Genomic DNA, 122,385 nt, shown 5'->3' with positions numbered 1-122,385 from the left:
TCATGCAGATTCGGGTGTCATCTGCAAAGGAAGACACGGTGCTGTGGCTGACATCCTTGTCTATGTCGGATATGAGGATGAGGAACAAGATGGGAGCGAGTACTGTGCCTTGTGGAACAGAGCTTTTCACCGTAGCTGCCTCGGACTTTACTCTGTTGACGACTACTCTCTGTGTTCTGTTAGTGAGGAAATTATAGATCCATCGACCGACTTTTCCTGTTATCCCTTTAGCACGCATTTTGTGCGCTATTACGCCATGGTCACACTTGTCAAAGGCTTTTGCAAAGTCTGTATATATTACATCTGCATTCTTTTTATCTTCTAGTGCATTTAGGACCTTGTCGTAGTGATCCAATAGTTTGGACAGACAGGAGCGACCTGTTCTAAACCCATGTTGCCCTGGGTTGTGTAACTGATGGGTTTCTAGATGGGTGGTGATGTTGCTTCTTAGGACCCTTTCAAAGATTTTTATGATATGGGATGTTAGTGCTATTGGTCTGTAGTTCTTTGCTGTTGCTTTACTGCCCCCTTTGTGGAGTGGGGCTATGTCTGTTGTTTTTAGTAACTGTGGGACGACCCCCGTGTCCATGCTTCCTCTCCATAGGATGGAAAAGGCTCGTGATAGGGGCTTCTTGCAGTTCTTGATGAACACGGAGTTCCATGAGTCTGGCCCTGGGGCAGAGTGCATGGGCATGTCATTTATCGCCTGTTCGAAGTCATTTGGCGTCAGGATAACATCGGATAGGCTTGTGTTAACCAAATTTTGTGGCTCTCTCATAAAAAAATTCGTTTTGATCTTCGACTCTCAGTCTGGTTAGCGGCTTGCTAAAAACTGAGTAATATTGGGACTTGAGAAGCTCACTCATTTCCTTGCTGTCATCTGTGTAGGACCCATCTTGTTTAAGTAGGGGCCCAATACTGGATGTTGTTCTCGACTTAGATTTGGCATAGGAGAAGAAATATTTTGGGTTTCTTTCGATTTCATTTATGGCTTTTAGCTCTTCCCGCGATTCCTGACTCCTATAAGATTGCTTTAGCTTGAGTTCGATGCTTGCTATTTCTCTGACCAGTGTCTCCCTACGCATTTCAGATATATTGACCTCTTTTAGCCGCTCTGTTATTCTTTTCCATCGCCTGTAAAGGGAGCGCCTGTCCCTTTCTATTTTACATCTACTCCTCCTTTTTCTTAGAGGAATAAGCCTTGTGCATACATCGAGTGCCACCAAGTTAATCTGTTCTAGGCATACGTTGGGGTCTGTGTTGCTTAGTATATCTTCCCGGCTTATATCGGTTAGGACTTGGTTTACTTGGTCCCACTTTATGTTTTTGTTATTGAAGTTGAATTTGGTGAATGCTCCCTCGTGACTAGTCTCATTATGTCGGTCAGGGGCTCCACGCATACATGTCTGAACCTCTATTATGTTGTGATCTGAGTATATTGTTTTTGATATGGTGACATTTCTTATCAGATCATCATTGTTAGTGAAGATGGGGTCTAGTGTATTCTCCAGTCTAGTAGGCTCTATTATTTGCTGGTTTAAATTGAATTTTGTGCAGAGATTTAAAAGCTCGTGTGAGTGTGAGTTTTCATCAGAGCTGCCTCCTGGTGTTATTACTGCAACAATATTATTTGCTATATTCCTCCATTTTAGGTGCCTTAAGTTGAAATCCCCCAGGAGCAAGATGTTGGGTGCAGGAGCTGGAAGATTTTCCAGACAGTGGTCAATTTTTAACAGCTGTTCCTGGAATTGCTGGGATGTTGCATCCGGAGGCTTGTAGACTACCACAATGACTAGGTTTTGGTTCTCGACCTTTACTGCTAAAACTTCCACTACATCATTTGAGGCATTTAGCAGTTCTGTGCAAACAAGTGACTCTGCAATGTACAGGCCAACCCCCCCCTTTTGCCTGTTTACTCTGTCACATCTGTATAGGTTGTAACCTGGGATCCATATTTCGTTGTCCAAGTGATCCTTTATGTGGGTCTCAGTGAAAGCCATGAACATTGCCTTTGCCTCTGCAAGCAGTCCACGGATGAAAGGTATTTTGTTGTTTGTTGCTGGCTTTAGACCCTGTATATTTGCAAAGAAGAATGTCATCGGACTGGTGGTATTGTTGGTACTGGGGGGGGGGGGATTTTTTTTCCGGCATTAGTATCTGTATCTGTTGGTTTGGAGTGGAGGCCATCGACTGTGGTTCCACTCCAGGAATGACTGGATTTGGTGTATGATTTCTGCCATTTCCTGCCAGTTTTTTTTTCCTTCCTGGCACTAAAAAACCTCTGCCTCTTGAGTGGCTGTGGCTACCCAGGTTTTCCCATGGCCTGGATGTTTTGTATCTTTTTGTACCCTTTAGATGGTGTGCCTGGCAATTTAAGTTATAGCACAGTCTTTCCTGTACTGAAGAGGTACACATTTCAGGGTGAAAAAGCTTACAGGAAGGGAGTTTGCATTTTCCTGTTGTCATATGGGCATGGCATTTTCTAGGGTGGTCATAGTTGCACGTCCCGTCTGTTTTTCCAGATTTCCCATGTCTGCAGATACCAAGTGCATAGTATGTGCACAGGCTTGGTTTCCGTTTGCCTTGGGTTTCTGCGACTGTATTCCCTGTTGGTGCATGTTTCCCTGTCTTATTCCTATCCTCCCTAGCACCAACAATGGAGCTCCCACCAGTTGTTTTTGGTAATATATCCTCACTATAGCTAGTGGAGTCCTCTTGTTTGCTATTTCCTGTGGTATTTCTAGTTTGCAATATTGGTTTTATCTTATCTTTGACTACACTTGTTTCCCCACTACGGCTCCTGTCTCCTATGAGGTCATTTATATGTATTCCTTCCTGCGTATAATTCCCGACTACCTGGACAAAATCTCCAGCTTCACCATTACTGTCTCCCAGGACAGCACCTCCAGCTTCACCATTACTGTCTCCCAGGACAGCACCTCCAGCTTCACCATTACTGTCTCCCAGGACAGCACCTCCAGCTTCACCATTACTGTCTCCCAGGACAGCACTATCAGCCCCACATTTACTGACTACCAGGACATCACCTCCAGCCTTACAGTTTCTGACTACATGGCCAGTATCAAGGGCAGTACCATTCAGCCCAGACTTTTTATGTTCCCATCTGTTGTAGAAAGCTTCCAGGTTGTCTATGAAAGCAGCTTTGATGTTATCCTCTTTTTAATACCCTTGTGATTTTAGTCCACAGATTTTCCTCATTTGGGCATACCCAAAAACACTTCCCTGTTTTAATACTGCTTGTAGCTAGTTCTTGGATATCTGCACAAGGGGCGTGACACCAATTTCCACAAAAATGACAATTTATCCATGTGGAAGCCCGTTTGTTTGATTGACTGCAGACTATACAGAGCTTCATAATGATTTGAGTGGTTGATTTACTGTAGTTCTACTAGCAACCTCTTGAATACTCTATTAATAACCTCCTTAAATGAAGCTCTAGCTATTTGTATTTCTAACTAATTGGACAGCTTACCGTGTACATTCCTGATTTATATTTATTGTTTGTGTTGGATAAGGGCGCCTACAACCCCATCCGTTTACAGTCTGCTTTATTGTCCAACGAAACTGTGTGAAACCAGTCAAGGGTTCGGACCATCAAGGGTTCGGACCAGTCGAGGGTTTGGACTACTTCAAAGATTAAGGAAATGTGTGGAATGTGGCTTAAAGTGCAAACCTTTTTTGATGACAATCACCCTAACACAGCTATTGCAAGCCGTGCTGGTGACTATTACACTGACAATGTTGTGAACCACTTTAGGAAAGTCATAAAGGAACGGGAGGTACAGGCCTCTATGGACAGATATGTTGTGCGACAGAAGTCCAGTGACTCTGAAGCTGGTCCTAGTGGCATTAAAAGAAGAAGGGAAGTAACCCCGGAAAAGGACTTGACACCTCAAGTCTTAATGGAAGGGGATTCCCCTTCTAAACACTAAGACTCTCTCCTCCTCCCATCCCATCAATCATCACCAGATCTTCAATAAAGGTAAGTGTCATGTAACTGTGCATGTCTTTTTCAGTTTGTGTGTATTAAAACTAATATTTCATGTGGTAAAATTTTTTTTTTTCTTTCATACTTTGGGGTGTCTTGCATGGATGAATTTGATTTCCATTATTTCTTATGGGGAAAATTCATTCGCATAACGATAATTTCGCATAACAATGAGCTCTCAGGAACGGATTAATATCATTATGCGGGGGTCCACTGTATATGTATATATATATATATACATACATTATATATATATATATATATATATATATATATATATATATATATATATATATATATATATATATATATATATATATATGTCGTGCCGAATAGGCAGAACTTGCGATCTTGGCTTAAATATCAACGCTCATCTTCCCATATAGGACAAGTGAAAATTTGTGTATGCAATAATTTCGACAAAATCATTCTAAACCTAACGAAAAAATATATTTCACTGTGTTTGTTTAGTATTAAATTATTGTAAACATATCTAAAATATATTTAGTTGGGTTAGGCTAAAATAAATTGTTCTTGTTATAATAAGGTTAGGTAAGTTTTCTAAGTTCCTTTTGGTGCAAAATTATAAATTTTTACACCAACATTATTGAAAAATATATGTCTTTAAACGTATAAGAGAAAATTTCAGAGAGGACTTAATTTTAAACGAGTTCTTGCTAATTGACCAGTTTTACATATTCGGCACGACATATACATACACGTGTACGTGTGTGCGTGTGTGTGTGTGTGTGTGTGTGTGTGTGTGTGTATGTGTGTGTGTATGTGTGTGTGTATGTATGTGTGTATGCATGTGTGTATGTATGTGTATATATGTATGTATGTGTGTGTGTATATATATATATATATATATATATATATATATATATATATATATATATATATATATATATATTTTATTACTATATTTATTTATTTATTTATCTTTGGTGCTTAATGGACTTGGTCCAAAGAGATTGATAAAAAAACATTCTTTGAGCTTTGCAGCTACGGAACAATAATGAAGCTTTAGCCGTATTGAGTATACGTAAGAGTATAGAATATATTAAAATCCTAGAATAGATGGTTACCTGTGTATGCATGGAAAAATGAAGTACTATACGAGTACACTATTAAGGTAAGTGATGAGTCTTGATCTGGTACAGTTCAAGAAAACTTTCTGTATTATAACAGTTTATCATTATCTTCATTATTATTATTATAATCAAAAAGAAGCGCTAAGCCACAAGGGCTATACAGCGCTGCAGGGTAGGGAAGGAAGTGAGGGTATTGGGCGGCAGAAGGGAGGAGGGATGATCAGTAGGTTACAGAAAACAGCGAGGCAGGGGATAGTACGGGGGTAGAGGGTAGCAAGAGTTTGAAGTAGAAAGGGCTGAAGGTATCAGAATTTGTGAAGTAAGTCAGTTGTTGTCAAAAAGTCAATGAGAGAGTCTGGATGAAAGGTGGGTCCATCAGTGAGAAGGGAAGGTAAAGAGAGAGCAGCAGAGCGAAGACGATGACGGAGGTAAATTCTGCGTGCTCATTGATAAAGTGGGCAGTCCAACAGAATGTGGCTGACTGATAATGGAACTTGGCAATTCTCACAGAGAGGAGCAGGGTGCCTCTCCATGAGATATCCATGAGTAAGACGAGTATGGCCAATGCGAAGACGGGAGAGAGTAGTCTCCCAACCTCGACACTAGTGATAAGAAGACGGCCAGTAACCTATACTCGGTTTAATAGATTAAAGTTTGTTGCCGAGCATAGTAGACCAACGTTGTTGCCAACGGGTGTGAAGTTGGGAAAATATTGCAACAAAATAGTCCGTAAATGGAATACCTCTACATGAAACTGGTAGGTCATGTACTGCTGACCGCGCAGCAGTGTCTGCCTGTTCATTGCCCTGTACGTCAACATGACCAGGGACCCAACAAAAAACAATATCTTTATACTTGGTAAAGATGCGGCGTAGCCAAAGTTGGATACGGAGGACTAAGGGGTGAGGTGTATCAAATTTCTGTATAGCCTGTAAAGCACTAAGGGAGTCTGAGACAACCACAAATGATGACACAGGCATAGATGCAATACAGATAAGTGCTGTAAGGATGGCATACAATTCAGCAGTAAAAATACTAGCCGAAGATAGTAAATGCCCTTGTACGGCGCTGTCTGGAAACACTGCTGCGAATCCTACGCCGTCAGAAGACTTAGAGCCATCTGTGTACACAGCAATGGCATGAGAATGAGAGTGAAAGTGGTCAAGAAAGAGAGAGCGGGAAGTGACCGTAGACAGTTGGGCTTTCGAGCAAGGGAGAGAGAAAGAACAGACTCGAACAGCTGGAACTTCCCAGGGGGGTAGGGAAAAGTGAGATGCTACATGTACATAGAAAGGTGGTAATTGAAGAGAAGACAAGAGCGAATGAAGGCGAAGAGAGAAGGGACGGAGTAAACAGGGGCGGCGAACAAATAAAGAATGTCTACTAATATCAGTGACCATTCTATAAATGGAAGGATTGTGGAGATCATGAGAGCGTACATAGTGGCGAAGGGAATGGGCATCACGGCGATCGGATAAGGATGGAACGTTCGCTTCTGCATAGAGGCTCTCGACAGGGGAAGAGCGAAAAGCACCAAGGCATAAACGTAATCCTTGGTGATGAATGGGGTTAAGGCTAGAGAGAGTAGCAGGAGATGCCGCTGAATAGATCTGGTCACCATAATCGAGTTTCGATAAAATAGGGGTGGAATGTAGGCGAAGGAGGGTTCGACGATCAGCTCCCCATGAAAGATGAGCAAGGGTTTTAAGAAGGTTCAGCCGGCTGTGACAAGTTGCCTTCAGAGAGGTAATGTGAGGTTTCCAGGATAAACTACGATCAAAGAGGAGGCCCAGAAACTTGACTGTATCACGTTCAGGGATAAGGGAGCCATAGAGGTACAAAGGATGATCGGAGATGACAGAGCGTCTAGTGAAAGTAATTTGGTGGGTTTTAGTGCTGGAAAATTTAAACCCACATGTGGTGGCCCAATTGGAAACACGGTTGACTGCATGCTGGAGAGAAACTGTAATAAGGTGACAGTCAGCGCCTGCACAGGCAATAGCGAAGTCATCAACATAGAGTGATGACCAAATATTTGATGGAAGACTAGAGGCCAAATTATTAATAGCAAGGAGAAAAAGTGTTGTGCTCAGATCACATCCCTGGGGGACACCTTCAGCTTGATAAAGTCCGGGGAGAGCACATTATTAACCCGAACACGGAAATGCCTGTCAGTTAAAAAGTTCTTATGGAAGGATGGTAGATTGCCTCGAAGGCCTAAGGAGTGGGCTTGGGCTAAAATATTATACCTCCAAGTTGTGTCATATGCCTTCTCAAGGTCAAAAAATATGGCAATAACTGAGTGGTTATTCGCAAAGGCATTACGAACAAACGTATCCAAGCGTAGTAAGAGGTCTATGGTAGAACGTCCCTTACGAAAGCCATATTGACGAGTGGAGAGACTGTTGTGTCTCTAAATACCACACTAAACGTCTATTTACTAGGCGTTCCATCACTTTGTAAACTGCACTGGTAAGAGCAATGGGACGATAGTGGGAGGTTTCATGTCCCGTAGTGCCTGGTTTGCGGAAAGGGAGAACAATGGCGGATTTCCACAGCTGTGGAAGAACTCCTTGTGACCAAATAAGATTGTAAAGGCGTAATAGGACTGCAAGGGCTGACTGATGTAAATGTTGTAGCATACGAATATGAATGTCGTTGGGCCCAGCTGCCGATGATCGGCAAGCTGAGAGTGTTGCCTCCAGTTCTTGAAGTGTAAAAGGCACATTATACTGTTCTTCTCTGAGAGAAGAAAAGTCCAAGGGTGCTAACTCTCTGGCAGACTTTGAGGAAAGAAATGAGGGGCATAGATGGAGTCCCTGAGAAATACGGACCAGATGATTGCCAATTTCATTGGCAACATCTAGTGGGTTTGCTATATCAACACCGGCAACCCGCAGAACAGGAGCCGGGTCAGGGGAATATTTACCACTCAGTTTTCGTACTTTTTTCCAGACTGCACTCATAGAGGAAGCAGAGGTGATGGTGGAGACATAATCTCGCCAGCAAGTGCATTTAGCGTCACGGATGACACGGCGAGCGATCGCACGCTTCTGCTTAAAATCAAGAAGTCTCTCTGTGGTTCTATTATACCGGTACCTGCCCCATGCAGTGCGTTTCAAACGTACTGTACGAGCACAAGCAGGAGACCACCAAGGCACGCATTTCTGAGAATGCCTGCCCGAAGTTTGGGGTATAGAATGAGAAGCTGCGGTTAAAACGGAGGACGAGAAGAGGTGTAAAAGCTCATCGATGGAGGACGAAGAAGGAACCTCTCTAAAAACAGTTAGGTGTGAGTAAAGGTTCCAATTTGCCTGATCAAATTGCCAGCGTGGGATGCGAAGAGGTGGTGAATATGAAGGGGAAGTAAGAATGATTGGGAAATGATCGCTGTCATGTAAGTCAGGAAGAACAGACCAAGTGAAGTCTAATGCGGCGGAGGAAGAGCAGACTGAGAGATCGATGCAAGAGAGTGTGTGAGTCCGAGGATCAAAATGGGTGTGAGTACCTGTACGTATTTAAAACATGGAGGGGGTGGGTGGCAAGAAAAGCCTCTAACTGAATGCCACGGGAATCACAGTGAGATCCCCCCCCCCCAGAGGAAATGGTGGGCATTAAAATCACCAAGTAACAGAATCGGTGGTGGTAATGACGAAACAAGAAAGGCAATATCCGGAATAGATAATGCCTGAGGAGGAGAGAGATATAAAGAACAGAGCGTATACCACCTATGCAAGTGGATACGGGCTGCTGTGTAATGCAGCGAAGTACGAACAAATAGCTGATGGTACGGAATATCAGTGTGTAGAAGAAGGGCACTTTCATTAAAGGTCCCATCAGGAAAAGGATCTGAAGAATACAATAAATTATAGCCTGAGATGGGAGAGATAACAGCAGAGTGTAATTTTGGTTCCTGTAAGCAAACACCAACAGGGGAAAACTGGGAGAGTAACATCTGAAGCTCACCCCGATTACCCCTGAGGCCGTGTATATTCCACTGTAAATAGGCCATGATTGGCAATGATAAAGATACCTGAAATCCGCAGGTAAAAGTTCCTATGGACTAGAGGGGTTAGAAAAGTCCACATGCGGAGGCAGTGGAAAACATTCAAGCAGCGAAGGAACGGTGCGCTGTGAAGAAAGGAGTTGCGCAGATGGAGTAGAGGAGAGAGAAGGAGCGGAGGGTGGATCAGTGTCCATTGATGGTTTGGTCTCTGCAATATATTCAGAGATTGCTTCAAGTGTTTCAGAATTCAGAGACGTCGTATGGGAGACAATATTGGAAATGGTAGGGGAAGGATGAGTAAAGATTGGAACTGTAATGGACTGTACCAAGGAAGGGGGGTGAGGCGAAAGGGTGGAGGGAACTGGAGAAGCGTGGAAGGGGACAGAAGAGGCAGAAACCTGGGAGGTGGCAGAAGAGGAAGAAACTTGGAAGGGAACAGGGGAGGAAGGTACAGTACGAGGAGGAGGGTGAACCTCTACACTTGTAACAGAGCCAGTGAGAGGGGGAGAACCAGGTACAGAGACAGGGAAGGGAAAATGAGGAGGTGGAAGATGGGTAGGAGGTGTTAACGGACCTTTTTTTGACTTTTGAGAAGTAGAGGGATGATTGGGAGGAGGTGTCATACGAGATCTCGTCGCTACTGAGGCTTGTGAGAGAGAACACGAAGAAGCGAGATCAGACTGAGACGTTGAAGTAGGGACGTCTGAGCCGAGGACAGCAAAAGAATTAGCTACAGGAGTGACTATGGGAGAGGTAACCACAGAGGTGGGTGCAGAAGATGGGATACCAGAAGTGGGGGGACGTTTTGAAACATGGGAATAAGAAACACGAGGTAGTCTCCCTTGGAGGCGGAGATGAGAAACTGCCATGGCATAAGGGAGACCTTCTGCCTCTTTGAGGTAACGGATTTCCCGCTTGTTTAAGTAGACTTGACAACGGCGAGAGTACGAAGGGTGAGCCTCATGACAATTAAGGCAAGAGGGAGGTCGATTGCAAGACGTATTAGAATGGTCATCGGCACCACAGACTGGGCATTCGGCGATAGATCTGCAATATTTCGCTGGATGGCCAAATCGCCAGCAATTTCTACACTGTTGCGGTGTAGGGATCACCTTTCGAACTTGTAACCGATGTCCTGCTACATAAACTGAGGATGGGAGTTCACGGCTGTCAAAAGTTAAACGAGCCACATTGCTAGGGTATCATCTCCGCCCGCGGGCAGGAAGAACTTAAGTGTCTACCTTGAGGATTGGGAGATCTTGGAGTTCCAGCTGTTCAAGAATGTCAGTGCCACATGTCTGGAAATTTTGTTGAACTATGGTATGGGGCAGAATGACGGTACCACTAAAAGAATTGAGGGAATGATGCTTTTCAATAGTTACAGGAACAGTATCGATATGGGAAAGACGAGAAAGCTCATGAGCCTGGGTAGCATTCTGTACAGTGACGATGCGCGTACCGCTCTTAAGAGCATGAAAAGAAATATCTTTACCAACATGGCGTAGGAGTGCCTTGCCAATACTGTGGTCAGAAAGATAGGCAGTAGAGGAAGTCGGTCATAAAGTGAAGAATTTAGTCCATTGTGCAGTCTGAAACTGAGCGTGGAAAGGTAGTGAAGGACGTGTTGATCTTTTCTAAGAACGAGAAGGTGGAGAAGTATCATCAGCAGGTAATTGTCGTTGGCGTTTAGGCGTGAGACCAGAGTTGGTCCGACGTGGAATGGGCCGGCGATTCGAAAATTGCCGCACCGTAGAGGGAGAGGCCGGAAGCATAGTCAGAGGAGAGCGAAGGTCAGATAAATCGAAGGAGTCAGTCGAGGCCTCAGTACCTGAAGCGGGTGAGGAAACAGCACCGGCAAGAGGTACAGAGGCATGAGAAGTGTCCGAAGAGTGGTCCAAAGACGAGGCGGGGTCAGAACGGGGTGCGGTATCAAGAAGGGGCCCGGGGGTAGCAGGTTCATGGACTAGGGCTGCCATGGTTAGGTTACTTCTTTCTTTTTGTTTTTAAGAAAAAAAAAGAAGAAAATAAAAATAAAAAAAAAGAATAAAAAAAGGGGGGACCGGAGAGGGATAGTTCCTACGAGGAATGAAAGGGCCAGAAATCTCCCTCCGCGCCCAAGAGGACCTCAGCACCGCAAGTAGCGCAGATGCAGCATGGAACCCGTGCCATACCCTACCCATCATGCCAGTAAACCAGCAATCCGGGATAGCAACCTCACATCTGCCGAGTTACCTCGGTGGACAAAAGAGAGGGCGGCCGGAAATCCGCCACAAAGCATACCTCCTTCGGCCACCACCCCCGGAATCCGAAAGGTGGCTTCCAGAGATACACCCGTCGCCCGAGAGACACCCAAAGCCACCCTCCGGGATACCGGAGAGGGATCAGGACATCCCCAGGCAATCCAGATTCCACGGTAAACTATGCCACCGCCAAGAACCTCAACGGAATGGGATGGACCCCGGTACCCTTTCCCCTACCTAGGAACTAGCATGCCTGTAGGGGGAAAAAAAAAAAAAAAAAAAAAGGAAGGGCAAAAGGGAGGGGTGGGGAGGAGGAGGAGGAAAGGAAAAAGGGGAGGATGGGATAGGGAATGGGGGATTGGGGGGTAATTAGGTTCGGTCTGAGGAAGTAGACCGACAGGTCTAATTCCTCAGACCAAGAGCCTCTTCACCACGCCAAGGAGCCCCCCTTGAATAGGTCATTATCTTCAACATCACATATTTGTGTTGTTCCACATTTTTTTTTTTTCAAACCTCTTACTTCCACCCTTACTGCATTTCAAAATAATACATCTCTGTTTCTGATACTCCATATTCTTTGATGCAGTGGAAGGGCCAAATTAGTAAGAAAGTGGGTCATAGAGTGCTAAACAATGAGGATGTGCAATCCTGCTCTCTGTCTTATCCTTAATAAACAAGTGAAAAAATGGGAAGGGTTATTTTGACAGATGTGTAAGAAAGTACATGTTTCCTTCTCTTAATGTAAATTTATTACATGACTGCATTTTATCAGTAATTCCTCATTTGCAATATTCATTTGCCTCATGATTAGTGCAGTTTGCAAAGTGTATAAAGATTATGTAGAACTGAGTGCTGATGGCATGATTAAAAAAAAAGAGGACTGCTACCATGGGCCTGGAATGCAGCTATTGCATCAGGTGAAGGACACCTGTTTCAGCTTCTACAGGAAATGCTATGCAGTAATGGCTAAAGTCATGTCAGTGTTAATTAATATTTCTACAAGCTAACAAAATAGTGCAATTCATTTGCATTTAAAACGTAGTACTATTGTAATGTGTCTACCTTACTAAATAAAGAAAACATAAATGAGGAACTGGCAAACACTTATCGAATTAAATGACACTTGTAAAGCAGTGCCATGGCTAGGAAAGAGCTTGGAACAACAAGGAAAGCAATAACATCTATAAACTTGCAGCCAATTCAACTGAGCTAGAAATAAGTACAGTACAGTATAATAAGATACTTAAAAAAAAAAATTGTAGAAATGAATGAAACAGAATCAGATCCCTTTATAAATGCAGTACTTAAAACATGTTTATTATAAATGTTAAAATACAAAGAAATGAGTATAAGAAATGTAGAAAATACTGAACATGAAATTTTTGTGTACTATATTTACAAGATTATTATTATAATAAAAAAAGAAGCACTAAACCCACTAGCATATTTACAAGAGAATAATTTTAATGAGGCGCTGCGTTCCCAACAAACAACCAAAACGAGTACCATAAAAACAAGGGAAGTGGTCAAGGATACTGTTGATTGACACTTGCAAAAATTAAGCAGTGGGACCAGATAGAATAATTTTAGATAAAGCAGCAGTGTAAAGAACTTTGTTACCTGATTTGTATACCTAACCTGCTGTGTTATTACAACATTCACAAAATTAGGGGACTCACCATGAAACATTAATAAGAAAGTTATCAAAAATAGGAAAGGGGGAGATACTGGACTGGCCAAGAATTTTTACATATAAAATTGGAATAGTGATTCAAGGAAAAAAAAAAAAAAGCATCACGAAGGGTAAAGCCATCAGTGGGGTTCCACAATGATCAAACTTATTTACTGTACAAAAGTTACCAGAGGAATTACTAAATTATAATGCAATAATACAATTTAGTTTTCCACTTTCAAACATTTGCAATATAGTACATGATCTGAACTATCAACATTTCAAAATCACTCCACCTGCTCAATTTATTCAAATCTTTCTGCAAGGATTTAGCCTTTTAAATTTTTACTTTGCATTAGATTTTTGTATTACAGTATATCTAATCATACTTATATATACATAGTTATTTCTGCTAGAAAGTAATTTACATATATCAATTACCTGTACTGTTATTATCAGGTAAAGACAGATACTAAGCAGTGTGGGACCCCACTAGTGATTATGGTCCCATGTGGATGTTTTTAAGGAGTAGAACTGTAATACAAGTTTTCACTTAAAGTTGTAATCTAGAAAATTATGTATGGTATGTATTTATATCTATGTCATACAGTAAAGTATTATGAAACCTGATGCCTAAACACTTATTCTATTCTTACTCTTGTTTATTAACATTTTTGCCAGATTTCATAAACAAATCTTTTTTTTTTTCAATGTATTTATATAGCATAATTAAATGCTGGTCAGTAACTACTAAACATATGGAATGACCATACACCATTATTTTTCATTCTTATAGAATAAATATACACAGGAACGAATCCTTAATTCTGGCACCATTGGGAATAATGTCATTTCCCAGTTTTTAAAGAAATAGGCATATAACAAATAATAATAATATTTTTTTTTTAACAAGTCAGCCGTCTACAACCGAGGCATGGTGACCCAAAAAGAAAGAAAATCCCCAAAAAAGAAAATACTTTCATCATCATTCAACGCTTTCACCTCACTCACACATAATCACTGTTTTTGCTAAGAATACAACAGTTTAGAAGCATATACGTACAAAGATACACAACATATCCCTCCAAACTGCCAATATCCCAAACCCCTCCTTTAAAGTGCAGGCACTGTACTTCCCGTTTCCAGGACTCAAGTCCGGTTATATATAAGTAACCGGTTTCCCTGAATCCCTTCACTAAATAACACCCTGCTCACACTCCAACAGCTCATCAGGTCCCAAAAACCATTCGTCTCCATTCACTCCTAACACGCTCACATATCTGTAATGTATTCATAATTATTTAATCTTGTATCATCCTTAATTCTGCTTCTAAATGAAGATATACAGGAATGAGCGAGTGCAGGGAATATTACATCTGACATCTGGGCTAGTCTCTGGAACAGGTCTTCAGCTAAAATGCCTGATCTGCATAATTCACTCAAGATTTTCAGGGCTTGATGGCTGCCTGTCACTGGTAATAGCTTTAGCACTCTTGTTCAGCTGCTCTCATGAAGATATGTATAAATTTTCATGATTTTAGCTTTTCTGTTATTTGCTGTATATTTAAACACACTTATTTGCTGTTTAACATGAAATTTTTGCTCAAATCAATGGTTAAACATCCACATAGTGCCACATATTGTCTATAAGCACCTTTTCTGCCTATTTTGCCATCCTTATACAGTGGATCCTCAGTGTAACAAATTAATAGGAAGAAGAGGGTGTTTGCTTTAACGAAAATCTCGTCTGGAAGTGACTCATGCAATAGACTACATCCGTTGCATTGATGTACGTACTACAGGAAGTAAATACCCAATGCAGCGAACTTAAGTCTACTGCACTGATGGTACTATAGGACATATAATGAATAATCTGTAACATTATAATAGAGTACAGTAAAAAAACAAAAAAGCAAAATACCATGGCTGGAACAACACACAAATAACTTGCACATAGGAGAGGGAAGCTTATGATGATGTTTCGGTCTGACTTGGACCTGATGATAAAAAATGTTAATTGTACAATACAACAAGTAATTTTTCTTACTTTTTCTTCTGAATAGATGAGATTACAGTTGGATTCCTGTGCTGTACAGTGGTAACTTAGCATAACTTTTATTTAGTCAAAGGAGCTGTAAAGGTCCAGCAATATCACAGATGATGTAGGAGATATACAGGATGATGGTATGGAAGACACAGATGGTTGAGAAGATGTAGATGGTTCAGGCCTACTTTCAAAGGGCTTGGGAGATGTAGAATATGATCAAACAACAGAAAGGTCTTGGCTGCATTGGTTTCAAGGTATGTACTCTAGTTGGTGCTTGTATGCTTCAGGGACGAAACGTATTTATAACAGTCAATACATCCGTGTTGAACCTTATAATTATTGACAGGCAACTCTCATATAATCCTTTAAAGCCTGTGGCTGTGTTGACTGGCCAGTGACCATCAGTTTCAAGTGGTGTATACTGTAAGAATTAGCACAGCATAATACTGAGACGTGGTCTTTGCTGAGCTTAAGGCTTGGTGTTCTTTATGGATTTCAATACAGTCTTAATTTGAATACTGATTGTTTGGAGAGAATTCCAGATGTTAGGGGTACCATATTGTAGGATCTGTTCCTGTAGTAGATACTCAGTACTGTGAAGGTCTTTGTTAGGGTACCATATTGTAGGGTCTGTTCCTATAGTAGATACACAGTACTGTGAAAGACTGTTGGGGTACCATATTATAGGGTCTGTTCCTGTAGTAGTTACACAGTACTGTGAAGGTCTTTCATACTAAGCTATAACAATTATTCTTGTTTTATAAGCATTCTATTTAATAAATGAATCCATTATATAGGTACTGTAATTTGAAATATAAGATAAATCATTCTTGCCTGAAAGCACAAATTCTGTAATCAAGTTACAGAGGCTTGATTTTTCTTACTTAGATCTAAAAGAAAAAATTCCTAATTATTAGTCTTGGGTATGGGTCATCATTATAATGTCTTAGCAATATGAACTGTGATGTCTGCACAGTTTTAGGAAACCAGATACTAAATGAATGATGGTGAATATTTTTTTTTTTTAGGTTAACTATCATGGGGGGAACAAAATAGTAAAAAAAATATTTAGGTACTTTAGGCATATATTCCTACACAATATCATTATTAACTGGTCTTACCATCACCATATCACAATGACATGCATAAACAAGTGTGAAGAAAAAAAAACAGTGTTTTCTTAATGACAAAATCTACAATGGAACAACCAAGATGGCGATGATGGCTGACATAATACCTGTGCAGTCACACTTGGTGATATTAAAAATTTGCAGTGCATCACATTTAAAGCAATCACTTTTATTGTGAGCTATACCATTAATATAGTTTGCTAATGACTACCAATTCAAAAAAAAAAAAAAAATTAACTATTGATGACCATAAATAGGAAATTTTAAAAACTTTGAATATAAAACACTCACCCTGAAGTGCAGTTAGTCTTATAACTGAGATGTCCTGAAATTTTCAGCAATCTGTTTCATGGAATTTGTGATTTATCAAATTTAGTATAGCATAACTAACTACATATCCACAGGTATTATAGTACCTGGAGAGGGTTTCAGGGGTCAATGCCCCCATGGCCTGGTCTGTTTATCTAAGTAATATATATATAGATACATGTATATATATATTTTTTTAAACACACCCAGCCATCTCCCACTGAGGCAAGGTGAAAAAGACACACTTTCACCATCACTCACACTAACCATACATGGCAACTAGGACTTCATGAATCAACATCCATAAATTAAACAAATGTGAACTGTCTAATAGCAATCTTGAATGCTAGTTCTTGCTGCAATCAGTTCAATGATTACTTAATAAATAAGGAACTGACTATGTTTAAAAGTATGGTGTCCAATTAAAAATATGCCAAAGAATGAATACCCATACAAAAAGAATTTAATCCAAATCAACCAAAAAGTATGGACACTGAACAAACAGATTCCCTGAATGATATTCCCACAGTGTACTTCATTTTTCCATAAGTCTTGAAATGCTTTCACATTTCAGAACATTAACTACAAGAGAAATGATAAAATTGCCAAGGAACAGTTTGACAATCACAATACTGTATGTAGCACCTTCACTTATCAAATGTGTTTCCAAAGAGATGCATGCATTTTGCTAATGCATGTAACAGTTCAACAGCATGCACACTGATAATATGATACATATTCAGCTTTTACAGTTTGCTCCATATATGTATCATTAAATAAATTTAAGTCTATCACAATTTCCATCTGATGTAATAAATACATGCTATCTTTGTCCCACATTAACCCTTAAACAGTCCAAACGCAGATCTACGTTCACACGTGTAGCGCTCTGAATGTAGATCTACGTTCGATTTTACATTATGTAAAAAAAAACGTAGATTTACGTTAGGAGCACTATGCGTGCAAACACAGATCTATATTTGGACAGTTTAAGGGTTAATACATATATCACTATGCTGTCACTGAGCATTAAAATCTTTAACTTGCTTGTGGTGGACCCATCACTCTTAAGAGTTCTTTCACGTTCTCTGGCTAGTACTTCCTAGGCATAAAAAAGAATTTCCTTAATCTATTTTCATATTTATGTCGATAAACTTTGTTAATTTAGCAATAAGAATACTATACAGCATTTTAAATATTTTCACATTATAGTGCCTTCTAGCCTTTCCTGGGTTCTGAAACACATTCACAGTTTCTTTGATATAAATTATATAGATTCAGTTGAAGCAAATCAGTGAATATTTAATGCTAACATACACTTACTTCAGTCCATATTTTGGTTATCACATAGCAGTACAAAACATTGCCACTGATTTTCAAAAGAAATAATACTGGCTATAAAAAAAAAAATCTTTAAAAGTGTAATATATTTTGTGTGTGTCTATATCTCCTATCAACAGGAAAACTGTACAGTGAAAAGGCAAGTAGGAATTCTTGAACTGAGAATCTTGTGGGTGTTAATACCCACCACATGGAGTAATTATAGGAAATATTTTGATATAAATCATTATGATAAACAATAAAAATATATATAAAATCTGAGACTGTTATAATGTATTTACATTTGAGTGTATATTAGCCAACATGGTTGACTAATATTTTGTTGAGACATAGTACAGTATCCCATTCCATAAAGCCTCCTAGAAATTAGTTTTTTTTTTATACAGTGGACACCCGTAAGTTGTGTGATCATAGCTCATGTTTTCAGTATTCTGTGATTTAAATTTACTTTTTAATTTCCAATAGCACTGAGCCATTACCATTAAGGTGCATCAGGGCAGAATTAATGGAGTGCAATACCGTTTTGGAGCGTTCCTCCATCCCTTAGGCAGTCGCTATTTTGGTGTGGGGGAGACCTAACATAACTGCTTGTTGTAAGCAAACTAGTTGTTAGTCTGGATACATACGTACCATACAATAGACTCTCTGTGGTTCTGTGTCCCATTTTCATTCATATCACCTTGCTTTGCCTCTGGATATTAATCATGGCATCCAAATAAATAAAACTTATGCTAGAGGTGCCAGTTTAGGTATGAAACTCTTACAATTTCTAAGAAAATTGTGGTTAGAGTAAAGACAGGAGGTGGAGGTGGTTATTACAGCTGGCAGGTTACTACTGTAACACAATTACACATTCTTCTGCCTTAATTATCATTTATGCATGCTGGCTGCATTTATATAATTATTGAATATATTGGCCATCGGTAATACAGTGTGAAAACTATTAAAAATAGAAAATTGTGTAGCATTTATGATGTACATATGTGTAACGAAGACGAAGGCCACAGATAAGGACCACATCAACTACATCAACATACTTCTATAGTGACAAGGAGCAAGGAAAAGGAAGATTAGATAAAACTCTTTCTTTTCACTCTTTACCCTATTTAAAACAAGAATGAGTGTGCAACAAAAAATACTGTATGATGTTTAAAGTGCTGATGGATTTGAAGGTAATTCATGTTCATGCTTCCCACTTTCTGTGGAAGGAATATGCTGTCTCCAATTTAATAAGCTCCAGTGAACTGAAGAAGGCACTGGTTGGTGAAACTTCTTCAAAATAAAGACATCCAGGTGTTGCACCCATGTCTAATTCATCAACTTATTATTCTATACCAATAATGTTTTAAAAGAAATAAACTCTTAGACTATGCCAATAACTTGCATACCCCGAGTCTTAGCAATAGAGGTCTGATGAATGCAACCCTATTTTTTCCCCATGTTTTTCATTCCAAAAGTCATAGAAATCATTCACAGCATAGTTTTCAGAAACATAACCCACACAAATTATGAGTGTCCACTGTATCTGATGTGAAAATCTTAATTCTAAAAGTAATAAAATTTAACATTGATGTAATATCTACTACACAGTAAAGTCACTCTCATCACTTCAGGTGGCACTGCTTTAGATGCAGAAGGCAAACAAGATTAAGAAGATATAACTAATTCCTCTAGCTTTAAGAATACAATACTAGTTTATAATTCTAATGTACAACTTCATTTATTTAGTTCAATGTGTCTTCATTTTGGCGAGTCCTGTAGCCTTGGATACACATCTTCTCTTGGAAATCTCGCAAGAAATCTGTGAGCATATTGTTATCTTCACCACCATCGCGATCTATGTGCTCACTAAGACTGGCCACTCGTAATCTGATGGCAGTGAGGAATAAAATACTTTGTCAAATGGAGATTAAGATACAAAATGCTGTGATGTCCATTACTTGTACATTTCACCCATAGGTGAATGTGCTTGAAAAGGGCCACCTGTGGGTGAAATGATATACCAATAAAGGACTTTGTTGAAATTAGTGTCATTATCACCATTATTTTTTTTTTTCAACAAGTCGGCTGTCTCCCACCGAGGCAGGGTGACCCAAAAAAGAAAGAAAATCCCAAAAAAGAAAATACTTTCATCATCATTCAACACTTTCACCACACTCACACATTATCACTGCTTTTGCAGAGGTGCTCAGAATACAACAGTTTAGAAGCATATATGTATAAAGATACACAACATATCCCTCCAAACTGCCAATATCCCAAACCCCTCCTTTAAAGTGCAGGCATTGTACTTCCCATTTCCAGGACTCAAGTCCGACTATATGAAAATAACCGGTTTCCCTGAATCCCTTCACTAAATATTACCCTGCTCACACTCCAACAGATCGTCAGGTCCCAAGTATCATTCATCTCCATTCACTCCTATCTAACACGCTCATGCACGCTTGCTGGAAGTCCAAGCCCCTTGCCCACAAAACCTCCTTTACCCCATCTTTCCAACCCTTTCGAGGATGACCCCGACCCCTCCTTCCTTCCCCTATAGATTTATATGCTTTCCATGTCATTCTACTTTGATCCATTCTCTCTAAATGACCAAACCACCTCAACAACCCCTCTTCTGCCCTCTGACTAATGCTTTTATTAACTCCACACCTTCTCCTAATTTCCACACTCCGAATTTTCTGCATAATATTTACACCACACATTGCCCTTAGACAGGACATCTCCACTGCCTCCAACCATCTCCTCGCTGCTGCATTTACCACCCAAGCTTCACATCCATATAAGAGTGTTGGTACTACTATACTTTCATACATTCCCTTCTTTGCCTCCATAGATAATGTTTTTTGACTCCACATATACCTCAACGCACCACTCACCTTTTTTCCCTCATCAATTCTATGATTAACCTTATCCTTCATAAATCCATCTGCCGACACGTCAACTCCCAATTATCTGAAAACATTCACTTCTTCCATACTCCTCCTCCCCAATTTGATATCCAATTTTTCTTTATCTAAATCATTTGATACCCTCATCACCTTACTCTTTTCTATGTTCACTTTCAACTTTCTACCTTTACACACATTCTCAAACTCATCCACTAACCTTTGCAATTTTTCTTTAGACTCTCCCATAAGCACAGTATCATCAGCAAAAAGTAACTGTGTCAATTCCCATTTTGAATTTGATTCCCCATAATTTAATCCCACCCCTCTCCCGAACACCCTAGCATTTACTTCTTTTACAACCCCATCTATAAATATATTAAACAACCATGGTGACATTACACATCCCTGTCTAAGACCTACTTTTACCGGGAAGTATTCTCCCTCTCTTCTACATACCCTAACCTGAGCCTCACTATCCTCATAAAAGCTCTTTACAGCATTTAGTAACTTACCACCTATTCCATATACTTGCAACATCTGCCACATTGCTCCTCTATCCACTCTATCATATGCCTTTTCTAAATCCATAAATGCAATAAAAACTTCCCTACCTTTATCTAAATACTGTTCACATATATGCTTCAATGTAAACACCTGATCTACACATCCCCTACCCACTCTGAAGCCTCCCTGCTCATCCACAATCCTACATTCTGTCTTACCTCTAATTCTTTCAATTATAACCCTACCATATACTTTTCCTGGTATACTCAGTAAACTTATTCCTCTATAATTTTTACAATCTCTTTTGTCCCTTTTCCCTTTATATAAAGGGACTATACATACTCTCCTCCAATCCCTAGGTACCTTCCCCTCTTTCATACATTTATTAAACAAAAGTACCAACCACTCCAACACTATATCCCCCCCTGCTTTTAACATTTCTGTCATGATAGCATCAGTTCCAGCTGCTTTACCCCCTTTCATTCTACGTAATGCCTCACGTACCTCCACCACACTTACATTCTGCTCTTCTTCACTCCTAAAAGATGGTATACCTCCCTGGCCAGTGCATGAAATTACCGCCTCCCTTTCTTCCTCAACATTTAAAAGTCACCATTATTATTATGATTATTACTGCATTATTGTAGTCACTGAAAGCCCTAAATCCACGAGGGTCATTCCCTACTGCTTGCTGAAGGTGTTGGCTAACTTAATAAGTTAAAAAGGTAGGAATAACGTGATGAAGATGGAATAAGAAATTCATTAGATGCAGTAGTTCATTGGTAGAAAAAGTCATTAAAAGTGGGACTTTCAGAGAGGAGAGACAGTAAGAAAGGCAGGGCACTGAAGGGATAGTAAGACACAATTTCTGTGTCATCTCTCATAAATGAGATAGTCAGAGCAACCTAGCAATGCAGAGTGGTGAAGGGCTCCCATCAGTGAAATGACCATGATTAAAAACTGATATGACCAATGTCAAGTTAAACAAGTACTGTTTCCCAGAATGGAATATGATAAAATGAAGCTCATTGAGCTTTGAATAAAAGCACATTGGTCATCCATTTAGACCATCATTGCCAGTGATTTCACAGATGCTGTCAGGATTGCAAAATAAAGTTAGGGGTTGACAACCTGCAGGAGACTGAGAAATTCTGACAGTGTAACATGCAGAGGAGTCCAAGTACCAGGATAGACAGGGACCCCTACACAGATGACTTTTTCATTCTTACTGAAGCTCGAACATAACAAAGCTAGCATCAACAAGAAAAGGACAAGATATAAGGAATCAAAGACCTGTGCTTGCAATGCACTTTGGGAGTCTGACACTATAACAAAAAATGAGGCAGACTTGGCAGTAATGTGGATGATGGGAGCTATAATTGTACACTTTTAGCTGCCATGTGGTAATCATCCTATGGGCTTGGAAACTCAATAGTTTTTTCTACACTCTCAACAAACATCCACATATTTTGTGAAATCTTTCTGGTATATTACTCTCATCTGTGTTACAGCTTTCATCTGGAACTAACTTGCATTCTGAGACCACACTAACAGTCATCTATATATTCCTAAGCAACTAAAAAATCTATACAGTTTTTCATCTGATGTTTAAAGCTGATGAATATGATGAATACCATGGTGTACCTGGAACCTGGTGAGCCAGCCATAACCAGGCATACTTGTATTTATAGCCAGGAGAAGCATATTTTTAGTGTGACACCAATGAAATCACTGATATACAACCTTATTAACAGTTTTTCTAGCAGGCATAAGTAATGCATTCATTTACACTCACAGACATAAGTAATGCTTTCATTTACACTCACAAGCATAAGTGTATTTTTTCAAATACACTCCCCTATCAAGTCCAGCTAGAGGGTAATTAGATATACTAGCAAGGATTTAACAGTTTCATAATGCAATGCAAAAATACTAATTGGAGCCTAGCAATTCAGCTATAAAACATGGTTATACATCAGAATATGGTGCAACTCAAGAACCATCAAAGTAAAAAATGCATCTTACCAATCAAAGTGGCCAGAACTGTTACTTTAACTAATGTATTAAGTGCTGTTGTTAGTCTAGCTATAACTTCAAACAATAAAAAAAGCAACACTGTTATAAAAGTAAACAGAATATTTGAATATACAGGAGGGCCCCGCTTTACGGCGTTTCACTTTACGGCGTTCCGCTAATACGGTCATTTCAAATTATGACCAAAACTCGCTATACGGCTCCCCTCACCTGATTTTCTAATATGGTCACCGTGCCCCACCCTGTTTGTTTACATTCTCCGTGAGCTCAGTAAGCACTAAGTCTCTCCATTTTGTCTGGAAACTCCAAAATTTCAAATGTTTTTAAAAGTTATTTCATATTTTATATATACTCTGATAATTATACTTATGTATACCTGTACCTAAATAAACTTACATACTGTGCTGGCATGCAGGTACACATTAAAATCGGTAAGTGTCTTATGTCTCCAGACGTCATATTAGTAATGATAATAATAATCATAGAGTTATTTAAATGTCGTATATTACGTTAATATACACATTTTCATTAATCCATCTATGATATTTTTTTCAAAATTATATAATAAACACGATGCATAACATATAAATAAGATAAATACACCCCACAGTAGAATAAATAAACATAAATGTGAGATGTGGTAGCAGACGACTTGCACAAGTGACGCCATATTAGAAATGATAATAATAATAATAATAATAATAACAATACTCACCGAGTCTCATTAAATGTCGTATATTACGTTAATATACACATTTTCATTAATCCATCCATGATATTTTTTTCAAAATTATATAATAAACACGATACATAACATAAAAAGATGATAAATACACCCCACAATAGAATAAATAAACATAAATATAAGATGTGGGAGCCAGATAACTTGTACAAGTGACGGCAAGAATAACATTTTCTCTAATCTAACATAAGAGAAAATGTGTTACTGGGGGTAACTGTAGAAAATTATTCCTTTCGTATGTATGTAAGTAAGTTTATTCAGGTATACACAAATACAGTTACATAGATTATCATACATAACAACATATGTGTAGAGAACCTAGGATAACCCAAAAAAGTCAGTGTGACTTATTTTCATTGCCTTCACTCAGAGCTTCATTTCTTCTCAAAATGATGTTACATGAGAATGGGAGTGTTCTTCTTTATTAATTCTACCGTATCAATGTAGAGACAACCTGTACACAATGTAACTTGTACACAAACCAGACGTGTACACTTCGTTTGTTTACAAAACTTACGTTCGCCTGGTTTGTTTACATAACTCTGCGCCTGTCCCCTCTCATGTACTAATTCTTTCTCTCTCTCATTTATTCGTTTTATCTCATTTACTTACTCCTGACCCTACATTAAGACTACAAATATTTTAAGGTAAGTAATGAGTGAACTGTATATACATTTTATCGCTCTGGGATGCTTAAATATCATAGAATATATGTGTGGGTGGGTTGGCCTGGTATGGCAGCCCGGCTGACTACCATACATACCACACTTGATTTTTTACAATAAATACTACACATCTCACCCTATATTTTAAGGTAAGTAATGAGTGAACTGTATATACATTTTATCGCTCTGGGATGCTTAAATATCATAGAATAGTATGTGTGGGTGGGGTGGCCTGGTAAGGTAGCCTGGCTGATTACCATACATACCACACTTGATTTCTTACAATAAATACTACTTGTCTCACCCTAGATTAAGACTATAAATATTTTAAGGTAAGTAATGAGTGCACTATGTGTGTATTGTACTTTTTTTTTTTTTTTCAACAAGTCGGTCGTCTCCCACCGAGGCAGGGTGACCCAAAAAAAAGAAAGAAAATCCCCAAAAAGAAAATACTTTCATCATCATTCAACACTTTCACCACACTCACACATTATCACTGCTTTTGCAGAGGTGCTCAGAATATAACAGTTTAGAAGCATATACGTATAGAGATACACAACATATCCCTCCAAACTGCCAATATCCCAAACCCCTCCTTTAAAGTGCAGGCATTGTACTTCCCATTTCCAGGACTCAAGTCCGACTATATGAAAATAACCGGTTTCCCTGAATCCCTTCACTAAATATTACCCTGCTGCCTGGTTCTATTGCTAACTTAATATATGTTAGTGTAAACTTGTTATCTAGTGTTTGTATGCATTTATAAGTGGAAAAAAAGGGTGTTCCACTTTACGGCGGTTTCCGCTTTACGGCGGTAGCCTGGAACCTAACCTGCCGTATAAGTGGGGCCCTGCTGTACAACTTAATTTCTACTCACAGAGTTACAACATCTGGTTCACTGCTTTCAAGGGCTATGTCAATAGCCTTCAGACCTTCATTATTGCACAAATTTAGGTCCACCCTGTGCTTCAACAATAAGCAAACCTGTAACAAAGCAATTTTAATGATTCTATAACATAAACACCATAAAAAAATTTATTTTTTTTTTCCTTACGTCAACAGCTGTCTCCCACCAAGACAGGGTGACCCTCCCCCTCCTCCCCCAAAAAAAGAAACACATATGCCATCATTCATTCAATCCCTGTCTTGCCAAAAGTGTGATGACTTCTCAATCAGTTTACCAGGACATCAAGCAATACAAGTACAGCTTATGTTACCAGATGTCCTGACTGATTTCTATTAACACAACAAAAATAGGTAATAACATTTATGATGGAATTTGAGGAAACTGGCAAGGTGGGCAATGCTGCACTCTTGAGGAGAGAGGGCATCACTGGTCAGACGGTTATTTGTATTGTGATGTCTGCACATTTCTAGTAAGACAGCTACTGAATGAATGATGGTGAATGTGTTTCTTTTTTTGGATCACAATACATTGGTGGGTGACAGCTGGTGATAAAAAAAAAAATAATAATGATAATAGTCAACATATTCCTATTTATAAGAGAACCAATATTATCAAATTATTTATAACATTCCACAATTTTGGCACAAACACTCATTATCATAGCACTTACTTGGCCAATATTTGACAATAATGCTGCCAGGTGTAATGGTGTACATCCTGAAGAGTCCTGTTCATTGGGTCGTGCCCCATTTATTAGAAGATGTTGCACAGCCATTACAGAACCCTACAAATAGAGACTCTTATACTGATAACAATTTATAGGTTGGTGATGCATCTACAGTACAAAACTGACTCAAAAATTATGACTAAGTGAATGGAGTAAGACTGTAATTAAATTTGATTTAAATATTTAATCTTAAAAACGTTATCTATGGAGACAAAAAAGGGAACGTATGAAAGTATAGTGGTACTAACTCTCTTATATGAGTATGAAGCTTGGGTTGTAAATGCTGCAGTGAGGAGGCTGTTGGAGGCAGTGGAGATGTCCTGTCTAAGGGCAATCTTTGGTGTAAACATTATGCAGAAAATTCGGAGTGTGGAAATTAGGAGGTGTGGAGTTAGTAAAGTATTAGTCAGAGGGCTGAAAAGGGGCTGTTGAGGTGGTTTGGTCATTTAGAGAGAATGGATCAAAGTAGAATGACATGGAGAGTGTATAAATCTGTAGGAGAAGGAAGGCGGGGTAGGGGTCGTTCTCGAAAAGGTTGGAGGGAGGGGGTAAAAGAGGTTTAGTGGGCGAGGGGCTTGGACTTCCAGCAAGCATGCATGAGCATGTTAGATAGGAGTGAATGGAGACGAATGGTTTTTGGGACCTGGCGAGCTGTTGGAGTGTGAGCAGGGTAATATTTGGTGAAGGGATTCAGGGAAATCAGTTATTTTTATATAGCTGGACTTGAGTACTGGAAATGGGAAGTACAATGCCTGCACTTTAAAGGAGGGGTTTCGGATATTGGCAGTTTGGAGGGATATGTTATATATCTTTATACATATATGCTTCTAAACTGCTGTATCTGGACACCTCTGCAAAAACAGTGATTATGTCTGAGTGAGGTGAAAGTGTTGAATGATGATGAAAATATTTTCTTTTTGGGGATTTTCTTTCTTTTTGCGTCACCCTGCCTCGATGGGAGATGGCTGACTTGTCAAAAAAAAAAAATTTTTAATCTTAACCCGTAAACGGTCCAAGCAGATCTACGTTCACATGTGTAGTGCTACAAAAGTAGATCTACGTTTTTTTTACATATTTTCAAACAAAAAAAAAAAAGTAGATCAAAGTTTTTTTACTCATTTTCAAATGTAAGAACACAAAAGGAAGATCTACTTTTTTTACATACTTTCAAATGTTGAAACATTTGGACTGTTTATGGGTTAAACTATAAGTATAATACATCATCCTCATTCCTGTGCCATTTTGCATTAGGGAAAGAATTATCCTAAGAGGCTTGGGAAAAAAAAGGGGAATCCCCATCCAAAACCAAAATATCTAAAAAAGACAACTAGTCTGTTCATATACATATACAGTGGACCCCCGGTTAACGATTTTAATCCGTGCAAGAGGGCTCATCGTTATGCGAAATAATCGTTATGCGAATGAATTTTCCCCATAAGAAATAATGGAAATCAAATTAATCCGTGCAAGACGCCCAAAAGTATGAAAAAAATTTTTTTTTACCACATGAAATGTTAATTTTAATACACACAAACTGAAAAAGGCATGCACAATTAAATGACACTTACTTTTATTGAAGATCTGGTGATGATTGATGGGATGGGAGGAGGGGAGAGCATTATCTTCTTACTGTTTAGAAGGGGAATCCCCTTCCATTACGACTTGAGGTAGCAAGTCCTTTTCCGGGGTTACTTCCCTTCTTCTTTTAATGCCACTAGGACCAGCTTGAGAGTCACTGGACCTCTGTCGCACAACAAATCTGTCCATAGAGCTCTGTACCTCCCGTTCCTTTACGATTTGTCTAAAATGGGCCACAACATTGTCATTGAAATAGTCACCAGCACGGCTTGCAACAGCTGTGTCAGGGTGATTTTCATCTATAAAGGTTTGCAGTTCAACCCACTGTGCACACATTTCCTTAATCTTTGAAGTAGGCACAATGGATTCCACAACTGGCATAGGCTTCTCAGGGTTAGCCCCAAACCCTTCAAAATCTTTCTTAATTTCCATACTAATTCTCACCCTTTTTACCACAGGGTTGGCACTAGAAGCTTTCTTGGGGCCCATGGTCACTTATTTTCCAGAAACAGCACCGAAAACACTGTAATAATACGAAATATTCCGAGTGTATGCTTGGATGTTACCGCGGAGGCTGGCTGGTAAACAATGGGACGGCCGGCACATGTGAGGCTGGCTGAGGGCACATTGGACGCGTCTCGGACGAAAATCGGTAAGCGGGTTTTTAATCGGTATGCGCGGCAAAAATTTTGCGATAAAAGTAATCGGTATGCGGAAAAATCGCTATGTGATGCCATCGTTATGCGGGGGTCCACTGTACACCATTATTCGTCAAACCATGACTGATTGAAACACTGTACAGTGGACCCTCGCATACCGTTGGCATCACATAACGTTAAATCCGCATACCGATACATTTTATCGCTAAAATTTTGCCTCACATACTGCTAAAAAACTCGCTCAACGCTATTGGTCCGAGACGTGTCTAATGTGCGGCCTGAGCCAGCCTCACATGTTCCGCCGGTGGCATTGTTTACAAGCCAGCCTCCGCGGTAACAACCAAGCATACAATCGGAACATTTCATATTATTACAGCGTTTTTGGTGATTTCATCTGCAAAATAAGTGACAATGGGCCCCAAGAAAGCTTCTAGTGCTAACCCTGGGGTAAAAAGGGTGAGAAATACTATCATACCACAGTCAGCTGCTGCTGCACCATGGTCAGCTGTTGCTGGACCAGTCAGCTGTTGCTGGATCAGTCAGTTGCTGCAGCACCATGATCAGCTGTTGCTGGACCAGTCAGCTGTTGCTGGATCAGTCAGCTGCTGCTGCACCACGATCAGCTGTTGCTGGATCAGTCAGCTGCTGCTGCACCACGGTCAGCTGTTGCTGGATCAGTCAGCTGCTGCTGCACAACGATCAGCTGTTGCTGGACCAGTCAGCTGTTGCTGGATCAGTTTGCTGCTGCTGCACCACATTCAGCTGTTGCTGGACCAGTCAGCTGTTGCTGGATCAGCTGCTGCTGCACCACGGTCAGCTGCTGTTGCACCACCATCAGCCGTTTCTGAACATGACTCATCCCGAACCTGTCCGTCCAGCCTGTTTACAAGCCAGGGTGGCCGGTTGCATGCATACATTCGATACATTTTGTATTATTCCATTATTTATAGTGCTTGTAACTTCTAAATAAGCCACCATGGGCCCAAAGAAAGCTTCTAGTGCCAACCCAGTTGTAAAAAGGGTGATAAATACTATCGTACCAGTCAGCTGCTGCTGCACCACGGTCAGCTGTTACTGGACCAGTCAGCTGTTGCTGCACCACAGCTGCTGCTGCACCATGGTCAGCTGTTGCTGCACCACAGGCTCCACAGCTGCTGCTGCACCATGGTCAGCTGTTGCTGCACCATGGTCAGCTGTTGCTGCACGACAGTCAGCTGTTGTTGTTGCTGCACCACCATCAGCTGTATTACTCGAAGATGTGGAGTGTGTGTTGTTGGTGTGGCTTAACGTGAAACAATTACCGAGAAACAATTAACCACAGAGGGTTAGGCACCCAGGATAACCCAAGAAAGTCAGTGCATCATCAAGGACTGTCTAACTTATTTCCATTGGGGTCCTTAATCTTGCCCCCCAGGATGTGACCCACAACAGTTGACTAACACCCAGGTGAATAGGAAAAAATGCCTGGAACTAGTGCTCATATTGGTGAGGTTAGTGGGGAGGATGTGGAAGAGTTGGTGGAGGAAGACAATGAAGAACTAACCACTGATGAGCTGCTAGATCATCTTCAACAGTAAGAGGCCACACCCAAGGAAACTGCTCCGGAGGAGGGGATAGAGAAATTGAAGAAGTTGCCTACTTCAAAGATTAAAGAAATGTGTGCAATGTGGCTTAAAGTGCAAAGCTTTTTTGATGAAAATCACCCTCACACAGCTATTGCAAGCCGTGCTGGTGACTATTACACTGACAATGTTGTGAAACACTTTAGGAAAGTCATAAAGGAACGAGAGGTACAGGCCTCTATGGACAGATATGTTGTGCGACAGAGGTCCAGTGACTCTCAAGCTGGTCCTAGTGGTATTAAAAGAAGAAGGGAAGTAACCCCGGAAAAGGACTTGACACCTCAAGTCCTAATGGAAGGGGATTCCCCTTCTAAACACTAAGACCATCAACACTCTCCCCTCCTCCCATCCCATCAGTCATCACCAGATTTTCAATAAAGGTAAGTGTCATGTAACTGTGCATGTCTTCTTCAGTTTGTGTGTATTAAAATTAATATTTCATGTGGTAAAAATTTTTTTTTTTAATACTTTTGGGTGTCTTGCACGGATTAATTTGATTTCCATTATTTCTTATGGGGAAAATTAATTCGCTTAACGATAATTTCGCATAACATTGAGCTCTCAGGAACAGATTAATAGCGCTATGCGAGGGTCCACTGTATATCTTAAATATTTTAGAGAGCTCTTTATATTTGTATGAAATATGTGAAATAGCTTCCCTACTGAAGTGGAACAGAATTCTTCCTCCATATGCCATGCATGTAGTAAGAGGCGACTAAAATGCCGGGAGCCAGGGGCTAGTAACTCCTTCTCCTGGCTGATTTGTTGAAAGAAGCAGCAGCAGCTTAGCCATTATACCTGTTCAAGGTTCGAGGACCAACACCCCTAAGCTCGGTCTCAGACCAAGCCTCCTAAATTGATAAGAAACTACTGTAGAAATAAGAACTATTTAGTAACACACAGAAAAATTCAATTATACTGAATGTAAGTACTGTATAAGTTTGTAAGATTTTCCAACCTTAGCTAATGTACCAAAATCTGTAATTAGTAAATGTCTTAAAATATGCAACGAAAACCTTTTATAATCCCAAAGAAGAGCAACCATGCATAACCAAAAATACGTGGATATTGAATTACAATATCATGTATACTATATGATTTCTTGCACAAAACATGATCAATGTCATAGGCAGACTAGAAAAAGCCCAAACTTGTGATTTTTTTTTTTTTTAACACGTCAGCCATTTCCCACTGAGGCAGGGTGACCCAAAAAGAAAAAACTTTTATCATCATTCATCACTGTCACCATCATTCATACATAATCACTGTCTCTGTATAGGTGCTCAGATACAACAGTCTAGATGTCCCTCCAAACAGCCAATATCCCAAACCCCTCCTTTAGAGTGCATGCATTGTACTTCCCACTTCGAGGACTCAAGTCCAGCTAACCAATTTCCCTGAATCCCTTCACAAAATATTACCCTGCTCACATTCCAACAGCTCGTCAGGTCTCAAAAACCATTCGTCTCCATTCACTCCTATCTAACATGCTCATGCATGCTTACTGAGATCCAAGCCCTTCGCCTACAAAACCTCCTTTACCCCCTCCCTCCAACCTTTCCTAGGACAACCCCTACCCCACCTTCCTTTCCCTATAGATTTATACACTCTCCAAGTCATTCTACTTTGTTCCATTCTCTCTAAATGACCAAACCACCTCAACAACCCCTCTGACTAATACTTTTATTAACTCCACACCTCCTCCTAATTTCCACACTACGAATTCTCTGCATAATATTTACACCACACACTGCCCTTAGACACGACATCTCCACAGCCTCCAGCCTCCTCGTCGCTGCAGCATTTTACAACCCATGCTTCACACTTGAGATTATAAAACAAATATAGCATTAGGCCTTTCCAGAATTCAAATGAATTGATTATTATTGCAAGAAATTCAATTTGCATGCCTAGTTAAAATTAATTACTTTTCATGTGAATCAATAGGTAAATGAAATGAGTCGAACTATATCAAGAATAGTGCCAATTGTAATCTGAATAAAGATCCAGGAGTTTAAATGCTAAAGAATTCTTTAAATAAACACGAATAGTGTATCCTTAGCCTCACTCTGTGGCTCTCTTAAGCAAACTAGAAAAATGTACATGAAATGAAGCTTATATATAATACGAAGTCTGGTTACATGATTTATCAGGGGCAGGAACAAGTGAAAATAGGGCAAGGGTACTTATAGTCAGGTTTCCACTGGCCTTATGAAGGGTTATGAGGCTATGAGTATAATACAAAATTATGAAAATTCAACCTTCCAAAACAAAGAAAAAGGTACTGTAAATAAAATATGAAAAGCAAAGAAAGAGTAAGAAAAATAAGTAAATACAGAGGAATCATAGGCTACAGCATCAAATAAGTTTAGATATTGCATAGCTAAGCCAAGATAACAGGTAAAATACCTGTTAATGAGAGAAAGGATAAGTCCTGAAATACTAAAGCAATCATAAAATACTTAGATAGTTTGATAAACTACAATATACAAGAATTCAAGAAAACCTGAAATCTTTGTAAAGTATAAAGAAGTTAAGAGTGAAACTATAACAAATCTTAATACACAGGAAATGATCCCCCACTTTGTTTATGACTACATAGGAATGACAGAATTAGAAGTGAGCAATGACAGCAAATGTAATAATAATAAAAAAAAAATGACATAAGATATATAAAAAAAAAAGCACATGGAAAACACAGTCAACACTGAATGGATAAACACACACATAGGTAAGAACTGTGAAGACACTGTAGGAGTGATGATGAAGATTTTTTTTTCAAGAAGTCGGCCGTCTCCCACCGAGGCAGGGTGACACAAAAAGAAAGAAAATCTCCAAAAAGAAAATACTTTCATTATTCAACACTTTCACCTCACTCACACATAATCCCTGTCTTTGCAGAGGTGCTCAGATACGACAGTTTAGAAGTCCCTCCAAACTGTCAATATCTCACAACCCTCCTTTAAAGTACAGGCATTGTACTTCCCATTTCCAGGACTCAAATCCGGCTAATTGGTTCCCCTGAATCCCTTCGCAAAATATTACCTTGCTCGTACTCCAACAGCTCGTCAGGTCCCAAAAACCATTCGTCTCCATTCACTCCTATCTAACACGCTCACACATGCTTACTGAAAGTCCAAGTCCCTTGCCCACAAAACCTCCTTTACCCCCTCCCTCCAACCTTTTCAAGGATGACTCCTACCCCTCCTTCCTTCCCCTACAGATTTATATGCTCTCCAAGTCATTCTACTTTGATCCATTCTCTCTAAATGACCAAACCACCTCAACAACCCCTCTTCAGCCCTCTGACTCACACTTTTTGTAACTCCACACCTCCTCCCAATTTCCACACTCCAAATTCTCTGCATAATATTTACACCACACACTGCCCTTAGACAGGGCATCTCCACTGCCTCCAGGTGCCTCCTCACTGCAGCATTTACAACCCAAGCTTCATACCCATATAAGAGTGTTGGTACCGCTATACTTTCACACATTCCCTTCTTTGCCTCCATAGATAACATTTTTTGTCTCCACAGATACCTCAATGCACCACTCACCATTTTTCCAAATGATCATGAAGATATAAGGTGGAATCTACCAAAAGATGACTGCTTAAAATTATACAATTTTGACACTTTTATTGGTAGGCAGGGATGGCCCAAGAAAGCTGAAAATTTTATTAATAGGCAGAGGCACCCCATGATGATTAAAAAATTCTAGATATAAAAACTGAGACTAATACGAACACTTATAACTGCCTGATGCATTGGAGTCCGTCCACTTTCATCTGGGTTATGCCAGTTCTTTTCAGCACCTAGTGCTATGCTATGACTCATCATTGCCAAATTATGAGCTTCACAGGCTCGAAACAATACCATATTTGGAGTCAAATTTGATGCTGACTCTGGAGTAACTGAAAAAAAAAAAAGGATAAATTTACAAAATATTTCCTCATTGTTCAATTCTTAAAATGAATTATGAGATAAAATAAATGTTACTGAATGTTTTCTGGAATTTTCACATTTAGGTTACAATAAAAACATCCAATTACGTATCTTTAAAACTTATTTTTGCAAGTACATATTTACCAAGTGCAAGGGGCTAGTAACCCCTTTTCCTGTATAAAGTACTAAATTTAAAGAGAAAACTTTCATTTTTCTTTACGTCACCCTGCCTCAGCGGGATAAAGAATGTTAAAAAAAAAAATATATTTACCAGTATTAACATGAGCATGATTTGATAAATACCAATTACCATGACCATTAGGACCTTCTCCATCTGTAGAGCAGTCATCACTTAAACTAGAAAAGTCTTCAGTTGTCCGATTGGGAAGAGAAGGAGCAATGTCCAGAAGCAATACATCACTGGAACTGGAGCTGCTTGCTACTGGGCTGTCACTACTAAATATTTTGTAGTAATGGTTTATTATTATTATTTTTATTATTATTACTGTTCATAATAATTCCTTACTATCTTTGTTAAAAGAAGAATAATGAAATCAAATTAAGCGCTTAAACTGATAAGGTCACAGCACTATAAATTAAGTCACGTGGATGAAAACTGATTAGAGAAAATAATTTATGGATTCCTCCGGCAAAACTGAAATGCATCATTTCTTTATATCAGGTACATAACATCAATTCTACATTTCTAGAGTATATTATCATTATTCACTGCGTACTTTAAATTCTTTCACATCAAACTTAAGTCTGAATTCATTCCTCAGTAGACAAATTTGTTACAATGCTTCAGAAACTTACACATTCTGGGTTTCAGTGTGAGATTCTTCCTGGCTACTACTATTGTCATCAATGCTAGAGGTCTCCTCAACATTTATTTGACAAGCTTGCAGAGTTTTCCTTCGCCGTATCTGTCGCCTCCGACGAGGGATGCTCCAAGATTTTCCTGAATGAACCTAAAAATAGCCAACAGTTAGCATTACATTTTTTTTTTTTCAACAAGTCGGCCGTCTCCCACCGAGGCAGGGTGAATTAATTATAACTTCATTTCATTAAATATGATGCAGTGTACTAAATGGCAGGATTTATTAATGTAATTAGGAAATCATACATGAGATGGCAAAATCTGTAATCTGAAGATAACTGTAATGATTCACCTAAAATAGAATATATAATTTAAATAATTTTATTAGGTATAATCTGGCATTCTGCGTAGTCTAATCAATTACAGCACACTACAAACTTTGACAAGCATTGTGTATGTAATGTTGCTTCCACACACATCGTGAAACTCCGCAACATGTACAGGAATACCTCATTGATAAGGATCTTGCAAAGTTATTTTATTTCAGAAATGTGTTCATGCCAATATTCTGCATTAATAATTAATTAGTGATGTACCATATACTGCATACAGTATTTGAATATAGATAAGTTTTGTGTACCATACAGGTTAACTCCAACTTTTTGCAGGTAAAGTCCTTAATTTTTCATATATTTCACATGCAAATCTATTCTAATTTTATGAGGAGCTTTAAGGGGTCATGGATTCCAGGCCAAAATTTGACAAACACTGTAATAAAAACATGTAAAACTATTTATTTTTTAATTAACACATTGGCTGTTTCCCACCGAGGCAGGGTGACCTGAAAAGGAAGAAACACTTTCATCATTCACTCCACCAATGTCTTGCCAGAAGCACACCTACACTACAGTTAAAAAAACTGCACCATATCTTCACCCCTCCTTCAGAGTGCAGGCACTGTACTTCCCCCTCCAGGACTCAAGTCTGGCTAACCAGTTTCCCAGAATCCCTTTATAAATGCTACTTCTCCACTCACTCCTATCTAACATGCTTGTGCATACAATACCTCCTTTATCCCCTCCCTCCAACCTTTCCTAGGACAACCCCTACCCTGCCTTCCTTCCATTACAGATTTATACGCCCTCCAAGTCATTCTATTTCATTCCATCCTTTCTAAATGTCCGAACCACCTCAACAACCCCTCCTCGGCACTCTAGATAATACTCTTAGAAACCCCACATCTCATTCTAAATTTAAAAAATATTTAGCTCAAATGCACATGTTAAACATTCTGCATTATACATCAGCTACCAATGAAATACAAAGAATAATGGTGTACTGTAATACTGTACGTGTAATAGTAAATAGTGTACAGTATACGTTAAAATGATGTGTGTCAAAACGTCATGGGATATTAAAGCAGAGCTTCTCACGAATGGTGTATGTTGCACCACATAAACTGAAGTTATGTATCAGAGTTTCTTTCCCGTTGACTATAGAGACTGTATGTACATACTTCTTAAGCGAGAAAACTGTAAGAGCGGTCTGCAATTTTTCTTCAAGCTTCGCCTACTCATTACAATTTTCAACACGTTGGCAGACATAAAAATTGCAGTCCCCACATACCTCAAAATATCAGTCTTACATTTTTCATTAGCACAAGTGTAAACTCACTAATGGTGAATTCGACAACACATGAGGATACATTTCTTTGGTGGGAGACAGCAGGTGAGAAAGAAAAAAAAAATTACTATACATTTCCAGTACTAAAATTTAAAAAAATAACACTTACTTTCTCTTGAGAACTGGAGTTTGGTAAAGGGGAACTGGATTCCTGGATTAAAGGCAGTGGTTTCACAAACTGACGTGTAACGTACTTTGCCTTAATCCATGCTTCACGAACCGATCTACGTATTAAAGAGAAAATGTTTAAAATATATTAATAATGCAAAAAAAATAAAAAATAAATAAATAAATAAATAAATACAATTACCCATAATTAATAAGAATATCCAGGAAGTCAGCTCACCTTGGTGTACAAATTATATCTTCCATCTTCTACTTATTATTATACATCATGAAAAAAAACCCAAACAAGTAGGGACCACACAATACCTGGAGAATAGGAGGAAATCAAGTTTGATATAAGGAAAGAAAGGGTAGCTCCAGTTCCTTAGATAGATTCACCTACATCAAGGAACCTCTTGAAGGCTCTACAACCTATTTATTTGTTTTTTGTAATGTTTTACTAAGTTTCTCCATACAATGTAACAATGTATATCCCATAATTCAACTTTTTTTTATTAAACCCTCACCTAACATTTTATAATAATGATTAAAACTCATACAGATACCTTATTACTATTCAAATCACTAAGTCTACAAAATATAAAAACCCTTAATAAATTCTCATGTTCATTCTACATCTTCAAGGCCCTAAAGTGTTATGTAGACCCAGGCCAAACACTCTTCTTGAATGCTACAAAAGAATCAACAGGCAGTAAGCTACAAACAAATACATCTTTAATATTTGTATTCAACTAACTCTCAATAGGAATTTTCAGGAAATAAAGGTACTAAAAATGTAGAATAGTCTGCCATAAGATATTAAAAGCTGAGTAATACTATACGGTTTAAAAGAAATCTCAAAAAAACACTGTTCATGAAAAATTTTATTTTGAACCTACATTTCAGCAATAGATATTTAAAAAACCTAGGTAGTAGGTTGGTAGACAGCAACCACCCAGGGAGGTACTACCATCCTGCCAGGTGAGTGTAAAACTGAAGCCTGTAATTGTTTTACATGATGGTAGGATTGCTGGTGTCTTTTTTTTTCTGTCTCTACACATGCAAGATTTCAGGTACGTCTTGCTACTTCTACTTACACTTAGGTCACACTACATATACATGTACAAGCATATATATACACACCCCTTTGGGTTATCTTCTATTTTCTTTCTAGTTCTTGTTCTTGTTTATTTCCTCTTACCTCCATGGGGAAGTGGAACAGAATTCTTCCTCCGTGAGCCATGCGTGTTGTAAGAGGCGACTAAAATGCCGGGAGCAAGGGGCTAGTAACCCCTTCTCCTGTATATGTTACTAAATGTAAAAGGAGAAACTTTCGTTTTTACTTTTGGGCCACCCTGCCTTGGTGGGATACGGCCGGTGTGTTGAAAGAAAGAAAAGGAGAAACTTTTGTTTTTCCTTTTGGGCCACCCTGCCTCGGTGGGATACAGCCAGTGTGTTGAAAGAAAGATATCTAAAAAAGAAGTTGCAAAGGTTAGTGGATGAGTTTGGGAGGGTGTGTAAAGAAAGTTGAAAGTGAACACAGATAAAAGTAAGGTGATGATGGTATCAAACAAGTTAGGCAAAGACAATGGATATCACATTGGCAGGAGGTAGTATGGAAGAAGTGAACGTTTTCAGATATTTGGGAGTAGATTTATCGGCAGATGGGTCTATGAAGGACGAGGTTAACCATAGAACTGATGAAGGAAAAAAGGTGAGTGGTGCATCGAGGTGTCTGTGGAGACAAAAAAAAATGTTATCCATGGAGGCAAAGAAGGGAATACTATATGAGAGTAGTACAGTGGCACCAACACTCTCATATGGGTGTGAAGCATGAGTTGTAAATGCTGCAGCGAGGCGGCTGGAGACAGTGGAGATATCGTGTCTAAGGGCAATGTGTGGTGCAAATATTACGCAGAGAATTCGCAGTATGGAAATTAGGAGGAGGTTTTTTCTTCTTTAACACATTGGCAGTTTCCCACCAAGGCAGGATGACCCAAAAAGAAAGAAAATTACTTTCATCATCATTCAACACTCACCATCATTCATACATAATCAATGTCTTTGCAGAGGTGCTCAGATATGACAGTTGAGAAGTTCCTCCAAATTGCCAATATCCCATACCCCTCCTTTAAAGTGCAGGCACTAAACTTCCCATTTCCAGGAGGTGTGAAGTTACTAAAAGTATTAGTCAGAGGGCTGAAGAGGGGCTGTTGAGTTGGTTTGGACATTTAGAGAGGTTGGAGCAAAACAGAATGTCTTGGAGGGTGTACGAATCTGTAGTGGAGGGGAGGAGAGGTAGGGGTCGTCCTAGGAAAGGATGGAGGGAGGGGGTAAAAGAGGTTTTGTGTGCAAGGGGCCTGGACATGCAGCAGGCATGTGCTAGCGTGTTAGATAAGAGTGAATGAAGACGAATGGTTTTTGGGACTTGACGAGCTGCTGGAGTGTCAGCAGGATAATGTTTTGTGAAGGGATTCAGGGAAACCGGTAAGTCGGACTTGAGTCCTGGAGGTGGGCAGTACAATGCCTGCACTGTTTTGTTGTTTAGTGACATCTAAACTGTCATATCTGTGTGTCTATGCAAAGACAATGATAGTATGAATGATGGCAAGTGTTTCTTTATTTGAGTCACCCTGCATTGGTGGTAGATGGCCAGCATGTTAAAAGAAAAAATCTAATACAGAAGAGCCCCACTGTACCCTTTGCTAATACAGTGATCCCTCGTTCGTAATTAATCCGTTCCTGGAGCCGTTACTATAAACGAAATTTACGATTTACGAATCAATTTTCCCCATAAGAAATAATGTAAATACAATTAATCTGTTCCTGACACCCAGAAGTATTAAAAAAAATTTTTTTTAACATGAAATATACATGTAGTACATAAACAATACAATGGGAAATGATGAATGAAACATTAACAGCATAACACTTACCTTTATTGGAGATTCTTCTTAGTGTATGGGAGACTGGAGGAGGAGAGAGAGTGGATTGTTTATAGTTTGGAAGGGGAATCCCCTTCCATCAACACCTCAGGTACCATTTGCTTTTCTGGGGTTGCTTCTCTTCTCTGTTTCTTAATGCCACTAGGACCACCTTAAGAGTCACTGGAGTCCTGTCTCACAAAATAACTGTGGAGAGAGCTCTGTTTCTGGCGTCTCTTTAACACTTCCCTAAAATGGCCCAAGACTTTGTCACTGTACATGTTGCCAACCTGGCTTGCAACAACCTTGTTAGGGTGATGTTTCTCCATAAAGCTTTCCATCTTACCCCACATAGTAAAAATCTCTTTAATTTCTGAAGAAGGCACCTTCTTCCATCTCTCTTCCTCCTCCTCTGCAGCAAGATTCTGAGCTGCGATGTGTTGCTCTTCCTGCTGAAGCTCTTGCAGCTCCTCAGTGGTGAGCTCTTTATTGTGGTCTTCCACCAATTCTTCCACATCCTCCAAACTCACATCCAACCCCATGGAACTCCCCAGTGGGAGACGGCCGACTTGTTGAAAAAAAAAAAAAAAAAAAAAAAATAGGCTCATTAGGGTCAGTCCCAAATTCTTCAAAATCCCTCTTGTCGACACAATCTGGCCACAATTTTCTCCAGGCAGAGTTCAAAGTCCTGGTAGTCACTCCCTCCCAAGCCATACCTATAAGGGTTATGCAGTGGAGGATGCTGAAGTGTTCTCTCCAAAATTCCCTTAGGGTCAAGTGAGTGTCTGTGGTCACAGTCAAGCACCTGTGAAACATTGCTTTTGTGTAGAGTTTTTTAAAGTTTGCAATAACCTGCTGGTCCATAGATTGGAGGAGAGGAGTGGTATTCGGGGGCAAGAACTTTACTGTGATGAACCCAAACTCCTCGAAAATTAGGTCATCCAAGTTTGGAGGATGAGCAGGTGCATTGTCCATTACTAGCAGGCACTTGAGATCCAATTTCTTTTCCAGGAGATACTCCTTCACACTAGGGCCAAACACTTCATTGAACCACTCGACGAAAATTTCCCTCGTGACCCATGCCTTACTATTAGATTTCCAAAACACACACAATTTACTCTTCATAACGTTGTTTTTCCTGAACACTCTGGGATTTTCAGAATGGTACACTAGTTATGGCTTCACTTTGAAATCCCCACTAGCATTAGCAGAGAACATTAGCGTCAGCCTGTCTTTCACAGGCTTGTGTCCTGGCATTGCCTTTTCCTCTTGTGTAATGAAGGTCCTCTTTGGCATTTTCTTCCAAAAGAGGCCTGTTTCGTCACAACTGAACACTTGTTCAGGTTTCAGTCCTTCAGCCTCTATGTACTCCTGGAATTCATGCACATATTTTTCAGCTGCCTTGTGGTCCGAACTGGCAGCCTCACCATGCCTTACCACACTGTGTATGCCAGTACGGTTCTTATATCTCTCAAACCAGCCTTTGCTGGCCTTAAATTCACTCACTTCACCACTATTTGCAGGCAATTTCTTTACCAAATCTTCATGCAACTGCCTAGCCTTTTCACAAATAAACGAAGTCATAAGAGTATCTCCTGCTAATTGTTTCTCATTTATCCACACCAATAATAACTTCTCAACCTCTTCCAGTACTGGTGATCTCATTTTTGTCAGCATAGTTACTCCCTTTGCAACAACAGCATCCTTTATTTCCTTTTTCTTGGCCACTACAGAACATAAGGTTGTGTAGGGTTTCTTATACATCCTGGACAGTTCGGCCACACTTGTACCACTTTCATATTGTTCAATGATGGTTTTCTTAAATTCAGTTGTATTTCTCATCTTCTTTACCACAGGCTTGGCACTAGGAGCTTTCTTTGGAGCCATGGTAGCTTATTTAGTACTTGCAAGCACTAAAATAAATGGAATATTATGAAATATTTCGCTGGAGCACGTGAGGGGACCTTAGCTCACTGGTAAACAATGCCAGACTGGCTGCCGCCCTGGCTCACGCCGTGGGTATGCGTCCCGGACGAACTACGACTCGCGAGTCAACCTATGAAAAGTGAGTCCATGTTTATACGAAAATACCCCTATGATTGGCGAATTTTACGATTGCCGGGAACTACGAAAAGCGGGGACCACTGTACAGTGGACCCCCGACATTCGATGGCATCAACATTCGATAAATCCGACATTCGATGCATTTTAACTCAAAAATTTCGCCTCGACATTCGATGGAAAACCTGACATTCGATACGATTCATACGAGATGTGTCCACGTGTGGCCTGAACTGCCCCGTGTGTGCAAGTGTTTACAAGACAGCCAGTGTGCGCGCATCTAAGGATACATTCGGTACATTCCATATTATCCATATTATCACTGTTTTTGGTGCTTGTTTCTGCAAAATAAGTCACCATGGGCCCCAAGAAAGCTTCTAGTGCCAATCCTGTGGTAAAAAGGGTGAGAATTAGTATGGAAATTAAGAAAGATTTTGAAGGGTTTGGGGCTAACCCTGAGAAGCCTATGCCAGTTGTGGACTCCATTGTGCCTACTTCAAAAATGAAGGAAATGTGTGCAAAGTGGGTTGAACTGCAAACCTTTATGGATGAAAATCACCCTAACACAGCTATTGCAAGCCGTGCTGGTAACTATTACAATGACAAAGTTATGGCCCATTTTAGAGAAATCTTAAAGGAACGGCAACAGAGGTCCAGTGACTCTCAAGCTGGTCCTAGTGGCATTAAAAGAAGAAGGGAAGTAACCCCGGAAAAGGACTTGCTACCTCAAGTCCTAATGGAAGGGGATTCCTCTTCTAAACAGTAACAATTTCAACACTCTCCCCTCCTCCCATCCCATCAATCATCATCAGATCTTCATTAAAGGAAAGTGTCAATTATTCTATTGTTATTATTCTATTGTTATTGTTGTTATTGTAATTATTCTATTGCATTAAACTTAATATTTCATGTGGAAAAATTTATTTTTTCATACTTTTGGGTGTCTTGCATGGATTAATTTGATTTCCATTATTTCTTATGGGGAAAATTAATTCAACTTTTGACATTTTCAACACTCGATAGCTCTCAGGAACGGATTAGTATCGAATGTTCAGGGTCCACTGTACAACAGTTTTTCAATTACACACATTCTTCATTTATTCAGACTTCCTACAAGAAATATATTCACCACTCATTGTAAGCTAAAGATAAAAATATTTTAAGGTAAGTAATGTGTATTGTATATGCATTATTTAGGCCTGGGTGTATTGCTCACTTAATATGTGATAATTTAAACATTTTTTTTTTCAACAAGTTGGCTGTCTCCCACTGAGGCAGGGTGACCCAAAGAGAAAGAAAATCCCCAAAAAGAAAATACTTTCATCATCATTCAACACTTTCACCTCACTCACACAATCTTTTTGCAGAGGTGCCCAGAATACAACAGTTTAGAAGTATATACGTATAAAAATACACAATATATCTCTCCAAACTGCCAGTATCCCAAACCCCTCCTTTAGAGTGCAGGCATTGTACCTCCCATCTCCAGGACTCAAGTCCGGTTATATAAAATAACTTGTTTCCCTGAATCCCTTCACTAAATATTACCCTGCTCACACTCCAACAGATCATCAGGTCCCAAATACCATTTGTCTCCATTCACTCCTATCTAAAACGCTCACGCACGCTTGCTGGAAGTCCAACCCCCTCCCTCCAACCTTTTCGAGGACGACCCCTACCCCGCCTTCCTTCCCCTACAGATTTATACGCTCTCCATGTCATTCTACTTTGATCCATTCTCTCTAAATGACCAAACCACCTCAACAAACCCTCTTCAGCCCTCTGACTAATACTTTTATTAGCTCCATACCTTCTCCTAATTTCCACACTCCGAATTTTTTGCATAATATTTACACCACACATTGCCCTTAGACAGGACATCTCCACTGCCTCCAACCGCCTCCTCGCTGCAGCATTTACAACCCAAGCTTCACACCCATATACTTTCATACATTCCCTTCTTTGCCTCAATAGATAACATCTATTGAGGCACCACTCACCTTTTTTCCCTCATCAATTCTATGATTAACCTCATCCTTCATAAATCCATCCGCTGACACGTCAACTCCCAAATATCTGAAAACATTCACTTCTTCCATACTACTCCTCCCCAATTTGATATCCAATTTTTCTTTATCTAAATCATTTGATACTCTCATCATCTTACTCTTTTCTATGTTCACTTTCAACTTTCTACCTTTACACACATTCCCAAATTTGTCCACTAACCTTTGCAATTTTTCTTTAGAATCTCCCATAAGCACAGTATCATCAGCAAAAAGTAACTGTGTCACTTCCCATTTTATATTTAATTCCCCATAATTTAATCCAACCCCTCTCCTGAACACCCTAGCATTTACTTCTTTTACAACCCCATCTATAAATATATTAAACAACCATGGTGACATTACACATCCCTGTCTAAGACCTACTTTTACCGGGAAGTATTCTCCCTCTCTTCTACACACCCTAACCTGAGCCTCACTATCCTCATAAAAGCTCTTTACAGCATTTAGTAACTAACCACCTATTCCATACACTTGCAACATCTGCTACATTGCTCCCCTATCCACTCTATCATATGCCTTTTCTAAATCCATAAATGCAATAAAACTTCCCTACCTTTATCTAAATACTGCTTACATATATGCTTCAATGTAAACACTTGATCTACACATCCCCTACCCACTCTAAAACCTCCTTGCTCATCCGCAATCTATATTTTGTCTTACCCATAATTCTTTCAATAATAACCCTACCGTACGCTTTTCCTGGTATACTCAGTAAACTTATTCCTCTATAATTTTTACAATCTCTTTGTCCCCTTTCCCTTTATATAAAGGGACTATACATGCTCTCCGCCAATCCCTAGGTACCTTCCCCTCTTTCATACATTTATTAAACAAAAATAGCAACCACTCCAACACTATGTCCCCCCCTGCTTTTAACATTTCTGTCATGATCCCATGTTATCAGCTTTTATATTCATTTCAAAGTGAAAAAGGGCTATGATTCACTTTACAGCAATTTTACCTTTACAGCAGTAGCTCAAAACCTAACCTGGGGTCCTCCTGTATAGTAATATGTAATAACTTCTACTGAATCATGTCAATCCTTCTCCACAATACTGTACCAGCCTTAATGTACCAAAAGATATTTGGATTTTATTTTACAAAACTGCTTTCAGGTTTAAAATCCACTAGGAGCCAAACATGTATTGTTGGAAAAATATTTCTCTATATCTTCTATCCTTGACATATGAACCTTCCCCAAAGCATTTAAAAAATTACTTCCTTCAAACATTCAAATGTCTAAATTTTACAATGACACTTATATGCTGATGTCTTTTGTCTGTCTCATAAATATGCAAGATTACAGGTATGTCTTGCTACTTCTACTTACACTTAGGTCACACTACACATACATGTACACATTTATTTATACACACTCATCTGAGTTTTCTTTGATGTTATCTTAATAGTTCTTGGTCTTATTACTTTTCCTTTTATATCCATGGGGAAGTGGAATAAGAATCTTTCCTCTGTAAGCCATGCATGTTGTAAAAGTCAACTAAAATGCCGGGAACAATGGGCTAGTAACCCCTTTTCCTGTAAAGATTACTAAAAAGAATAAGAAGAAAATTGTCAAAGTGGGAAGTCTGAATGTGCGTGGATGTTGTGCAGATGATAAGAAAGAGATGATTGTGGATGTTATGAATGAGAAGAAGCTAGATGTCCTGGCTTTAAGTGAAACAAAGCTGAAGGGGGTGGGAGAGTTTCAGTGGAGAGGAATAAATGGGATTAGGTCAGGGGTTTCAAATAGAGTTAGAGCTAAAGAAGGAGTAGCAATAATGTTGAAGGATAAGCTATGGCAGGAAAAGAGGGACTATAAATGTATTAATTCAAGGATTATGTGGAGTAAAATAAAGATTGGATGTGAAAAGTGGGTTATAATAAGCGTGTATGCACCTGGAGAAGAGAGAAGTGTAGAGGAGAGAGAGAGATTTTGGGAAATGTTGAGTGAATGTGTGGGGAGTTTTGAATCAAGTGTGAGAGTAATGGTGGTTGGGGATTTCAATGCTAAAGTGGGTAAAAATGTTATGGAGGGAGTAGTAGGTAAATTTGGGGTGCCAGGGGTAAATGTAAATGGGGAGCCTTTAATTGAGCTATGTGTAGAAAGAGATTTGGTAATAAGTAATACATATTTTATGAAAAAGAGGATAAATAAATATACAAGGTATGATGTAGCACGTAATGAAAGTAGTTTATTAGATTATGTATTGGTGGATAAAAGGTTGATGGGTAGGCTCCAGGATGTACATGTTTATAGAGGGGCAACTGATATATCGGATCATTATTTAGTTGTAGCTACAGTTAGAGTAAGAGGTAGATGGGAAAAGAGGAAGGTGGCAACAACAAGTAAGAGGGAGGTGAAAGTGTATAAACTAAGGGAGGAGGAAGTTCGGGTGAGATATAAGCGACTATTGGCAGAAAGATGGGCTAGTGCAAAGATGAGTAGTGGGGGGGTTGAAGAGGGTTGGAATAGTTTTAAAAATGCAGTATTAGAATGTGGGGCAGAAGTTTGTGGTTATAGGAGGGTGGGGGCAGGAGGAAACAGGAGTGATTGGTGGAATGAAGTAAAGGGTGTGATAAAAGAGAAAAAGGTAGCTTATGAGAGGTTTTTACAAAGCAGAAGTGTTATAAGAAGAGCAGAGTATATGGAGAGTAAAAGAAAGGTAAAGAGAGTGGTGAGAGAGTGCAAAAGGAGAGCAGATGATAGAGTGGGAGAGGCACTGTCATGAAATTTTAATGAAAATAAGAAAAAATTTTGGAGTGAGTTAAACAAGTTAAGAAAGCCTAGGGAAAGTATGGATTTGTCAGTTAAAAACAGAGTAGGGGAGTTAGTAGATGGGGAGATGGAGGTATTAGGTAGATGGCGAGAATATTTTAAGGAACTTTTAAATGTTAAGGAAGAAACAGAGGCAGAAATTTCATGCACTGGTCAGGGAGGTATACCATCTTTCAGGAGTGAAGAAGAGCAGAATGTAAGTGGGGGAGGTACGTGAGGCATTACGTAAAATGAAAGGGGGTAAAGCAGCTGGAACTGATGGGATCATGACAGAAATGTTAAAAGCAGGGGGGGATATAGTGTTGGAGTGGTTGGTACTTTTGTTTAATAAATGTATGAAAGAGGGGAAGGTACCTAGGGATTGGCGAAGAGCATGTATAGTCCCTTTATATAAAGGGAAAGGGGACAAAAGAGAATGTAAAAATTATAGAGGAATAAGTTTACTGAGTATACCAGGAAAAGTGTACGGTAGGGTTATAATTGAAAGAATTATGGGTAAGACAGAATGTAGGATTGCGGATGAGCAAGGAGGTTTCAGAGTGGGTAGGGGATGTGTAGATCAAGTGTTTACATTAAAGCATATATGTGAACAGTATTTAGATAAAGGTAGGGAAGTTTTTATTGCATTTATGGATTTAGAAAAGGCATATGATAGAGTGGATAGAGGAGCAATGTGGCAGATGTTGCAAGCATATGGAATAGGTGGTAAGTTATTAAATGCTGTAAAGAGTTTTTATGAGGATAGTGAGGCTCAGGTTAGGGTGTGTAGAAGAGAGGGAGACTACTTCCCGGTAAAAGTAAGTCTTAGACAGGGATGTGTAATGTCACCATGGTTGTTTAATATATTTATAGATGGGGTTGTAAAGGAAGTAAATGCTAGGGTGTTCGGGAGAGGGGTGGGATTAAATTTTGGGGAATCAAATTCAAAATGGGAATTGACACAGTTACTTTTTGCTGATGATACTGTGCTTATGGGAGATTCTAAAGAAAAATTGCAAAGGTTAGTGGATGAGTTTGGGAATGTGTGTAAAGGTAGAAAGTTGAAAGTGAACATAGAAAAGAGTAAGGTGATGAGGGTGTCAAATGATTTAGATAAAGAAAAATTGGATATCAAATTGGGGAGGAGGAGTATGGAAGAAGTGAATGTTTTCAGATACTTGGGAGTTGACGTGTCGGCGGATGGATTTATGAAGGATGAGGTTAATCATAGAATTGATGAGGGAAAAAAGGTGAGTGGTGCGTTGAGGCATATGTGGAGTCAAAAAACGTTATCTATGGAGGCAAAGAAGGGAATGTATGAAAGTATAGTAGTACCAACACTCTTATATGGGTGTGAAGCTTGGGTGGTAAATGCAGCAACGAGGAGACAGTTGGAGGCAGTGGAGATGTCCTGTTTAAGGGCAATGTGTGGTGTAAATATTATGCAGAAAATTTGGAGTGTGGAAATTAGGAAAAGGTGTGGAGTTAATAAAAGTATTAGTCAGAGGGCAGAAGAGGGGTTGTTGAGGTGGTTTGGTCATTTAGAGAGAATGGATCAAAGTAGAATGACATGGAAAGCATATAAATCTATAGGGGAAGGAAGGCGGGGTAGGGGTTGTCCTCGAAAGGGTTGGAGAGAGGGGGTAAAGGAGGTTTTGTGGGCAAGGGGCTTGGACTTCCAGCAAGCGTGCATGAGCGTGTCAGATAGGAGTGAATGGAGACGAATGGTACTTGGGACCTGACGATCTGTTGGAGTGTGAGCAGGGTAATATTTAGTGAAGGGATTCAGGGAAACTGGTTATTTTCATATAGTCGGACTTGAGTCCTGGAAATGGGAAGTACAATGCCTGCACTTTAGAGGAGGGGTTTGGGATATTGGCAGTTTGGAGGGATATGTTGTGTATCTTTATATGTGTATGCTTCTAAACTGTTGTATTCTGAGCACCTCTGCAAATAGTGATAATGTGCGAGTGTGGTGAAAGTGTTGAATGATGATGAAAGTATTTTCTTTTTGGGGATTTTCTTTCTTTTTTGGGTCACCCTGCCTTGGTGGGAGACGGCCAACTTGTTGAAAAAAAAAAAAAAAAAAAAAAAAAAACAAACATATTTTTGCTAAAAATAAATAAAAAAATAAAAATATATAAATATATATATATATATATATATATATATATATATATATATATATATATATATATATATATATATATATATATACATACATACATACATACACACACACACACACAGTGGACCCCCGGTTAACGATTTTAATCCGTGCAAGAGGGCTCATCGTTATGCGAAATAATCGTTATGCGAATGAATTTTCCCCATAAGAAATAATGGAAATCAAATTAATCCGTGCAAGACGCCCAAAAGTATGAAAAAAAATTTTTTTTACCACATGAAATGTTAATTTTAATACACACAAACTGAAAAAGGCATGCACAATTACATGACACTTACTTTTATTGAAGATCTGGTGATGATTGATGGGATGGGAGGAGGGGAGAGCATTATCTTCTTACTGTTTAGAAGGGGAATCCCCTTCCATTAGGACTTGAGGTAGCAAGTCCTTTTCTGGGGTTACTTCCCTTCTTCTTTTAATGCCACTAGGACCAGCTTGAGAGTCACTGGACCTCTGTCGCACAACAAATCTGTCCATAGAGCTCTGTACCTCCCGTTCCTTCAAGACTTTCCTAAAATGGGCCATAACATTGTCATTGAAATAGTCACCAGCACGGCTTGCAACAGCTGTGTCAGGGTGATTTTCATCTATAAAGGTTTGCAGTTCAACCCACTGTGCACACATTTCCTTAATCTTTGAAGTAGGCACAATGGATTCCACAACTGGCATAGGCTTCTCAGGGTTAGCCCCAAACCCTTCAAAATCTTTCTTAATTTCCATACTAATTCTCACCCTTTTTACCACAGGGTTGGCACTAGAAGCTTTCTTGGGGCCCATGGTCACTTATTTTCCAGAAACAGCACCGAAAACACTGTAATAATACGAAATATTCCGAGTGTATGCTTGGATGTTACCGCGGAGGCTGGCTGGTAAACAATGGGACGGCCGGCACATGTGAGGGCACATTGGACGCGTCTCGGACGAAAATCGGTATGCGGGTTTTTAATCGGTATGCACGGCAAAAATTTTGCGATAAAAGTAATCGTTATGCGGAAAAATCGCTATGCGATGCCATCGTTATGCGGGGGTCCACTGTATATATATTTTTTTTTTTTTTTTTTATTATCACACCGGCCGATTCCCACCAAGGCAGGGTGGCCCGAAAAAGAAAAACTTTCACCATCATTCACTCCATCACTGTCTTGCCAGAAGGGTGCTTTACACTACAGTTTTTAAACTGCAACATTAACACCCCTCCTTCAGAGTGCAGGCACTGTACTTCCCATCTCCAGGACTCAAGTCCGGCCTGCCGGTTTCCCTGAATCCCTTCATAAATGTTACTTTGCTCACACTCCAACAGCACGTCAAGTATTAAAAACCATTTGTCTCCATTCACTCCTATCAAACACGCTCACGCATGCCTGCTGGAAGTCCAAGCCCCTCGCACACAAAACCTCCTTTACCCCCTCCCTCCAACCCTTCCTAGGCCGACCCCTACCCCGCCTTCCTTCCACTACAGACTGATACACTCTTGAAGTCATTCTGTTTCGCTCCATTCTCTCTACATGTCCGAACCACCTCATATATATATATATATATATATATATATATATATATATATATATATATATATATATATATATATATATATATATATATATATATATATGATAGTCGAAGTATCACATCAATACAACATTTAACACTTGAGAAATAATTTGCAAAAAGGACAACAGTTTCTTCAGAAAGCATACACTAATTAAATAATACATGAAATGATGTAGAAAACTAACTGTGACACATATTATTAAAGAATAACTTGAATGACAAACGATCACTTACTCAAATTACGTGGCTTCACCTAGTATCACATGAAATCAAATTGCCGTTTTTTCCCAATAACAAATAATATCAGATTCTAACTTTTGTGAACAGAATGTTGATTTTAATAAGCACAAAATAAAAAATATTACCTCTGGCTATCAGGTTTTGCTTCAGGGGGACCAGTGCCTTCACCTGGTACATAAGTAGCAAGATAGATGCTGTTGATAACCGTGTTTCCCAACTCTGCCATTACCTTCAAAACTTCAGGTTCCCAAGCATCTAATGTCAAGGATCGTACTTTGGAATAGTGCACACCAAGACTACGGTGAATACCCGAACATTCTGTAAATTCCAATATTTAATATCTTAAATATCTAATACACTTTATTGCATCTTTATATACAGGTCAGAAAAATCAATACAAACACACCACTTATGCTCTGACAACTTACCAATACACAGACTAATTCCTAGATTTATAGAGGCCCATCGAGGATTGCTGCAATTGCAGTCACAGCAGTGATCATTTCCAGGAATGCTCATTATTTCCTGCCACAATCTGAAAAAAAAAAAAAAAAAAAAAAAAAAAAAAAAAAAAAAAAAAAAAAAATCAGATTACATCAGAACTAACAACTGACAGAGATTTTATTATTAAACTGCAAAGGAAAGGAAGATTCAAAAAGGATTGTGTTAATGTAGTACTGAATACAATTCAGCTACACAAATAATAATGCGAGTATAAATCTTACTGAGCTTTGTGTGCAGTAGGTGCCTGGGGTGTGGTTGCAGGAGAGGAAGAGTTGGAGGAGTCAACTGGTGTGGCAGGAGTCAGGGACCCTTTCTGTGGATGAGGAGAGGAGCCAGGAGTTTCTTGTCTGTTATCTTGGATAGAGTTATGTGAGCTTTGAAGGGCTTGCCCAATACCACGCTGAAGAGCGGTTATCCATGAATCATAACTCTCTTCACTTTCAGCTTGAAGCATATGACATCTGAAAAAGTAAATAACTATGTGAAAATAGTATAGAAATACAGGTACTACTCACTTAATGACTTACCTGAGAGCAGTAAATCTGGGCCTAGATATGAGAGAATACATCTATGTGCTAAGTATGCACCGCATAAAACAATCCTGCGGCACGCAGTGCATAATGAGAAAAAAATGCGACCATATTTCTGGATTAAAACAACTACTTTGCAATGTTTTTTCATATGTTTTTTACAGTTGTATTTGCAGTTCCTTAGTCTCATTTGAATGGAAGATATATTACAGAAATAAAGATGATTTTGATTGGTTTTAGTACTGATTACTTTAGTGGGTAGTTGAAACAGTTGACTGGGCAATTTCTTGTGCTCAATCGATAAAACAGAAGTACTACTAGCAAAATAGCTAAGAATCTGGTCGACTGGAATAATGTAATTGGCCTAAAATGGGAGTCAAAGTGGGCAAAATCACTGATGCATAAATATCAATGATGCAGCAAAATTCCTGAGAGCGTAATTTCATTAATTGCCATCAAATTTCATACTTTTTGCTGTATTACCTTCAGAAAAAGATTCTCTACCATTTCATAAGAAAAAATAACAAAATTTTTTTTTCTTAAATTCTTGGACCCTGTGTCTAAGTTTCAGATCGGGGGTCTGGACCCCTGAAAGGGTTAAACGTCAGCTACCAAACCTATACGAAATACATATGACATTTAAAGCACTCCAGAGCGATTACCATTATAATTATTATTATTATTACCATCAACATACCTTCGTCACTGAGTTTAATCATTTCTTAAGATGCCATGAGAGATGCAGAGAATGTAAACACACAGACGAACACACCAGCTAACCCCTTTACAGTGTTCTTCTTTTGTACTTCTTCCATTCCTTTTTCTTCATCTTTCTCTGTCTACAATAAATACTCACCTCTCACCCTACATTAAGACTACAAATATTTTAAGGTAAGTAATGAATGTACTGAATATGTATCTTATTTTTTTATTGTTTTCTGTAATATGCAAGAGTTTTTTTTTTTTTTTTTTTTTTTTCAACAAGTCGGCCGTCTCCCACCGAGGCAGGGTGACCCAAAAAAGAAAGAAAATCCCCAAAAAGAAAATACTTTCATCATCATTCAACACTTTCACCACACTCGCACATTATCACTGTTTTTGCAGAGGTGCTCAGAATACAACAGTCTAGAAGCATACACATATAAAGATACACAACATATCCCTCCAAACTGCCAATATCCCAAGATATTGCAAGAGTTATGCAAATTAAAACAAAGTTATCAAGTTGGAGTTACCTTTTTATTTATTTATCTCTTTCTAATATACATATTTAATTTACCATCTGGTATTGTTATGAAGTGGGCAGAGCTACCTGTAGCACAGGGAGAAGCCAAAAGTGTTTCAGCAGCTGATGATTCACCATGACAGAGAGTTGTGTGTCTCACAGCGCTATAAAATATTGTATAATTATACTATTACTATCAATTAAGGTTATCTACCTATCATATTTATTCCAGAATAATATTAGGTATAACATAAATACATGTAATGTAGAAGCATGATAAAGACACCCAAATTAATAAAAACTGACATTATATGGAAATGTATTGAAGGGTGGGCGACAGAGGGCGGGGAAGGATAAAAAAAAAAAAGTTACCGTGACCATTACAGAAAATGCTCTGCACCTGAAGGGTAACCACAGAAGATCACTCTTATCCTATGCAGATTGAAAAAAGTGCGATTTTCTCAAGAAAAAATTTCCCAAGTAATCAGCTGTGCGCACATTTCCTGGAATATCTCGGAAGTAGGTTATTGACCTATTTCATGTTGTATTACCATTAATAATGAACGGATTGAAAGGATTTTCACAGCAAACATAAAACTGATGTTTTAATTTCAGGTGGTGACATTTTTGAAGCATTAGTAACGGGGGGTTCCTCGATTAGCGTCGAATTCATTTACTGACGTAGCCTTAAGAATGGAACTCCATCAGTATATAAGGAGAGGTTGTATTGTATGTACTGTATAGAGCCTCTCCTCACTTAGTGACGTACTTGTTTACCGATGCCTCGGACTTACGACGGGCTCTCTAACCAGTAATCATACCTAAATAATGTACATTAGAGCTCATTTCCTCTATTTTGTATATTTCAATATACAGTACACTACTGTATAAACATTTAAAAATGTATCAGAAATGTTATAAATGGTGCAAAGGTGACATTAAAACAATATCAAAGATGACTGACACAAACTCACTACCATTATAGTAAGTGCCTCACTTAGCGATGAATTCGTTTAACCCCTTCAGGGTCCAAGGCCAAAATCTGAAGTGATGCTCCAGTGTCCAAGAAATTTTGAAAAAAAAAAAAAAATTATTTTTTCTTACAGAATTAAAGAGCATATTTTTGTGAAGGTAATAAGACAAAAAAAAATTTCTGATCAGTACTTACCGAGATACAGTGCTAAAATGATGTGGTGGCGGCAACATCGACGAATTCCACATACGCGCATTACATTATTTAGCGGTTTTTATAGTTTTTTCTTTCCTTTTCCAATTTTTTTCTTTTCCTACTAACATTTGGGACCTGAGAGACCAATACTGTATATAATGTATATATATATAAACTCACTGTATTGAACACAATAACCGCACTAAAGTTATTATCATATTATTGTTTACCACTGTTGTTTATTACAATAAACATGCACAAATCTTGTATAATACTAATGTTCTATCATATATTTACATATTTACAATCACTGGACATGGTTTTAGAACTGCTGGAGCTTGTGGAACTCCTTGAAACAAGGCACCATGCACAGAGGCACCTTACATTCCTCACACATAAACCTAGTGTCTTTGCGTCTTTGTTGCCGTCGTTTTGTTTGTGCACAGACGATGCATCTCTTCTGAGCAAATTTCTTCTGAGTTGAAGGAAGCTGTATTATGAAATGATCACCTTCCCTCCTCAAACGCTTGGGTATATCCTGAGTAATTCGAGGACCTTGTTGTATAGCAGGTGTTCTTACCTGGTACTTCATTATGAGTTGTCTGACAACAGACAAACAAAATTCACCATACAGTGGTCTGTTGCCAGTCTTTATTTGGTACATATTATATGCATTGAGCATTGAAATGTCCATGAGATGGAAGAAAAGTTTCATGTACCACTCGTAACTCTTACGAACACAGTCAACAAAACCAATCTGCATGTCACATTTGTCAACCAAGCGCATGTTTTGTGTATAATCAATCACTGTCACTGGTTTTCGAATACGTTCATTAGTCACTCGATCAACTTTGCCACTGTCTTGCATTTCATTACGGTGAATGGTTGTCAACAATGTGACATCTCGTTTGTCATGCCACCGTAATGCCATGATGTCATTGGCAGTAAACACCTGCACGTCATCACCACGAGCACCTGCGTTGAGCCTGGGCATATGTTTACGATTAGAACGCACTGTGCCACACACATCTGTCTTGTTCACTCGCATGAAATCACTGAGTAATGGGCTTGTGTACCAGTTATCGGTATATAATGTATGCCCCTTACCAAGATAAGGTGCCATCATGTTTCTCACTACATCACCTGAGATACCCAATAACATCTTGGTATCTTTCAATGTTTTACTTCCCGTGTATACAACAATATCCAACACCAGGCCACTGTCACAGTCACAGAGTACAAACAGTTTTATACCAAAGCGTTTCCTCTTGCTCGGTATATACTGCTTGAATGACAGTCTACCTTTGAACAAAATCAAAGACTCGTCAATTACAACATTCTTGAATGGATAAAAGTATATGCTGAACTTTTGTTTGAGATACATGAAAACATTTCTAATCTTATATAACCTGTCACTTCTGTCAGGCCTCGTTTTGTCAGAGAAGTGCAACATACGTAAGAGTAAGATAAACCTGTTCACTGGGATGATTTCACTGAAGACCGGGGTAGAAATTAGCCGATCTGTGGACCAGTATGCTTTTATATTATGCTTATAGACATGAGGCACAAGCATTATTGTTGCAAAAAGCAAATACATTTCTGCAACAGTTGTCTCTTTCCACCTGTGTAGTCTTGACTGTGGTGATATGATCGTATTTGCCATGGTGTACTCAAAATACTTATTACTTTCCCTGACAATAGTTTCCATCAATGGCTAGTCAAAGAATAATTCAAAGAATTCCAGTTCATTGGCTGTGGATCCAAGGGGACAAGTAGGTAGAATTCCACTTTGAGAGTCATCAAAGTGGTGAGGCTTGGGAACAAAATTGGAATTTTGCTGCCAATCCCACATATGGTTTGCTGGTGGATACTGGACATCATAGGCTGGTTGTGCGGGTGGTTGTGGTTGTGCTGGGCTGGTGGCTGACGCTCCGCTTTGTCCTTGAACTGACGAGTCAGCAGCATGGGTCCCAGCCTGGGCTGGTGAGTCACGCATGGCGGTGCCACTACCATCACCACTACCACCATCCACTGATGCCTGTGGTCTATCCATGCCAAGTGTAGCCACATCATCCTCACTATCACTACCTAAAACTGGTGTAGGGCCATGGGATGTACTCCGGGATGTACTCTGGGATGTACTCCGGGATGTACTCTGGGATGTACTCCGGGATGTACTCCGTCCCCTGGGCATAGCATAGGGTACACTACCGGAGCACATGCGGTGGCGAACATACCGACGCTTCACTGGTGAATATGATTCCTCACTATCACTACTCAAATGATTGTCGAGCGCAATAAAATCACAATCCACGTCACTATCATCATCATTACTAAAGTCAGAGGCCTGGCCACGCGAAAATATTAGTTTTCTCTTGCGCTGAGGCACAACCGACCGTGAGTCACGAGTGCCCACACCAGAGGTAGAAGGTTGAGGATCGTCAGGGTTTTCTGCACTATTATCGATATCCTGGTCATTCCTTTCGGTCACTAACTGATCAAAGCCGTAGAATTCGTCTTCATTTCCACTTCCATCAGTGTCAGAACTATCAGATAGGAAGAGGAGAGTCCCAATTTTCCGGGGAGTGAGAGCTGACTTGCGACGAGGCATGGTGAACAAGGGTAACTGAGCCGGCGTTCCCACAATGCTATGCAGGCGCCTAGATTTTTTGTTTATGGCGCACACCCACCACACAGACCCGTTCTCTCACATGTAGGCCTATGAGCACTTTCGCGCTAAATTTGACGGCGCTAGAATTTTGGCGTAGATCTATGGTTTGGACACTCAATGTGAAGCCATAGATCTACGGGACGGACCCTGAAAGGGTTAACAATGTGATCTCAAGAACGTAACCCTGTCATTAAGCGAGGAGAGGCTGTATTTATTTATTTTTTATAATTTTTTTATACCTAGCTGTATTGAGCCTAGTCATATGAATGGGGCCCTCCTGTACTATCGATTAATTGTAGATTCAGATGGAGTGTCTGCATATCAAGCACTAGCTCTATACCTTTTATTACAAACAGGTAACCACAGCTACACATATACACACCCATCTTATAAACAAAACCTGTTACTACACTTTTAATACTTACTTCATAGGGGAGACAACTTCAAAGCAGAATCTGCGGTCTACCTCAATGGCGGGCTTAACAGTGCACAAACGTAAGTCTTCTTCCATGACTGTTACCTCCTCTCCTGCAAGGGTAAGCATTTATTTTAAATACTGCAAAGACAAATACTTGTGTGTTTCAATGAAAGTAATAATAGTAACAAACTAAAACAATAATGTTAAAACTCTATTTTATATATCATTAATATGAAATAAGGTGACAGTAAGCAGGTGATATCACAATATGCAAAAATAGCCACTGTGAAAAAATAGACATTCCAAGCATTTTCATGATAATGTGAGAAATCACAAAAGCCTTTGGAATTTCACTATTTTTTCACGTTGGCTATTCTGCATATCATTAATATTATTAATTTACCTCTAAATTAATTATAATTTACTGTACATTTGTGTGTGTTTGTATCTGTCAGAGATTATCTATATTAGAAGAGTAGAGCTGTGTCTTTTTTAATATATTCATTATCAATATTATTGTATTCAAGTTTCCAATGGTTATGATATGTACTGCCCCCTTGTGAAGCCCACTCCAGATATATGTGACGATGTACTACTATAGTACAAAATAAAAAATACATAATACTGACACGTTCCTCTCCTCCTCACCTCATTGACCATCCATAATATTGGATATTACTACCTTGCACCATGACTTCGAAGTGCAGAGAAGGTCGCAGGATTGCTGGTACACCAGGAAAGCTGAACTATGGTGCTCTCACAAGTACAGTTAAAAAATGTTACCATGAGGAAAAACTACAAGTGTAGAAATAGTTTATTATGATATGCAGATAAATTAAAATATTTGAAGCACAGCATCAGTTTAAAATTCATTAATATAACCAAGAGAGAACATCTATATTACTGGTAATTTCACCCCACTTTGTTAAAAACACTGAATAATAAGACATTGTTTTATGGGCAATATATGGACAGCATGCAAAATTTCATATCTTACATTTATATATTGCTAAACACACTGTAGTGAAACTCAATGTTAAAGAATGCTCACAAACTGGTATATTGTGTACATTTCATGTAAAAACAAAATACTGAATAATTTACTTTCCCATTTTTCCCTCCTTATTGTATATGGAAAAATTCCAAATATATGATCCAGCACCCCTTACCGCATGGTGCCCTGAGTTGCCAGTATCTTGAACTGACCCTTTCCCCATTAAAGTGCATAATAAATGAAGAAGGCAAGTTTAGAAGAAATAAAACACAGTACAGCATCAATAACAACACTGCACTAGCCAAGGAGTTGAACCCATGCTATTTTGGCCCACCTCATGGTGAGAGAGAACACATGACGAGGGCCAAAACAGCATGGGTTCAACTCCTTGGCTAGTGCAGTGTTTTTTTGATCAATACCACTTGTTCTGTGGGTACAATAATACAGCACAGCATATTTCATTCCCTATACATTCATGATTAAATGTGTTGATATTTAGGGTTTTGTATTCACGGTGTCTACCTATTTTGTCAATACTGTATGAGGCTTTCATCTGCATATAAATTTTAAATGTACCAGCAAACAAATATGTTCCTCACCACGCTAGCTTAATGTGACCTGGACACCATCTTCACACATGACTTGTTTACTCTGTTTTTCTTTACTATACCTCACTACCATCCTTTATTGATGAAAAGACACACTTCAGAACAAGCTTTCATTGGGACAACATTTCAACCTTCAAAGATTTTTATTAAAACACTGTCCTAATAAAAGTTTGTTCTGCAAATTGTCTTTTCTCCAAAATTTTGGGCAGCACACTTTAGTTCTGCCACCCTTCAACAGTGTCATTCAGCATGTCATCTAAGGAGAGAAACAGCACTGAAAAGTGTGAGATGATGATTAACCAAGGTGATGATTTTGGCCGCACTGCAAGCTTGATTAGACAGGAGCACTAACATGTCATTAATTAATCTATGAATCAGACCATCAGGCAGAACCATGCTAGTTGAGCATGTCTTATTACAGCAGGTGGTGTAAGTGAGGGGTAATGAATCTTCTCATGTGCAGGAAGAAGCAGCTGAATAAGTGTTGGACTCATACCAAGAGGTGACAAATGGAAAATAAATTGAAATGCATGAGGCTAGTGCCAGTGAAATTATAACAGATGAGCAAGAGGACTCACAACTCAGAAGGGAATTTATATGGGTAAGTTTGCATGGCCTGGAAAACAATTTAGTGAGTGCAGATCCTAATATCAACTGGAGTCTTGATACAAAACTTATAACAATAAGAACATTATTGCTGACTTATATCCATGTGTTGTACACAAACATATTTGACTTAGGAAAGATGCCCTGTTTTGATACTAATAGAAAATAATGCCAGAAATCAGATATAGAGTACTTTACATGAAAGGAGTTGCATTTATACATGTGGAAGTAATACTAGCTGCCATACTGACTACACAGGAGATGGACAAATATTCAACTTATCTCAATATACTAGAGAAATTTGATAGGCCTCACTTTGCCTCAGTACAACAACTGGATATTGTCGAGAGTCACTACTCCCTGAATTAGAAAGCAAATTAAATGTCTATTCATCACATTTTTAAATACATCAGCTATCTCCCACCAAGATGGAGCCTTTAAAAAAATTGAACACATTCATCACCATTCACTGCTGTCTTGCCAGGAATGAGCAGACAACACAATTAACATTACCTCTAGAGTTTTTGAAATTATTCTTCATTTAAGTATGTTAGATAGGAGCGACTGGAGATAAAAGATTTTATGACTTGACGTGCTGTTGGAGTGTGAGCAAGGTAATATTTATTAGGGGATTCAAGGAAACTGGCAGGCTGGACTTGAGTCCTGGAGGTGGGAAGTATAGTGCCTGCACTCTGAAGGAGGTGTGTTAATGTTGCAGTTTTATAACTGTAGTGATGGAGTGAATGATAATGAGTGTTTCTTATTTTCCAGATCACCCTGCCTTGGTGGAAAACAGCCAACATGTTAATAAAAAAAACAACTAATTAAGCATGTTACACTGGTAAATTGCAAAATAGCATTTAGAAATATGGATAGAGACATGCCAAATAAACCTGTTTTGAATATGCAATATTAACATGGCATATACATCTAAAACAAATGTGGATAAGAGAAAAAAAAAATGTTCAGAAACATGCTCCAAAATTGCTTCCAGTGCTAAAAAAAAAAAAGTTTTGAAGAAAGACTGATAGAAAAGGAGACTTGATAACACTGTACAAGACCACAAAAATATGTAAGAGAACAGACAAAAATGACTAATTAGTACAATTTAACCTTTAAACGGTCCAAACGTATATATACGTTTTTTCAACATCTGAAAGTATGTAAAAAAATGTAGATCTTTTTTGTTTTACATCTGAAAATGTGTAAAAAAAAACTTTTATCCACATTTTTTTTTGTTATATTTGAAAATATGTATAAAAAAGTAGATCTACTTTTGTAGCACTACGAATCTGAACGTGGATTTGTTTGGACCGTTTAAGGGTTAAAGTATAGTACCATATAAACCAGGTGAACAAGAGGACACAATCGCAAAATGAGAAAAACAACCAAAAAGACACCAGAAAATTTTTCTTCCTAAATAATGGTGGAACAGTTGTTTGATTTAACAGTAGAAAATTAGAGCTACAACCACTAGAAAAAAAAACCTATGACAAGCTGAAAATACAAGACAATGTGATCCTAACTATTTCTTCAACTACAAATAGGTAATCACACTCATGAAATCATGAAAAATTCTTATGCCCTGAAATGTGTTCAATACTTACACAAAGTTGAAACATTCACAACAGCATTTAGGATTTACTCTTTCATCTATAATACTGAATGATGTGGAGAAAATTTCTCCAGGAGGGGGGTATCAGCCCCTTTCAGCCCCTTCAGCCCCTTTCAGCCCTGAGGGGCCCAGCTCTCTCAGAAGGGGCAAATATCTTGTTTACTGCTACAGCGAGTAATTGACCCCAGATGCAGTACCAGTATGTGACGTGGCTCAACGCTCCGTGCGGTCCTGTGTTGCAGAGTGTATTTTAATAAGAGACAGTACATCTCTTACTTTAGCAGGACAATTAAGGAAAATCCTGCTCCCACTTTATTACCATAGTAAAGATAGTGGACATTGTTGTCTATGCTTAAGACAGCAAGAATCAAACATTCTGCTTTGCTTCATCGAGGAAGTGGCAAGGAAGCAAAAGTACTAGGTCAGCTTTTCCTTTGTGCTAGGGGAGTAACGGCGTGGGGCGCTGTGGCGTCTTCAGATTACTTTTTACTCTACTGAGAATGACACTGACGCCAGGATAACCAACAAAGAACGATCTGTGCGTTAGTGTGAACAAAGTGTCTCATAAAACACAATAAACACTTAAGAGAAGTGTGATCAGCTTCTTTAGTGATAAGATTGTGAACAATAAAGACAAATCTTGTGGAACAGTGTACCAGTGTGCGTATTCCAAGACTATGGAAGACGTGGACATCCAAGGACACTTCAGCTTCTATCAAGTCACCGATATCTGTCGAAGGTGTGAAGAACACCATAGCTCATGCTACAAGAGCAAGGTAGGTTACGAATTTCTTGTAGTACGGGGGACTGCGCAGTTCTTGAGTTGCAAGGAGTTTGTAATCAACCTATAGTCGGCAGTTAGGTGCGGACTTTTGAGTCCACACAAGTAAGTTTGTCAGCCATCAGTGAATGAAATATGCTGACATAACACCCCTAGGGGTAATTTATAATCTTACAAATTATAAATCATTACAGCCCGTTGAGAGATGACTTCGACAGCTTCTCAAAACCTCGTCTGCAGGGGCGGCTGTGCAGGCGATGAGCTGTCTTTCTAAGTTAAGTACAAACTCTTTAAACTTAGCTGGTAATGCCATTTCTCAACAAATGATATTAAAAAATACAATGTATCCACTCTTGAAAGTTCCTATATGATAATGAAAATATACCATTAAATTATTTTCCAGACAATGGTATGTTAAAAAGTTTCTTCACAATTGCAAAATTTGCCTGTTTGGTAAACTGTATACTGTACTCTTTTCTAGCCTCCTTGTTTCTGAACATGATAGTTGTAGGAATTACTACCTAAGGAGAAAGACATTATCAAATCAATTTTACTTTTATAACACACTGCTTGTCACCCACTGAGGTAGGGTGACCCAAAAAGATAGAAGAAAAATTTTCACCATTAGTCACTCCATCAATGTCTTGCCAGAGGTGCACCAACATTACAGCTCAGATGCCCCTCCAAAATGTAATATCTTCATCCCTCCTTCAGAGTGCAGGCACTGTACTTCCCACCTCCAACTAATCAGTTTCCTTGAATCCCTTCATAAATGTTGCCCTGCTCATACTCCAACAGCATTTTTTTTTTTTTTAACAAGTCGGCTGTCTCCTACCGAGGCAGGGTGACCCAAAAAGAAAGAACATCCCCAAAAAGAAAATACTTTCATCATCATTCAACACTTTCACTTCACTCACACATAATCACTGTTTTTGCAGTGTCAAGTAATAAAAACCACTTGCCTCCACTCACTCCTATCTAACATGCTCACAAACACCTGTTGATATCCAAGCTCACTGCTACTGGTAATTTAATTTCTAAGTAAACAAAATATAACATGTGCATGGAATCAATTTCTTAAATAATATGTGAAGTATTCATTAGTAAGTCTATAATGTCCTCTTTATTCTGTAGTGCAAGATAACTTGAGAAATTTGAAAGAATACTGCATTTTTAGTTTATACAGTCATTAATTTTTATTGTAGAACAAAAGCAAACAATAATCTTTATGAATTTAAACAAAAACCATATAAAAGACTAGTTATAGTAAGATTCTGAAGGATATCTAGAAAAAATAACATGTTAAAATTTTTGGCTAGTTTGTTAATAACTGCTGGCAGTATGGTGTATGATGTAAATTTGAATACCATACCATAATAAACAGAAGTACAGGTGCATAGTAAACTCTTCTAGAGCTATTCTATATATTGCAAATTTTTGGCAAATACAACTGAAAAAGTTAATCCAAGATTGAATAGCCAGTTCTCCTAAGACCTTTCCATGTGCTATTCAATTTTGGATGGACATTTTCAATTTTTTTTTAATCACATTGGCCGTTTCCCACTGAGGCAGGGTGACTCAAAAAGAAAGAAAAACCCAAAAAGAAAGAAAAAACTTTCATCATCATTCAACACTTTCACCATCACTCATACATAATCACTGTCTTTGCAGAGGTGCTCAGATACGACAGATTAGACATCCCTCCAAACTGCCAATATCCTAAACTCCTCCTTTAAAGTGTAGGCACTGTACTTTCCATTTCCAGGAATCAAGTCCGGCTAACCAGTTTCCCTGAATCCTTTCACAAAATATTACCCCGTCCACACTCTGACAGCTCGTCAGGTCCCAAAAACCATACGTCTCTATTCACTCCCATCTAACACGCTCACGCAAGCTTGCTGGAAGTCCAAGCTCCCCACCCACAAAACATCCTTTACCCCCCTCCCTTCAACCTTTCCGGGGACGACCTCTACCTGCCTTCCTTCTATTTTCAACTGTACTTGCCAAAATAATGCATTACACAGTGGAGCTTCATAAGAGAGCTTACTGGATATACGCAATTCAGTCCCTAAAAAAAGCCTATAGCTGTACTTCTAACAATAACGTTTAGTACAAGCTAATAGCCAGGCAACTTACAGCATCTTTCATGCACCAGGAATAAAGACATAAGTACAGCATAGGATACAGTGCGTGTTACAAGCATGTGTATTATCACTTACATTAAACAATGACATATGTGTATTCTCAGATATATTGCAAGTTTCACAAGCTATGATTCAAAATAAATTATATGTGAGATTATTTGAGAATACAGTTTTGGCACTGTTTAATGCTTATTGCAGAAGACTATGTAGCCCAACTACTCCTTTAGTAACTTTATCCACCAACATTTGCAACAGATACTCAGCCATAACAGAAAATGAATATGAACTCCAATATTTTTTCCATTAATTTTAACATTCCCCTAGTCTCCCCAATTACTAATTTGTGTTTTATTAGCCAGAATTACAAATAAGATGACTAAAACAATTCGCAAACAGCCCACAAACAGTAGATAAACATTTCTTAATGAAAACTGTACTATCCTATTTTTATTTGCAGCCTTCAAATTTGAAAATGTGTGCAAGAAAGTAAGAACTGTTCTTATAGTGTAGAACGTGCATTTACACTGTTCTCTTGTAAATAGTGCAGAGTATTACAAGAGAAACAAAGATGAATTAAAGTCGCAAAACCATGGCTTGAACAATTCACAAATAACTCACAGTTCAGACAGGAATCTTTAAAGAATGTTTCCATCCTGAACTTTTCCAAGTCACAATAATGACCTGTTAATGGTCCAGGATGGACCAACATAGTTTAAAAATTCCTCTCCTAAGTGTGGGTTACTTGTGACTAGAAGAAGCAAGACATTGACTACAGTGTTAGGTACGTGCTGCTCTAAGTGTGGTTGGTGTAATAACTCATAAACCCCTCACTCACACTAAGAGTCACGGGCAAAATATTAATATTAAACCTTAGAGGAAATGAGAGCTACACAGAAGAAATAGCAACACAGACCTCCGTGCGCTCGCGTCAAACGACTATTGAGTAGATTACTTCCTCCTGAGTTCCTGACAGACTTTCGAATACCTTGGAAGAGTACGAGAAAAACTACATTAATAGATGAGAATCAGGCTACTGTGCAGATAGAAATGACATTAGACAGGTAGCTCAGACGTAAATTCCTATCAAAACTCTCAAATTCTAAATCAAAATCTCACAGAATATTATATTCCTCACAATACATAATTTTCATCAACAACTTTGCATATAACCAATCTTAAACTGTTTTATATTATTTTGTGTAATTATTGCAACAAATAACACTTAAATAACTTCAGAAATGCAAATCATTGAGGAGATATTAAAGTGTAGAGAACATGAGATGATAATGAGCATAGATTCCATCAGTGCTTTGTAGTAATAAGTGAGGTTATTTTAATTATTTTAGAAAAATTATTATCCTATAAAAGTGTACTAACTGAAAAAACTATTTCCAATAATAAGTGAAGTAACATCCCAGTATAATTTGCTGAAGTGTACACCTCATCATAATAAACATGCAGTGCCACAAAATGTTTCTGAGTAGAAACTCAATTGAGAAGATAAATGAAATTAACGACAGTAAAAGAGGACTAAAAAAAAGCGGTTAAAAACAACGTGAAAGGGTGATTTTTCATCAGTCGTAAATTACAAGGCAGGGCCAAGTACTAGAGCTCACCCCCACACTCACATGAACAAATAGCTAATTACATGTGCAGCAACAATAAGCTGACAGCCTTATAACCAAGGTCCATCAGAATAAGCATTTTTTCGAAGTAGAAAACAAAAATCTAGAGATGAAAAAATAAAATTTGTTACTGTACACAATCAATTCTCCAGCCAAGTCCTAATGGCCAATTATCCACACACCATAAACTCCATGTGACCCCAAAAGAGAAAAGTAGCCACATACTTTTTTAAATATACTTAATGGAATTTCCTTGTCCAAAACTCTTTATTTTTTGTTTTACTTATGCAGTAAATGAACTGTGAATTACAAAGTTTGCAAGATAGGCAAAATTATATATTCACTTATTTATTATATCAAAAGCATTAATATTTTACTGTGTATGATCATTTGGTAAAAGTGTGGGGGATTCAATTTGTTTTGGCACAAATCAGCCAAGAAATAAAAAATTCCTTTTCAATTTTGAGCTGGTGATGAGTTTTTTTTTTTTTCTAACATGTTGGTAATTTCCCATCTTAATCCAAAAACAACACATGCATTATCACTTACTCTGCAACTGTTTTTCCAAGGCACAAATTGGATGATGACCCCTGGAACTAAAACATGAACAACCAATTTTTTAAGTGCAGGCACTATACTTCCCTTACCTAAACTAAAATACAATTAGCTGGTTTTCCCGAATCCTCTTCTGAATATTACTTGATCACATCAAAGTAGTATATTCAATATCAAAACCCAGTCAGATCTAAAATGCTCACTTATATCTGCTGGATGTTTAATACATTACATCAATGGAAAGAAACCATTTCTCACTCTCTGAATTACACTTTTTATACCAACACACCTTTTAAAAGACAATACTTGACAATTATACCAGTGTCAGCATAACTATACTCTGGCAAATTCTCATTATTACATCCATTATATACTTATTTCTTTCCAAAAATATGTCGGTACTTATGCAGCTTCCTTTCATTCCTCTATTGCATTATATGTCATCCTTTAGTGACCTGCCTACTGTAACATCTACTCTCAAATAACTGATTAAGTTTACCTCCTTCACATTTCTTCCATTCTGTCTTCTATCTATTCCCCGACCTCTGACTTCATTCATTTTAAACACTTTTACACATACACAAGCATACATCGAAAATCCTACACCAATCTTTCCAATTTCTCTATCTTGTATCACAATTACACATTATTATTAATACACAGCAATTCTGTCAACCTCTTTACAACAGACTCATCATCTTGCAGGACACAAGTGTTAAATTTATTTGTAGCCCCAAGTTTTTTTTTTTTTTTAACAAGTTGGCCATCTCCCACTGAGGCAGGGTGACCCAAGAAGAAAGAAAATCCCCAAAAAGAAAATACTTTCATCATCATTCAACACTTTCACCTCACTCATACATAATCACTGCTTTTTGCAGAGGTGCCTAGAACACAACAGTTTAGAAGCATATACATATAAAGATACACAACATATCCCTCCAAACTGTCAATATCCCAAACCTCTCCTTTAAAGTGCAGGCATTGTACTTCTCAGTTCCAGTACTCAAGTCCAGCTATATAAAAATAACCAGTTTCCCTGAATCCCTTCACTAAATATTACCCTGCTCACACTCCAACAGCTCGTCAGGTCCCAAATACCATTTGTCTCCATTCACTTCTATCTAACACGCTCACGCATGCTTGCTGGAAGTCCAAGCCCCTTGCCCACAAAACCTCCTTTACCCCCTCCCTCCCATATACTTATCTAATCCCTACTCTTGATGTAAACTGTTGCTCATCATTCTTCTACAACCTAACCTGTATGCCTTACTCTCCAATGAGCTCCTCATGTTTTCAATAACTTTCCACTTATTCAGCACATCTGGAATTCTTGGTCATGTTGCTCTCTGAAGCACCATGTTATTTTTCAAAAACTTACCACCAATGCCATGAATTTGCAATGATTAGTCACATTTCTACCAGAAGCACCATGTTATAAGCCTTTTCCTAAATCACAAATGCAACTAACCATACTTTTTCCATATAATGATTATATACAAGAAATTTCTAACTTACCAATGCCACAAGTTATATATATCTGCATTTCCAAACACAGCCCTCAGGAGCCAGTTAGTCTATAACTGCTGAGCCGAAATACAAACATGAGTGAAACAGAACTAACCTTTGCACTCTTTGTTTCTTGTATAAACAACTCATTTTAAGTCAAAAAAATTAGGACTGCAACTTGTTTGTAAGATGGAGACCTCCTGTATATCTTACAAATAATACTTAACACAAGTAGAGCTGATGTATGTTATTTTTTCTTTTAAACACATCAGCTGTTTCCCACCGAAACAAGGTGACCCAAAAAGAAAGAAAAAAAACTTTCATCATTCAACACTTTCACCATCACTCACACATAATCAGTCTTTGCAGAGGCACTCAGATACGACAGTTTAGACAACTCTCCAAACTACCAATATCCTAAACTCCTCCTTTAAAGCACAGGCATTGTACTTCCCATTTCCAGGACTTAAGTCCAGTTAACCAGTTTCCCTGAATCCCTTCACAAAATATTACCCTGCTCACACTCCAACAGCTCATCAGGTCCCAAAAGCCATTCATCTCCATTTACTCGTATCAAACACGATCACACATGCTTGCTGAAAGTCCAAGCCCCTAGCCCACAAAACAACCTTTACCCCCTCCCTCCAATCTTTTTGGGGATGACCCCTACCTCATCTTCCTTCCCCAACAGATTTATATGCTCTCTATGTCATTCTACCTTGTTCCATTCTCTCTAGATGACCAAACCACCTCAACAGCCCCTCTTCAGCCCTCTGACTAATACTTTTAGTAATTCCACACTGCCTCCTAATTTCTACACTACGAATTCTCTGTATATTTACACCACACCCTGCCCTTAGACACAACATCTCCACTGCCTCCAGTCACCTCCTCGCTGCAGCATTTACAGACCATGCTTCACACCCATACAAGTGTGTTGGTACCACTATGCTCTCGTACATACCCTTCTTTGCCTCCATGGATAACGTTTTTTTATCTCCACAGATACCTAAACGCATCACTCACCCTGCCTCAGTGGGAGACGGCTGGTGTATTAAAAAAATATGTATTTTGTGTGTGTGGGGTGGGGCTTGTGAATGCACGCATGAGCTGTGTAACTTATTAAAAAATTTAAAAAAATATAGTAATTTCATGACTTCTTATCTACACTATATAAAAATATTTTTATTCTACCTTACCTGACCGCTTGCGGTAAACCAATTGGTTATTTTGAAGAGTAAAGTAACGGCGATTCCAGGTCTTGAAAGCATTGGTTGTTCGTTTGAATAAATAGCCATGCATAGTAACTGGCTGGGATGTGTCCATCTGCTCCAAGGATAATACCAGATCTTTATCTGTGACATCTGTGTGGCGGTTTTCTAAGGTTTTTTCTAGGTCATTTACTTCATGTCTCATCAGATTCACCTTAAAGAAAATATATATATAGTACAGCATAATCAATTATAAATAAGAATTTAAAAATGTGCAATGCAATAAAGCTTACTTTTCAACAACAAAAAAGATTATACATAATTATTGTGTACTTGTTGATGGTTATCAGAACTGCTGCCCTCACGACAGTTTCAGACCAAGCCTCATGGCTGATGGAATGGTCAGCCAGGCTGCTGGTATTAGTACCACATAACCAGCATTGCCTGGCCAATCAGGAATGGTTCAAAGAAATCTGCAAAGTTTCCACTTGATAAAAGTTTAGGGTCTATTGGAAATTTTCTTGTACTTGAAGAGAGGGAGTTGAAAGGCCTCTGACCCTTTTTTTTTTTCTTATTGTTATCTTTCAGTGAATTTACTGCAATCCTGCTTTTCACTGAGAGCTTTTGCTTTAATTACAATCCTTCCTGCTCATGTACTAGACTATGTCACTCAACAGATCTGAAACCAGTCTCATCAATATTTTACAGGTATAATAACCTGTTTTCTCTTGCACTACAAGACATATAGTGTGAGGAATTTTAAGCTTTGCTAAGAATTTAACTCAACTGATGCCTGCAAAACTGCTGTTAAAAAAAAAAAACATGCCTCACACCCATACAAAAGAAATAATACCACTATACTCTTGGTTCATTCGTCTCTCTGCCTCCACAAATGTCCTTTTTTACTCTCTACACCTCAATATGCCACCTACTTATTTTTCCCTTTATCTATTCTATGGTTCACCCCTTCTTTCAAAAACCCATCTTCCGACACATCTACTCCCAAATACAGTGGACCCTCGGCTAACGATATTAATTGGTACCCGAGTACGAATATCGTTAGTCGAGTTTTTTTAGCGTTAGTCGAGGCAACATGTTAGCGTTAACATGTATCGTTAGTCGGATTTAACGTTAGACGATGCCATCGTTGGTCGAGGGTCCACTGTACTAAATATATTCCCTTCTTCCATACTCTCACTTTCAAATCTAATATCCAATTTCTCACGGTCTATACTTTTTGTTACTATCATCACCTTGCACATCATTTTTAATCTCCTTTAAATTAGTAATTTACACCGATCTACTTTATAAAATTATTTTAACTATTTTGAAACCCACTTTCATATTTCTTATTAAACATTTAACATAACAGTACTTCTAAATCATGTAATGTCTAAAAAAAAATTAACAGCAACTAATTAAATTCAAACTGTATAATCTAATATCATTAAATATATAAACTTAAAAAACTCTAATATTATGGCTCAGTACGAACATACTCTCAAGCTCTCACAGATCAAATGTCTGATAATTACTATTGGGATAAAAAAAAAGGATAAAAAATCAACACCACGTAAAGAACAAAAAGTGTACAGGTTTTTGAGTTAATAATATTACCTCTTGGCTAATCTTGTCTAGGGAGGGTTTGAGATCATCACAGAGATCAGTGCCTTGGTGGTAGAAGGTACTGTAGGCCTTCAAATACGATAAAAGCTGAAAGAGGAAATTTCATGCATCGCAAACTATACATAATTTCTTCAGGCTGTATAAAATACTTACAGAAAATGTATCATTCATATATTTACTAGTAAGAAGGGTCACATAAACAAGTAAGAGAAACTGCCTAAATTCAGCTCTTGAAATGACATGCTGCATATAGACATAGGGGGGAGACTGAAACTTCTTAAAACAATAATTTAACTATCATTTACAACTTTTACAAATAGATTTTAAACAAACAAAATAAAAATTTTTTTGCTAGACCTTATGTAAGTCACAGCTATAATGATTTTCAACTAAAATTAAAGTTATTATTTTATTAACACACTGGCCGATTCCCACCAAGGCAGGGTGGCCCGAAAAAAGAAAAACTTTCACCATCATTAACTCCATCACTGTCTTGCCAGAAAGGTGCTTTACACTACAGTTTTTAAACTGCAACATTAACACCCCTCCTTCAGAGTGCAGGCACTGTACTTCCCATCTCCAGGACTCAAGTCCGGCCTGCCTGTTTCCCTGAATCCCTTCATAAATGTTATTTTGCTCACACTCCAACAGCAACCACCCAGGGAGGTACTACCGTCCTGCCAAGTGAGTGTAAAACGAAAGCCTGTGATTGTTTTACATGATGGTAGGATTGCTGATGTCTTTTGTCTGTCTCATAAATATACAAGATTACAGGTATGTCTTGCTACTTCTACTTACACTTAGGTCACACTACACATACATGTACACATTTATTTATACACACTCATCTGAGTTTTCTTTGATTTTATCTTAATAGTTCTTGGTCTTATTACTTTTCCTTTTATATCCATGGCTGGAGGCAGTGGAGATGTCATGTCTGAGGGCAATGTGTGGTGTGAATATAATGCAGAGAATTCGTAGTTTGGAAGTTAGGAGGAGGTGCGGGATTACCAAAACTGTTGTCCAGAGGGCTGAGGAAGGGTTGTTGAGGTGGTTCGGACATGTAGAGAGAATGGAGCGAAACAGAATAACTTCAAGAGTGTATCAGTCTGTAGTGGAAGGAAGGCGGGGTAGGGGTCGGCCTAGGAAAGGCTGGAGAGAGGGGGTAAAGGAGGTTTTGTGTGCGAGGGGCTTGGACTTCCAGCAGGCATGCGTGAGCGTGTCTGATAGGAGTGAATGGAGACAAATGGTTTTTAATACTTGACGTGCTGTTGGAGTGTGAGCAAAGTAACATTTATGAAGGGGTTCAGGGAAACCGGCAGGCTGGACTTGAGTTCTGGAGATGGGAAGTACAGTGCCTGCACTCTGAAGGAGGGGTGTTAATGTTGCAGTTTAAAAACTGTAGTGTAAAGCACCCTTCTGGCAAGACAGTGATGGAGTGAATGATGGTGAAAGTTTTTCTTTTTCGGGCCACCCTGCCTTGGTGGGAATCGGCCAGTGTGATAATAAAATAAAATAAAATAATAAATCCATGGGGAAGTGGAATAAGAATCTTTCCTCCGTAAGCCATGTGTGTTGTAAAAGTCAACTAAAATGCCGGGAACAATGGGCTAGTAACCCCTTTTCCTGTAAAGATTACTAAAAAGAATAAGAAGAAGAAAATTGTCAAAGTGGGAAGTCTGAATGTGCATGGATGTTGTGCAGATGATAAGAAAGAGATGATTGTGGATGTTATGAATGAGAAGAAGCTGGATGTCCTGGCTTTAAGTGAAACAAAGCTGAAGAGGGTAGGAGAGTTTCAGTGGAGAGGAATAAATGGGATTAGGTCAGGGGTTTCAAACAGAGTTAGAGCTAAAGAAGGAGTAGCAATAATGTTGAAGGATAAGCTATGGCAGGAAAAGAGGGACTATAAATGTATTAATTCAAGGATTATGTGGAGTAAAATAAAGATTGGATGTGAAAAGTGGGTTATAATAAGCATGTATGCACCTGGAGAAGAGAGAAGTGTAGAGGAGAGAGAGAGATTTTGGGAAATGTTGAGTGAATGCGTGGGGAGTTTTGAATCAAGTGTGAGAGTAATGGTGGTTGGGGATTTCAATGCTAAAGTGGGTAAAAATGTTATGGAGGGAGTAGTAGGTAAATTTGGGGTGCCAGGGGTAAATGTAAATGGGGAGCCTTTAATTGAGCTATGTGTAGAAAGAGATTTGGTAATAAGTAATACATATTTTATGAAAAAGAGGATAAATAAATATACAAGGTAAGATGTAGCACGTAATGAAAGTAGTTTATTAGATTATGTATTGGTGGATAAAAGGTTGATGGGTAGGCTCCAGGATGTACATGTTTATAGAGGGGCAACTGATATATCAGATCATTATTTAGTTGTAGCTACAGTTAGAGTAAGAGGTAGATGGGAAAAGAGGAAGGTGGCAACAACAAGTAAGAGGGAGGTGAAAGTGTATAAGCTAAGGGAGGAGGAAGTTCGGGTGAGATATAAGCGACTATTGGCAGAAAGGTGGGCTAGTGCAAAGATGAGTAGTGGGGGGGTTGAAGAGGGTTGGAATAGTTTTAAAAATGCAGTATTAGAATGTGGGGCAGAAGTTTGTGGTTATAGGAGGGTGGGGGCAGGAGGAAAGAGGAGTGATTGGTGGAATGATGAAGTAAAGGGTGTGATAAAAGAGAAAAAGGTAGCTTATGAGAGGTTTTTACAAAGTAGAAGTGTTATAAGAAGAGCAGAGTATATGGAGAGTAAAAGAAAGGTAAAGAGAGTGGTGAGACAGTGCAAAAGGAGAGCAGATGATAGAGTGGGAGAGGCACAGTCAAGAAATTTTAATGAAAATAAGAAAAAATTTTGGAGTGAGTTAAACAAGTTAAGAAAGCCTAGGGAAAGTATGGATTTGTCAGTTAAAAACAGAGTAGGGGAGTAGTAGATGGGGAGATGGAGGTATTAGGTAGATGGCGAGAATATTTTAAGGAACTTTTAAGTGTTAAGGAAGAAAGAGAGGCAGTAATTTCATGCACTGGTCAGGGAGGTATACCATCTTTTAGGAGTGAAGAAGAGCAGAATGTGAGTGTGGGGGAGGTACGTGAGGCATTACGTAAAATGAAAGGGGGTAAAGCAGATGGAACTGATGGGATCATGACAGAAATGTTAAAAGCAGGGGGGGATATAGTGTTGGAGTGGTTGGTAGTTTTGTTTAATAAATGTATGAAAGAGGGGAAGGTACCTAGGGATTGGCGGAGAGCATGTATAGTCCCTTTATGTAAAGGGAAAGGGGACAAAAGAGACTGTAAAAATTATAGAGGAATAAGTTTACCGAGTATACCAGGAAAAGTGTACGGTAGGGTTATAATTGAAAGAATTAGAGGTAAGACATAATGTAGGATTGCGGATGAGCAAGGAGGTTTCAGAGTGGGTAGGGGATGTGTAGATCAAGTGTTTACATTGAAGCATATATGTGAACAGTATTTAGATAAAGGTAGGGAAGTTTTTATTGCATTTATGGATTTAGAAAAGGCATATGATAGAGTGGATAGAGGAGCAATGTGGCAGATGTTGCAAGTAAATGGAATAGGTGGTAAGTTATTAAATGCTGTAAAGAGTTTTTATGAGGATAGTGAGGCTCAGGTTAGGGTGTGTAGAAGAGAGGGAGACTACTTCCCGGTAAAAGTAGGTCTTAGACAGGGATGTGTAATGTCACCACGGTTGTTTAATATATTTATAGCTGGGGTTGTAAAGGAAGTAAATGCTAGGGTGTTCGGGAGAGGGGTGGGATTAAATTTTGGGGAATCAAATTCAAAATGGGAATTGACACAGTTACTTTTTGCTGATGATACTGTGCTTATGGGAGATTCTAAAGAAAAATTGCGAAGGTTAGTGGATGAGTTTGGGAATGTGTGTAAAGGTAGAAAGTTGAAAGTGAACATAGAAAAGAGTAAGGTGATGAGGGTGTCAAATGACTTAGATAAAGAAAAATTGGATATCAAATTGGGGAGGAGGAGTATAGAAGAAGTGAATGTTTTCAGATACTTGGGAGTTGACGTGTCGGCGGATGGATTTATGAAGGATGAGGTTAATCATAGAATTGATGAGGGAAAAAAGGTGAGTGGTGCGTTGAGGTATATGTGGAGTCAAAAAACGTTATCTATGGAGGCAAAGAAGGGAATGTATGAAAGTATAGTAGTACCAACACTCTTATATGGGTGTGAAGCTTGGGTGGTAAATGCAGCAGCGAGGAGACGGTTGTAGGCAGTGGAGATGTCCTGTTTAAGGGCAATGTGTGGTGTAAATATTATGCAGAAAATTTGGAGTGTGGAAATTAGGAAAAGGTGTGGAGTTAATAAAAGTATTAGTCAGAGGGCAGAAGAGGGGTTGTTGAGGTGGTTTGGTCATTTAGAGAGAATGGATCAAAGTAGAATGACATGGAAAGCATATAAATCTATAGGGGAAGGAAGGCGGGGTAGGGGTCGTCCTCGAAAGGGTTGGAGAGAGGGGGTAAAGGAGGTTTTGTGGGCAAGGGGCTTGGACTTCCAGCAAGCGTGCGTGAGCGTGTTAGATAGGAGTGAATGGAGACGAATGGTACTTGGGACCTGACGATCTGTTGGAGTGTGAGCAGGGTAATATTTAGTGAAGGGATTCAGGGAAACCGGTTATTTTCATATAGTCGGACTTGAGTCCTGGAAATGGGAAGTGCAATGCCTGCACTTTAAAGGAGTGGTTTGGGATATTGGCAGTTTGGAGGGATATGTTGTGTATCTTTATATGTGTATGCTTCTAAACTGTTGTATTCTGAGCACCTCTGCAAAAACAGTGATAATGTGCGAGTGTGGTGAAAGTGTTGAATGATGATGAAAGTATTTTCTTTTTGGGGATTTTCTTTCTTTTTTGGGTCACCCTGCCTCGGTGGGAGACAGCCGACTTGTTTGAAAAAAAAAAAAAAAAAAAAATACATGTAATGTTCATACTCACAGCATCCACCACCTCATGGCGTTTTTTGCCTTGTGCTATTGAAATAGCATGTACATAATCCACACTTGTATGACGGAAGGCTCTGCGAGTGGCTATGACCAAGTTTTTTATGTCATCTGCATCATTAGCACGGGAACGGGACACACTAGACGAACGCTGTAGTACATTATCCATTTCACCGCTTACCTTCTCAAAATAGTGTCGTAAATCCTTCACAGAGCGCAATTCTCTGTGGAAGGAATTTAAAAATTTAGCTTAATGTGGGAATGTATCAGATAACATTGCAAAACCTAAGCAGATTGTGGAAAATAATTCAATCAATTCAAAATATCAGTTGAATATTTTTTTTTTTTTAACAAGTCAGCCATCTCCCACCGAGGCAGGGTGACCCAAAAAGAAAGAAAATCCCCAAAAAGAAAATACTTTCATCATTCAACACTTTCACCTCACTCACACAATCACTGTTTTTGCAGAGGTGCTCAGAACACAACAGTTTAGAAGCATATACCTATAAAGATACACAACATATCCCTCCAAACTGCTAATATCCCAAAACCCCTCCTTTAGAGAGCAGGCATTGTACTTCCCATTGCCAGGACTCAAGTCCGGCTATATGAAAATAACGGGTTTCCCTGAATCCCTTCACTAAATATTACCCTACTCACACTCCAACAGATCGTCAGGTCCCAAATACCATTCGTCTCCATTCACTCCTATCAAACACGCTCATGCACGCCTGCTGGAAGTCCAAGCCCCTCGCCCACAAAACCTCCCTTACCCCTTCCTTCCAACCTTTTCAAGGACGACCCCTACCCCACCTTCCTTCTCATACAGATTTAAATGCTCTCCATGTCATTCTACTTTGATCCATTCTCTCTAAATGACCAAACCACCTCAACAACCCCTCTTCAGCCCTCTGACTAATACTTTTATTAACTCCACACCTTCTCCTAATTTCCACACTCCGAATTTTCTGCATAATATTTACACCACACATTGCCCTTAGACAGGACATCTCCACTGCCTCCAACCGCCTCCTCGCTGCTGCATTCACAACCCAAGCTTCACACCCATATAAGAGTGTTGGTACTACTATCTTTCATACATTCCCTTCTTTGCCTCCATAGATAACGTTTTTTGACTCCACATATACCTCAACGCACCACTCACCTTTTTTCCTTCATCAATTCTATGATTAACCTCATCCTTCATAAATCCATCCGCCGACACGTCAACTCCCAAGTATCTGAAAACATTCACTTCTTCTATACTCCTCCTCCCCAATTTGATATCCAATTTTTCTTTATCTAAGTCATTTGACACCCTCATCACCTTACTCTTTTCTATGTTCACTTTCAACTTTCTACCTTTACACACATTCCCAAACTCATCCACTAACCTTTGCAATTTTTCTTTAGAATCTCCCATAAGCACAGTATCATCAGCAAAAAGTAACTGTGTCAATTCCCATTTTGAATTTGATTCCCCAAAATTTAATCCCACCCCTCTCCCGAACACCCTAGCATTTACTTCTTTTACGACCCCAGCTATAAATATATTAAACAACCATGGTGACATTACACATCCCTGTCTAAGACCTACTTTTACCGGGAAGTAGTCTCCCTCTCTTCTACACACCCTAACCTGAGCCTCACTATCCTCATAAAAACTCTTTACAGCATTTAATAACTTACCACCTATTCCATATACTTGCAACATCTGCCACATTGCTCCTCTATCCACTCTATCATATGCCTTTTCTAAATCCATAAATGCAATAAAAACTTCCCTACCTTTATCTAAATACTGCTCACATATATGCTTCAATGTAAACACTTGATCTACACATCCCCTACCCACTCTAAAATCTCCTTACTCATCCGCAATCCTACATTCTGTCTTACCTCTGATTCTTTCAATAATAACCCTACCGTACACTTTTCCTGGTATACTCAGTAAACTAATTCCTCTATAATTTTTACAATCTCTTTTGTACCCCTTCCCTTTATATAAAGGGACTATACATGCTCTCTGCCAATCCTTAGGTACCTTCCCCTCTTTCATACATTTATTAAACAAAAATACCAACCACTCCAACACTGTATCATCCCCTGCTTTTAATATTTCTGTCAAGATCCCGTCAGTTCCAGCTGCTTTACCCCCTTTCATTCTACGTAATGCCTCGCGCACCTCTCCCACACTTACATCCTGCTCTTCTTCACTCCTAAAAGATGGTATACCTCCCTGGCCAGTGCATGAAATTGCCGCCTCTCTTTCTTCGTCGACGTTTAAAAGTTCCTCAAAGTATTCTCGCCATCTACCCAATACCTCCATCTTCCCATCTACTAACTCTCCTACTCCATTTTTAACTGACAAATCCATTTGTTTAACTCACTCCAAATTTTTTTCTTATTTTCATTAAAATTTCTTGACAGTGCCTCTCCCACTCTATCATCTGCTCTCCTTTTGCACTCTCTCACTACTCTCTTCACCTTTCTTTTACTCTCCATATACAGTGGATCCCTGACTTATGATCAGCTCCCAACTCGAACAATTATGTAAGTGTATTTTTGTAAGTGCTTTTTTAAGTGTATTTTTGGGGGTCTGACACAGATTAATCTAATTTACAATATTCCTCATGGGAGCAAATTCATTCGGTAACGGCACCCAAACAACCTCCTGGAACGAATTAATATCGTAAGCCGGGGGTCCACTGTACTCTACTCTTCTTATAACACTTCTGCTTTGTAAAATCCTCTCATAAGCTATCTTTTTCTCTTTTATCACACCCTTTACCTCATCATTCCACCAATCACTCCTCTTTCCTCCTGCACCCACCCTCCTATAACCACAAACTTCTGCCCCACATTCTAATACTGCATTTTTAAAACTATTCCAACCCTCTTCAACCCTCCGCCTCACTACTCGTACATGTATTTGCACCAGCCCACCTTTCTGCCAATAGTTTATACACTTTCACCTCCCTCTTAGTTGTTGTTGTTGCCATTTTCCTCTTGTCCCATCTACCTCTTACTCTAACTGTAGCTACAACTAGATAATGATCCGATATATCAGTTGCCCATCTATAAATGTGTACATCCTGAAGCCTACCCATCAACCTTTTATCCACCAATACATAATCTAACAAACCACTTTCATTATGTGCTATATCATACCTTGTATATTTATTTATCCTCTTTTTCATAAAATGTGTATTACTTATTACCAAACCTCTTTCTACACATAGCTCAATTAAAGGCTCCCCATTTTCATTTACTCCTGGCACCCCAAATTTACCTACTACTCCCTCCACAACATTTTTACCCACTTTAGCACTGAAATCCCCAACCACAAGTACTCTCACACTTGGTTCAAAACTCCCCATGCATTCACTCAACATTTCCCAAAATCTCTCACTCTTTCCTCTACACTTCTCTCTTCTCCAGGTGCATATATGCTTACTATAACCCACTTTTCACATCCAACCTTTATTTTACTCCACATACATACTCCCTCTTTTCCTGCCATAGCTTATCCTTCAACATTATTGCTACTCCTTCTTTAGCTCTAACTATTTGAAACCCCTGACCTAATCCCATTTATTCCTCTCCACTGAAACTCTCCCACCCCCTTCAGCTTTATATATATAGATCTTGCCTTTCAACAGCCTGTGCCTGTCTACCTTATCAATTCGCCAGAATATCTTGCATGCTGTTATCATATCCTCCAATGTTGTTAGGTCCAATTCCATTAGCCTCTCCTTGTAGCTCATGCCCCTTAGCTCAGGACTAAGCTCTGATGCCTACTTCTGCACTTTCTCCAGTTTCTTAATATGCTTTCTTCAGGTGCAGGTTCCATACTGGTGCTGCATACTTCAAGATGTTGTATAAAGGGCCCAGAATGACTGTTGAGACTGCTGTAGGCTACATTTAGATTTACTGGATGAGCATTGGCTGCAGAGGTTATTCAGTTGATGTGAGCCTCTGGCATTATACTGACCATTATGTTCATCCCCTAGGTCTATCTCTGAGTCAAGTCTGCAGCCTCTGTCCCCTAGTCTATACCCCATGTCCAGTCTTCTTGTTCATCCCCAATCTTCATGACCTTGCATTTACTGGGGGTTGAATTCAAGCAACAACATCTGACCACTTGCAATTTGTCCAGATCCCTTTGGAGCCTTTCCTTGTCCTCATTTGTTTTTGTCCCCATATGTTTTACATCAACATCAAACAGGGATATACCTGAATCAATCCCATCTGGACTGTCATTAACATGAACAAGAAACAGTACTGGTCCTAATCCCAATGCTTGTGGAACCCTGCTAGTTCTTCTTCCCCATTCTGACATCTCTTTCATGACAACCACTCTTTGCTTCCTTCCCCTAAGATACTTTTTGTTCCACTTAAGTACATTCAATGTTATTCTTGTATGCACCTTGAGTTTTTGCCCCAGCATTTTAGGTACAGTATCAAACTTATTTTAAAAATATATGGTAATGGTCTAAAAACAAATAAAGCAATAATAAATTTTGCATGAGGTAAAATACTACAGTATAGTCTTACTTTTTAATAAAGCTTGCAAGGTTCTTCGTGACAGCCCGTGCAGCCTGGTCAACCAATATTGTATGATATTTGGCAGCTTCTCCAAGGGCAGCTAACATTCTGTTCAGAGCTGACTGCACATTAGTGTCATTCCCAAAATACCCTGCTAGGTCCCATAAAATGTGAATCAGTTGTCTGAAATGAAGAGTAACAAATTTTCATAATCACACACAAACAAGCATATAAAACTCAGTTACTCTTTTAAGACATAATACAACAGAGCCAAGGGGCATTAAAACCTGCTCTGGCTTCTGAAAACTTACTATAAGGTCCAATAAATCCCATGCTTTACCATGTTCACCTTCCAATACCTAACCCCTCTCAACGTTCCCACTGCGAGAGGATATATATAGGCTCATAATTTGGTACTCATTTCAAATTTTTTGCCTACAGTAATGGCTTATCCTTATGTGGTATTTCTATTTGCATCTTTGATAGCAGTTCCAGACATTTTACTTTTTCAACATGTCAGCCATCTAAAACTGAGGCAGGGTGACCCAAAACTACCTCACAATAGTAATAAGGTAAAATAATGAACAATTAAAATTTACCACTCCAAACCTGTCTACACACAAGTAGTCTTTAGTACTAAGATTAGTCTGCCCAAAATGCCCCGTCATGACAGTGGCTTTCTTTGTATCTAACAAATTACAAAATGTAGTCACACATTGTAACCCCTGCAGTGAAATAAATTTTGTATTTGTATTTGTATCATTCAACACTTTCACCATCATTCACACAATCACTGTCTTTGCAGAGATGCCCAGATATGACAGTTTAGATGTCACTCTAAACAGCCAATATCCCAAACCCCTCCTTTAACCCTTTCATTGTCGAGACGCCTGCTCGTAAATTTGCACTGTGTCGAAGAATTTAAAAAAAAAATATTTTTCCTTTGGAATTATAGAGAATCTTTTACCAATGGTAATGATAACAAAAGTTCGAAATTTGATGGAGGTGGGAATTACGCTCTCGCAAAGTAGCAGTCTCGGTGATACATACTGGCAATTTCGCCCACTTTGGGCCAATTCCATTGTTCCAGTCAATTATATTCATGCTATTTCACTAGAATTCCTTTTGTTCTATTGACTGAGTACAAGAAACTGCCCATCTGCCTATTTCAACTACCCAATAGCGATCAGAAATTGGTAATTTTGAAAATGTCATACAAAATTCAAGAAAGGCCAATTTCGAAATGGGGTCCAGAATTAACACTGCAAACATTCCAAGCACTAAATATAACATTTTCTCTGTTCATTAGTCACATCTCCAGGCCCCTCTTATACAGTCTCTCCTCACTTAATGATGGCGCTCCGTGCCTGAGACCACGTCGGTAAACAAATTCGTCATTAAGTGAGGAGCATACTATAATGGTAGTGGGGTAATGTCACATTTGTACCATTTATAACATTTTTGGTATATTTTTAAATGTTTATACAGTAGTGTACTGTATACTGTAATAAACAGAATAGAGGAAATCAGCTCTAATATATGTACATTATTTAGGTGTGCATACTGGTCAGAGAGCCCGTTGTAAGTCTGAGTCATTGGTAAACGAGTACATCGCTAGGTGAGGACAGGCTGTATTACGCTTGTTTTCCATTTGAATTTTTATTCACACAAAAAATAGTGAGGGTAATTATACCTTAAGTTATTATTCTATGTACACTATTCATATATTTTGTTTATCTATATTTAGACCACCTAAAATTTCACAACTATACACTATAGCCATAATCAATACCTCCTCATGCAAACCTCTTGTCCCTGGACACTAAAACTACAATTCAAGTATCTTTCAAATGCAAAAACTACCTTACATTCGAAGCTATTCTTAGCATTCCAGAGTCTTCTTTGAAATTCGTACAATTTTAACCAACTGCTTTTTTTTATTCAAGTGAATAAATTAGGATTATTTGATACCTAAACAAGGGTAATAATATACAATGTTTGTACTAAGATACAAACACATACGTAGGTACTTACTCTTGCTCTTGATTAAACTGCTTTCCGGCAGCCACCATCTGGTTACATTGCTTCACTACCTAGCATCAAAAAGAAATGATAAAAGGCATTAAATTTCATTAAGTGGGGAGGCATTATAAAAATTATTATATAATTTACCAGGCCTCACCATAAAAAAAAAAAAGCAAAATAGGATGACTTGAAGGGTGTATAAATCTGTAGTGGAGGGAAGGTGGGGTTAAAGGTCATCCTAGGAAAGGATGGAGAGAGGGGGTAAAGGTGGTTTTGTGTTCAATGGGCTTGAACATCCAGCAGGCATTTTGGGAAGGGATTCAGGAAAACCAGTTAGCCAGACTTAGAGTCCTGGAGGTGGGAAATACAGTGCCTGCACTCTGAAGGGGATGTTAGATATATTTGCTGTTTGGAGGGACATCTGAACTGTTGTATCTGTGTATCTCTGGCAAGACAGTGATAGTATGAATGATGGTGAAAGAGTTTCTTTTTCAGGTCACCCTGCCTCTGTGGGAGTCAGCAAGTGATTAAAAAATATTATCACCAGCTACTCAACATCTAGTGGTTCAAAATTCCTAATTTGTTAAAAATATTGGTACAATTTATTAGTTTGCTTTAAAAATTAATCACTTATTCAAAAATGAGGCGAAGCACAATTACATCAGTGAAGAGCTTCCAAGTTACCACATGAGAGTATTACTTCAGGAGGAGTTATCAAGTACATTAAACTCTCATACAATGAGATTTCACACAGCAGAATTTTGCTGCAACAAGATTCAACAATTGCACTCAAAAATTATAAGAGTTAATTAATATCTTGATATTAAATATCACAAATAAAAAAACTTAAGTAACATGCACAAATATGGGTAGTATACTCTGTTGAATTTTTCCAATCTGCTGACTAAGAGCAAGGCAGCGCAGTCTTCCACCGTTTATTTGTAGCTTTAACTTAAAAATAGCTACCTAACCTAATCAATTCAAGCTAAAATGTTTACAAAAGGGTTTTAGACCAAAAAATACAACCTCTGAAATATGACACTGGCTGATTTATATACTATTTCAAAAAGACCTAACAAGCATCATACCTTCTCCAGTTTGCCTTCCAAAGTATCCAAGTCTTTTTCATTCTCCTCAAGCACCTGTCTGAAGAAAATCAATATGATGAGTTAGTAATTTTACAATAAAAGGACGTGAAGAGTTCATGAAAAAAAGTATCCAAATTACTTTCAAATAGTATAGAAAAAATACAAGCAGTTCCCATTTTATAAATGATCAATTAACAAAAAATTTATTTTCATGAAGGTGAGACTTTGGGGAGCAAATTCACATAGAGAATGTCCGAGAGAAGGTGGGTACTGCATTAAGTTAGCATGTGCTAGGTTCTGCTGCACAACATGCAGTATGTAGTACTGTGTTGTAATTATCTATTTGTGGTTACAGGAACAATAATATACTGGCAGTGTTACATCAGTATAAATTTATCAACTTTTTTTTAATACTGTATTCCCAAAAGTTGAGTATCATAGCTGGAGCCCTGACTGCTGTATCTTCCTCATAACTCATTCAATTGTTTTATCACACTGTGAAAAAATTCTTTGCAGCATTTCAGCATCTCTACTTTCTCAGTTTACAACTATGGCTACTTGCTCTCCCTGATGATGGCGTTAAGTAATGTTACTTATAAGGTCTTTCACATCCTTTTTTAATCATATATGGTACACGTCTGTTTCCCTTCTTAATCTAATCACCCAATGGGAATAGTTGGCAGTTTTATCATTTTGGCAGGCCCTCCTGGCTGAGCTGAGGTGTCTCACATACACTAGGCCATGTCCTGGAACAATCTTGAGATTGAAATATTTATAATGAATACTGCACATGGGGTCCTTTTAAGTCTAACAGAAATAAAAAAAAAACTCCTAGACAGTCAAAGTATGAAAAATCCAGTGCTTTGATGAAATATCAACATATGACTCATGATGAGAGTAGGCCGTATTGAGCACTTGGCAAATTCCATCGCTCAATAATTATTGTAGATTGTTGTGACATAGAGGTCAGTTATGAAACTAGTAAGGTCTCCTGACTGACCTGGAAAGTCATACACATTAAGGGGGTAGAGTCCTAACAAGAGCTTCTGGTAGTAATGTTTGTATACATATTTGACTCAGGATCCATTTAAGTATAACACTATAGTATTATCTCAGGAATTCTGTTCAAAGAACAAGTAAGATATACTGTACAAGAAGATGAACTTGAAATAAATTGAAATATCAGTTCATTTTTTTTTTTTAACAAGTTGGCCATCTCCCACCGAGGCAGGGTGACCCAAAAAGAAAGAAAATCCCCAAAAAGAAAATACTTTCATCATCATTCAACACTTTCACCTCACTTATACGTAATCAGTTTTTGCAGAGGTGCCGGGAACACAACAGTTTAGAAGCATATATATATATATATATAAAGAAACACAACATATCCCTGTCTAAGACCCACCTTTACCGGGAAGTAGTCTCCCTTTCTTCCACACACCCTAACCTGAGCCTCACTATCTTCATAAATCAGTTAATATAACTACTAAATGCTGGTAGCAACAAAAATACAGAGGTTGTAAAGTACCATAAATAAGAAAAAAGAACACATTAAAGACATTGTCAAGCACTTTTGCAAACCAAGATACATAAGAAGCAAAAATAGTTAATATGGATGAGTACGCTGAGGTCAGTGGTCAAGTGCGGTCATACCGCTAAGCTCTTGGGAGTTAGCGTGGGCTGTTACCCATACCATGGCTTGTTGTAGTGCTTTAGAATCCCAGGTTCATGTGTTGAAGAAGGAGATTCTGCTTCTTCAGGAGGAAAATAGGAAGCTGAAGCTTCGCATAGATGAGTTTGGGAGCGAGTGTGAGAAGGATTTAGCTGGTAAGGAAGGAATGGTCACCAGAAGTGATAGTGGCAGCTGCTTTAAGTGGCAAGTGGTTCACAGTTCAGGAAGGAGGAAGATGAGGAGAGTTAACAGAAGATGTGAAGGTAGAAAATCGATTCTCTGTTCTCCAAGATGAGTGTACTTCAGTGGTTAGTGAGGTTGAAGGTACCACTGATTCCCCTGCTAATCAAGGTAAGAATATTTTAATAGTAGGCGATTCTCAGGTAAGATATATGGGCCGTGCATTTTGTAACAGAGACAGAAAGGTCAGACAGAGAGTGTGTGTCTTCCTGGAGCTGGTGTTGGCGACATAGTCAGCAGGTTGGATAATACTATGGCAGGTAATGGGAACAAGCCCATTATCTGTCTTAGTGCTGGGGGTAATGACATTGGGAAGGGCAGGAGAGAGGAGCTGCTGGATAAGTACAGGTCAGCCATAGAAATAGTTAGGTCTAAGGGAGGGATCCCAGTCATATGTAGCATCTTGCCTAGAAAGGGAGTGGGCAATGAATGGATATCTAGGGCAATTGGTATAAATCGCTGGCTAGACAGGTACTGCAAGGAACTTGCAATCCCATTCATTGATAACTGGGACCTTTTCTTTGGCAAACGTGATATGTATGCAAGGGATGGGGTTCATCTCTCTGGGGATGGAGTGGTTGCATTAGCCAATTCAATTGAGAGGGTAATTGATGACTTGTCTAGGAATTTAAACTGATAGATTATAGAGGGATGGGTGTTTGTGGGAAACAATCAGGCTGCAGCATTAGGGTTAAAAACAGCAGTTATTACCAGGATATCTCAGGGATATGTTTAAAAGACACTATTCAAAATAAAGTTCCTAGTAATGGCAAATCAATTGATCAACTAACAAAGAGAGATAGTAGAGGGAAAGTACAAATATTAGGAGTCTAAGAAATAAGATAGATGAGCTAAAATTACTTGCAAATGTAGGTAATATAGATATTATTGGTATAACAGAGACCTGGTTCAACCTGAAAGATAGAGGAATGCCTTCTGAATGCAACATACAGGGTTAAAGACTATTCCACACTGACAGAGTCAACAGAAAGGGTGGTGGTGTGGCGATGTATGTCAGAGAAAATTTAAATTGTTGTCTTAGACATGATATAAGATTAGAAACATCGAACACAGAATCGGTTTGGCTTCAGTTTCTCGAGGGTCATGACAAATTAATTTTGGGTGTGATTTATAGGCCCCCAAACCTTGATAGGGAGTGCAGTAAGCTGTTATGGGACAAAATTCATAAGGCATCTAGATATGAAAATGTTGTGATAATGGGAGATTTTAACTTTAGACAAATTGATTGGAACAATATGACAGGAAATCTTGAGTCTAGTGACTTTCTTGATATGGTTCAGGATTGCTTTTTAGAACAGGTTGTGACAGAACCAACTAGAGAAAACAATCTGCTTGACTTGGTTCTTGCCAACAAAGATTCACTAATTAATAATCTTGAGGTTAATGATGAGCTTGGGGAAAGTGATCACAAATCACTTAGTTTCAATATATCATGGAATTACCCAGATAACTGCAATCAAATCTCTGTCCCAGATTTTCGCTTGGCCGACTTCATGGGACTGAAAAATTACTTGGGTGGGCTAAATTGGGATGTCCTAACTATGGGTCAGGTAGGTGATCTTGGTTGCCAATATGACGTTTTTCAAAGCATAGTTCTAGCTGCCCAGACAACTTTTGTTCCGAGTAGGGAAATTAGATCTAACAAAAATGATTCCAAATGGATGAACAATGGATTAAAACATCTCATTGGTCAAAAGAGAGGCATATATAGGCGTATCAAAAGAGGGGATGGGCAGTTAAGAAATCAATATATTCAATTAAAGAGAGAAATAAAGAAAGGAATAAGAAAAGCAAAAAGAGATTATGAGGCTAAGGTCGCAAGGGATTCAAAGACTAACCCAAAAGGGTTCTTTCAGGTATACAGAAGTAAGATTAGGGACAAGATTGGCCCACTTAAGAGTAACACTGGTCAGATCACTGACAGTGATAAGGATATGTGTGAAATTCTAAATACCTTCTTCCTCTCAGTTTTCACCCAGGAAAATACTAGCGATATTCCTGAAATAATAGATTACATAGAACAGGATGATGATAAACTATGTACGATTGCGGTAACTAGTGACATGGTCCTCAGACAAATAGAGAAACTAAAACCTAACAAATCCCAAGGTCCTGATGAACTGTTTGCAAGGGTGTTAAAGGAATGTAAAGAGGAACTTAGCATACCTCTGGCTAATCTTTTTAACATATCACTACAAACTGGCATAGTGCCTGATAAGTGGAAAATGGCAAATGTAATACCTATTTACAAGGCAGGTGACAGGTCCTTGGCTTCGAACTAAAGACCAATAAGCCTTACCTCCATAGTGGGAAAATTTATGGAATCAATAATTGCCAAAGCAATTCGTAGCCATCTTGACAGGCACAGATTGATTAATGATTCTCAACACGGTTTTACAAAGGGGCGTTCCTGTCTTACGAATTTACTAACTTTTTTCACTAAGGTGTTTGAGGAGGTAGATATGGTAATGAATATGATATTGTGTATATGGACTTCAGTAAGGCTTTCGATAGAATTCCACACCAGAGGCTATTGAGGAAACTTAGGGCACACGGAATAGGAGGAGAAATTTTTTCCTGGGTAGAGGCATGGCTGACAAATAGACAGCAGAGAGTTTGCATAAATGGGGAGAAATCAGAATGGGGGCACGTCACAAGCGGTGTTCCTCAGGGGTCAATGTTGGGCCCGTTGTTATTCACAATTTACATAAACGACATAGATGAGGGAATAAATAGCGACATAAGCAAATTTGCCGATGACACCAAAATAGGCCGTCCAATTTGTTCTAATGAGGACATTAGAGCACTCCAGGATGATTTGAATAGACTGATGCAATGGTTGGAGAAGTGGCAGATGCAGTTTAATATTGACAAATGCAAAGTTCTAAATGCTGGACAGTTAAATAACCATGCCACATATAAACTAAATAATGTAGATCTTAATACTACCGATTGCGAAAAGGATTTAGGAGATCTGGTTAGCAGTAACTTAAAACCAAGACAACAGTGCATTAGTGTTTGCAATAAAGCTAACAGAATTCTTGGCTTCATATCTAGAAGTATAAATAATAGAAGTCCTCAGGTCGTTCTTCAACTCTATATATCCTTGGTTAGGCCTCATTTAGACTATGCTGCTCAGTTCTGGTCACCGTATTACAGAACGGATATAAATGCTCTGGAAAACGAACAAAGGAGGATGACAAAGATGATCCCATGTATCAGAAATCTTCCCTATGAGGATAGACTGAGGCCCTGAATCTGCACTCTCTCGAAAGGCGTAGAATTAGGGGGGATATGATCGAGGTGTATAAATGGAAAGCAGGAATAAATAAAGGGGATGTAAAAAGTGTGCTGAAAATTTCCAGCCAAGACAGGACTCGCAGCAATGGTTTCAAGTTGGAAAAATTCAGATTCAGGAAGGATATAGGAAAGCACTGGTTTGGTAATAGAATTGTGGATGAGTGGAACAAGCTCCCGAGTACAGTTATTGAGGCTAAAACGTTGTGTAGTTTTAAAAATAGGTTAGATAAATACATGAGTGGGTGTGGGTGGGTGTGAGTTGGACCTGACTAGCTTGTGCTGCTGGGTCTGGTACAGTGCTCCATCCTTGAGTGGGGATGACCAGACTGGGTGGGTCATTGGGATAATCCGGGGGGTGGGTCATTGGTCTAATCCGGGGGGGGGGGCATGGACCTGCTCCGCATGGGTCAGTAGGCCTGTTGCAGTGTTCCTTCTTTCTTATGTTCTTATATTCTTAAAATAAAAAGAAAACTAATAGCCATTAAAAAATAATGACCTAAAAACTCACGTAGCAAAAATACTGGAAGAGTTAGATGATGTACAAAATAAACAAATGGAAACAGAAAATATAATGGATCAAGGTAAATTGAGAAAAAGATTGTACATTCATGTAAATCAAAGATGGGGGAAGAAAATGAATATTTTATTTAGCAAGGAAATATCTACTGATGAGGATGTTAAATTATATGATGAGCCATTCAATGAAACTTTGTCATAGGACCAAGGACTTTGCCTGGATCACTGATTCACCTCATAAAAAACTGAAGTACTATGGCTATTCTGGGCATAAATGGTATAGGCTAGGTTGCTGGATGGTGGCATGGGGTGACACATCACGTTCAGTTTTTTTTCATTTTGCTTCTTCAAACCGGACCCAAAGCATCCACATAAGGGTAAAATACCGCATTTGAGGTAAGCCAAAATTTTGTGAGAATCTAAGGAAACAAAGAATATCTTGGCATTAGGGTAGTAGACTCATATTTTAGAGTAATTGGTACATAATTTTTTTTTTGCAATATGTAGTATTTTGGAACATTTATCAAGTGTTCCATTACTACTTACACAGGATTTATTTGCAGTTTTTGCTCTAAACCTCAGAACAATAAAAGAAAAAGGTGCTTTCTGTTTTAAAGCTTGAGTGTTCAGTGTGTTTTACTTTGACATTAGTTATGCACCATGGGGAAATGGGGTAGATGCTAGTGACGAGGGGCTTGTAGTACCTTTGCATGATCGCACTTGGGGTACCAAAATGCCCTGACTGCTACTGATAAAGTGTATACTGTATTTAATATCTTTATCAAAGACAGATCAGTAAAGCATATACAGCAATTGACAGACAAGTAAATCAGAAAAAAAGGATCACAGTTACTAGAAAACACAAAGATGAAAACATACAGCAATCATAAAATATTAAAGAAAACTTCTGAAAGAAAAAATTCTACAGTTTTTGGCCTGCACTGAGAAAGAAAACACTGTATTGTACTTTAAAGAAAAAATTGTGATAAATTAGTATGATCACACAGTGCTGTGACAATTCCATCAGGAAAGAGTGTGAGGCAGGATACACTGTATATAAACTGGAAAATAAAAAGGTAAGAACTAGTCATTGGTATTAGCAGTCAATCATAAAGAATAATTGCTACAGTGAGTCAGGGAAGTAAGAAACAGCAAGATTACAAGAACATAATAACAGTTAGACAAAACCAGTTGAAGTTGGCAAAACCTAAAGAAAATTCAATTAGATTTGTAGAATGAATGTATATATACAGAAGGGTTACAACTTACAAATTACAAAAATCTTCACTTAGGAACCAATTAAAGTTTTACAACTGCTGAGCTGCAATACGAGCACACTTGAAACATAACCTGCTTTCTATACAAACAACTTGTATGTCAACTGAAAAAAAGGATACTATTAATCATTTTAGCTCTGCTAAAAATTATTACCATTTCCACTTATTAGCTTCAACATCATCTTTGAATATAGAGTACAAATTGTATGATTAATTATGATTTTACTGACTTAATCCACCTTTGTAAATGAGGAAAATTATAAACTCTATAAGAAAAATTAAAAGTTTGACAACCAGCAGATTGTCAATTTATTTGTACTTACCGAAATCTGGGAGAATCCCTTTGGCATTCAATATTATCAATTATGGCCTTCATCTTGAATTCCTCTGTAAAAGACATTACAGACAGAATTGTTCATCTTTTAACTTTAAGTGTAACTGATACCAAAAAATGCACAAATTATTTGCTTATACATTCTTATACTGTACAATATTATCACTATCATTACTATCCTAGGTCCACTTTCAAAGGGCAAAAAAGCTACAAAAAGGATAGCAGGGCTAAGAAAAAATGAGTTATGAATTATGATGAAAGACTGAAAACACTAGAAGTTCCCATTCTGACTGACAGGCAGAAAAAAGGAGATATGACAATACATGAGGTTATAAATGGTTAAGAATAGGTAAATAAGATTAACCTCTTCAACAGGGACAACACACAGCCACATGCATACATTAAGAAAATTATTATAATCAAGGGAAAGAGCTAAACCCAAAGGAGCTATACAGTACATGGGGAATTGTAGACCATCAGGTTCAATCCAAGGAAGAGAATAGGTCCACTTCCTAGGATCAAGAGCCCCTAACTGGAATCAAGGAACCTCCCTAGAGGGGTGGCTATGATAAAGCTCACGGTTCAGGGAGTATGACCTAGTAGCGACCAGTGAAGAGGCGGGACCAGGAGCTTGGACTCGACCCCTGAGTACAACTAGGTGAGTACATGTATACATGACTGCATACACACAGGCATACATACATAAAGTCAAACATATGCACAAACATACATGAATATACACACATTTTTCTATTTTTTTGCCACAGAATTTTAAGACCATCCTGTACCATTCCTTTTGCATGCAGAGGTTGAGACTGAGCTTAAGATACTGGGATACCTTTCTCAGATCACACAGTGACCGAAATATATCTAGTTATTATATTCATTGGGGAAAGGAGTGCTAAACCCGTATGGGTCATACAGCCCCCTGGGGGGGGACGGAAAATAATCAGGTTCGATCCAAAGGGAGGACGACCACAATTCCTTGGATCAAGAATCCCTCATTGGCATCAAGGAGACTCCCTGAGGGGTCTTGAGAGGATATAAAGACTTAAAACTCTTAAAATTCTAAAAAGTCGTGTGGATAATAGTCAAGGGACTACTTACACGCTTAAAGGGAGGATCTATGCGCTTCTAATTTTCAAGTATTATCCATGGATGTGTCACCTGGAGAGGTCTGGATGATGATATCTGATGTGTTGCCGTAATGGTGGGTCTCCTGGCTACCGTTCCACCCACCACAACATCATTTATCCCAACAAGATGTCAAAAATCGGGAGAATCCTCCTGACACATCAGTCGACTTCCTCAAGAAACTTGGTGGTGAACAAAAACACTATTATGATAGTGTAGGCGCCAGAGGAGCATCACGATGGCATCTCGACAATATAGTTACCTCAAAAAAAGCATTAAAACTCTATATATAAACATTCTGAAACTACATACTAATAACTCTTACATCATCTATCCTCCGTCATGAGGAGGCGGGTCTAGTTGTGAAAGTTTAGCAAAATTTCTTTATATGGAAATTAATTGAATAAAATAAGATAGTAAAGTACCCTAAATAAAGTAAAAATACTAAAAGCCGAAAACAGAATAAGCAGGATGCAGGTTGACTATTGAGATGATAAGTAGCTCAGTGGTAGGAACGTTCGGCTCACAAAAGAAGTCCCGGGTTCAATCCCGGGACCAGTGGCGTATCCCTGGTAACTAATCAGGGGTTGTTGTGGACCCATCTTTGTGGATCCCATCCAAGAAAAAACTATTATTTTGAATAAGATATTGTTAGATTTATTAACCTAGCACCTAAAGTCGGTTCCTGACCAGCCGGGCTGTGGCTCGTACGTTGGTTTGCGTGCAGCCAGCAGTAACAGCCTGGTTGATCAGGCTCTGATCCACCAGGAGGCCTGGTAACAGACCGGGCCGCGGGGGCGTTGACCCCCGGAACTCTCTCCAGGTAAACTCCAGGGTGGAAACGATCATCGTTTCCACCCGTGCAGAGAATCGATCGCGGACCTTCAGTGTGTGAGCTGAGGACGGTACCAACCAAGCCACGAGCAAGCTAACACCCAGGGAATTCATCCATGGTATCTGTTCATTCATCATACTTTAAAATATACTTCATATAATGTTTCAGCGAGACGGTAGAAAAAATATATAATGTAAAACTAGTAAGTCAAAGACCCCAGTGGAAATCAGTCACTTTGTGTTATCCTAGGTAATATATACTGTGTATGATCATTGTACTTATGTGTACCTGTGTCTAAATAAACTTAATGATGTGGAATATAAAATTTACGACACGTTCATTGCAGTCGTTTCGGTCGTGGGACAGAAACGACTTTAACCCTTCATCGCGCAGATCCGAAAATGACACAAGACACTGATTTCATCACACTAGCAACACTAGCCACTTTGACTAACACAAGCCTATCCGATGTTATCCTGACGCCAAATGACTTCGAACAGGCGATAAATGACATGCCCATGCACTCTGCCCCAGGGCCAGACTCATGGAACTCTGTGTTCATCAAGAACTGCAAGAAGCCCCTATCACGAGCCTTTTCCATCCTATGGAGAGGGAGCATGGACACGGGGGTCGTCCCTCAGTTACTAAAAACAACAGACATAGCCCCACTCCACAAAGGGGGCAGTAAAGCAACAGCAAAGAACTACAGACCAATAGCACTAACATCCCATATCATAAAAATCTTTGAAAGGGTCCTAAGAAGCAAGATCACCACCCATCTAGAAACCCATCAGTTACACAACCCAGGGCAACATGGGTTTAGAACAGGTCGCTCCTGTCTGTCTCAACTACTGGATCACTACGACAAGGTCCTAAATGCACTAGAAGACAAAAAGAATGCAGATGTAATATATACAGACTTTGCAAAAGCCTTCGACAAGTGTGACCATGGCGTAATAGCGCACAAAATGCGCGCTAAAGGAATAACAGGAAAAGTCGGTCGATGGATCTATAATTTCCTCACTAACAGAACACAGAGAGTAGTCGTCAACAGAGTAAAGTCCGAGGCAGCTACGGTGAAAAGCTCTGTCCCACAAGGCACAGTACTAGCTCCCATCTTGTTCCTCATCCTCATATCCGACATAGACAAGGATGTCAGCCACAGCACCGTGTCTTCCTTTGCAGATGACACCCGAATCTGCATGACAGTGTCTTCCATTGCAGACACTGCAAGGCTCCAGGCGGACATCAACCAAATCTTTCAGTGGGCTGCAGAAAACAATATGAAGTTCAACGATGAGAAATTTCAATTACTCAGATATGGTAAACATGAGGAAATTAAATCTTCATCAGAGTACAAAACAAATTCTGGCCACAAAATAGAGCGAAACACCAACGTCAAAGACCTAGGAGTGATTATGTCGGAGGATCTCACCTTCAAGGACCATAACATTGTATCAATCGCATCTGCTAGAAAAATGACAGGATGGATAATGAGAACCTTCAAAACTAGGGAGGCCAAGCCCATGATGACACTCTTCAGGTCACTTGTTCTATCTAGGCTGGAATATTGCTGCACTCTAACAGCACCTTTCAAGGCAGGTGAAATTGCCGACCTAGAAAATGTACAGAGAACTTTCACGGCGCGCATAACGGAGATAAAACACCTCAATTACTGGGAGCGCTTGAGGTTTCTAAACCTGTATTCCCTGGAACGCAGGAGGGAGAGATACATGATTATATACACCTGGAAAATCCTAGAGGGACTAGTACCAAACTTGCACACGAAAATCACTCACTACGAAAGCAAAAGACTTGGCAGACGATGCACCATCCCCCCAATGAAAAGCAGGGGTGTCACTAGCACGTTAAGAGACCATACAATAAGTGTCAGGGGCCCGAGACTGTTCAACTGCCTCCCAGCACACATAAGGGGGATTACCAACAGACCCCTGGCAGTCTTCAAGCTGGCACTGGACAAGCACCTAAAGACAGTTCCTGATCAGCCGGGCTGTGGCTCGTACGTTGGTTTGCGTGCAGCCAGCAGCAACAGCCTGGTTGATCAGGCGCTGATCCACCAGGAGGCCTGGTCACAGACCGGGCCGCGGGGGCGTTGACCCCCGAAACTCTCTCCAGGTAAACTCCAGGTATAAGAATTAGGCTTCAAAACCAGCCAATAAAACTTTAATAAAACGCAGTATATATTAAGAGAAAACAACATTGATATAACTTGAATTACTACAGATATTATGGCTTGTATCAGTCATAATGTTAAATGTGTCTTACCTCCTGTCTAATACATCTTTCTGGCTGTATTTGTCGAAAAATAGAAGGTAATTGAAAATAATTAGACTTTAATACAGGCTGACGTAACAGGCAGTATATATAAACCTATTCAGTTTTAGACATCAAAAATAACCCAAGAAAGTCAGTTCGTCATCAAGGACTGTCTGAGGTACTAATGGGAGGATAATGGGCCCATGATGGGGGCCAATAATTCCATTCATATGGTAGGAGCTGCAGTCATGGTGCCAGGGATGACTTTATTCCTTATGTATGTATAATGTTCAGCAAGACCGGGGTCCTGACAGGGAGTCATCTTGCAATAATCCATCTCTGCTCCTGAAGGAGAATGGGTTCTACAATGTTGCAGAACTTTCAAAACTACAGTTAAAAAACATCTTATCTCCCTGATCCACCCCTACAACTAACTACATGATAACCACCTGGTGGTTCACAATTACACTCACCCACTGACTATAAACCCAGAAATACTAATCTTAATCTTAAAATAATAAATCCTAACTAGTCATAAGTTTGCCTATGTTACTCCCATATAGACACTTTGTATTGTGCCAAAACAAAAGCATTCACATTGCTAAACTCACAAATTATGATGTAGTCACTTAGCCTTAATACCATAATCTGTAAGGATTTAATGTTAAGAATTAATCTAAGTCTGTTCGAAATGCCTAGCCATGCTAGGTGTCCTAGTGGCCCCCTCTGTAATTAGTATTTTATAACATGTAAACCACACAATACCCAAAACCTGTAAACCCCACATTGTAACCCTTATAGAGAATAAACTTGAACTGAATTGAATTATTTCTGTGATGAGTGCGCTATGTCTCATGGCTGGGGTGAAACAGGTCTTTTGACACTCATGTGGTGTAGCAGTTAGCTATGGTCAGTGATGTGTAGTCGGTGTTCTCGACGGTGCTGGTTGTCTCACAACTCGACAAGCTTGTCTTGTCTCAGGGTTGCCTTGGATCAAGAACCCATGGATGACTAGATCTGACTACCACCTCTGGCCTGCAGAAGTGGTGTACGACGATTTTCACTGTATATACATCGAAAACTGTATATACATGAACTATGTAAATTGATGAAAAATAAGACATTGCAACACCTAGATACATTACTGATGGAGACATTTTACCAACAAATGTTTCTTTCAATCTCATACAGAGAACAGATACCGGAGACGGTGGAAGTGGAAAGGTAATTTAAGGTAACTTGTCCCTCAGCATGACGATGGTTTTATACGTTCAGACTAAAACAGCGTACTGGTTGCTCCGTGGCCTGGTGGCTAAAGCTCTCGCTTCATACGGTGACCCCTCAAGGAAGGTTCCTTGATGTTGGTGAGGGGCTCTTGATTTAGGGAATTGGATCTGTGCTCCAGTTCCCCAAATTAAGCCTGAATGCCTTCCACATCCCCCCCCAGGCGCTGTATAATCCTCCGGGTTTAGCGCTTCCCCCTTGATTATAATAATAATTCACACGGTGTTGTCCGGGTTCGATTCCCGGCGAGGGTAGAAACATTGGGCGTGTTAGTCGCCTGGTGTGGGTCGCATCATGGGACAAAATGACCTAATTTGTCCGAAATGTTCTGCGTCACAAGCGGCTTTCTAAATATTATATCATTGATGTCAGCTAGGCCTGTGTACCTTGTACTTGTAGAAATAGATATTATTACTACTGTGAATTTCATATAACCTGTAGTTACCAGCGGTCGCAATATACACAACGAGAAGCAATTATTACTACAGAAAAAGCGTCCTTCCTCCAAAATTTTCACCAGTCAACTATAGTGATAATATAGCATTTATTGTGGTGGAGACGAAAAAAAACTAGAAAAGCTAGATACAGCGATTGATAAACAAGGGTTGAGGCTCGACCGTTCGTCATTGTAGGAGTTGCCAGCAATCACCGGGTCTTCAACACGCAAGTTATACTTTTGTATCAATCAAATCACATATTACTCGGGTAGATAATTTCCAGTAGATCCTTCATGTGTTAGCCCAAATCACCGACCAGTATGTTTTAAATAAGTGACCCACTGATCAGATCAGACTGGTTCCGAACCCTCGACTGGTCCGAACCCTTGACTGGTCAGAACCCTTGACTGGTTTCAAACGGATTCGTTGGACAATAAAGCAGACTGTAAACGGATGGGGTTGTAGGCGCCCTTATCAAACACAAACAATAAATATAAATCAGGAACGTACACGGTAATCTGTCCAATATACAAGTACAGTTAGAAATAGAAATACAAATAGCTAGAGCTTTATTTAAGGAGGTTATTAATAGAGTATTCAAGAGGTTGCTAGTAGAATTACAGTAAATCAACAATTCAAATCATTATGAAGCTGTGTGTAGTCTGCAGTCAATCAAACAAACGGGCTTCCACATGGATAAATTGTCATTTTTGTGGAAATTGGTGTCACGCCCCTTGTGCAGATATCCAAGAACTAGCTACAAGAAGTATTAAAACAGGGAAGTGTTTTTGGGTATGCCCAAATGAGATAAATCTGTGGACTAAAATCACAAGGGTATTGAAAGAGGATAACATCAAAGCTGCTTTCATAGAAAACCTGGAAGCTTTCTACAACAGATGGGAACATAAAAAGTCCGGGCTGAATGGTACTGCCCTTGATACTGGCCATGTAGTCAGAAACTGTAAGGCTGGAGGTGATGTCCTGGTAGTCAGTAAATGTGGGGCTGATAGTGCTGTCCTGGGAGACAGTAATGGTGAAGCTGGAGGTGCTGTCCTGGGAGACATTAATGGTGAAGCTGGAGGTGCTGTCCTGGGAGACAGTAATGGTGAAGCTGGAGGTGCTGTCCTGGGAGACAGTAATGGTGAAGCTGGAGGTGCTGTCCTGGGAGACAGTAATGGCGAAGCTGGAGGTGCTGTCCTGGGAGACTAATGGTGAAGCTGGAGGTGCTGTCCTGGGAGACAGTAATGGTGAAGCTGGAGGTGCTGTCCTGAGAGACAGTAATGGTGAAGCTGGAGGTGCTGTCCTGGGAGACAGTAATGGTGAAGCTGGAGGTGCTGTCCTGGGAGACAGTAATGGTGAAGCTGGAGGTGCTGTCCTGGGAGACAGTAATGGTGAAGCTGGAGGTGCTGTCCTGGGAGACAGTAATGGTGAAGCTGGAGGTGCTGTCCTGGGAGACTAATGGTGAAGCTGGAGGTGCTGTCCTGGGAGACAGTAATGGTGAAGCTGGAGGTGCTGTCTTGAGAGACAGTAATGGTGATGCTGGAGATTTTGTCCAGGTAGTCGGGAATTATACGCAGGAAGGAATACATATAAATGACCTCATAGATGACAGGAGCCGTAGTGGGGAAACAAGTGTAGTCAAAGATAAGATAAAACCAATATTGCAAACTAGAAATACCACAGGAAATAGCAAACAAGAGGACTCCACTAGCAATAGTGGTGCTAGGGAGGATAGGAATAAGACAGGTAAACATGCACCAACAGGGAATACAGTCACAGAAACCCAAGGCAAACGGAAACCAAGCCTGTGCACATACTATGTAATTGGTATCTGCAGACATGGGAAATCTGGAAAAACAGACGGGACGTGCAACTATGACCACCCTAGAAAATGCCATACCCATATGACAACAGGAAAATGCAAACTCCCTTCCTGTAAGCTTTTTCACCCTGAAATGTGTACCTCTTCAGTACAGGAAAGACTGTGCTATAACTTAAATTGCCAGGCACACCATCTAAAGGGGACAAAAAGATACAAAACATCCAGGCCATGGGAAAACCTGGGTAGCTACAGCCACTCAAGAGGGAGAGGTTTTTTAGTGCCAGGAAGGGAAAAAAAACTGGCAGGAAATGGCAGAAATCGTACACCAAATCCATTCATTCCTGGAGTGGAACCACAGTCGATGGCCTCCACTCCATACCAACAGATACAGATACTAATGCCGGAAAAAAAATCCCCCCCCCCAGTACCAACAATACCACCAGTCCGATGACATTCTTCTTTGCAAATATACAGGGTCTAAAGCCAGCAAAAAACAACAAAATACCTAACATCCGTGGACTGCTTGCAGAGGCAAAGGCAATGTTCGCGGCTTTCACTGAGACCCACATAAAGGATCACTTGGACAACGAAATATGGATCCCAGGTTACAACCTATACAGATGTGACAGAGTGAACAGGCAAAAGGGTGGGGGGTTGGCCTGTACATTGCAGAGTCACTTGTTTGCACAGAACTGCTTAATGCCTCAAATGATGTAGTGGAAGTTTTAGCAGTAAAGGTCGCGAACCAAAACCTAGTCATTGTGGTAGTCTACAAGCCTCCGGATGCAACATCCCAGCAATTCCAGGAACAGCTGTTAAAAATTGACCACTGTCTGGAAAATCTTCCAGCTCCTGCACCCAACATCTTGCTCCTGGGGGATTTCAACTTAAGGCACCTAAAATGGAGGAATATAGCAAATAATATTGTTGCAGTAATAACACCAGGAGGCAGCTCTGATGAAAACTCACACTCACACGAGCTTTTAAATCTCTGCACAAAATTCAATTTAAACCAGCAAATAATAGAGCCTACTAGACTGGAGAACACACTAGACATCATCTTCACTAACAATGATGATCTGATAAGAAATGTCGCCATATCAAAAACAATATACTCAGATCACAACATAATTGAGGTTCAGACATGTATGCGCGGAGCCCCAGACCGACATAATGAGACTAGTCACGAGAGAGCATTCACCAAATTCAACTTCAATAACAAAAACATAAAGTGGGACCAAGTAAACCAAGTCCTAACCGATATAAGCTGGGAAGATATACTAAGCAACACAGACCCCAACTTATGCCTAGAACAGATTAACTCGGTGGCACTCGATGTATGCACAAGGCTTATTCCTCTAAGAAAAAGGAGATGTAAAATAGAAAGAGACAGGCGCTCCCTTTACAGGCGACGGAAAAGAATAACAGAGCGGCTAAAAGAGGTCAATATATCTGAAATGCGTAGGGAGACACTGGTCAGAGAAATAGCAAGTATCGAACTTAAGCTAAAGGAATCTTATAGGAGTCAGGAATCGCGGGAAGAACTAAAAGCCATAAATGAAATCGAAAGAAACCCAAAGTATTTCTTCTCCTATGCCAAATCAAAGTCGAGAACAACGTCCAGTATTGGGCCCCTACTTAAACAAGATGGGTCCTACACAGATGACAGCAAGGAAATGAGTGAGCTACTCAAGTCCCAATATGACTCAGTTTTTAGCAAGCCGCTAACCAGACTGAGAGTCGAAGATCAAAATTAATTTTTTATGAGAGAGCCACAGAATTTGGTTAACACAAGCCTATCCGATGTTATCCTGACGCCAAATGACTTCGAACAGGCCATGCACTCTGCCCCAGGGCCAGACTCATGGAACTCCGTGTTCATCAAGAACTGCAAGAAGCCCCTATCACGAGCCTTTACCATCCTATGGAGAGGGAGCATGGACACGGGGGTCGTCCCACAGTTACTAAAAACAACAGACATAGCCCCACTCCACAAAGGGGGCAGTAAAGCAACAGCAAAGAACTACAGACCGATAGCACTAACATCCCATATCATAAAAATCTTTGAAAGGGTCCTAAGAAGCAAGATCACCACCCATCTAGAAACCCATCAGTTACACAACCCAGGGCAACATGGGTTTAGAACAGGTCGCTCCTGTCTGTCTCAACTTTTGGATCACTACGACAAGGTCCTAGATGCACTAGAAGACAAAAAGAATGCAGATGTAATATATACAGACTTTGCAAAAGCCTTCGACAAGTGTGACCATGGCGTAATAGCGCACAAAATGCGTGCTAAAGGAATAACAGGAAAAGTCGGTCGATGGATCTATAATTTCCTCACTAACAGAACACAGAGTAGTCGTCAACAGAGTAAAGTCCGAGGCAGCTACGGTGAAAAGCTCTGTTCCACAAGGCACAGTACTCGCTCCCATCTTGTTCCTCATCCTCATATCCGACATAGACAAGGAAGTCAGCCACAGCACCGTGTCTTCCTTTGCTGATGGCACCCGAATCTGCATAACAGTGTCTTCCATTGCAGACACTGCAAGGCTCCAGGCGGACATCAACCAAATCTTTCAGTGGGCTGCAGAAAACAATATGAAGTTCAACGATAAGAAATTTCAATTACTCAGATATGGTAAACACGAGGAAATTAAATCTTCATCAGAGTACAAAACAAATTCTGGCCACAAAATAGACCGAAACACCAACGTCAAAGACCTGGGAGTGATCATGTCGGAGGATCTCACCTTCAAGGACCATAACATTGTATCAATCGCATCTGCTAGAAAAATGACAGGATGGATAATGAGAACCTTCAAAACTAGGGAGGCCAAGCCCATGATGACACTCTTCAGGTCACTTGTTCTATCTAGGCTGGAATATTGCTGCACACTAACAGCACCTTTCAAGGCAGGTGAAATTGCTGACCTAGAAAATGTACAGAGAACCTTCACGGCGCGCATAGATTAGATTTTAGATTTTGCCACCGAAGTGGCTAGTTTATTGTGCACCCCATATCCATCCTCTGGACGGTAGCGCGAGAACATATGGATACACAAAAGGCCTAGGAACTAGGCCCCAAAGGGTTAACAGGAATACATATGGATTTATATCTACATATCTATAGTTCACTTATCTGTTACAAGCAAATTTAGGAAATTTGCTTAGTATATCTGGTATCTTATTTTCATTAATAAGATATCTTGACATGTCACATAGGTTATTATACTGTCTGTCTCTGTATTCCTCAATAAGTGGACAATTAAGCACATAGTGTTCAAGAGAGTGACCATATGCCTGATCACATAATTTACATTTAGTTTGATCATCATCTGTGTGTCTCCCAAACTGCCAGAAGTACTTGTAACCAAGCCTAAGCCTGGCCACTACAACATCAGTCAGTCTGTTCACATTGCAAGTTGCTCCATAAACATACTTATCTACGTTCATGTTATCATAGTGGGTTATAGATCTACTCAGGCTTCTAACTGCATTCCTATAACAATCATTTTCATTATTTACTTCTCTCCTAATATTATTCCTAATGCTAGACACAGTTATACCAAAGTTATATTCTATATTCTCCTTCTGGGTACTCTTCTTGGCTAACATATCAACTTTATCATGAAGGAGTAATCCAATGTGTGATGGGATCCATAGCAATTGTACATTAATTCCTTTGTCCCTAATTTTTGAGTATCTATACCTGGCTTCCCCAATGAGCATGTTGTTGGAGTCATTATATGAGCCAAGAACCTTCAATGATGACATAGAATCAGTAATGATGATAGAGTCAAGCTCAGTGTCATAGGTTAGCTTTAGCGCCATTAGGATTGCAAACAATTCAGTTTGCAGTGTAGACGCCCAGTTGTTAATTCTTATGCCTAACTCAACAAATTTATTATCGTTCTTAACTAGGGAGGTGGCAACAAGAGCAGATGCAGCCCTGCCAGAAGACTCCTGTTTAGATCCATCAGTGTATATAACTTGTGGTAACTTGTTACTACCAGCTAGGTGAGAAATTTCTTCTTGAGCAGTTGCTCTAACAAGAGATTTAAGGAAGGGATTACTAGCAATGAGCTTCTTGGGAGGGACTTGTAGGTATGTGATATTAAATGAACACATCTTCCATGGAGGGGTGAAATGCTCTTGTTGCCTACAGTGATACAGTTCATGCAGGTTATAAAACTTAATGCAATTGCACGTTTTCACAATCCATTTAGATCTGTGTGTATTTACCTCTAGACACTTGGTAAGATTCACTGTGACAGTGTCTGGTTCGTTTCTCAACATTCTAATACCGAGTACAGTGTTAATTTCAACAATCCTATCACTGATACTAGAAATACCAAGCTCCTTCCTCATGTTAAGAACTTTTGTAGATCTGGGACAGCCAAGAATAATCCTGAGAGCTTCATTTTGCATTAACTCCAAGGGTCGGAGAGAACTTTCTCTAGCTAATATCAACATGGGAGCAGCATAATCAATTAAGGACCTAACATAGGCTATGTACATCATTCTCACGATTCTCACATTTGCACCATAGTTGGGATTGTCCCCTCAAGGAAGGTTCCTTGATGTTGGTGAGGGGCTCTTGATTTAGGAAATTGGATCTGTGCTCCAGTTCCCCGAATTAAGCCTGAATGCCTTCCACATCCCCCCCCAGGCGCTGTATAATCCTCCGGGTTTAGCGCTTCCCCTTGATTATAATAATAATAATGCACCATAGTTGGGATTGTAGCCAGCAACAGCTTTGAGAGCATTTAGCCTAGCTTTACATTTCTTGTTTAGTTGTGGTATAGTGGATTTGTTAAAGGGTACATCTACACCAAGATATCTGTAAGTTTTAACGTAGCTAATGATTTCACCCTGCAAATAGATGGGTGGGGGATGTCGTTTGCTTGTTAATATCTTAGTTTTAGAGGAAGATATTATGAGGCCTAGTCGATTACAAATTGCTTGAACTTCATTAAGAATGGTATTCATCTTCTTATGCCCTGTTGTATGGATCATGATATCATCAGCATAGCTTATAGCTATATGTTTAGGTGAGGCAGGTAGAGCATTTAGGAGAGCATTAATCAGAATATTAAACCATACCCCCGGCCGGGATTGAACCCGCGGTCATAGAGTCTCAAAACTCCAGCCCGTCGCGTTAGCCACTAGACCAGCTAGCCACAATAAGATTCATCCAACTAGGTATATTTCTACACCATAGGAAAGTTAGCACAGGCACCTCTGTGACCACAAATGGTCACAGAGGTGCCTGTGCTAACTTTCCTATGGTGTAGAAATATACCTAGTTGGATGAATCTTATTGTGGCTAGCTGGTCTAGTGGCTAACGCGACGTATTTGCAATCGTGTCATTACGATTTCTTGAGTCAATCAGAATATTAAATAGCATGGGACTAAGAACTCCTCCCTGCGGTGTACCTAAAGACATTTCTTTAGAATCACTTCTGAAGCCTTGGTAAAGGACAGAGGATACTCTATTTGACAGGTATCCTATTATCCAGCAGAGTAAGCTACCACCAATATTCATTTTGGCTAGTTCATGTAGTATAACGGTTCTGTTCGCAATATCAAATGCAGATTTTAGATCAAGAAAAGTGGTAAAACTAGTAGAGGTGTGTGCAGTGAGAAAGGTGGAAATACAGTTCTGCACACTTTTACCTTTCATGAACCCATAGAGGTAGGGGGAAAGTTGGTGTCTGATTCTGTAGTACAGTCTGTTAAGCATCATTCTTTCAAAAGTTTTACAAAGACAACTAGTTAAGGAGATCGGCCTAAATGTATCAGGCTGTTGGGGCTTAGGGATAGGCACAATGAGACTATTGGTCCAGGAAGTAGGAAGAACGCCCTCAATGTAACTGAGATTATACAGTGCCAACAAAGGGTTATCAGGCACGTGCCTTAGAGTTCTGAGAATATCATAGGTTATACCATCCTCTCCAGGAGCAGTTGATCGACCTTTGGTTAATGCATTATCTAATTCATACTCGGTAAAGAGGCAATCACTCTCATCAATATTTTGGCTCATAAAATTGCTGACCTAGAAAATGTAGAGAACCTTCACGGCGCGCATAACGGAGATAAAACACCTCAATTACTGGGAGCGCTTGAGGTTCCTGAACCTGTATTCCCTGGAACGCAGGAGGGAGAGATACATGATTATATACACCTGGAAAATCCTAGAGGGACTAGTACCGAACTTGCACACGAAAATCACTCACTACGAAAGCAAAAGACTTGGCAGACGATGCAACATCCCCCCAATGAAAAGCAGGGGTGTCACTAGCACGTTAAGAGACCATACAATAAGTGTCAGGGGCCCGAGACTGTTCAACTACCTCCCAGCATACATAAGGGGGATTACCAACAGACCCCTGGCAGTCTTCAAGCTGGCATCCCCTCAAGGAAGGTTCCTTGATGTTGGTGAGGGGCTCTTGATTTAGGGAATTGGATCTGTGCTCCAGTTCCCCGAATTAAGCCTGAATGCCTTCCACCCCCCCCCCAGGCGCTGTATAATCCTCCGGGTTTAGCGCTTCCCCCTTGATTATAATAATAATAATTCAAGCTGGCACTGGACAAGCACCTAAAGTCGGTTCCTGACCAGCCGGGCTGTGGCTCGTACGTTGGTTTGCGTGCAGCCAGCAGTAACAGCCTGGTTGATCAGGCTCTGATCCACCAGGCCGCCTGGTCACAGACCGGGCCGCGGGGGCGTTGACCCCCGGAACTCTTTCCAGGTAAACTCCAGGTATGCGAAATATTTCAGCAATACAGATGCCCGAGTGTTAGAAATATGCCTTCCTCAACTTGTATTGTATGCCGTTTATATTATACTTGTACATGGAATGTTTTCTCCATTGCTTAGCCATTTAGCATAACCTACATCCATTAGCAAGGCCTGCTCGCCTGTAACGTTCTCTCTAGCTGCTACACCTCACTTGAAAGTCTGGCCTCTTGACTTTGCTTTAGGCTAAAGGACTGACAAATTTTATAAAATTATTATTATAATCAAAAAAGAAGCGCTAAGCCACAAGGGCTATCAAATTTTATAAAGGCTTTGGGACTGATCCCTTCAAAATTACCTCTCCTATCCTGAGTGTTATAATCATCTTCATTGAACTGGAGAAACCTACAAGTGAAATGGTTCAACGATGAAGATACCCAAATGTTACAAGCATTTTGTCCAGCATACCTTTCTAGGATCACTAAGATACAGAGGGCTGAGCATGTGGAATCCAGGATAGATCTTTCTTGGATTGCACAGGAACTGGACCATTATTATTATTATTACTGTACATTCACAGGTGGTGGGGATGGGGGGAGAGAGATGATTTTTGAAGTTTATCCAGCGCCTGGGGAAAGACAATCAAATTTCATCTAACGGAGAGGGTAGCTCTAATTAAGAGACCTTCAGCAGTGTCCAAGACCCTCTAAGGCACTTTAGGATACTTGGGGGAATGGGAGGTAATCAGGTTTGACTGAAGAGGGGGAAAATAGTTTCAGTTCCACTGTGGGGAAAGCCATTCCTAAGTGGTAATTCCTGAGTAATGCCCCCCAGGGAAGTAAGTCATTGTTTGACTTTACTAGGTTATTCTAGATTATATTGGATTATCTTTGGTTATAAGTGAAAGAAAACACACCTACTGTATCACTATTTTTTTGGTGTACTGCATGATTGCAAATTATATTAAGAAGGAAACACTAAACCCATAGGGGTCATGCAGCACCTGGAAAATGGGAGGCAGTCAAGATCGACCTAAGGAATGGGTTAGGCAAGTCCAGTTCCCAGGATTAAGAACCCCTCACCTGCATCCAGGAACCTCCTTGGGAGGGAGTGAACTATCCTAGTAATTTTTTTTTTTACTAATCCTGGGAAGCGCTAAACCCGTAGGGATTATACAGTGCCTATGGGGGGATGGAAGGTATTCAGACTCAATTTGGGGAACTGGAACACAAATCAAGTTCCCCAGATCAAGAGCCCCTCACCAGCGTCAAGAAACCTTCCCTGAGGGGGTATCCTAGTAAAGAATTAGCTTCTCCCTACGAGAAGCTAGGCCTGGGGACAGTTGGTCCCAAAGATGAGGAGGTACTTGTGCCCCCTCCCATGGGAGACTTAGGTCTCAGACACTCCCTAGACAGGGAGCCAAGGCCGGAACAATACCGGCAAATCTTTAATAATAAATAAATACAGAATGATCAAGTCAGGATACTGCAGCAGTCACAGAGAACACCCCATCCTCTGAATCAATATCAGTACTGTTAAGTAAAAGGATACAAGTACAACTAATGTGACATTTTATTGTGGCATCGTTTTGCTCTCCAGGAGTTTTGTCAAGCCGTTACTCTCGTGTCCTTTTACTTAATATAGTCGGTAATTCTACCAATATTAATACAATATCAGTACTGCATGTTACTCTTGCAGAGCGTTATTATTATTATAATCAAAAAGAAGCGCTGAACCACAAGTAAATGTGCAACTGTGACATTGGAATGATTATCCAACTGTCTATTTTAGTATGTTCTTGGTAGGCCTTTATTTTCTGCTTATTCATTATTATTATAATCAAAAAGAAGCGCTAAGCCACAAGGGCTATCCAGCTCCGCTTATTCAGCAAGTTTCTATTGCCTTTGTGTACTTGGAATTTATTAGCATTATAGTACGTTTTCACTGATTAAATTTTGTTTAGAGGAAGACCAGGGGACATTTGGAGTTTGGAGAGGGTGGTGAAGTTACATGAACCTGCCTCAAACTCTTGTAGTGGTGGTGGTGGGAGAGTACAGTGGACCCCTGGATAACGATCAGCTCCCAATTCGACCAATTATGTAAGTTTATGTTTGTAAGTGCTTTTGTAGGTGTATTTTTAGGGGTCTGAAATGGACTAATCTAATTCACAATATTTCTTATGGGAACAAATTTGGTCTATAACGGCACCCAAACAGACTTCTGGATTGAAATAATATCGTTATGGGGGGGTCCACTGTATTATGATTTGCAAAGGAGGGTGATACTGTATGACTCTTCACCACTACGACCCTAGTAGTGGCAGGAGAGGATTGGTTAAGCTGTGGAGTCATGGAAGCAGAGAAGTGAGTTGTAGAGGAGAGAAAGGAGATATTGCCGTGAACTTCCACTACTACCACCCTAATAGCAGCAGATGGCTGGTTAAGCTGTGTTGTCAGGAAACAGATATATAATGTAAATCTTAAAGTGGCAAAGACAAATCAAGTCCTCATCAAGAGACAATAATGTATGAGGTATGATCAAAATAATTCCAGCAATGAGAGTTAAACCATTTGCAGGAGAGATCATTATTAGTAGTATCAGCACAGGTGGGGCACTCCAGTGTTTCGCTGCATGACAGTAGTAACAGATATTATCAGTGATGAAGAGTTGACAGTCAGTTATCGTTATAACACTTAAAACAGACTTTTGAGAAAAGCTCGCTGCTGTCAAACCAAAGTTTAACAACATTACTTCAGTATAGTACTGAATTTCCACTGACCACAGGATTAACAAACAAAAATACTTACTGTCTACTTTGATGACAAGCAGATTTTGAAGTTCCAGTTTGGTATAACTATTTACAGCACATCATTTAAACATTTTCACACTGGACTATCATGTAAGGAACAATGTAAATTAAAGTTAGCATTTCAGATGACAGTGACTGGTGTTGCCTACATTTTGCATCTTAAAGTTGTCAACAAGTAATCACTTGTATACATACTATAAATCATAACTCATTAATCAGCACATAGGGAAAAAATGGCTAGCCTAGATTATGAGTGCTTGGTTAATATTAGAGAAATAACTTCTAATATGCTCTTGGCCTCACTCCAAAGATGTGTAATCCAGTATCATATAGAATTAGATGATTACTTTTAACTGCTGTTGTGTTTTGGGTGAGGACATGATCCTTATCAAGGATGAGCACACATCAGAGTTTTTCAAGAAAGAATTATTATTATGCTAAAATCAAGCACTAAACCTATATGGGTGTCTAGAGGAAAGTTGGTTCAACATTAGAGATGCCTTAGAAACCTAGTACCAGCCTGAGATAAGTTCTTGGTTTAAAACCGACCATTTCTGTGACTGGATCTATAAAGATGGTTGCAGTCACAGAAGACTGAGGAGGGGGGGAAGGAACCAAAATTGACAACAGAAATAAAGGTGCACAAGAACCTCTTCAGAATGAAACAAAGGGAACAATAAATCCATCATAAACCAACTGCCTATCAACACAATTAGAAGTATGGCACTGATTTCCCAGAAACCATTTCCTGATCTAGGTGGTATGCAACCCCAAAAATGGCAGCCTCAGAAAGGAAACATTTCAACAATAAAAAAAATGAACTTGGATGATGACACCTTAAAATGGGCTGGAACAATTCGCAAATAACTCACCTTATGTCCCTAAAATAATGAGCCACTTTGGGGTGAGGAAACACATTTTGCTCAATACTAACATTATCAAGTCATTATTATTATATTTTTATAACACACCAACCATTTCCCACCAAGGCAGGGTGACCCGAAAAAGAAAATACATTTTCATCATTCACTCCATTACTGTCTTGCCAGAGACGTGCCTACATTATTATTATAATCAAGGGGGAAGCACTAAACCCGTAGGATTATACAGCGCCCGTGGGGGGAGACAAAAGGTATTCAGGTTTAATTCAGGGAACTGGAGCACAGATCCAGTTCCCTAAATCAAGTGCCCCTCACTAGCATCAAGGAACCTTCCTTGAGGGGGACATGCCTACAATAGTTAAAAAACTTAAATATATCAACACCCCTTGTTCAGAGCACAGGCACTGTACTTCCCACCTCTTCTGGGAGGTAGGGTACATCATTATCATCATTATTATTATGTTTATGGGTAAGTGCTAACTGCAGGTCATACAGTGCCTTGGGAAATGAAAGGCAGCCAGATTTGATCCAAGGAAGGGAAAGGACAGGTCTAATTTTCTTGGAAGCACCATTGCAGTGTGACTTAATGCTCATTGTAACTTGATAATGTTTCAATGTGACTTGATAATGCTCAGCATGTCTTCTTGTGCTCAACACGACTTGTTAATGCTCAGCATGACTTGTTAATGTTCAACATGCCTTGACAGATTATATTCCTGTAGTGTTTCCTTTCAAATTCCATGGGAAATTGGGCTAGCCTCCTCCTTCCTGAAGCCATGCATGCTGTATGACTATAATGCCAGGAGCAAAAGGACTGGTAACCACGTATTCTGAATCAATTACTAAAATAAAAGAAAAGGAAATTTTCAGGATGGTTAGTTTGAATTTACAGCAGCTGAATGTAGTACAGATGTTGGAATGCCAGAGGTACATGACAAGGGAAGATCTTTATATGAAATTTTTTGTGTTTAGAAAGTGATTTGATAATTGGTCCTGCATCTAAGAGAAAATTATATTATAATTAAATAAAGCATGCTAAAGTAGGAATATGTGGAAGTTTGGAAGGAATGAGGGGTAGGAGAATACAAGGGTAGGTGTTAGTGTAGGGAGGTAGGGGAGAGTGTAAGAAGTTATTAAAATCAAAGTTGGTGCAATAAGTCAGTTTCTGTTAAAATAATAAATAAATATGTATATTAGGTAGTGGTACAGTAGTTTTCTAGACTGTGTGTAGCAGAGGTTTGTGGTCACAGGAGGACAGGTATGAGTGGGAAGAGGAATGACTGGTAGACTGAAAAGGTAAAGAGGGTGGTAAGAGAGAAATGTTACAGTAAGAAAGGTTATTATTTTCTTTTTAGCCACACTGGAGGGCCCCCACCAAGAGAGGAAAAATCAAAACAGGAAAGATTCACCACCATCATTCATTCATTAGCTATCCTGCTAAAAGCAAACAGATATCACAGTTCAAATGATATTCCAAACGGCAAAATCCCTACCTCTTCAAAACACAGACACTCTGCTTCTCATCTTCAGGATTCAAAGTCTAGCTAATCAGTTCCACTTAATCCCTTCATAAATGTTACTTTGCTCATGTTCTAAAGCATGTGAAATCCTTACAACCATTCATCTCCACTCACCCTGATCTAATATGATCTCACACACACCTACTAGATGATAAGGTCCTTAACCACTTAAAATCTTCACACCCTCCAATCTCTCTTGAGACAACCCTTACACTTCCAACCTTCCAGCTTGGTCTCCCTATTATCCTCTATTATCTCTATGGGAAGGTGGAACAGAATTCTTCCTCCCTAAGTCATGCACATCATAAGAGGTGGCTAAAATGCCGGGAGCAAGGGGCTAGTAACCCTTCTCCTGTATATATATATATATATATTTTTTTTTTCAACAAGTCAGCCGTCTCCCACCGAGGCAGGGTGACCCAAAAAAAGAAAGAAAATCCCCAAAAAGAAAATGCTTTCATCATCATTCAACACTTTCACCACACTCACACATAATCACTGTTTTTGCAGAGGTGCTCAGAATACAACAGCTTAGAAGCATATACGTATAAAGATACACAATATATCCCTCCAAACTGCCAATATCCCAAACTCCTCCTTTAAAGTGCAGGCAATGTACTTCCCATTTCCAGGACTCAAGTCCGACTATATGAAAATAACCGGTTTCCCTGAATCCCTTCACTAAATATTACCCTGCTCACACTCCAACAGATCGTCAGGTCCCAAGTACCATTCGTCTCCATTCACTCCTATCTAACACGCTCAAGCACGCTTGCTGGAAGTCCAAGCCCCTTGCCCACACAACCTCCTTTACCCCCTCTCTCGAACCCTTTCGAGGACGACCCCTACCTTGCCTTCCTTCCACTATAGATTTATATGCTTTCCATGTCATTCTACTTTGATCCATTCTCTCTAAATGACCAAACCACCTCAACAACCCCTCTTCTGCCCTCTGACTAATACTTTTATTAACTCCACACCTTTTCCTAATTTCCACACTCCGAATTTTCTGCATAATATTTACACCACACATTGCCCTTAGACAGGACATCTCCACTGCCTCCAACCGTCTCCTCGCTGCTGCATTTACCACCCAAGCTTCACACCCATATAAGAGTGTTGGTACTACTATACTTTCATACATTCCCTTCTTTGCCTCCATAGATAACGTTTTTTGACTCCACATATACCTCAATGCACCACTCACCTTTTTTCCCTCATCAATTCTATGATTAACCTCATCCTTCATAAATCCATCCGCCGACACGTCAACTCCCAAGTATCTGAAAACATTCACTTCTTCCATACTCCTCCTCCCCAATTTGATATCCAATTTTTCTTTATCTAAATCATTTGATACCCTCATCACCTTACTCTTTTCTATGTTCACTTTCAACTTTCTACCTTTACACACATTCCCAAACTCATCCACTAACCTTTGCAATTTTTCTTTAGAATCTCCCATAAGCACAGTATCATCAGCAAAAAGTAACTGTGTTAATTCCCATTTTGAATTTGATTCCCCATAATTTAATTCCACCCCTCTCCCGAACACCCTAGCATTTACTTCTTTTACAACCCCATCTATAAATATATTAAACAACCATGGTGACATTACACATCCCTGTCTAAGACCTACTTTTACCGGGAAGTAGTCTCCCTCTCTTCTACACACCCTAACCTGAGCCTCACTATCCTCATAAAAACTCTTTACAGCATTTAATAACTTACCACCTATTCCATATACTTGCAACATCTGCCACATTGCTCCCCTATCCACTCTATCATATGCCTTTTCTAAATCCATAAATGCAATAAAAACTTCCCTACCTTTATCTAAATACTGTTCACATATATGCTTCAATGTAAACACTTGATCTACACATCCCCTACCCACTCTGAAACCTCCTTGCTCATCTGCAATCCTACATTCTGTCTTACCTCTAATTCTTTCAATTATAACCCTACCATACACTTTTCCTGGCATACTCAATAAACTTATTCCTCTATAATTTTTACAATCTCTTTTGTTCCCTTTCCCTTTATATAAAGGGACTATACATGCTCTCTGCCAATCCCTATATTACTAAATTTAAAAGGAGAAACTTTAGTTTTTCCTTTTGGGCCATCTTGCCTCGGTGAGATATGGCCGGTTTGTTGAATGAGAGAACAACTCTAAAATCCGAAACCACCTCTACAATCCCTAATGGGCCCTTTGAATTATAATTTGAGTAATCCCACATCATCCTTTAATTTCCAAGCTCCAAATTCTTTGCATAATATTCAATCCATACATTATTCTCAGTATTAATGCCTCAACACTCCAAACACCTACTCGACTGTCAATCCTATTGTTCACATCATCTTTCAAAGACCCATCTGCTGACACATCCACCCAAAAATTCATTTTAATACTGTGATATAAGCATGCTTCAAGCAAGACAGTGATTGAAAAAATGACTGCCAATGCATTTTTTTTTTTTTTGGCCTCACTGGGAGATGGTTGGTGTGTTAAAATAATTTCACTTCCTCCACACTCCCTCTTACCAAGCTGATACCCAATTTCTCATTAACAATTTTTTTTTTTACTCTCATCACTTTGCTCTTTTCTATGTTCAATTTTAATTTCCTTCTTTTACACACCCTATCAAATGCCTCCAACTAGCCTTGGCAACTTTTCTACAGAACCTCCCTAAGAAAACTCATTTACAAAGAGCAACTGTGACAAATCCCACTTGCATATCAAAATCACATCTTTCAATGCCACACCCCTCACCAACACCCTAGCATTCACTTTTCAACCCATCTGTAACTATATTAAAGAGCCATGGTTACATGACACATCTCTGTCAGAGGCATACTTTTACTGGAAATTAGTCACTTTCTCTCCCACATACCCTGAAACTGAGTCTCACTCTCTGCATAGAAACTCTTACGATTTTAGTAACAAATGAATAATGTAAAAATAAGTGGAAGGTGGAGTATAGAGAGAGAGAGAGAGAGAAAAAAAAAGTGGTGAGAGAAAAAAAAAAGTGGTGAGTGAAAAAAAAAGGGGGTGAGAAAATGGCTATCAGCAAATTTTGCAGAGAATGAGAAACAGTTCTGGATAGATACATAGTTGAGAAAGCCCAGGAATAAATGTACTTGGCAGTTAAGAATAAGGGGCAAGATCATATATGGGAAGATGGAGGTATTGGAAAGGTGAAGAGAATACTACTCTGAATTGTTAAATGTTGATGATGAAAGGGAGACAGTGATTTTATGCATGTAGCAGGAGGAATAAGGTCTATTAGGAGGAAGGAAGAGCCAGAGGTGAATGCAGGGAAAGTGGGTATACTGAAGGGGGTAAAGCAGCCAAGACAGATGAAATCAAGACTGAAATTCTGAAAACACTGGAATACAGTTTTGAAATGGTTGGTGTATTTTTTCCAGTTATGTATGGAAGAGAAGGGATCTAAAGATCAGCAGAAAGCACATATACTTCCTTCATATAAAGGAAGAGGACACAAGATAGTAAGAATTGCAGGGGGAACAAGTTCACAGAGTATACCAAATTAAGCGTACACTAAAATTATCAAGAGGGTATAAAATGACAAAGTAGAATTGCAGGTGGAATAAGAAGGGTTTAGGAAGGAAAGAGAAGGGAAGCAAAAAAGCAGGATGGGGGAGGAAAGCAGGATGGGAGGAAAGCAGGATGGGGAAGGAAAGCAGGATGGGGAGGAAAGTAGGATGGGAGTGGAAAGTAGGATGGGAGTGGAAAGCAGGATGGGAGTGGAAAGCAGGATGGGAATATGTAGACCAAGTATGCAAGTAAGCAATATTGAGATAAAGGTAAAGGAGTGTTTGTTGCATTTGTGGATTTAGAACAGACATGATAGTGTGAATAAGGAAGCACTGTGGCAGCTTGGCAAATGTTTGGTAAGTAGGCAGTAAGTTATTAAAACCTGTGAAGTGCTTTTATGAGAGAAGGATGGGAAGCATTTTCCAATAACAGGCCTCAACACAGGAATGTGATAAACTGGTTAATGAATTAACAGATAGGGTTGTTTAAGAAGTGAATGCAAGTGTGTTACAAAGGCATGGACTCTATAATGAAACTGATATGAAGCTGCATCATGACTGCTCTTTACTGATGACATAGTGCTTTTAGGAGATTTGGGCAAGAAATTGAAATGATTGGTAGAAGAGTAAGGGAGTGTAAAAGAATGAAGTTAAAAGGGACCAAGGAAAAAGGGCATGATGAAGAGAGAAAAGAAAGGTAATGTATTCAGAATGTAAGACTGGATGTCATATTGGAGGGAAAGTAAATGTACAGGAATGCCTTGCTTATACAGCAGGTTAAGTTCCAGGCTACTGCTGTACATCAAAAATCACTGTAAAATGAATCAGAACCTTTTTTCACTTTAAATGCACATAAAAGCCTGATAACATGTTTACACTATCATATATTAAGTTAGCAATACACAAATAACCCGCACATAAAAGAGAGAAGCTTACGACGACGTTTCGGTCCGACTTGGACCATTTACAAAGTGACTTTGTAAATGGTCCGAGTCGGACCGAAACGTCGTCGTAAGCTTCTCTCTTTTATGTGTGGGTTATTTGTGTATCGTTCCAGTCATGGTATTGTGCCTTTTTTGTTATTAAGTTAGCAATATAGTAAATAGCTAAGCCTAAAATATGCATATACAGTACACACATCACTTACCTTAAAATATTTTCATCCTTAGCTTATAGTGAGTGGTGAATATATTTATTGTAGGAAGTCTGAATAAATGAAGAATGTGTATGATTGAAACACTGCTGTATTTGCGAAGCGCTGTAAAGTGGTGCCTGCCTGTTTTCGGTATTTGGGAGTGAATATGTGAGTAGATGTTTGTACAGTATAAAAAATGAGATGACTTATAGGACAGTTCAAAGAAAAAAGTTAGGCAGAATGTTGAGGCACCTCTAGAAAGAATGAAGCTTTTTAGATTCTAAAAAAAAGGGGGTTGGGGAATCATCAGAGAACGTATAGTGAAAAAAGGGAGGGGGGGGGGAATAGTGCATCAGAATATAGTGCCAAGAGCACTTAATATAGTGTGAGGTATGATCTTGTTAATGTGCCTATAAAGAGGCAGGCAGTGAATAAGGAGCATAGAAATTAGAGGTGTGTGTAATGGTATGAAAGGAATAATTCAGTTTAGAAGAGAGGATGAGATGGTTTGATCCTTTAGATTAGATGGAATAAGCTACGTTGTTGAAGATGGTGTAAAAATATGGGGTACAGAAAAAGGTACATGGTACATTCCAGAAAGGGAGGGTATGAAAGTCATTATAGGTGGTAAGGGCTGGAACAAGCACATGTGCAAATGCTAGATCAGCAAGTGGAACCAAGCAGTTCTGGGAATATGGAGTGCTGTAATAAAGTTGGTAGAACTACCGACAATATGTAAACTAAAAGGACACAAGTGCAACTAATGTGACATTTATTGTGGCAACGTTTCGCTCTCCAGGAGCTTTATCAAGCTTGATAAAGCTCCTGGAGAGCGAAACGTTGCCACAATAAATGTCACATTAGTTGCACTTGTGTCCTTTTACTTTAAATATGGTGTGCTGTTGGAGTGTGAACAAGGTTTGATTCTAAGAAACTAGTTAGGACTTGAGTTCAAGTAAAGGGAAATGTAGTGGTCAGTGTGTTTTCATTTATGGATCATCCTGTGTTGGTGGGCAATGACTGATGTAGGTTTTTTTTCAGATGCTCTTTAATGTTGAGAAAATAAACAAAAGAGGATGAAACACAATGGCATGATTTTTAGAAATGGACAGATAGTTACTGGAATTTAACCTATGCAAAGGGAAAGTTATTAAGCTAAAAGAGGGTAGAGAGACTAAAGAGAGTACCAACCTGGGGCAACCACTAACAGACAGTTGAAGAAAAAACGGTGGAACCTCAGTTTTTGTGATTAATCCGTTCGAAAAAGTCTGACGAAAACCAAATTGTACGAAAACTGAAGTAATATTTCCCATAAGAAATAATGTGAATCAGATTAATTCGTTCCAGACACCCAAAAATATCAACAAAAAATACATTTTATAGAGAATAACAATGAGAAATAAATCTAAATGACTAAAGAAATGGATAAATGAACATTTAACATCACTTTTACCTCTATTGAAGACTCTTGTTGGCGTATAGAGAGGGAGGAGGAGAGGTTATTGTTTGGAAGGGGAATCCCTGTCCATAAGGAATTCAGGTATCAAGGCCCTATCTGGGGTTACTTCCCTTCTTTGTCTTTTACTGGCACTAGGACCAGTTTGAGAGTCACTGGACCCCTGTCACACAACAAATCTGTCCAGAGAGGTCTGTTTCTGGCATCTCTTTAAGATTTGCCTAAAATGGGACAAGGGATTGTCATTGAACATGTTGCAGACAAGGCTTGCAATAGCTTTGTTAGGGGGATATTTCTCCACAAAACTTTGCAACTCATTCCACTTTGTACACATTCTTAATTACTGAAGATGGCACATTCTTCCCACTCTCTTCCTCCTCCTCCTTTGGCCCCCATGGTGGCTTATTTAGCAGTCGGACTCAATAAACAAGCACGAAAAACAATGGATTACAGTGGACCCTCGCCTAACGAACACATTGCATAACGTTAAATTCGCCTAATGATACATTTTAACGCTAACATTTTGCCTCGGCTAACGCTAAAAAACTCGCCTAACAATATTCGTTTTTGGGTACCAATTAATATCATTAGGCGAGGGTCCACTGTATTACGAATTGTTTCAGATGAACACGTGGGGTGGTGCTCACTCAATGAGAAGCAAAGGCAGACTGAGTCATGAACGCATAGGATGCTTTGTGTGGGCGCTTGATTCCGGGAAATGAGCGGCCGAGTCACTCAAGCAGGCAGACAAGTTTGGTATGGATCATTTTCAACTGTACGAAAACTGGGACAAAATTTTGACGAAAAACTAGGACATATGAAAACCAAGGTTTGACTGTACCTTGGAATAACCATTACCCAAAGCCTGTTCCCTGAAGTGGACATAACCTGAACATTAGCAGCAGTAAAGGCTAAGCTTAAAACACTGGTGGCATTCAGGAGCCAAGACAAATAAATGCATCATGACAATACACTTTACCTCATATAAGCAATAAATTCCTGAGTGCAGAGCCTGTAGAAGAGAACCTTTATCTAATATATTACAAAGTAAAACTCAAGAAATGCAGAGGAAGGCATTAAGATTGGTGTTCAAGTTAAGAGGAATGAGATACAACAACAACAACAACAAAAAAAAAAAAAAAAAACTAGGCCTAACAAAAAAAGGAAGGGATCGGCTCATGACAGAAAATGCTCAGGGGTATAGACAGGGCCGACAAAGACAGGTTCTTTACCAGGTGCATAACTGGAAACTGCACACTTAAGTAAACCACAGGAATATCAGAAAATATGTTTTTAACATATGTGGTAAAAAGTGGAATGAACTGAGCAGCAACATTACTGAAGCACCAGTACATAAACTCAAGAAATTTTATAACATGGCTATTCCATGTCAATTGGTTAAAAGTTAAAGGCAGGAGCAAGGACTCACCCCACCTCCTGAAACTCTAATAGGTAATTACAGATAGATAATTACTTTTCACATCCCACTTTTATTCTAAACCACATAAATCTTTAAGTTGAACATTTATACCATCTCTATTCCTTTCCACAACTGTTCATTTAACAGCTACTTCCTAGGCTCTTATTCTCTCAGATACACTTAGTTAAGCCTATTAACTCGACCTTATTCAAAAACTCTCACTCATTTTAACATTATTTCACTCAGTGCTAGGATACCCAGCTTCCTTTCATACAAAACTTTAACAATTTGTTCTTAACATCTATACTACATCCATACCCACATTCAAACAACTCATACATTATATATGTGTTCTTTGTAAAAAAAACATTAATACATAAGTGTTTAAGTGTTGTTCTACGAATACTATAAATGTACAGCATTCTTAATAAAATTTATATTATCACTAAATACTATAAAAACAACATATCATTTGTTCACTCCACCATCTACATTATAAGGCACTGTTTAGGAAGGCTACAAGGAGACTCTAAAGTTCCTGTGTACATTTTGTTTTATTGATGAACATTGTATTCCCACAGGTGGGACCTGCCAAGACCACACAACCGCACCGCTCTGCCCCCCACAAAGCTCTATCCACCATCAATCATATACACAGAAACCTTGCCAATGTACCCACAAATTTTTGTAACTCTTGGCTCTCGTCCAAAATTTTCTTTACAATACACTCTGTTTTGGTAAATTTACTATAATATATAGTATTAATATAGAATTACACTACCATAGAAGACTGCCAACTACAATTCTACCTCCAACATTTTTTTCAAAATCACTGTTATATTCCTGAGGACTACTAGATTTTGAGGCTTCTCACTGAAATTTCGTTCAATGAAATACCTGAACCCTCAACAGATTTCAACTTGAACCTTGTACTGTTAATACCAATACTACATTAAATGAAATAGCATTTGACAATAAGTGAATTTTTTAATTAAAATAATTACCCACATTATAATATGACCATTGCCACCAACCACAAAAAGTGATATGTCTATGAAATGGCTAACCTATCCCTTTCTACATTATACTCAATAACAATATAATCAGAGATAAATATGTTCCATCTTGTTGCAAATTATGCCAATGATACTGTCCATAGGAACCCTATAATGATCAATTTGTTCCATCCTGCAATTTGTGGCAATGATACTATTCATAGGAACATTTTTTAAGGCCAAAAACTATGCAACTGTCAACAATTGAGCTGTTCAATATTGTACAATAATCCGATTTGTGGTTTTTCACTTCAGGCATTGGTCCTTTTCTTCAAGGCTTCTAGGCACCAGTGTTATAATTACTAATATTCTTATGACCTTCAACAAAAAAGGTATCTGGATTACTACAACACTAACAACTGTGTAGAAATCTATTAACATAAACTGCAAGCTACCCGTCAACCTGGTGTATAAGCCCACCTAAATTTTCAGCTATAAATTCTGACAGGCCTTCTTTATCCACCATATAAGCTGACCACAAAAATGAACAAGTCACTATTAAGGCGAATACATAAACATAAATGCTGCCCATGTAATAGATTTTGTTTTCAGATTTTGGCTTTTATGCTTCAAAGGTCATCTCTCTTTAAACATTGCTATAATTTTGTAAGCACTGACATCAAAAAGATAATTGGCATCACAAAAAATCCACATTTTTGAGATTAGTAAAAAAAAAAAAAAAAAAAAAAAAAAAAAAAAAAAAAAAAAAAATAGCATACCACATGAAATACCTTAATTTTTCTGTATATAAAAATTATGGTATTTCGTAATCAAATATCAGAAAAATCACTGATTCTTTCACTTTGTGAATAAAAAAAGAGAGAGAGCAAGGCAACTTTTATGAAAGGATTCATGAAAACAGGTAGCCAGTCTTGAGTCCTGGAGGTGAAAAAAAAGCAGTGTCTGCACTCTAATGGCTGTGAGCCTAGATAAGGTGAGTCTGAGATTACTGAGCAGATACTCAGACTAGCTAGCACCACCTCTAACTTAAGGAAGAGAGGCTCCAACTTCATCCTGTTCTCTATTCGTATGTCTCTTAACAATAAAAAGGCTTTAAAATGAGCTTATGCAGGTAAAAACTCTTAGCGTGTAAATATAGGAACCCTTAACCTAACCCTATAAAACCAGTTAAAAAGAAGAGGACGACTGAGCAAAACAGGATGATATGAAGGGCGTTTAAATTTGTAGTGGAGGGAAAGCGAGGTAGGGGTCGCACTAGGAAATGTTGGAAGGGGATAAAGGAGGTTTTCTGTGCAAGGGGCTTGGACATACAGCTGGTAGGAGTGAGCTGAGACAAACAACTATTGGGACCTGATGAACTGTTGGAGTGTGAACAAGATTGTTTATGAAGGGATTCAGGAACATCAGTTAGCCTGATTTGAGGTCCTGGAGGTGGGAAGTACAGTACTTGCAATTTGATGGAGGGATGAGGATAGATATAGATATTTTTAACACACCAGCCGTCTTCCACCGAGGTAGGGTAACCTAAAAAAGAAGAAAGACTTTCACTATCATTCACTCCATCACTGTCTTGCCAGAGGCACACTGATACTACAGTTCAAAACCGACCATCTCCCACCAAGCTATGGCCACCCAAAAAAGAAATGCTTTCATCATCATTCACTCCATCCCTGTCTTGCCAGAGGTGCATAGACACTACAATTCAGATGCCCCTGAAACTGCAAATATCCCCACCCCTTTAGAATTCAGGCACTGTACTTCTCACTTCCAGGACTCAAGTCCAACTGGTTTCCCTGACTCCCATCACAAAATATTACCTTGCTGACACACCAACAGCTATAGATTATTTAGGGTGTAGGGGGGGGGGGTTACACAATTTTAGAAAAAACCTATAACTGAATTTTAAATCAAGATTTATGCACAGCACCAGGTGAAGCCAGCCCAGGGAGGTACTACCATCCTGCTGAGTGCAAAACTAAAGCCTGTAACTGTTTTACATGATGGTAGGATTGGTGGTGTCCTTTTTTTCTGTCTCATAAACATGCAAGATTTCAGGTACGTCTTGCTACTACTACTCACACTTAGGTCACACTACACATACATGTACAAGCATATATATACACACCCTTTTGGGTTTTCTTCTATTTTCTTTCTAGTTCTTGTTCATTTCCTCTTACCTCCATGGGGAAGTGGAACAGAATTCTTCCTCCGTAAGCAATGCGTGTTGTAAGAGGCGACTAAAATGCCGGGAGCAAGGGGCTAGTAACCCCTTCTCCTGTATATATTACTAAATGTAAAAGGAGAAAATTTCGTTTTTCCTTTTGGGCCACCCCACCTTGGTGGGATACAGCTAGTGTGTTGAAAGAAAGAAAGATATATACATATACACACCCCACTGAGTTTTCTTCTATTTTCTTTCTAGTTCTTGTTCTTGTGTATTTCCTCTTATCTCCATGGGGAAGTAGAGCAGAATTCTTCCTCTGTAAGCCATGCATGTTGCAAGAAGCGACTAAAATGCTGGGAGCAAGGGGCTAGTAACCCCTTCTCCTGTATAAATTACTAAATTTAAAAAGAGAAACTTTCGTTTTTCTTCTTGGGCCACCATGCCTCAGTGGGATATGGCTGGTTTGTTGAAAGAAGATGTGTAAAACAGAGAACACACCTTGAGATGTGGGGGAACTGATTGTTCCAATTTTCAGAAAATCCTATGGTTTATTGGGCTATTCAACTGGTTTGGGCCCACATCTCTCTAAATATTACTTGAATTTAAATAACATAAATGTTCATTAGAAAGTCAAGTTAGAAAACATACTTGGGCATGGGAAATCCAGTGAATACATTATAAACCAAATCCTATGGATGTTTTTTGATTTATGGATTGTAAGGAGAAAGAGAGAGAGAGAGAGAGAGAGAGAGAGTATGAGTATGAGTATGAGTGTGAGTGTGTGAGTGTGTGAGTGTGAGTGAGTGTGAGTGAGTGTGAGTGAGTGAGTGTGAGTGAGTGTGAGTGAGTGTGAGTGAGTGTGAGTGAGTGTGAGTGAGTGTGAGTGAGTGTGAGTGAGTGAGTGTGAGTGTGAGTGTGTGTGTGTGTGTGTGTGTGTGTGTGTGTGTGTGTGTGTGTGTGTGTGTGTGTGTGTGTGTGTGTGTGTGTGTACTCACCTAATTGTGGTTGCAGGGGTCGAGACTCAGCTCCTGGCCCCGCCTCTTCACTGATCGCTACTAGGTCCTCTCCCTCTCTGCTTCCTGAGCTTTGTCATACCTCTTCTTAAAACTATGTATGGTTCCTGCCTCCACTACTTCACTTGCTAGGCTATTCCACTTCCTGATGACTCTATGACTGAAGAAATACTTCCTAACGTCCCTGTGACTCGTCTGAGTCTTCAGCTTCCAGTTGTGACCCCTTGTTTCTGTGTCCCCTCTCTGGAACATCCTATCTCTGTCCACCTTGTCTATTCCCCACAGTATCTTGTATGTCGTTATCATGTCTCCCTGACCCTTCTGTCCTCCAGTGTCTTTTGTGTGTGTGTGTGTGTGTGTGTGTGTGTGTGTGTGTGTGTGTGTGTGTGTGTGTGTGTGTGTGTGTGTGTGTGTGTGTGTGTGTGTGTGTGTGTGTATGTGTGTGTATGTGTGTGTGTATGTGTGTATGTGTGTGTATGTGTGTGTATGTGTGTGTATGTGTGTGTATGTGTGTGTATGTGTGTGTATGTGTGTGTATGTGTGTGTATGTGTGTGTATGTGTGTGTATGTGTGTATGTG

At 39.2% G+C, this 122,385-nt stretch overlaps 2 protein-coding genes across 7 annotated transcripts in view; both read right to left on the bottom strand.

Moving 5' to 3' along the window:
- Positions 1–12,633: 12,633 nt before the first annotated feature.
- On the bottom strand, positions 12,634–91,634 carry CenB1A (Centaurin beta 1A). 4 transcript variants are annotated; one of them, XM_070102423.1, is made up of 20 exons: positions 91,410–91,634; positions 90,292–90,355; positions 82,943–83,000; positions 81,864–81,922; positions 79,839–80,012; positions 75,277–75,505; positions 70,299–70,394; positions 68,670–68,895; positions 64,698–64,769; positions 57,044–57,146; positions 51,246–51,485; positions 50,949–51,055; positions 50,646–50,838; positions 36,737–36,851; positions 34,941–35,095; positions 34,435–34,580; positions 33,927–34,093; positions 26,262–26,375; positions 25,562–25,668; positions 12,634–19,717 (listed from the first exon to the last, which is right to left on the bottom strand). In XM_070102423.1, the coding sequence occupies exons 2-20, from the start codon at positions 90,342–90,344 to the stop codon at positions 19,573–19,575; spliced, it is 2,559 nt and encodes an 852-aa protein (XP_069958524.1). In that variant the 5' UTR covers positions 90,345–90,355; positions 91,410–91,634; the 3' UTR covers positions 12,634–19,572. The 4 variants fall into 4 exon arrangements, with proteins under 4 accessions (XP_069958524.1, XP_069958532.1, XP_069958543.1 ...); XM_070102431.1 differs by having other exon boundaries at positions 91,470–91,625; XM_070102442.1 differs by lacking the exon at positions 64,698–64,769 and having other exon boundaries at positions 91,410–91,633.
- Positions 91,635–118,148: 26,514 nt separating this feature from the next.
- The window catches only part of Ythdf (YTH domain-containing family protein), a 75,120-nt gene continuing 70,883 nt past the window's right edge, over positions 118,149–122,385 (bottom strand). For all 3 annotated transcript variants that reach the window (XM_053771486.2, XM_053771485.2, XM_070102408.1), the window contains one exon: positions 118,149–122,385. This exon is cut by the window's right edge and continues 4,542 nt beyond it. The gene's annotated coding sequence lies outside the window, so the exon portion shown is untranslated.

This window comes from Cherax quadricarinatus, chromosome 5 (assembly GCF_038502225.1).
Source record: "Cherax quadricarinatus isolate ZL_2023a chromosome 5, ASM3850222v1, whole genome shotgun sequence".
NCBI lineage: Eukaryota > Metazoa > Arthropoda > Malacostraca > Decapoda > Parastacidae > Cherax > Cherax quadricarinatus.
The sequence above is the reverse complement of the archived record's forward strand: the minus strand, read 5'-3'. Positions and strand labels throughout refer to the sequence as shown.

Coding starts and splice junctions, on each gene's coding strand:
- CenB1A (XM_070102423.1), bottom strand. CDS start 90,344: ATGAAGGCCATAATTGATAATATTGAATGCCAAAGGGATTCTCCCAGA. Junction 35,096..36,736: donor ACTCCAGTTCTCAAGAGAAA/GTAAGTGTTATT, acceptor GGCTATTTTTAG/GTTCATTCAGGAAAATCTTG. Junction 34,094..34,434: donor AGAAGGTCCTAATGGTCATG/GTAATTGGTATT, acceptor TTTTTTTTTCAG/TTACTCCAGAGTCAGCATCA.